Below are 141835 nucleotides of genomic sequence, written 5' to 3'. Positions count from 1 at the left end.
TTGGGGTCTGATATTAAGATCTTTGATCCATTTTGAGTTAATCTTGGTATAGGGTGATATAGATGGATCTAGTTTCAGTTTTTTGCAGACTGCTAACCAGTTTTCCCAGCAGTTTTTGTTGAAGAGGCTGCTATTTCTCCATCGTATATTTTTAGCTCCTTTGTCAAAGATAAGTTGCTTATAGTTGTGTGGCTTCATATCTGGATCCTCTATTCTGTTCCACTGGTCTTCATGTCTGTTTTTGTGCCAGTACCATGCTGTTTTTATTGTTATTGCTTTGTAATATAGTTTGAAGTCAGGTATTGTGATACCTCCTGCATTGTTCTTTTGACTGAGTATTGCCTTGGCTATTCGTGGCCTCTTGTGTTTCCATATAAATTTCACAGTAGATTTTTCAATCTCTTTAATGAATGTCATTGGAATTTTGATGGGAATTGCATTAAACATGTAGATTACTTTTGGGAGTATAGACATTTTTACTATGTTGATTCTACCAATCCATGAGAATGGGAGATCTCTCCACTTTCTATAGTCTTCCTCAATCTCTTTCTTCAGAAGTGTATAGTTTTCCTTGTAGAGGTCTTTCACCTCTTTTGTTAGGTTTACACCTAGGTATTTGATTTTTTTTGAGGCTATTGTAAATGGAATTGTTTTCATACATTCTTTTTCCGTTTGCTCATTGTTAGTGTATAGAAATGCTAATGATTTTTCTATGTTGATTTTATATCCTGCTACCTTGCTATAGCTATTGATGATGTCTAGAAGCTTCTGAGTAGAGTTTTTTGGGTCTTTAAGGTATAGGATCATGTCGTCTGCAAATAGGGATATTTTGACAGTTTCTTTACCTATTTGTATTCCTTTTATTCCTTCTTCTTGCCTAATTGCTCTGGCTAGGGATTCCAGTACTATGTTGAATAGGAGTGGAGATAGTGGGCATCCTTGTCTGGTTCCTGATTTTAGAGGGAATGGTTTTAATTTTTCTCCGTTAAGTATAATGCTGGCTGTAGGTTTGTCATATATAGCTTTTATAATGTTGAGGAACTTTCCTTCTATTCCTAGTTTTCTTAGAGCTTTTATCATGAAATGATGTTGGATCTTATCAAAGGCTTTTTCTGCATCTATTGAGATGATCAAGTGGTTTTTGTCTTTGCTTCTGTTAATGTGGTTTATTACGTTTATTGATTTTCTTATGTTGAACCACCCCTGCATTCCTGGGATGAAGCCTACCTGGTCGTGGTGAATAATCTTTTTGATGTGTTGCTGAATTCAGTTTGCCATTATTTTGTTGAGGATTTTTGCATCAATGTTCATTAAGGAGATTGGCCTATAGTTCTCCTTTTTGGAGGTGTCTTTGCCTGGTTTTGGGATAAGTGTAATACTGGCTTCATAAAATGTGTTTGGCAGTTTTCCTTCCCTTTCTATTTCATGGAACAGTTTAAGGAGGGTTGGTATCAGTTCTTCTTTAAAGGTCTGATAGAATTCAGCAGAGAATCCATCAGGTCCTGGACTTTTCTTTTTGGGGAGACTCTTGATTGCTGCTTCAATTTCATTTTGTGTTATAGGTCTATTCAGGTGATTAATTTCCTCTTGGTTCAGTTTTGGATGATCATATGTATCTAGAAATCTGTCCATTTCTTTTAGATTTTCAAATTTATTTGAATATAGGTTCTCAAAGTAGTCTCTGATGATTTCCTGGACTTCCATGGTGCTTGTTGTTATCTCCCCTTTTGCATTCCTAATTCTACTAATTTGGGTTTTTTCTCTCCTCATTTTAGTCAGGTTTGCCAGGGGTCTATCGATCTTGTTTATTTTTTCAAAGAACCAACTTTTTGTTTCATTAATTTTTTGTATGGTTTTTTTGGTTTCTATTTTGTTGATTTCAGCTCTTATTTTTATTATTTCTCTCCTTCTATTTGTTTTGGGATTTGCTTGTTCTTGTTTTTCTAGGAGTTTGAGATGTATCATTAGGTCATTGATTTGGGATCTTTCAATCTTTTTAATATATGCACTCATGGCTATAAACTTTCCTCTCAAGACTGCCTTAGCTGTGTCCCATAGGTTCCGGTAGGTTGTGTTTTCATTTTCATTGACTTCTAGGAACTTTTTAATTTCCTCTTTTATTGCATGGAGGATCCATTCTTCATTAAGTAATGAGTTATTTAGTTTCCAGCTGTTTGCATGTTTTTTGTCTTTACTTTTGTTGTTGAGTTCTACTTTTACTGCATTGTGGTCAGATAGTATGCACGGTATTATTTCTATTTTCTTATATTTGCTGAGGCTTGCTTTGTGCCCTAGGATATGATCTATTTTGGAGAAGGTTCCATGGGCTGCTGAGAAGAATGTATATTGTGTAGAGGTTGGATGAAATGTTCTGTAGACATCTACTAGGTCCACTTGATCTATTGCATATTTTAGATCTTGGATTTCTTTATTGAGTTTTTGTTTGGATGACCTATCTATTGATGATAATGGAGTGTTAAAGTCTCCCACAACCACTGTGTTGGCGTTTATATATGCTTTTAGGTCTTTCACGGTATGTTTGATTAAATTGGGTGCGTTGACGTTGGGTGCGTACAGATTGATGATTATTATTTCCTTTTGGTCTATTTCCCCTTTTATTAGTATGGAATGTCCTTCTTTATCTCGTTTGATCAATGTAGGTTTGAAGTCTACTTTGTCAGAGATAAGTATTGCTACTCCTGCTTGTTTTCGGGGGCCATTGGCTTGGTAAATCTTCTTCCAGCATTTCATCCTAAGCATATGCTTATTTCTGTCGGTGAGATGAGTCTCCTGTAAGCAACAAATTGTTGGATCTTCTTTTTTAATCCATTTTGTCAAACGGTGTCTTTTGATGGGTGAATTAAGTCCATTAACATTAAGTGTTAGTACTGATAGGTATGTGGTGATTCCTGCCATTTAGTTATCTTAGTTGTTTGAAGGTTTGATTGTGTGTACCTAACTTGATGTTACTCTCTACTGTCTTGCTTTTTCTTATCCTGTGGTTTGGTGCTGCCTGGCTTTTCATGGTTAAGTTGGGTGTCACTTTCTGTGTGCAGGATCCCTTGCAGAATCTTTTGTAATGGTGGCTTTGTGGTCACATATTGTTTTAGTTTCTGCTTATCATGGAAGACTTTTATTGCTCCATCTATTTTGAATGATAGCTTTGCTGGGTAGAGTATCCTGGGGTTGAAGTTATTTTCATTCAGTGCCCAGAAGATCTCACCCCACGCTCTTCTTGCTTTTAATGTTTCTGTTGAGAAGTCTGCTGTGATTTTGATGGGTTTACCTTTGTATGTTACTTGTTTTTTCTCTCTTACAGCCTTCAATATTCTTTCCTTAGTTTCTGAACTTGTTGTTTTAATGATGATATGTCGTGGAGTAGTTCTATTTTGATCTGGTCTGTTTGGTGTCCTGGAGGCCTCTTGCATTTGTATGGGAATATCTTTCTCTAGATTTGGGAAATTTTCCGTTATTATTTTGTTGAATATATTACGCATTCCCTTCGCTTGCACCTCTTCTCCTTCTTCGATGCCCATGATTCTCAAGTTTGGTCTTTTGATGGAGTCAGTGAGTTCTTGCATTTTCTTTTCACAGGTCTTGAGTTGTTTAATTAATAGTTCTTCAGTTTTTCCTTTAATTACCATTTCATCTTCAAGTTCTGAGATTCTGTCTTCTGTTTGTTCTATTCTGCTGGATTGGCCTTCCGTTTTGTTTTGCAGTTCTGTTTCGTTCTTTTTTCTGAGGTTTTCCATATCCTGGCTGTTTTCTTCTTTTTTGTTGTCTATTTTTGTCCTGAGTTCATTTATCCATTTATTCATTGTGTTCTCTCTTTCACTTTGGTGTTTATACAGTGCTTCTATGGTTTCCTTTATTTCTTCTTTTGCTTTTTCAAATTCTCTATTTTTATTGTCTTGGAATTTCTTGAGTGTCTCCTGTACATTTTGGTTGACCCTATCCAGTATCATCTCTATAAAATTCTCATTGAGTACTTGTAGTATGTCTTCTTTTAAATTATTCTTGTGGGCTTCATTGGGTCCTTTGGCATAGTTTATCTTCATTTTGTTGGAGTCTGGATCTGAGTTTCTGTTCTCTTCATTCCCCTCTGGTTCCTGTACTAATTTTTTGCTGTGGGGAAACTGGTTTCCTTGTTTTTTCTGTCTTCCTGTCATTGTCCTTTGTGTTGTTACTGTCCCTGTACTGTGTGTAATTAAGTATTTTCTAGCTTGTAATAATAACAATGGTAATATTGAGAATGGAAGAGTGAGCTGAGATGGAAAGCAAGAAGTTAAAGAAAAGGGGAAAACAAATATACAGACAAGAGGGAGAAAGAAGAACAAGGTATCAGACAAGAGAGTTTCAAAGGTATAAACAGGGAGTGTTAGTGTACTAATCGACAGTAAGCTGAACAGACAATAGAGAGACAGAGAGAGGATTGAAAAATCAAAGATAAAAAACATAAAAAATAAGTATATGAAAGTAATATCTATATATAAAAATGAATTAAAATAAAATGGAAAATAGAAAATTAAAAAAAAAAAAACCAAAAAACTTCCAAGTTTATATGCAATGCAATTTCAGTCTTAATAATTTGGATGTCCGTCTCAATCTCCAGTCCTGGAGTTGGTGCCTCAGATGTTGTTCTGTAGTTGTCTCATCAAAGGGGATGCATAAAGTAGAACAAAACTACACTCACACACACACAGAGAAGAAAAAAAAAAAAAAAAAAAAGCTCCACCAAGTGTCCCCATTTCAAATGCAATACAGTTTCAGTAAGTTTTTCGGCTTGCAGATGTAATTCGGTTGTTCTCTCATCAAAGGTAGGGAGAAAAAGAAAAAAAAGCGTCTGGAGGCAGTTCTGAGAGTGGTATCTGCAACTGTGGCTTGCCTGCCTGCTGCTCTCAGCCTGTAGCTGGCGGTGTTATTTATGCAGATCTCTGGGGTGAGCTAGCACTCACCTGGTCCCACAGGCTTTGTTTGCTCAGAGTTCTCCTGTGCGGCGGCCTCTGCCACAGGCTTTCCCCTTTCCAAGCACTGGGAAAGGTGACACTGCCCCGCGTTGTCAGGCCTGCGTGTTTATTTACAGTTCACATGGGAAGTGGGTCTTCCCTCCTCTCACAAGCGTCCCCGCTCCTGGTTGCTGGCGCGCCCCGCTCCCGCCAGAGCCTCTCCGGCCGCCCGGCTTGTTTATTTACAGTCCCGGGAAGGATTCCCTTCCCCCAATCTTCAGCGCTCAGGGCGCCCCACCCTCTTTCCTGCGTGTCTTAACTGTTCTTATTGCTTAGTACTCAGTTTCTCTTTTTTTCCCGGGTGGTGGTCAGTCTGTCCAGGGGGCTATGCTGCTCTGGCCCAGGCTTGTCTGTGGGGTACCGCGGTACCGTGAAGCTCACCTGGTCCGCGTCTTCCCAAGCCGTATGGGTGCCGGCCACTGGCGGCCCCGGGGGCCCTCCTCGTTTCTCCGTTTAACGTGAAGTGGAGATTCTCTGCGCCGGCTGGAGATGTGGAGGAGTCAAAGTTATGCCTTTTCTCGGTGATTATGCCTGCAAAGTGTGTCTCCAGCGTCTCTCCAAGATTTCACTATAGGAGGCTCGCTTTCTGCTTCCTACCTCTAGCCACCATCTTGGAATTTTCCGTTTAGGACCTTTTGTTTGCTGGACCAACTCAGGAGGATTGTATGGAAGGAACTTACCTCCTTCTCTCCTTTTTTGTGGAAGGCAGGATATAAGGTTTCCCAAAAGAAAGCTCATATTTGCCAGAATACTTTCAAATACCTCGGGTTTCACCCGTCACAAGGACAATGTAGACTGGGCGCCGAGAGGAAACATGCTGTTTGCTCCATTCTGACACCCAAGACCTGTCAACAGATTAGAGATTTTCTAGGAGCTGCAGGTTTCTGCCAGATCTGGACCCTAAATTACTCTCTCTTGGCAAAACTCCTTTATGGAGCCACAAAGTGGGGGAGAATGGAAACCCATGGTATGGGGAGAGGAACAAGAAAAGGCCTTTAAAAATAATTAAGAGGGCACTCACAAATGCCCTGCTCTGGGCTTGCCAGATGTGATGAAGCCCTTCTTCCTACATGTCCATGAAAGACTGGGACAGCTGAAGGAGTCTTGACCCAGCTGTGCAGTTCCTGGCACCACCCGCTGGTTTATTTATCAAAGCAACTTGATACCGTTTCTCAAGGCTAGCTGCCCTGCCTGTGTACCCTGCTGGCTACTGCTGTCTTGGTGGCTGAGGCAGATAAACTTACTTGGGGACAAGAACTCACAGTCTGAGTTCCCCACTCTGTTTTGACTATCATGGAATATAATGAAAATTATTGGTTAACAAACTCCACAATGGTCATATATCAAAGCATGTTATGTGAAAACCCACATATCTGGCTAGCAGTTGTTAAGACTCTAAAACCAGCCACCCTATTACTGGTTGATCCAGCCACTGCCCCCCGAAGCATGACTGTTTAGAGGTTATGGATGAAGTGTTCTCTAGCTGGCCAGACTTGACTGGCCAGCCCATTAGTTATCTGGATGTTGAGTATTTCATGGATGGCAGCAGCTTTGTCTGGGATGGCACATGTTTTGCTGGATATGCAGTAGTGACTCTGGATGCTGTTGTTGAAGCATGATCACTACCAGTCAGGACCTCTGCACAAAAGACTGAGCTTATTGTTCTCACATGGGTGCTCCATCTTGCTGCAGGAGTGCAAGTAAATATCTATACAGACCCCAAATATGCCTTCACTACCATTCGTGTCCATGGAGCCCTATATAAAGAAAGGGGGCTTGTTAACTCTGGAAGAAAAAGTGTTAATTGTGGACAAGAACTTCTGGAATTACTAGAAGCTGTATGGGCCCCTAAGCACGTAGCAGTTATGCACTTTTGAGGGAACCTAGAGGGGGAGATGATAGCTGTTCGAGGAAACTGAAAGGCTGATAAGGAATCCCTGGGAATAGCCCTCACAGGAGGACAAACCTCGGGCTCAATGGCAGCTGCCTTGTTCCCATGTCCCTTATCTGAATGAGACATATGGTGTACTTCATAAGAAAAGGCTTGGTTTGAGACTGAAGGAAGAAATATTCTACCAGATGGATGATGGAAGTTTACTGATGGCCACATTGCCATACCTGAGTCACTGGCTCCCACATTTATCAAGCAGTTCCCTGAAGGAACTCACTCAGGGTGGACAGCTCTCAAGACCACCTTGGCCCAGCATTTTTATGTCCCCAAGCTCTTCTACATAAGTAAGACAGTGTGTGAGAGATGCAGTCTGTGTGTCAGAAACAATCTCTGACAAGGGCCAAGATGTAAGTATTTGCTGGTGTTTGTCTGCAACTTCTCAGGATGGGTGGGAGTTTTCCCCACTTGGACTGAGAAAGCCTGAGATGTCTCCAGGTGCCTGTTAAAGGAAATCATCCACTGATTTGAAATATCTGTGTCTATTGGGCAACCAATGGGCTGGCCTTTGTGGCTGAGATGTAAAGTTGATGGCTAAGGGATTAGGAATAACTTAAAAGTTACACATGGCCTACCAGCCCCAGAGTTCAGGGAAAGTAGAACATATAACAGGACTCTAAAATTGCAACTGGGAAAACTATGCCAGCTACAATGGGATCAGTTACTGCCCATAGCCTTGCTAGGATTAGGCCAAGCCCCATCAAACAGACGGGTCTCTTCCCTTTCGAAATTCTTTTTGGGCATCCACTCCCTTTAGTCAAGGGCCTGCAAGAGGCCCTTAAGGAAATAGTTGACTTCACCCTGAGACAGCAGATGCAGGCCCTTGGGTTGACTCTCAAAAATCAATGACTGGATGAGGCAGAGACTCCCTGTTAGCCTGATAACTCCCATGTACCCTTATAAACCAGGGGATGCTGTTTGGGTAAAGGAATGGAAGGTTCAACCATAAAGCCCCACTGACGGGGCCTTTTTGTCATTGTTTTGTCCACCTGCACTGCAGTTAAAGCAGCAGAGATCATTCCCTGGATCCATCACAGCTGAGTGAAGCCAGCTTTCCTCAAATGGGAGTGCATCCCTGACCCAGCCTCACCATACAAGATCACCCTTTGGAATGCCTGAGCCCTTCCCCTACAGGACCCTGCTTCCCAGGAGACAACAGGAGATCATGGACAATGATGAGGAGACATCAGCCCTGCTCTAGTCACTCTGGAAGCTGACTAGTCTATGCACGGCATAGGCTTGAGGAGTTGCCTATCTCACCTTTGAGGATGAGTCCATTTCATGTATTCTTCTTGCTAATCTTGGGCAGCTCTTTACCTGAGGACCCCCCAGGCTTTGGACTGTGACTCATTATGCATGCTACCCAAGTGGGGAGTGCTGTTACCAAAACTCTGGTTTTCCATACTTACTATTCTTGTGCAGGCACCATTGTTGGGTCATGCACCCACAGTCATACCACCTACTCAGTGTGCTTTCATGATGGTCAGTATATCTGTTTTAACCCTATCTATCACCCTCAGGAGCAATAGCTAGAGGTCTGAAGCTTCACCAGCACTGGGAAGCTCGTTAACCACACCCAGGTTAATGACCCCAACAAACCTGTGTCCATATACTTTGATGTGTGTGCTGCAATATCTAAAAACACTGGGTCTTAGGGCAACTGTAGGGGGCTAGCCTGGGAAAGGGCCTATAGATTAAATGACAAGTATATATGCCCAAAAGATGACAGCAGGACATCCAGCTGTATGTACTATGAACAACTCTATTGCCCTTATTGGAGTTGTGAAAGGTGAGCAACTTGGCTAAAAGGGGAGGTCCATACCTCACAAAAAAGGGAAGCAACCCCCACCTGCACTCTTGGTACCTGTCACCCTGTAAATTTCACTATTTTCAACCTCAATGAAACAGGCTGGGAAGTTGGGAAAAAGTATGACACTACTAAGGAGACTCAGTGGTGGGGAGCTCCCAATCACACGGAGCCCCAGCCTCACTCACTAGCTAACTTCCCTAAGCTTGCAAAGTCCTGGAATAATCTAACCATGGGCATAGAGTGGCAGGTACCTAAGGAGCTGTATTGGATCTGTGGGGAAGAAGCTTACACAATCCTGCCCAACAACTGGTTCGGATCCTGTGTGCTGGGCACCATCCGGCCTTCATTTTTCTTACTCCCCTGTAGACAAGGCAAAAAATTAGGAGTCTCCAGATGTGAGGAAAGTATAAACAGGAAAAAGTGAGATGCCCTGCAAATAGGGGACTGGAGGAATGATGAATGGCCTCCCAAGTGGATCACTCAATATTATGGTCCTGCTGCATGGGCAGAGGATGGCTCCTGGGGCTATCACACCCCAATCTATATGCTCAATCTCATCATTGCTTCAGGCAGTGGTTGAGATTCTAACTAATGAAGCAGCTAAAGCCCTCAACATACTAGCCAAATAACAAACTAAAATGTGCAACACCATCTACAAGAACTCATTGGCTTTGGACTATTTGCTAACCTCAGGGGGGTGGGGTATGTGGTGAGAAATTCAATCTGAGTAACTGCTGTCTACAGATTGATGATGAAGGAAAGGTAGTCGAAGAGATTACCGAAAAGATGAAAAAGCTTGCCCAGGTCCCTGTGCAGACCTGGAAGGGATGGAGTCCCGATGACCTGTTCAGGGGCTGGTTCTCAACCCTGGGTGGGTTCAAGACCTTAATAGGGGCAATGTTCCTTGTCTTAGGGGCATGCCTGGTGTTACCCTGCCTAATCCCCCTGGTACTGCAGTCTGTCAGGACCGTTATGGAAGCCACTATAGAAAGAAAGATAGCTGTTCTTGTAATGGCACTATGGAATTACAAACCCCTAGATCAAGATGATGCTCTTTGACCCGAATGTGGGTCCAAGCATCAAAGGGGGGAATGAGGTAGGAAAGCAGGGAGGGGGAAAGGAGATAATAAATGATAATGAGAGTTAAGGAGTGCTACAGTGAAACAAAGAAAAACTGGAGTTGGGGAATGTTACCTGGAGACCAGGGAACCTCTGGTCACCTTGCCCCAGAGGTTAAAGCGGCCAATGAAATAGCATGTGACTATGTATGGGACAAGCTGTACCCCCCTCCATTTGCTCTAAATGGTATATAAGGAAGGCCCTCTTTGTTCTTGGGGCTCAGCTTTGGACTTGAGCCCACTGAGTCACTGCTGGCTTACTTAATAAACTTGCTTCCTGAAAGCTTTGGTGCCCTTTCTGTCTCTGTTTGAGCCACCCTGCAACAACGGTGTCTGTTTCTTTGAGGGTTTATGAGCTCATATTTGATTGACTTTAAATTTTGAAAATCCTAAGGGGTTACACTGGGATGTTTTACTCCAGAGAGGTTCTGTGTTTGCTTCTCCTAAGGACAAAAGATTTCTCTGACGGGGACACTCAGGAATCCAGATTGCTGTTGGGATTCAGGGGCGTTCAGATTCAGTCCATTTCTATGGGTAGCCCAAAGATGGCCTCACAACTGCCTTTGTACCTTGACTCCTTCTCCTCTAATATCAACTCTGCAACCAGTTGCCTAGTCTTTCAAGAGCACAATTCTGATTTGCACAGTGTAAATCCCTTAGGTTTGGATAGCTTGTCACTGTTTTGAAATAATGCCACCAGGATACCTCTGCTAAACCTACAGCTCCTATATGAGGAATATTGGGTATATGTCCCTGCTCAGTGGCTTCCTCTTGCCTTCAGAGTAAATCCAGAATGCCAGTCCTGCTTTTAAGTGCTTCCGCTACAAGCTCTATCCTATCTTTAATATCTGGTTGCTTGCGAATCCCTGGCTGCATCCTGCAATCCCACCAGCACGCTCTGCTCAAATACCTCCTTTGCCTTCGTCACCTTGGTCCCTCCCGTGAGCTGTGTTGTCATTACTGGTCCCCTGGCATTTCCCTTTCTTTCAAGATCTGGCTCAGATATTGACTCATCCAAGGCACCTTTCATTTCCTCCTTAGCCGAACCCGCTGTAAGTCTCCTGTGCTTGCAGCAGTGTGTGTCTGTGCAAGTATATGTATATGTGTGTGCGTGTGTATATGCATGTGTGTCTGATGCATAGTCACACAGAGAGATAGTGTTGTCTTAGGAATGAATTGCTTTGTCTTACAGTTCCTTCTCTTGCTTCTTCTCTCTTTCCCACTACTTTGTTGCTCCTTTTGAGGTTGGGTTCTGTTTCCTCTTTGTAGCCAGTTTTCTGTCCTGTTCATTCCAACCCTTCTTCAATAATTTTCAGCATGAAGATGAAATGTATTATAGCATCCTAAGTACGTCGAAGGGGACACAGTGGATTCTTAGTCTGTGAGAAGACTGTGATGGCCATTACTGTGTAATTCCGCACAAGGCTCCCTGAAGACATTCTAGACGACACAGGGCCAGAAGTGGATGGCCTCAGAGAATGGATTCTAAACAGCTAAAAGAACTCTATTGATTTGTGTTTCTTTGGCTGTACTGGGGTTTGAACTCAGGAACTTGCTCTTGCTAGGCAGCTGCTCTACTGCTTGAGCCCACAGCCCTGATTTGAGTTTCTTATGCGAATAAGGAAACAAATCCAAATGAACAAGTGACATAACCCCAGATGGATGAGAGGCTAGGGCTTGTGGCAGTGTTTGTATTCACAAAGGCATCAGAGACGCAGGAGCTAGATGGTGAAGTGAGGGCCCTCAGTCCTTCTGATGGGGGATTGCTCTAGCCAAGAACATGGTCTTCCTCACTTAGAAGTCCTAGTGAGCCACTCTTCATGGAAACCTGTGACTGTCACATGATTTAGTGGCTCGGTAGTTTCACCTACCTTGTTTGTACTTGATATATGTATGTTTCTTGTCACAGGGTCTCTCTGTGTACCCAGGCTGGCTTGGGAACTCACTATCCTCCTGCCTCATTCTCCCAGGTGCAGGGATTATAGACATGCACCTTATACCTATTACTTTGCCTATTTTTTCTTGCAAATAGTTATAACAAGATGTCTAACTTTAAAAAATACATCCCAATGATGTTTTCATGTTAGGCTTTACAAAACAAGCTAACGAGTGCATGAAAAGAGTATCCAGCTTAACTAATAAGTCTTGTTTACAAGCTTGCTAACTACTCCATGTGAAAAGTGATTTGTTACTACATTTCAGCCTTTATTTGATAGGAAGTTTACAAATCCATGAAAATAAGTCATACTTTCAAGAATAATATATGGTTGGTCCTTGTGCTTTTTGATATCAAAATATCAGACATCTGAAAAATAATTTCTCACACTGTCTTCCTTATACTTGTGCCTTTAGAATTTATCATAGTACTTAATATATTGCTCCATGAGTGATTTTTTTAAAAAAAAATGATCAAGTTATTTCAAAAAAATATTTTTAAAGGTACAGCATGTTTTCCATCTGTTCAATAGTTTCATGGGTACTGAGGAGGAATGGAACTTTGCAATTAAGTCAGGAACAAGAATGCTTGACTCTAACCCATGTGATGCAGAACATAGGAGCTAAAGAAATTTGGAGAGAAAAATTCTTTGAATATCTAATCAGGGGAAGGCTTTCAGTTGGAGGTGACACGAGATATGAGTTAATATTGCAAAAAAAAAAAAAACCCATGTATTGGAGTGAACTGGTGAGGTCAAGGGGAAATGGGCAGAGCCTTTCAGGCTAAGGAAAGTGTGAGAAAGAGCACAGGAGGTGATGTGTTGATGTGTTAGAGTAGTGAAGAGGGAAACCCTGCCTCAGTTCCACCTGCAGGGTGCTAGCAGGGGCCCTGTTAAATGCAGTGAGGCTACAAATAGGGGCTACCTTGGGCGGGCCACTGTACAGAGTTTATGAGCTGCAATACAACCATATTTTATGAGTGTACACAAAGGGTATTTGCCATAAAAGCAAATCAGAAGGTTATAATCTATTTAAAAATATCCTCAGCAACACAGGTAGTGGAACGCACTGGCAGAGGTACGTCAGAGCCAAGGGCATAGATAAGAGGGGAAATCTCATATTAGTTCATTTTTTGTTATAGCAAAATGCCTGAAGCTGGATAACCTTATAAAGAAAAGAGATTAACTTAGTTTTGGAGCCTCAAAGTGCAAGGTCGGGTGACCCCATTGGTTTGTTCTCTAGTGAGGACCTAGTGGTAAATGGTGTCATAATGGGAGCATGTGTGGGAGTCAGAAGTCACAGGAAGCCAGAGGGCTGATTCAGAGGTCAGGCTCATGCTTTTATGACAGCTTGCTCTTAGGAGAACTAACTCAAATTTCCGATGAGAACTGCTTTTATTTCTTCTGAGGCAAGGGTCCCCAGCGACAAGGACCTCCTACTAGGCCCCACCTCTTAAAGCCTCACCACCTCCCAACATTGCCACATGGAGAACCAAGCCTCTAACACATTTTTGGGGGACAAACCACATTCAAAACACAGCAGCTCTGGAAGAACAGGGTGTCATGTCTGCAAACCCCAGGCACTCCATATTGAACTACTGAGGAATGAGAGAAACAGCAAACAAGACGAGTGTCACCAACTAGGGAAAAAATTTGGTTGGCTAAAAAAGCACACTTGCCACCCATCCTTCCTCACCTTGGAAACAATAAATAATATCCCTTTGCAAATGATTAAGTTCTCTCTAGGAGTGGCCCTGAATGAAAAATCTCTTATTTCTAAGCTGTATTTGTTGGAGTGTCTCTTGGCCCTAGGACACCTGTCCACCGGTTTGAGGAATCACTGCAGATGCAGGCGGGCATTCAACATAGTGGGGGACTGGCATGGGGGAGTGTAGTGGCAGCAAGGAAGAGTTCCCAGCCATCAGTGGCTTCTTGCAGAGATCGGTTCTACCAAGCTCAACTGTTGAGCAAAACTGTCTTCATCGGCACATGCACACTCAGACTCACAAACTTTCACCAAGTACTTGCCATGGGACAGGACTTATGCCAGGTCCTGAGTATCCAGGGTGCTATAATCTTAAGTGTCCCCAAAAGGTCCAAGTGTTAAAACTTAGCCCCCAGCTTGGCACTACTGGGAGGTGATGGAAACTTTAAGGGGTGGAGCCTAGTGGGAGGTCTTCAGGTCATTGGGGGTGAGGATGTGTCCTTACAGGGGACAGTGGGATGCTGACACTTTCCTATTTCTCTTTTTATTTCCTGGCCCTGAGGTGAGCAGTTTTGTTCCATCAATGCACTCCCATCAATGGAGCCAAAAGACCACGGGCTGAAACCTCCAAAACTGAGCCAAAATAAACCTTTTCTGTTTGAAAGTTGACTACCTCAGGCATTTGTGATAGTGAGGGACAGCTGACTAACATGCAAGGTGAATAAAACCATGTGTGTTCCCTGTCTTCACGGAGCCAAGCCAGGGTGATGAACACGGATTAATCACAGAGATAGGTATAAAACACAGCCAGGAGGAGAAGGGCTATGAAGAAAAGTTACTGGTGTGCTGAGTGGGTAGCAGGGGGAATTTTCCCTGATTGGAGGTCAGAGTGACTTTGATGGCACATGAGCTTTGAAGGACAGATGTGAAGGCAGAAAGGGACAGGGGACAAGATAGCTTGTGCAAAACCTTGTGAGAAGGCAGATGGTGACTATGAGACCAAAAGACCTGGGGAGTCTAGAGTGGCTGGGCCTGGGGATGGGGTCATCTATGGAGAGCAGAGAGGAGGACAAGGGAAGGGCTTGGATTGCAGAAGAAATAGAGAGGACTGACAGGAGAAGCAGAGAAGCTGGGATAGGAAGAGATCTGTGGGGCTTCAGACTGCTGTGGGTTCATGGAAGTCATGGCTGAAGCAAGAGCAGAGAAATAAGGTGCTTCCCTGACAGAGATGAGGAAAAGAGACCACTTGTGTCCTGTGTTTTCCAGGGCATCACATAAAGAACCACCAAGTATCACTTGTGGGCTGTGTTAAAGCAGCATGTTGGTGCTCATGGTACAAACCATAGAATGCTTGCTCCCAGGTGCCAGCTTTTGTGCAGATTTTGAAGGATGGGAGGAAAAACAGACTTTGTTTCTCCAATGTGGCCTGAGTGGGCTGGCTGGAATGCAGATGCACAAAACCATAGGAAAATGGAAGTGGAAAACAGAGAAGCCTCTCCTTAGTGCCTCCCAGCCAACATTTTGCTTCTGTTAATTCCATATCAGAGAATTATTCTTTTGACTCAGCGATTGTGCAAAGAGCACCAGGTTTGGAAATGAGATATGAGATTGTCCCCCCATCTGGGGTGTTTGCTAACTGCATACACAAGGGCTGGGCACGGTTCTTGGAGACAAATGAGCACGTGCTTTGTGAATTGCCCAGCAGCACGCACTTACAGAGGGAAGAACTCATCAGTCACAAGTTCACATCTCTGTTAGAAGGTGGTCAGAGCCCTGAAGGAAGAAGGGGTGGAGTGCAAAGGGTAATATGTACCTGGGTAGGTGATAGGAAGGGGATGCCACCCCAAGAGGAAAGGGGCCAGGGGCTGACACAGGCACCCTTTGGGCTTCAGTACCTTTTCCAAGGCTGGGCACACTGGGGAGCACATTGCTTTCCATCGGGTGTGGGTGTTCTTTGGTAGAGAAAGGTCCTGCTGGTGCCCTAGGGTCTAGCTGGGCAAGAGGATGGCTCTGAGAACAAAGCCTTGGTCAACTGCCAGCTAGATCAAGTCACAGGTGACCACAGATCTGTGCCGCCTCAACCTCCAAGGGCCAGGTACACAGAACTACTGAACAAATAATCAGCTTCCCCATTCGGAGGGTAAGTGCTTGCCTGCCTCCTCACTTCTCAAGTCTGAGGGACTTGTTGGACGTGCTGTGGACACAGCCGCTCAGGGTCCGGGTGGGCAGCTCTGCGGCATGGATTGCTTTGAAGTTCTAAGCTGTTCTCAACAAAGGACCAGTTGTCAGTGAGATGCAGCCTGGGAAGATAGCCAGACATATGTTTTCCTAGCATGATGCCTGGGCCAACTTTTAAAACCGCCAACTGCAACTTGAGGACTGTACATTTCGAACTCTTGTTCCTCCCAGACTTAGTAATACCTTCTTCCCCAAACTGTACTCTCTGATTCCTTAGATTACAGTGACTGTAACCCTGTGTCTGCCTGTGGGAAGCACACAGCATTAAACACCTCTTTGGGGAAAGAGTAAAGTGAAGACAGCGGTAGGCAACGTTTGTAACAGTTCCTTAAGTTCCGTGGTCTGACTGTTAGAGCACTCGTTACACTGGATTGTAATTTGGTTTTGGTTGATTGGTTGATCTGTTACACTTGATCTTGAACTCTTTGCGGCAAGGGCTGCCTGCGTCTCAGTCACATTTGTGTGCTTGGATCCTAGCACATTACCTAGAATGAAGATCAGGGCTCAGGTGAGCTTTTATGAGGGAGTAGATGAATGAATGAGTTCCCTGGATATAGCTGAAGTCATGTGCCATTGCGAAGAGGGAGATGACAGAGTTGGAATTTCAGCCATGCTGTTGGACCGAAGTATAGGCCCCAAGTTTGTGGGCTTTCTGTCATTGCACAGAAGCAGTCCTAAGTAGAACTCTCAGGAATGCCTGTGCTAGGCTGGGAACCTGACATTTTAATCCTTTATGTTGTACTAATTCCCAGCATATTTGAACAAAGGGCGATAATTGCCTTGGCGCTGTCTTGCAGGTTAAGCAAGTTAGAACTGTGCGCGGAGAGTGAGTTTCAGGCAGTGATGGAGCCATAGGAGTTTGGTTTTCTTTTTAATTCTTTTTTAAGGGGCACTTTTTCCCCCTGCACCTTCCAAACCTGAGAAGATGAATAATGTGACATTGAGGTCTTGTGTAACCATTTTCTAAAGAGACTTGGTCTTCAGTGGGTGATAAGGAAGTGTTTCTGATAGGCCTGTACTATACTTGCAGCATGTAAACTAGACTTTCATTTGCACTCTCTGCCTTGATCTTGATATATTTATTGGAAATCTGTGCGTGAGAGGGCATTCTGAGGTGCCAGGGTGTAGTGGAGAGAGGCCTGCATTTGGGGTCAGAAGCTTGGACTGGGTTGTCAGAAGACTTCTTGGAGCCTCAGTCTTCTCCTTGTAAAAGCAGGGTAACGAGTCTAAGATTCTTGTGAGGACAGAATGAACACTGCTCAAGGAAAGTTTTGTAAAGCATTATTTCATTTTATTGCCAGTTAGAAGCATTTCTGTCTTCTTTCTCCCACATCAAAGTGAATTGTGATGGCCAATTTTACTTGCCTACTTCTTTTCTTCCCTCTTTCCCTCTGTTTATAGAATCCTAGACACTGATGTTTTCCTCCTGGTCTGTCGTGCCTGAATCAGTTTTCTCCTCCAAGGCACTCCAAGCACTAGAGGTACATTCTCTTTCTACCTAGTCTTTTAAAACTTGTGTGCACACTACCATCGTGTAATGGGTATTGTGCAATGTACGATTTTTTTAATATACATTTGAATGCGGTGCTTTCAAAATAATTAAAGGGCCATGTGAGCCAAATCAAGACAAGACTGCATGTCAGATGAATGGTATGAGGCATACACTTTCAAAACTCTGCTTGAGTTTGTATGCGATGGTCATTTGAACTTGGCTCCATTTATCCATGTGAAACATGGGAACAGTATTTCAGTCTACTCTCCCACATAGGAATGCCATGACAATGTGTATGGAGAGTGTTGAACTCTTTTGATGCATGGTTATTTAAAAAATAACTAGAACCAGAGATAGTGTGTTTGCAGCCTGGTTTGCAAAGCTAGAAATAAACCATAGGATGAAGTTGGAGCAGGCTAGCATAGGTTCACATTGCTGGCTAATGTTCTATCCCCAGAGTGACCTCCATTCTGTTTTGTTTTGTTGAATAAAAGAGAAGCAAAAGCAGGTGTTTAAGTGATTGTGTGAAAACACAGTAAAATCCATCAGGACAATAGTAGCGACAGAGCGCACTCCAAATTAACTGGGTGGAAGAAAACTTCAGTTGTCTGTATTTTTGAGAGGATTACACTGATGACAGATGACTATGACTCTTTTTAGGTCAGTTTTTTTTTTTTTTTTAGGTCTTTTAAATCTAGGACTAATGATATATTAGAAGTGTGCTTTGGGATTTAAATTAAGTATGCACTCTCCAAACAGAATCAGGGCTTGTAATGTTAGTAATTTCACTTAGTAGCTAACAGCCCATGACTCATTGTCCTGATCTAGTCATGGAAGTTCTAAAATCAGCAATAGCTTCGCATTTTGATTCAATCTCAAGTGTCCACATAGGAGAGATGCTCTAATAAGTCACATTCTGAAACAGGAGGTAAATGCACATGCATCTCACACAGAAAAAGGGAGAAAAAGTCTTTGAGGAGCTTATACAGAGGATGTCATGGGATAATTTTATTAAATCTAAATTGAGGAGTGAAATCTTGAAATTACTAAAGTCCTAATGGAGAGTTAATGGCACGGTAAGGACAGTGTGACTTTGTATATTTCCCTGTTGCCTCACATCCAATTAGTTAGAAAATCATCCCTGCCTTCCCTTCAAGGTGTCCCTCGAATGCCTTCAGTTCTCATGTTCCTCCTGCTCCCCAAGCCTTGCTCTCCCATGGCCCTAGTACCACCTGGCCTCACCTGGATTATAGGATTCTGCTTACTAGTCTGTCCTTAGAATCAGAGCTCTGGAGTCCAGGTCTCTTAACCTGTTTAGTGGCTTTCCACTGGTGTCCCTTGAGGCTTGAGTCACAGCCATGGCTCATCTTGGCTACTCTGGTAGCCTCCAGTGACTGCTGCAACAAAGTACCACATACTCGGTGGCTTAATCAACAGAAATTTATCATGTCACAGTTTTGGAGGCCGAAAGCCCAAAATTAGTTCTGTTGGACTTAAATCAAGGTGTGGCATGTGCCCTAGAGGAAAATGGTTCTTTGCCCTGTCCAGCTTCTAGTAGCTGCCAGCATCCTTTGGCTTATGGCTGCATCGCTCCATGTCCACATCCTATGGTCCATGGTCACTTATCTTCCCTTGCATGCGTGTCAAGTCTTCCTGTTCATATAAGAACACACATTATTGCATTCAGAGCCCACTCAGATAACCTGGGATAATCACTCCATCTCAAAATGCTTAATTGAAGCATAATCCTTTCCCGTGTTAGGTAACATCCTGGGGTTCTGGGGACTATGCCACACATATCTTGGGGGAGGGGAACTGTGGTTGTATCTCTTCAACATTCAAGAGAAGACTTTGCCACTCGCTCCCGTTAGAGAAGTCCTGCTTCTCACCCACCTTGCCTGGGCCAATGGAGCCCTGGATCAGTTGTGGGAAGGGGATTGTTGAGAGGGAGTGGGGGCTGGGGAAGGGACCTGTCACTTGATTGGAAGGGGGAGAGGGGCTACTACTCCAGAAATAAGGATAGGGCATAGAGGCTGCTGGGTAGACAAAAGCCATACCTTTATTAGATGACAGGTGAGGAAACACTACAACTTTAGAAAATGCTGTAAGAAAATGTGCATTTGAACAATAAAACGTTTGTATTTGAATAATAAAGAGCTCTGGGAGTCACTGGATGAAGAAGGAGCCCTCACTGGGAACCAGGAGAAAGTTTTCCTGAAAGGAAGGCCATACATTCATGCTTTTGCTGGAGGTTTCAGTTGCACAAGGGATGACAGGCTCTTAACATGTGGCTGTCTTGTTTATGACTTTTTATTCCAGAAAATAGATACTGGGTTTCTACTTTTCATCAGTCTACAGTTCATCTAACAATTTTTCCCCCTCTCTGAAGAATGACTCAAATCTGGTCGAGTTTTGGGTTGTCACAGTGACAATTCAAAGCTGATTTGACGTTGGGTTGTGAGTTTCAGTCAGATCAGCTTTGTCAGGAATCTGGGTAGCCAACAGCAGCAGGCGGTGCCCAGACGCTGGTCTTTGTCGCCTCGAGGGGCGCTCCCAGTCCGCTTGGCTCCCCACGCCCAGAGCTGACCCAAACCACCCAGGAATCCGGAATAGAGAGACCCTAAAGCAGTGTGTTAAAAAGACAGAAACAGGAGGTCAGCTAAGTCCTTGGCCTAGATTATAAGGCGTACTTAAAAACTGCTTCCTTTTAAACTAGTATCATAAGCTCTACAGAATGACAGCCAGGAGCAACAATGTCTAAGACATTAAAACCCCTCTCCTGCGCGCGCTGGCTGCTTGCCCTAAAATGCCTGCCATGTGCAGATGGAGGTGAAGGGTCCTCCTAGCCCAGGGTCCTGAAGTTGAAATCAGAGGTCTTTAAGGGGTCAGAGCGCGTTAGTGGACTTGGCAGCGATCGGAGGCGATGGCCTACTTCCCGGGCCACAGCGAGCTAAACAAGAGGAGGAACTTTCCTGGTCACTTGGCCGGGCGCAGAGACACCGAGTTTTCACAACTGCCAAGTCGGGTTCTGGGACTCCCGGGGCCGCTCAGCCCCGCGCCCCGCCCGCCTCGGTGGCCCCTGCGCCCCGCGTGCCGGCAGGGGGCGCCCGAGCGCGGCTAAAAGGCACGGCGGGCGGCGGGCGGCCTCAGTGGCGAGCGCGGCGGCCGGTGCGGTGCGCAGCCAGGAGCGATCTCCCGGGGGTCGGCGCGCGGCTGGCACCGCGCAGAGGGCGCACATCAGACGCAAGTCGGCGCGGACCCGACGGCGGTGCCTCCCGCTCCCCTGACTCTGGCCAGCGTCCCCCTGACAGCCGCCCGTGCTCGACCCCCGTGCATCCCGGGCTCCCGATGGCCCCCGAGGCCGGGGCGCCCCGGAGCGCGCCTCGCCCGCTGCCCTGGGCGGCGCTGCTGCTCCTGGCCGCGCTGATCCCCGTCGCCTCCTTGGCGGGGACCCCAGGTAAGCTCCGCGTCCAAGCCTGGCCATCCGGCTCTCGGATTCTCTGTCCACTCTTCTGTCACTCTGGGGACCGCCGCCCCGCTTGGTGTTGGCTGCGTGTGGTGTCACTAACCGTGCGTCCTTGTCGCTTGGGTCAGGGCGCGCTGGGTCTGGGCACTGGGCGCTCTGCGCGCGGAGATGCGGTTGACCCTGGGAGACTACGGAGCTTTGCACTGGGTCTTCGAATGCACAGGATGGGGACCCTGGAGTGTCTACCTGCCCCGGGGGGAGATTCAGGCAAAGTGAAGGAAATGAAGGAAAAGCGACTCTCGGAGTTATGGAGAGGTAGGGGTGCGAGATGCTCCCCCCCGTTTTTTTAACCCAGAATTTCCCTGGGGAGAAATAGGTGAGTATCCATCTTTCCTCGATTTCACCTGTTTCGAGGCAAGGTGGCTGCTGGAAGGGGCAGTCCGGAGATCAGAGGGAGGCAGAGAGGCAGGGCTGCGCTCTTGGGGCGATGGGGAAAGTGGTCAAGAGTCCTCGGATGCCTCTGCGTTGCAGGACGAGCCTCGCTCTTAAGGGAGCCGCTGGAGCCCCGCGTGCTGGGGAGGAGGAGGGAGAGGGAAGTGAGAAAGGCTGCAGCAGGGTGGATGCTTTCTCTGGGAGCAATGATCTTTGGAAGATGCAGCGCGCTCTTAGGTTTCTTGGGTGGGGGTGGGATGGTGGGTGGCGGTGGCGGTGGTATTTCATCCCTAAGTCCTTGGTGTCCTCCATTCCCACCACCTGTGAATACATTTTCACACTTGAAACAGTTTGGCTTTTATTTGTCATCAATTTGCAGAAATCCAAGAAGTAGACAGTTTTGTTGGTACTTTTCAGTCTCAGTAAGGTTATAAAAATTCAGATGCTATTCTAGCGAGGGCTACTATTTAGTGCCTGCATTGCTCTTTTATTACAAAGATAAAGGGAGAAAAGATAGAGTCGTGTTGCTTTGTGTCTTTTGGGCAGATACATCATGCCAGGTACTGATTCCAAATGCCACTTTGTCATTAAAGGTCATGCCAGCTGTAGGGGCTTTTTTCCCTGTTAGCGATATCTAAGAAAACATTCACTGCATATTTTGTGCAGTACTCAACAGAATAAAACATTTTAAAGTCTTGCAACTTCCCCACCTACAGGCTGTGGCTTTTATTTTTCTAAGTTAAAATTTTCTGAGCATTGAAAGAGTTTTTGTTTCAGAAAACAATCTGAAATTGGAAACAATGATTAAGTGAGCTGTGTGGTGATCACAGCTTTATTCCTTTTTGATGCCACTGCCACCTGCCCGGTGGGTTGCATTTGAGTGTGTGGGAAGGCAGGGTTGTTTGTGAGAGTCCCGGAATCCTGTGTGTTTGCACTGCTCCTTCTTTTGCCTTGTGCTCTGTAAATCACCGAGCTGTGGAATGTTGGAGTTGGAAGTCTTGTTGGCACTAGCTCTGTACTATGTTGACGTGGGCTTTGCAGTGAAAGAATGACCAGGCTAGAAATGGACGAAGGAGACAAGCATATTTCAAAATGAGTATCTACCACATTTGAATGAAATAAAGAAGGAAAGAAACAGATTGGTCAACCTGTGAGAGCTCCCCAGGATGGGGAAGAAATCATGGGGCACAAAAATTATTTTGTGGCTCCTTGGGAAGGCTTTCCGTCTGTCTTGCCATACATGGCTGCACCACTGCTCTGGGCTTGTGATCTGAGTCTGACAGCAAGGCCAGGAGGGGATTGCTCCCTCTCCTGGGTTGAATTAATTCATGGATCCAGCAAGCTGCTTGTGTCAGCCCCACCCCTCCACCTCTGGGGCCAGAATCTCTGTAAGGAAATTACTCAATGTCGCATTAATAGTGGCAGACCACAATAGCTCCAGGGGGACTTTTACAGCGGAAGTGATTTGCGGTGCACACTGAAAAATCTTAATAAACCCAGAAACCCAGGCAATTAAAACACACACATTAAAATTATTATGGGACTTGCTAGTCTGATATGATAAATTTTTCTGAAGATATGTGGTGACATGCACACATTATAGTGGATATCCAGGGATTGTTACAGGTGGTTTTAATTTTCTTCTTTAAAGCTTAAAGTCCCTTTCAGAGAATCCTCAAGGTCAAAATTATTTTAAAAGTAATACTAGAATTCTCTTTGCCTTTCTCCTGTATCAACATTTGTACAGAAGGTACAAAAACTTGGTGGGTGACGTTGTTGGTGCCTGACCATGAGTCAAAGCAGGGACAAGGTAACGCACTAGCAGTCATTGAGTCTTTCAGGCCTTTGAGGTTAAATACAAAAGATATGGCAGTTTCAATTAAGAATGCCTTTGATGTCACTTGAGTAAAATTCTTAATTTTATTTATCGTTGAATGCATTGCTCTCTACTATTCCGTGTAGAGAAATAGGAAGGGCACAAAAAGCAATCCTGCTGGCTACCCAAGTTCAGCTGTACCCGAAAGAAAACCACTTGTGTGATACTGACTTGTGAGTTGCATTACCTGCTTTTTAAATGGAATAGCACATTTACTTTAAAAAATGACTACAAACAAACTGGCTGGGATATCTGGGCAGACATTTTCTCAACAGCGAGTAGAAGGAACCTGCTGCTTCAGTAAAATAACTGCTATTTCCTGCCAGTGACAAAATTTGAGTTTTCAAGTGAAATTTGAGTTTGCCAAGTTATCTACACTCCAGTAAAACTTGAAAACTCTCAGTACTTTGAAACCTTTCTAATGAAATCAATGGTGAGAGAAATGTCATTTTAAAATATTGTTATAAAACATGACAACATTGCCTAATCAAGTGAGCCAAGAAAGTCAAATGCCCAGTGTATGGTGTTACACAGTGTTACATAGGTGAAATATTCATTTAAAGGGCATGACTAATGGATTAATTTCTGCCTGGTGCCTGCTATGCAAGCATTCTGCCACTGAGCTACATCCTCAGCCCAAGCATAATGGACTTTTAGTGGAACAGTATGTGAAAAATTCTTTACATGGTTTCAGATTCTACAGTGCAATTGACCTTTAAACTTCTTGATGAGCTTTGGTGTAGTAGCAAAGATTTTCCAAAGTTATGCAAAGAGGCTGTTAGATACCTTTCCAACTACATATCTGTGGAAGGGCAGATTTTCAAGATAACATCTCACAGCAGATTGGATATGTAACTGAGCAGTGATCTAGCTACCTTCTGTTAAAAGGATTTGCTCTAATGTAAAACGGTGCTGCTCTTGTCACTCTTTCTTCTTGTTTTAAAAAAGTTATTTTTCCTAAAAATATGTTTCTATACCAACATGTAAAGGTTTCTCATTATTTTACAAATGAATTAACAAATACATATTTTATTTTACTTTTTTTCTTGCAGTACTGGGGATTGAGCCTATGGCCTTAAGCATGCTAGGAAAACACTCTACCACTGAGCTACACCCTAGTCCAACACATATTTTAATCTTTTCTTACCTTAATTTCTAGTATAGTAGGTAAGGATAGACAGAAATTCAAATAAACATGACCTCTGTGGGATCTTCATAAATTTAATAGTAAAAAGGAATCCAGAGCCACAAAAGCTCATTGAGAACTTCTGGTATACACAGAAGAAGGTAAGTTAAAAGTCAGAATGCCTAGGTCTGCATCTTTTCACCTTCATTGGTCCACTGCTGGCCCTGGGCAGTCCGTCTTCACTGGAGGATGGACCTAGCAAATGGGGATCCTTCCATCTTTAGAAGTCCTTAGAAGCTTTTCTGTGACCCAGCTTCCCTCCCATTCTGCAGGTTTTCCCTCTATTCCTGTCTTCTTTGCAAGCAGGTGGTGAATGCACCCTTTCTTTTTATCGTGTGCCTTGGAGTCCAGCAGATGGAAGACCTGTTTTATTCACCATCTGAGTGTAAAAATTCATTACTGTGGAATTAGATGTTGCAATAGGATTGCAGAGTGGCAATTCATGATCTTGGAAAGTCATCATCAATGCATCCTACTAAAACCATTCATTATCTGTAATTCGATCACAAATGCCCATCCCCTGAAAACAGAAGGATGGGGAATGAAGAAGTGTATCAGTTTCCTATTGCTGCTGTAACAAATGGCCACAAACTTCAGGCTTAAAACAAAATAAATTTATTATCTTACAGTTCTGGAGGTCAGAAGTCCAAAATGGGTTTCCCTATTCTAAAATCAAGGACTGTGCTCCTTTTAGAGAATCTGGGGGACAGGCGGCGTCCTTGCCTTTTCTTGCCTCTGGAGGTGCCTGCATTCCTCTGCTCTGGGGACTAGGACAGGGACATCTTTGTGAATATTACTCTGCCTGCGTCAGGGGTAAGAAGGGTGGGAGTCTAGAAGCAAACATTCCAAGAGAGCCCGGGTTGGTTTGCTGGAGGCGGATTAGGGAGCAGACGTCTCCTCATTGTTCCCCAGGGATTTTAGGAAGACTGGGAAGCTTGTGGGTTATAGGACCACAGTTATTACTCAACCTCTGTCTTCAGAACTTTTATTTCAGTTAGAAAAGTCAGTGGTGAACATTTTAGTCTGCAAAAGTAAAGGAGAGAAAAGAATGTGCCTACATATGTGTTTTCTTAGGAGAGCATAGAATATTGGCGTCAGAATAGACAGCAAAGTGAAAGCGTTGTTGCCTCTAGGGAGAACGGGGTAGAGGGGATGGTGTGGTGTTGCACCCACATCATTTAGGAGAGATAGCAGATGTACATTAGTGCATTTTGGATCAGGGAGGTATTGGTTGTTTGTATGAGCGAGCATCCTCGTTTCCTTCCTTCTAAAAGTCGTCCTTTGTGGTTGAGCATCTTTCTTCCTGGACGCTTGCTCCCCGCACTTGCGCTCTGCAGCCCGTAGAGGGCGCTCCCGGCCTGCTGGACCCCATCCTTCAGGCCCAGCCACAGCGCGTGGCCTTAGAGAGAGAAGAAAATTTGCACAAACGTGAACTTACCTGCTTTGTTTTTCCCTTAGCGCTGCCTTTTTGTAAGTTTGCTACTCACGAGTGTTTCCTTCAGATATTAAGCTGGGAAGGATAAATCACTCAAGAGTCAACATGATTGCACATGAGCGATTTTTAATTAAACATTAATTAAAAAATTAATTAAGCGTAAACCTAAATAAAGCTGGGCTCTGTAGCCTGTTAATTGTTGGAGTGCCCCTGATACTTGTGCAGGCCCAGGCCGAAGCTGCAGCCCCTGGAAAATGGGGAGGAGAAGGGACCTAGGAGGGTGGTAATCTTGGTAACTGCCCTGAGATTAATCCCTCAGTCTCTCTCCCCCCACCAGACTTGCTTTTGTATCAATTACTCTAATTATAATAATCACACTACAATAATAATTAGAATGTGTAAGATACTTTTAAGTGTAACAAAATAAATTGAAAGCTACTTGTGATGATTGAAAAAGAGAAAATCCATTCTCCTGTTGAGGTCTCCTGTCAGGGTGGGAAATGATACCACTGTGGCATATTGTAATCAATAAAGTAAATAATTCTATTTTCATCTTTTTGAGTTCCTAGGTGTTTTAATTTCATTTTCATAATAACTGGTGGTTTGAAGAACTGTGGAGTTCATATTTCCTGCATGTTATTCCATTTAATTTTCCTAGTCACCTTGTGAACTTGGTGATGTCCTCTTCTTCCTCCCATGGGAAGTGAGTTCTGAGCAGTTAAGGTTAACTGGTTTTCCTGAAGGCCATAATTTAGTACAGGCTTGTCCTGGGATTAGGACCGGGACCTTCCAAGTCCTACAGTGGGGCCCTGCAGGCTACCTGGGCTCTTGTCTGCCTGGCATTTCCCGTGCTTGCCTTTGAGGATTCCCAGATTCCCTCAGGACACGCTTCTAAGTCTACCCTGGCAACCTTGCTTCTGGCTGTTGAGAAACAATTATGCCACACATCTAAGTGAACTTGAGCAAAACTTAACTGAAAATGCATTGGCAGTGAACCCAGTCCCTGTTACAAAACAGATTTGGTGTGTAGCTATAAACAAGGTACTCCTATGGGAAGCACCCTTCATGTGGTTCTTGCTAAAACCTGCCTTCATCTCCTGGAGGCCAGGGCTGGGTGTCAAAGTCTTTATGTAAACCCTTCTCCATTTAATACCACGGTTCTTTTCAAATGCTCTCTCCTGGCGAAGAAAATCACAGCTGTAAACCTGCCAGGACTGTGTTTTAAACAGAAGCTTACCTGAAGCATGTGCTAAGACTCATGTTTGTTTACTGGGGACCATGGAATGAAGGGACAGTACTGAGAAATGTTAGTTGCTGACTTAAAGGGTTGACAAATCCCTGTCCTGTGTGGAGGTGGTGAGACTAATAGTGTTGAAGTACTTTGAGCGTGTTACAGAAACGTGTCATTTAAATGTTGGCCTGTGTTTTCAGGGGATGGTCCCAACTCTTCAGCCAGTTTTTAAAGTCCTGACCCAGCCACTGATTTGTGCCATGTGACTTGGGCAGGGCCAAATGTCTTCTGGACTCAGTTTTCTTATCTGCAGAATGGTGGGGAGTGACTGAGACTTTATTACGGTAGTTCTAACTTTGAGGGGGGGAGTCTGAATTTGAGGGGTAATCATTCATTCATTTATCCACTCAATCAGAAGATGTCAATTTGTGTCACATTCAAGGCTATTAAGTCAATTACACGTACAGAATTCCCAGATGGGACAGAGGGAGGGAGGAGCACAGGACAGGTGATCCACGGTAGGCCAGAAGTTGCACAGGTGCCTTGGGGGTGAATCAACTAGAAGGTCAAAGTGTACTTGAGCTGGGTTTTGAAGAGGACATAGTCTTTAGTGAAAGCAGGTGGGGAAGGACAGTTCTGGTGAGGGACAGATGGTTCTACACATGGGAAGGCGCTTGTGAGGGACCCTGAGGGTGCTGGGCTGGTGACTCAGGCAAAGAGCCACTTGGGGCAGGAGGGTGGGCAGCAGGAAGCTCAGGAAGGTCCTGGAGTCTGACCTTAGTGAACAGGGGTGTGTAGAGAACATGTTCCTGGCTCAGTGGGAGGCCACACAGTCACCCGCAGCAAGGGGCACTGGGCTCAGGCTGGAAGGAGCAGCAGATGCTTCTGTTCCTTGTGTCCAGGCTTCTTTTATATTTGCTACTGATTGGGCTTTGGGGGTTTCATCATTTCAGTATAGGCCAACAGTCAACTGCTGTCTTCACCGTCATCCTTCCTCACCTGAAGAGTCTTTGTTCCACGTGTTCTGAAGTGGCTTATGCATCCCAGAGCAACTCCATGTCAGAGAGTACCCCAGGGTTCGATGAAACTCATGCATCCCTTATTGGCATTTGGTGGAATTTGTAGTTAAGGCAAGTCCTGATGGGCTTTAGGGTGTGGGGTGGGTCTGTGGGCAGATTCAGTGAGATTTCCTAGAGAAATCCCTGTGAGAGTAATTTGGGAGTTGGATTAAAGAGGAAATCAGTGGGTGTGATTTGTCTGGTCTTTACGAAGTCTGTAAACGGAGTGGAGGTGAGCATGAGCTGGCTTGGGGAAGTGTGACCGTGAATCCCTAAGGTACCCCAGCTGTGGCTGGAGCTCTGTAGCATCATATGAGGCCTCTGCGAGTGTGAGTAGCACACTCCTGGCTCCTAAGATGTTTGGTGATGAGGTCTCACGGACAGTCTCTGCAGCCCCAACCACAGGGCAGGGCAGGGCAGGGCAGGCCACCTACTGGGAGCTGCTTGGCGGGGTGGGAGTGGGAGTGGGGGGTGTGGGAGGGATGGAGGGGGGCAGGGAGGGTTCTTCCAGTCAGTGATGGATGGCACAGACTCACAGGGAAGCTGCACCTTCCTCTCAGGGTGTTTTTTATAAGATCAAAGCCCCTGCAGAGACACTTCAGCCTTCCAGAGTGGGTGGGTGCCAGCAAGAATGCAAGGATGCATCACACCTGGCGGACAAGGCTCAGGTGTGCCTGTCACTGAGGACAGCTGGTGTGACTGCTTTGTTATCAACGACGCTATAGGAGGCTATTTCTCCACTGCAGATTCTGGCGTGCCCCTCCCCCTTTGGATAAAAAATAGAGGTTCTGGAATTCCCTATAGGCTTTATAGCTATTTTCGTCAAAAACGCTTCTTAAAATATTTTTATTTTGAGGCAGCTAGAGATTCCTGTGCTGCTGTCAGAAGCAGTGCAGGGGTTCCAGGTCCCCTGTGCTCACTGTCCCAAAGGTGACAACTCACATGAGTATAGTTAACATCCCAAGCAGAAAGCTGATCTTGGTTCAATCTGTTCACCTTATTCTGATCTCAGAAGTTGTGTGTGTGTGTGTGTTCTGTATGGTTTTATCCCATGCACAGGTTCTGTGACTACCACAGCCAAGACACAAGCAGCTACATTGGAAGGGTTGCCCTGCTGTTTGTTCTTCCATAGCCATACTTGTCTCCTTTCCTCCACTCCCCTCAACGACCACTCACCTACTGTCCCACTCCGATTTTGCCATTTCAAGAAAGGTATATAAGTGAAATTGTGCAGTAGAGACTGGTAAGAGTCTTGTTTCTCAAAATATTCATTTTTACCTGTTCCTGTGATTCTCACTGATAGCTTGCTGGTGTTTTGTGTGAAGTGAGATAATTGTGGTGTGTAATTTGGCATCTCAGGGAGCTGCCACTTCATCCTGCTCAACTTATCCTGCCTGGATTATTGCAGCAATCTCTTCTCTGGTTCCCCTGCTTCTGCCCTCTTCCCCTATATTCTGGTCCCAGAAGAGCGACCACAATGATTCTCCCAAGGCATGACATCACAGCACTCCCAGTAGCTCTCCAGCACCCTCAGATACAAACAGAAGCCCTAGTGAGTTTTTACAGTTGCATGTGGTCATTTCTATTCCACTCCCTCCCTCCCTGTCAGCTCCGGTCTGGTTTCCTTCCTGGTCCCCTAATACACTGGGCTCCCACCTTTGCCCTTGCTGTTCCCTTTGTTTGACCACTTTCCACCAAAACCTATGGATTGATCCCTCATCGTGTTCAGGCTCATTTTGCAGTATCATCTTCTCATGTGACCCTTCCCTAACCCACTGCCCCCTTCAACAGTGAGATCGCATCCGTAGCCCCCATCTTCCCACTTCTTAGCTTGGCTTATTTTTCTCTGCGCCCTTATCACCACCTGATAGTTGTATTTTACTGATCTTTTTGAAGATCGCCATCTTCCTTTGCTGGAATATAACCTCCAGGAGGGCAGGACATTGGGCTACTTTTATTCACTGCTGACCCTCAGTGTTTCCAATGCCACCTGCAGAGCTCAGATGCTTGGTGAATGTTTTTGAATGGATGTGCCTTCTTGGTATTAATTACATATGACACACTGCAGATATTCATGCATGTTGGCCTACAGGATATAAGAGGGAGTGAGTGTGGACTGTTGCCTGCATCTGTGTGGGTTCAATACAGGTGTGATGGAGAGGGGATGCTTTTGTAGGAAGTCCATCTGCAGCTGGAGTGAGGGACACTGTTTTCAGTGGGGCACTCGTTTCCTAGGCCTGTGTACCAAAGTGCTACAGATTAGGTGGCTTTATTTATTGTCTTACAGTTTTGGAGGCTGGAAATGTGAAATCTGTTAGAGCGGCTTGGTTGCTCTCTGATGGCTCTGAGAGAGGACCTTTCCCTGCTTCTTCTAGCTTCTAGTATATTCCTTGGCTTGTCGATATGTCATTCTAAGTTGCCTCTGCACCATGGTGTGTCCTTCATGTGTTTTATCCTCTTCTTATAAGGACACTGGTTATACTGGGTTATGGCCAAACCTACACCCCTCTGGCTTGGTTACATCTGCAAAGACCCTAATGAGTAAGGTCACATTTACAAGATCAGGATGTGAGCATATTTTTTTTTTTTTTGTGGGTGGGTGCACAGTAAACCACAGCATATGGTATACCTACCAACATGATTCATTTCCAGTAGGCACAAGAGTTCACGCAACTATCAACACTGACCGCAGTTGGGAAGACTTGAATTACAAGTTGCCTTTTGTGTGTGAAGGGTCAGTCCCGAGTTTCAAAGGCCTGTGGACATCCAAGTGGGCTGATTCTCAGATCAAGTCTGGCTAGGTTCACACTGATTAAATAAATGTTTAATTCACTCAGATCTTGCACGAGTAAGTCCCTGTGCTGGGCTTGGAGCTCAGATTACAAAGACACTAATAAAGAAGTTGAGACTGAAGTGGCAGTCAGTAATGACAACTGAATGTGCTAAGTACAGTGATGTATGGCTGTGTAATGCTTTCTAACTGACATGTTTCTACTTTACACTGATGCATAAAGAATTGCAAGGTCCGATGGACTTTAATGGCTTCTCTGGATATATCACTTCTAGGTGATGAAATGAGACAGCCTTGTTCTGCCACACAATGTCCCTGGGCCAAGGGTCAGAGAGAAGAACACACTGAAGTCATGTTCTTTATGGGGTGCCTCGATGTGCTTTTTGTCCTCAACACATGTGCTCGCCTGCTCTGCTTTTAAATACCATTTTATATCCTGTCCCACAATTTCCTTCTGCTGATTTCTGATAGACTAGGGGAGAGCTGAAGCATCTTCTTGTGGTTCATAGCTCTCAGAATCTATGTAAGTACTTGCAGATACGGGAGCACACCACACCCAAGGGTTCCAGTCCTTGGGCTGGCACAATTTTCACAGCTGCACCATGGCCACACTTTAAACGCTAACACCTACAGAGGAAGAGATCTGGAAGATAAGGTATAGAATGTCATTGAATAGGGTGCACATAGAGAATGAGGGTTTTGGCTTGGGGATTCATGAGTTCCATGGGGTCCATTGGTGCTCTGAAATTGTAATGCATTTTCATTACAGGAAACAATTTCAGAGCATTTGGGGAGCTAAAGGATAGGCTAGGGTAAGGTCACAGGAGGGTGTGGATAATTGCCTTGTTAGAATTTGAGCTGTGGACTGTAGTGGCCCAGCACTTCCACAAATGGAGAAAATCTCTAATCTTCAGTAAAGAATTTTCTTGAAATCCATGAATGCCATAGTTTTTCCTCTGATTATTGTAGCTTTGGGAGGACTTCCTTTCCCAACTTCTCTGGGGCCTGAACTTACTTATCATTAGTAGCCCTTAGCCAACATTAAATATCTGATACCTTTCTCTTCTTTCCACGTGCTTCTCTCAATAGATTGCAGACCATTGTCTTCCTTATTAATCCCTGATTTAATTTGCTTCTATTCCCTGGACAGTACCTTCCTTAGGAACTCTATGTCATTCAGTTGAATAACACATTCATGGTTCCTTTACCTTAGAAGGTGGGAAACACATGTCCGAACTTGACTGGGTTTAACTGCCCAGTCACAGGCAGTGTTGAAGACCATTTGGTCCACAATTATGGGAAGATTGAACAGGGGATGTTGAGTCAGATTATATAAATTTCCTTAACTTTACAGATTTAAAAATTCTAATTCAAAGTCTCTTTCCCATGATTGAGGTAAACAAGGAGCCTGGCCATCTGCTGCTATGATGAGGGAGAACTGATGAGAACCAAGACAACGGGAACCAGGCAGGCCATTTTCCGTGTGGTTTTGAGTCATGTTTTCAGCTGTCCTGTGGCTCCTTTTCCTCATACTGAAGTCTCATACTTGTTGAATGTTTTATGATTTTCTTTCATAGTTTATCCTGGCATCAATCCTATGAAGTAGGAAGGGTAGCTTAGTTCCATTTGTAGACAAAAAACCAATCAAGTTTGATATTTGCAGAGAGAAACTCTGGTGGCACATTTGCTTCTTTTTGGAGGCCTTGAAGTGTTGGACAGTTTCATTAGAAGAGGAAGAAAATGGGTTCTTCTTAGCCTTTGTGACTTGACATTGATGGACATCTCCTTGTCCTGTTCCTCTTGTTCCCTTGTTCTTCTTGTCACTAATACTGTAGATTTACAGTGCTTCCTCTTCCTCTAGTCATTCCTCAGTTATCTCAGTTCTTTGGGTCCTCCTAGAGATATGAAGTAGACAGTTGGACATACTTCTTACTCAGGGTTGGAGTTATGAATGCAGGATCCATCAGCATATGGATGGAATTTGTAATCATGGGAACAGATATGCTAACTTAGGGAAAGAAGTCAGAAGGAGTACAGTAGAGAAGAAGGAAGACCAGAGGTGGGGCTCAGAAGCACACTTAACATTTAGAGCTCTGACGAAGAGGACCAAGGGGTAGTGGCCAATGGCGTGGAAGAGAAACTAGGGAGTATGGCGCCTAGGAACCAGGAAACCATGTGGTCAGGAAAGACAAGAGAAGAGGGACTTCCAGGAGAAGTGCTCAGCTGTGGTTGGAAGTAGAGCAAGTTGAGGTCAAAGAACTGACAATCTGGTAGCATGGAATCTTCTATATGTTCACAAGATCTCATTCTGTGCACTGAACTCATGTATCCCAAATGAATTCAGTTGTTACTGATGGCTTTCCATTCTATGTCTTTGGTCTCCGGGCTGACATTTATTGCTTTTGGTTACAATTGCAGCTGAGAAGCAACAAAGGGTAGTAGAGACAGTATGTCCTAGGGTTCATAGACCTGAGTTTGATCACTAGCCCTCACTAGCTGCATGCCCTTGGGCAAGTCACTGAGCTCTCTAAGACTCAATTTGAGGAGTTCTAGAGTATAGAGTGTAATTAGGTGCAGAATTAGTAAGGAGGGAGACACACATGCTTTTGTCATTATTTGCCTATGCCCAAGCATATCATTGAATGATTGATTACCTGAAATATGTTAAAATGATTCGTTAGAAACCTGGTTGTCATGGGGTCCTTGTGGCAGTGGGCTTCTGGTCACATGTGTCTCATTTGTTCTGCTTCTTCCTCCTCCCATGACCTTAGCCTGGCCTCTCTTCTAAGGGCATTTTTCGGGGAACTTCCTAGGTTAGACGAGTGGTGATCTGAGGACAGAACACACAAGTGTTTACCATAGCTAGACAATGACTTTCACATTTTGGGAAAAGGAGTGCATTTTCAGGGAGTTTTTTTTTTGTTTTTTTGGGGGGGAGCTGGCATATCAAGCAGTTCATAGTAGCTGAGTGGAAGCTGGACCAAAAAACAAAGGCAATTCTTTAAAAAACTATTTCTTGGCTGTGAATTGAATTTGAAGAATGTGCAAAAAAATCCCAGGGAAACCTGGAAAGTACTGGTTTCTGATTGGGTCTCTGATACTGTCATCAGAAGCTTAAGTCCTGTGTCCCTTCCCAGTCCCAGGCATTTGCTCTTTATGGCCCCTCATTTTCTTATGGTTGTTATAAGGAAATACACCCACAGAATCACTCCAATTCATCTCTAAACTATTTTGGAAAGCTGGTGGTGTAGTTGGGGAAAATCTTTCTTTTTTTCCTGGAACAGTGGCTTTTGCTTACATTGGTTTTTAAATAAAATGGCCAAGAGTTTTAAAACCTTATATCCTAATGATCAAAATTTGCCAGCTCTGCTGGTTAAATTCACTCTACTTTCCGGCCACAGCACTGTTGGGACAGATGTACTGACTCAAGTCGATGGCATTCTGACAAATAAAGTGTTGTCATTGTTGAAATTAAGTTCCCAGAGCAGACCCCTTACAAACAACAAACAGAAAGAAATGAAAGTTAAAGCAAAGCAGTTCTCATTTAGAAATCAGGAGAAATTAGTGGATTTTATGAATGCTGAAATCACAGCATGGTGATGGATTTGGGCTGTTGATAGCACCATATTTGATTATCAGTAGCTAAGCAAGTAAGGAAGTTGTTTATCTCCCTCGTTTGTAGACTTGGGAACAGAGAGACCAAGACTGTCCCAGGGGGTTAACAAGGTTGGCAAGACCCTGGATTATTCCACATTTTCACTTTGCCATTGCTGATGGTGTCATCATTCCCAGGCTTGTCACCTTAAGTTTCAAGATGGCTGCTGCATCTCCAGGAATCACATTGACATCCCAGGAGGGGGAAAAAGGGAGGAAGCTACAGAAGGCCACAAGCATATTATGACCTCTTTAAACATCTTCCTGGAAGTGGCAGCAGTCCTTCTTGTCAGTGGGCAGCTTCACTCATGTGCTTCTCCTAGCTGCGAGGGAAGCTGAGAGTTGTAACCATTTGCATACTTAGTATCCCAACCTGAACAGTAGAGGAAGGCAAGGGACAGAAAGGAAGCTAGGGATGGCCTTGGCATGGCCCATTCACAGCATGTGCCATGGCAGTTTCTGGATTCCATACAAGCTGCTAAACTGTTATAAATTAGTTGGGAAACTGAACTTGAATGGAACTAATAAAAACCCAACTGCAAGCATCTCAGAAAGCATCCTTAGGAGGAGGCAGACTCATTTTAAGAGTCTCCTTTGGGGAAACCATAGTCAGTTCCTTTGGACTTGAGGATTTGATTTTGGTTTTATCTCTTGCTGTTTCATTTTATTGTCTCAGTTCTGTGCTCTTCTGCTTTGTAGATCCTCCCAACTTACAGAGGAGCAGGGGAGGGAGAGACAAATAGTAAGACAATGAGAGGGAGGAATGGGTCACACAGTATGCTAGTCAGTGTTCTTTTCCTTCACTCCAGTTTTCCTCCATACAAATACAGAACATTCTAGGCAAACTTTATCCATAGAGGCATAACCCCTGGGGCAATGAGAGCCCATCTGAAGGGGAGGCAGATGCTCTGACCATGGAGGTAGGTGATGGGGGACAGCACTGACATCAGAACGGGATAGAAAGGGGCTCTGACAGACTCTGTTTAGAGATTGGTGGGTGGTGTCCGTTTTGAGATTTGGGTAGCTTCACCATTTGGCTTCTTTGCAGTGAAGAATTAAAAATGTAATTCATAATTGTATTTGGAGCTCAGCCAGAGCCTCTGGAGCACATTGGCACGTTTGCATGGGGACTTGGCCTTCCAGTCTGAATAAAACGATGTTTTGGTGTTATTAAAGACATGGAAAATAGCTAGACATGCAGCTAAGTGGTTTGATTTCCAGCACTGGGTGTGTGGGGGAGGTGCTGAAAAGTACACAAGGGGCAGAAAATTCAGGTTTACTGAGGTGGCTGGAGAAGTGAGCACAGGAGTCCAACAGGCTTCCGTGCTCACCAGGGAGTGCTGATGGCAGCCAGCAATGGGGCTGCTGTGGCCACCTACCAGGGGCAGCTCAGGTCGTTCTGTGCCTCTAGCTCCTCACTCAACTTGCATGGCACCTCAATGGGTAAATGAAACAGGCACTTTTAGGGCTGGGGGTAGAACCAGTAAGTTAGCTTTCTATGAAAAATGGGTTCAGTTCTGAGGAATGTGAACCAGGGATGGAGTCGGCACAGTCCTGGTCTGTTTCCTAGGCTGCCCTTGACCTCACAGAGGACCTGGGACATCTGCTTGTCTTGACGTTTCTCTCTGATCTGATGACAGTCCTGTGTGGCTTCTCCATGGTGGGTTCAGAGGTTTTGTGTATAAAACTCTTTCATCTCCCTGTGGTTTGTAAGTACAGACTCCAGAGACTGGGAGTTGAGGGCTAAAGAACCAAGGCCAAGGGCAGAAAACACTTTTATGGAGCCCTGTGCGTGTTGGGAAATGCCAGAAGAGGAGTCAGGGTATTGTTTTAATACTCACACTGAGTCCCCCCGAGACCAGCCTCCAGGGAGTGGGACGGGATTCAGTCAGCCATCTGTAAATGTGACTAGGTCTAGTTTTATGTCACAAAGTCACAAAACAACCTCACTCTCAGGTTTCCCCTCCCCCCTTTGGCAGGGGCAGGGAGCTCATAATTATTTTGGGAAATATAATTCCAACATCTATTTGAAAAATTATTTAAAATTCAGTTAGTCTTGCAATGTTTTGCTCACGTATTATCAGCCATTTGTATGTTTCTGAATATTCCACTGTGTGCATATGTGGGTGGTGGCTGAGTTTTTCCACGTTTCCTCTCCAATAATAATCTCAAAGTTGTACATCACATTTATCCCATCCCCCCAACCTCCCAAACTGTACTGTGACTTTAATATCTCCTAACCTTTCCTGGCTTTTTGTTGGATTTCTGGTCAAACTTGTGGTTACACAGAGATATGTGTTTTCGTCATTTTGAAGTCTGGGAAGCATTTGGTGGTTTCCAGTGAAAGTAAACTTGAATTTCAGACAAAGATGAAGTAGGCAGACTTCTGTAAACATGAAGGTTTCAGGGCATTAGAGAGCTCTCTGGGGAGGGGCTGGGGTTTAAGGGACTGGTCTATTTCAAAAGCCTTGCATGTTCCTCTGGGAGGATACATTGTAGCCAGCTTGTCCCCACCTGTTCCTCACACCATTCAGTGCCCAGCTGGGCATGGTGGCTGCTGCTGGCTGGTGTCTGCCTTCATTGCTTTGGGTAGTTTTGCATTGGCAGCTTTTTTGACCAAATGTCCTGACTGCTGGGTGACTTCAAGAGCTTATTTTTAACTTTCATGGAAGATCTTGATGGGGCATGTTCTAGTGCATTCAGGGTCTGAATGCAAATGGCAAAAACTCAATTTGAACTCAAATTTTAGAATTCATTGTCTTTTGGAGTTGTGCCATGGGAAAGGCAGGGACTGAGCTGGCCTTAGAGATGCTTCTGATCCAGGGCTCTGTAGTTTTCTGTTGCTATAACAGAATACCTAAGGTTGAATGTTTTATAAAGAAAAGAGGTTTATTTAGCTCACAGTTTTGGAGACTGGTGGTCCCATCCCTTTGGCCTCTAGCAAGGGCCCCTTTGGCTTTATTGCAACAGGGCATATGAATGGAAAAGGAACCCACCAAACATATGAGATGTTCTCACTTTATAACAACACACTCTTTTTTTTTTTTTTGGTGGTGGTGGTACTGGGATTTGAACTCAGGGTTTCACATTTGCTAAGTAGGTGCTCTACCACTTGAGCCACTTCACCAACACTAACTCACTCTTGAGAGAACTGACCAGGAGCTACATTCTCTAACAATTCCTACGTAGATCTCTTCTGAAGGTGATGCCCAATGGCCTAATCACCTCCCACCAGACTCTACCTCTTAAAGGTTCTACCACATCCTACCCTGCCACACTGCAGACCAGGCTTCCAGCACATGAATCTTTGGGTGACACACGCAGGCTATATCTAACCATAGCAGACTCTGAACATCACTCAAGTACCGTCTTCATCTCCAGCTCCTTCTGTGTGCAGCTGCAAGAGATGGTCTCAAGTCCCAGATCCCTTTCCCAGCCTCTGGAAGCATCTCTGGTTAGGACAAGTCCAGTGAGGTCTCCTGGGCTTGTTTGATGGGGTCATGTGGCCTCAGTCTGTTACCAGAACTGGGGAGGTTTTTCAGGATGGATGGGAACAGTGTGCTCCACTACTCAGTTCATTTGGGATCTATGCCTGATGGAGCTTTCAGGGTCTTAGACTCTGAGAATCGAGGCCAGCAGGAGGCTGGGGAGCCTGCTATTCTTACTTTAGGACATCCTGAAGGGTGGGTATCAGTCTCAATGAAAGATGGCACAAGCTATGGCTGCTGATGAAGCCCTGCCCTGAACTGGGTGTTTGAATGAATCACCTCTGACCCAGGCCAAACAGAATAAGAAGCAGCAGAGGAAAGAAATTTAGATTCTAATTTCTTTGGATTGTAAGCTAGAAGACAAAGGAGTCTTCACTTCTGGGCTTTAGATGTCCCTCGGAATCTATCTTGTGATGGAAGGGTTTATATGAAAGTTAGAACATTTTGCCATTGCTGGCACTATATTTTCAGCATATTTTTATGCTGTCATGTCACCTCTTTGATTAAACTCTGATGGCCTCTTGGGTACAGCATAAGGTGGGCAAAACGAGGTTGGAAGGATAGGTCAGGAGTGGGGTTTTAGCCTCTAGGTCACCTTGGCTTTGGAGTTGGCTAAATGAGGGGAATGAGGGGAAGCAGCAGGCTCAGCATCCCTTCTGCTTTCATCTAATGGTCCAGAACTGGGAGGGGAGGTGGGGAAGTAGGAAGCACGGTGGTGGGAGCTCACGAGAGCCATGCTCTCTGATTCAACTTTGTCAGCAATAAAACTGATGTCTTCTTTCTGACCTGTTTATCTATTTTCTCAACTTCAAATGTTCATAATAAACAAATTTATACCCCATGCCTCAAATTCAGGAAAAAGCCATTTCATATACTTTTCAGGTGAAATGAAGTTGATGTGTGATTTGTTATTCATTGGTGTGGGAGAAACAATAGGCCCTTTCTATTGCTAGTCCAAAGGTATTGTTTACTATTTAAGGAATAGGGGATTGTTCTATGAGTCAGTGAATCAGGCAGCACAATATGAGCAGGATTTTTTACGTCCAAAAGCTAACTCAAATCTACATTTCAGACTTTGTTTTTAAGTCCCATCAAACCAACTTTTTGTTAATTTTCTTCAGGAAGTACTTGGTAGAAAAACCAAAGAATAAATAGCTTTTGTTTTTCTTGCCCCATTGCTTTGGCAATTGCCTCAGAAACAATGTGGTTCTACCAGTCAACATTGTACTGTGGGTTTTAGCCTCAGGATCTGAAGTGATTGTGTCACAGTAGCTGTTTTGGTGAAGAGAATGTTGCATGTTTATCAGCTGTCCTTTCTTTCTATATGGTGATTTGCCTGTAAATCAGACTTAAAGAATTCATTCACTCATCTAATAGTTATTAAATGCCAACTCTGTGCCAGCTCCCAGTGGTGAAGTCTATGTGACTAAAGGCAGTCAGGTTCCAAATACAATGGAGCAAATTCAAAGTAGGTGTGCCAAGCAGCAGAAAATTCTTCCTTTGATTCTTCCCAGATTAGTAGTGCTCTAAAAATCTGTCTGTGTCTTACCCTCTTCATTCCCTCCTCTACCCCCCACCTATCTTCCTTTCTCTCTTTTCTTACCTGGAGATCTTGGTGAAGTAACTATATAGCACTTAAAAAATTGAAGCACAACAAGGAAACAAAGTAACAGAGGCAACACTTTGAATCCAGAAAGATTCAGTTACTGTTTTGAATCCCAGTTTTTCTAAGCACAAATTCTCCATTAATTGTGACATTATGGATTGATTTTACTAACTGCCCCTGAACTTTCCTTCTCTATTCTGAGCAATGGCCCTGGACAGAGCTCCCTTCCGAGGAAGCCTGTTTTCATCCATGCTACCATCGATTTACCTGCAGTGAGTTACAGGATGCTTGGGGTGGTGCTGTCTGGATCAAGGTATTAGCAGGAAGGTCCTGAGTTCCAGCTGAAGCTCACGTGGGGCTTTAGTGTTGTTCAGGGAACATTGGTCTGGAATGATTAGGCCGGAAACAGACCTGGGCAAGTCATCAGTTTAGCCAGTCACTAAGCCTGGGTAGCATCCTGTACATCCCTCCCCAAACCCACCCTGGCCTGGGTCTTCGTCACCTCTTGGGGCACTAGTCAAGTCTCGCAGCTTCAGTTCTCTGGAGTGGGATGTGGCTCCTTGGGCAGAGCTGCACCTCCTTTTATCAGGGGCTGGGATGGTGCGTGTTCCTTTCCAGCCTTTCTCTTTCATCAGCATGCACACACTTTCCTTGTGGGCCCAGTTTCACAGAGAAGTCTCTGGATTGACAAGGACGTGAGGGGAGGGTTTTCTGGATCAGCAACTGAGGGATTTCTCCAGGGGTCAAGGTAGAGATGGAGACTGACTGGCCAGCAATGGACCAAGTCCAGCTAGCTGATTGCGTGGGATTGTTTTCCTACTTAGTGTTTTTTAAAAGTGGAATCACCTGACAATTAACATATAATTGAGATTTTCCACACAGAAATCAGGATTTCTAGATTCTTAAGAAAAACAATAAAAAACATAAAACACCTGCCAATCTGGGGCATAGATTCCGTTTTGTCCACAGGTCCCTGAAACTAAACTGTGCCTGCAGAAGGCATGCGTGCACTTCATGACAGCACCTCATTTGTCCTTTTAGGCATCCAAGTTAGAGACGCCTGAGTAGACAAGGAATTGTGCCCTGTCCACTCTGAAGAATGGACTCTGAAGATGTTGTTCAGGTTGCCCTTGAGGACTTAGCTTTGCCTCAGGCTTCCTATGGACCTTCATCAGCCCTGCCCAGGAGACATTCCTGAGGTCTGTCTCTGGAAGCTGAAGAACTGCCAAGGGCAGGCCTTGGAGAGGTGTGAGAACTAACAATCTATCCTTGAGCAGCTGGGATCCACATTTGACCTTCAACCAAAATGGCCTCCAGGGGCCACTTGGATAAGACCTGGAGTCTGGAGCTAGACCAAAGTCCTTATATTCCATTCCCAAGCACACCAGTAGACGTCTCATGGGAGCATGGCACAGGAATGTCTAGCCTGGCAATGGCTGGGCATCTGAAAGATCACCCAAATATCATTTTGCCATTTGGTACCTGGCAGAATAGCCTTGAGTCTAGTGCAGCAGACGCCCGTTGGCTGCTGCTTCTGTCTGGAGCACCTCACCATCTGTCTCCATTCAGAGACAGCCTTGCATCGGGGAGGTGGAGAGGAACACAGACAGGAAATTCTTCTTACTTAACCCTAAAGCCTTTCAGCTGCAGCTGAAGCTCATTTCCTCATTTTGCATGTCATGGAGATGAAAAGGCAGCTTGTCCCAGAGCTGCATGCTCTGTGCAGTCACCCCCAGTAGTCCCTGGGTTAGGCTTTAGGATTCTCATGGTATTTTTTTCCTCGTGTTCAGGCTGGTCCTTTTATTATTATTATTATTATTATTATTATTATTATTAGAGACAGAGTTCATGGGATATATGACTTTAATGACTGTCCCCCAGGATCATATCCACTAGACAAACATACTGAAAGCTGTGCTGGCAGGTTCTGAGCCTCAGCTGTCTGGCACTTAGGATAGTCCATGCTGTTTCTAAGAATACTTAAAAGTAAGTCAAAGTCACTGTGTGGCATTTCAACTTTCTATTACCAGGATGCTGATTCCTCACCTGGCCTGTAGACCGTCCTCACCTTTTATTTCTCCTGTAGAGATTACAGCCACTAGACCTTCAAAACAGGGAGTGGGCTCATAATAAACAGTGGTGCTTCCAGCCCAGGCAAGAAGTTTTTTGTCAAGTAACCAAAGTCTCACTGGTTTGTGCCACTGGAAGGACTGGCCTCAGTCCAGGGCTGGTTTGGTGCTGAGGCATCGGCAGGTGAGAGGGAGGGCTGGAATGGCCACGCGATCACTCTTTCAAGCCTTTCTGTGCTGCTTCTCAGTGGGTTCTCTCTGAGTTAACCATGGACAATGCCTATTAGGGACCTCTGAACATAACACTGGTTTTAAATATCAAAACTGATGGGAATCTAGGAACTGTGTGTGGGTTGAGAGGTGGAGTGGGAGAGGGAGGTGGTGTGTTTTCAGAAACTTTAATTCCCGACTGATCTTATCTTCTAAGAAGGTTGGCTGTAAGCTGCCTTTAAGGTACAACTTTAGGATCCCCAAAGGCCTATATGTTCAAAAATGACTTCCATCAGGTGACTTCCTAAGGCCCAGGAAGTTATTCCTAGATAGTTCGTCTTCTGATTAAGCTTCGGTCCCAAGAATGCTAATGTCCTTGAGAAAGTGCATCCATTGCTCACTGAATCCCTTCCAGAGAGGAGAGGATGAGGGCACCCAGCACTGGGTGAAGGGACTGTCTATGGGGGCAAGGTGGGGAAAGGGGATCGAAGTGGTAAAAACAACCATGACGGCCTCACAATTTGTTTCAGGATGGGTAACGACTTCTTATATTAGTTAAGTTGCAGTAGGGGTGGTCATTTATGATTGGGGACAGATTCCCAGGGCTCATGGGCTGGGCTTTGGAGTCAGGCAAAGTTATGTTGCTTTTGGCTCCATTGCTGGAGCTGCATGTCTCTGGGCTGTTCCCTTAACCTGTCTGTGTCAGGCCTTGTTTTTCTGAAGGGAGGAAACAATGCTTCCTCGGGTGTGTTATGAGCACATCATACAATGTAGGTTTAAGGGTTTCAACTGGGAGTGGCACATGTAGCCATGCCACACGACCCTTTCCCATGTGTTGCACTCCCCCATTGTGTATGTTTTGGAGCAGGTAGGTATATGCTGCATGCTGGATGTGTGTGTGATGCGGGTGCAGGCAGTTACTGAGTTGAGGCACAGGTGGATGGTACTTGTTTGTTGGCTTGATTAATGTGTAGACATACTTGGAAGTTCTGATTGCTTCAGCAAATGAAGCAATATTCATTGGATTTTTGCATCCAGAAGTATTTCCGTTCTTTACTTTGTCCATCTTATCAGAGCTCTTTGATGGGTTTGAATGGCTGTCTTTATGCTGGACTAATGTACACTTCAGTGTAGCAAATTATTCTATGCAGTATCCAAGAATAAATGCATTGTTTCTATGGTTTGTATAAAAGCCCCAAAGCCCAGGTGTTACAAGGCTTGTTCCCTAGCCTATGGAGCTATTGGGTGGTAGAAGAACCTTTAAGAGGTGGGGCCTAATTGGAAGGTCTTGGCTCATTGGAGGTGTGTCCATGGAGGGGATAGTGGGACCCCAATGTCTCCTTCCTCTCTTCCTGGCTATATGAAATGAGCAGCTTTGCTCTAGCATACACTTTCCCCACGATAAGCTGCCTCACAACAGATTCAAGTGCAAGAGGGGCAATCGATCACAGCTGACACCTCAAAAGCTCTGAGCCCAAAATAAACATGTCCTTTTTATAAGTTGATTATCTCAGGAATATTGCTATAGTGACAGGAAGTTAACACAAAGGCATAGCAGGGAAGAAAAATGATTATAGTTTTAGATTGTTCTTGTTTTCAAATATTGATAATAGAAGTAAATTATTTTGTGACCTGAGATAGCACAGTGATTGAATAACTACTGCCTGACATAGTTTGGGTTTTGTAAATGTCGCATTTCACATGTGTTCAAGAATGGACTTCTCTTAAGGGAGCTTTGCAATTAACCTGTAAAGTACAGGACTATTTACATATTCACTCAGTGAGCTTCCCTCTGCAGTTTTTGAGTATCTTGCTTTGCTTCTGCACACCTTTGGGCATTGTGAGATACTGGATTTCTGGGAATGATTCCTGTTGAAGTTTCTTATAGGCAAGGAAGGGTGGAAGAAAACTATAGACAAGTAGGCATGACTGCTCACCTTAAATGCCCAGAAAGTGATTGGCGTCTGTCTCTGTTGTCTACAGCATGAGACGCGTACCTGTGCTGTCTCTACCACAGGGTTGCACATCTGGAGTCGAGAGAGAATGTTTTGTGGATTTTGGTTTGTGCACATAAAGTCTAATGCTGTGGTTTTGTCTCCAAAATGGACATCCCTTTTCTCATGCTTTGAAAACCATCAAATTCTTTCTCTTTATTTATGTCACAAATTCCCTCAGAGAGTCTGAGAGTTCCCTCAGAACTTCCTCCACTGTCACTTGATTTGCTCTAGAGGTAGTGGGACAATGTTGGAGGACTGAGTGACATATGTTAGACTCATCTGTGTTGAGTCTGTTCAGAATTTTCACTCAGTATTAAAGTCACATGCTAGCCAGCATATGTGTCATCACAACCTCCTTCTCTTTCTTCTATGACATTCCAAATGCATTTTCCTTAATGTTACTAAGTTCAAGGGTTTTCTTTCTTTCTTTTTTTTTAGGTTACTTTTTTCTTTTCTGAAAGTGCCTTGCATCATTGAATAGTCATTTTCAAATCCAAGTTTGCTTAAAATTTGTTTGACTGTTGCATGATAGTTAGCATATATCTACATGAGAGATTTTGTTTGAGAAAATGCTACTTATTATTTTGAAAGTTTTGAAAATCAAGAATTTTTTAGATGTAATAATTCTTCCTAATGACTTATTTTTAATTCTGGGACAAAACTTGGAAGCATTTCAATTAGGTCTTTGCAGATAAAACCAGCTTTTTACTTCTCTTTTAATGACCTTGGTTTGTTTTCTTTGTAGAAATGAACACTTCTGTTACCTCACTTTGATCACCACGGGTGTCCTTCCTAATTCTGACATTTATGTTATTCTCAGGGTATTGTAAAGATCGTCCAACTTGTCATATGAAACGCTTAGGACTTATTTAATTTACAAATGCCTCTGGAGAATATGGGAGCTCACTAATTAGTTCTTTTTGCTCTGGCAAGTTAGCGTAATCAAGGCAGAATGCAGAGAGTTGATTTTGATTTGTTTCCTGTTTGGTTTAAATTTACCACCCACAGTTATCCAAAATACATCAAAGCATGTGGACTTGGTGTGTTTGTCATGCTGTAACAATGCGCAAACAAGACAGCACTTAAAGTCTCTCGGCTCAGACAGATTCAATGTCATTTACTTTTTTGCTAACAATATCAGAGAACATTCAAAAACTTCTTTTCCCAACCTGTCATTACCGTAAGTTGATGGTTGCGCTGTTTGCATAGTTGACCACCCACTGAAGCCAAGGCACGTGAAACTGCTGTCCACTAAAATGGGCCTGAAAGTCACGTGGGAACCACCCAAAGACGCTACCAGTAGACCCGTGGAGCATTACAACATTGCCTATGGGAAGTCACTGAAAAGTCTTAAGTACATCAAGGTGACTGCGGAGACACACTCCTTCCTTATTGAGGATGTGGGTAAGTGATGCTGTGCTCTCCTTCCGAGTCAGTTAACTGTGTGCTGACCTCTCAGCTGTGTTCTTAGGATAATATTTGTGAGACAGAGTTCAGCCGGCTCAGGCTACCTGGGGTTCTTTGGCAATGGAAAGCCAAGTTCTGAGGCTGTCATCATGAGGCTGTCACTTAATAGACTTCATCTTGCCTGGGCTTCCTGTCCATGTATTTGAACTCCAGTAGTCCTCTTTCCAAATTGAAATATCAAACTATTTTTATCTTCTCAATGTACTTTTAGAAAATATGTTGATCCTTTTTTTTTGTCTGATAGAAACTTGACTGCTAAACAATTCAGTAGATGAATCTGGAGATTTCTAACTTACAAAACAACTTATAATTAGTGATTACTCAAGTACAGTTGACCCTAGAATGACATAGGCTTGAACTGAAATATACACGGATATAGTTTTTGGAGATTTGCAGCAATTTGAAAAAGCTGGCAGAACTGCAGAACCTAGAGACTTCAAAAAAAATTAAGAAAAAGTTGTACATATCATGAATGCATAAAGTATGTGTAGATAATATCTACATTATTTCTTATTCCCATAAGGTATATACAAATCTATCATAAAAAGTTAAAATTTATCAAAACTTAGGCATTCAATTATAAACTGTCCATGGCATCCTTTGCAGGGGAGAGAAATATAAACAAAAGTAAAGGTGCGGTGGTCAATCTTAACTGTAGAAAGCTAACGCAGTAACACTGCACAACTGAGGTCATTTTGTAGCCACCCGTTGCTACTGCAGAGAGACAAGTGTTGTGAGACTCCACGTAAAATGTCACTGTGTGACACTTGTCATTTCTACACATAATCTGTATAGAAAAATAATCTGTAGTGGTTCTCACTTTTTTCTCACCATGCATAATATGTATAAAACATGAATATGTGTTACTTGTCAGCTTGTGTCATCTGTAAGGCTTCCAGCCAGCAACAGACTCTTAATAGTTAAATTTTTGGAGAGGCAGAAATTATATGCACATTTTTGATTGCACAAAGGGTTGGTAATCTAACTCCTGAGTTGCTCAAGGGTCAGTTGTAATATGCCCCTGAAAAGGTGTGTGTAGAAGGCAGTCAGTCATGCTTACCCACATCTGGTTGAACTCTTTTTGCCCACTTAAATTTTATTTTAATTTGATTCTAGAAGTTGGGAACATTTGAGATCGTGCCTTAGTGCATATTGTTGTATAAGGGCAAATGTAGGTGGTTTTGCACTTTGGCTTTGTGCTACCTCTCTGTACCCTTTCTGCAACTTTTGATTGCAGTAGACTGACACCCCATTGGTTTTACCATCAAGGTTCAACCTTGACATGGATCAGGGAGTCAGAATAGAGAAAATCAGGTGTCCCTCATGCCATATTAACGTCCTGGTCCTGGAGTGAATGATAATGAGCTCATGGTTCCGCAGCACTGATCCCCTGACCTCAGCCTCCCAGGCTAGCTCCTGCATTGTAATATGATGCTTTCTGAGTAACAGAGCAGAAAGTGGATAAAGGAGACCAGATTCCCTTCCTCCTGGCTTCAGCTAAACATGCATTTCCTGGAATCTCTTCTGTATCACTGTGGCCCCCCAGAGCCCAGCTGTGAAGTTAAATGGAGATTCTATCAGACCAGGGGCATGAGATGGTCATATTTACTCACACTTGGGTTGTTATCATTGCTGCAGAGAAGAAAAACACGCGAACAAGAGTCACAGCACTCACTAAAAACCCTAGTATCTCTCAAGCAGCTTTTCTGATAGTTAACTGACAGCAAAGAAAGTGCCTGATGGAGCACAATTTTGCATTCTGGCTGAACCTGGAGCATTTCCCGCTCCAGGGTAGGTGGTACCAAATCCCAAATGTCACCAGGCCCTGCCATATTGAGACAGGAGTCACACCAGTCTTTAGCACAGTAGCTCTCCCAGGTAGTGGCAGCCCAGTCACTGGTCTTGAGCTTCTGGCTTGAGAACTGAATGAGTTTCTCCACTGAAACTCATTCAAATGAGTTTGTCATTATCTCTAGTTGCTTTGACAGAACAAGCTCTCTCCTCTTCAAACTTGGTCCCTGAGAATGCCACAGACTTTCATGTTTTTAAGTAACTGGTACCTTCACTTACCTGTCACAAGATAATAACTCATCTTGAGGAAAAGCAGTGCTATTAGAATTTTGCTTTTAAAAGCTGCAAGTTCGGGGTGCATTCTCTTAGGAACACACCTCTTGGTTTCCTTCACATCCCAACAACTTCAGGAGCTCAACCAGAGACCTCTGCTGTTTGACCTTGACCCTGGGACAAAAGTCAAAAAGCAAAGCCTAATTATTTCAAGATTAGCATTTTCCAAGATTCTAGGAAACATTTTTATAGCTTTTTTTTGTTGAAACAGTCAAAAACAACACGCAAATATAGCCTGTGAAAAGGAGAATTTCAGGAAGCTTTATGCAGTGCAACAAAGATTTCCTGTTGGCTATTTTGTGAGTTACATTGGTGTTTCTTTTTTTCTTAGAGATTTCCGTTTGGAGCTTCCATGTGGGAGTATTTGTAGTTTCTGACAGTATATGTTCAAATACCAATTAGCAGACTGGTATTTCCTATTTCTTACATTGATTTTATATTAAAACTTTAAGAAGTCTTTGGTACTGACTGCTTGTGAGTCCAGATTTTTTCACATGTTTTAGTGGCATGAAAAGAACGTTAGTGATTTTTAGTAAACCCTGAAAAGAAAGCCATTAGAATTCTCATGTAATTGAGATTTTTACAATTGGCTATAAGTGGTTTAAGGAAGATGGTTGGTTAGTGTATCATTCTGGAGATTTGAAACGGTGGCTTGATGTGAACCGTGTGTTTCAGAGCCGGGGGTAGTGCACTTTGTGCTGGTTACGGCAGAAAACCACAGTGGAGTGAGCCGTCCGGTTTACAGAGCTGAAAGCCCACCTGGTAAGTCTGACTTAGAACTGCAGACTGTCATTTTGTTACTTAGACCAGGACCTCCCTTCTTGCTTCTGTCAATTATAAATTTAGAATTAGTAGAGGATTCCTGGACAACAACTTTTTAGACCTGTATGGCAAATCAAAAGATGCAAAACTCAGAGAGACTTACCCTTTTCTAAAAAGTAGTAGCTATAACGTAGATTATTAGCATTTTTGTCTGAGTTTTCTTTCAACACACACTAGAGAACAAACCATGTGCAGAAGACTCAAAATGTGTATTATCCCTAAAGCTTAGGTGTGGAGTCACTCCGATGATCTGAGTGGATCCTTTGAAAGACTCTTAAAAAGATCACTTAACTATTCATTAAGGATGTACTGAAATATGGAGAATACAGTGGACCTTGTTCTAACTATCCAGTTGCATTTCCCTAATTTAGGAGGTGAATGGATCAAGATTGATGGTTTTCCCATTAAGGGTCCAGGACCATTTAATGAGACCGGCACAGGTACTACTTGCTCATTGGTTCGTGTCTTCACTGAAGCAACATCTCACAAGAGCGTTGTGCTTCCGTCACACACATGTGCTCACAACCCTTCACCTCGTTCCCATTGCTAAACTAACACACATGCCGCCTGGTCTCAGTCAATCTGCTCCTGGACTGCAGCCAGTGTTGCTCGTTGTTTGTCATTCCTTCATGTACTCATGTGGGACAGCGTCTGCGTGTATATTGGGGAGACTGTCACCCTGTTAAAGGGCAAATATGGTGGTTGAGATGGTAGTACTGGCCTGATTAGGATTTGTACAGTGTACAGTCTTTTACCTGTAAATGGCAGAGATGTATGGAACTCACAAAACAGTGCTTTTTATTGGCTACTATGTTGCATCAAGTCTTTTCTGACCACCTTGGAATATTTTGTGATACATTGGATGACCTGCCTTCCATCTCAGCTCCATATTTGTCCATGTATGTTCTAATGTGTGAAGTGTCTGATCATGTTTTACTTATTGAGAGAAGTCTTGCTATTTCTTGTGTGTTGTTTCTTGAGTATGTTTAACTGATGCTGAAAAAGATTACTCAATGGATGCAGTTATTTTGGAATGTGTTTGAGCAATATCCCAAAGGTAATATGGCGGGGAGCTGTGTCTTATTTTAATGTACCTGTGGCTAAAGCCATCAATATGGCATTACTGTTGAGGGGAAGGTGAGTATGTTGACACTGACGACCATAATATGGTTCTCAAATCGGTTTTGCTGGGTGTAGACAGCTTTCAATCCTTTTTACATGAAAAAAAAAGGGAGGAAGAATGAAGCAATCAGTAAAGGAAACTGGCTGTGAGGGGAGGAGATATGTTTTTCCTCAGATGTGTCAGACTTGAGGTAGCTATGGGGTGTTGTGATGGAAATGTCTTGAATGCGATTGGCCATGAGGGAATGGAAGTTGGAAGAGGGAAGAAAGACCTGGACATGGATTTAGGAGTCATGCTATAGACTGAGGGTTAAAGCAGAGAGAATGCACCAGTAGGAAAAGACAGGAGAAGGAAGAGCAGGAGGCCAAAGATTAAACTTGGAAAACATTGACGGTGCAGTAATGCTCCTTTATCAACAGGGCATGTGTGCTCCAAGACCCCTAGTGGAAACCTGAAACCACAAATAGTACCAAACTCTCTATATATACTAGGCTTTTTCCCATGTGTACACGTGATCATTTTTAATTTAGGAATTAGGCACAATAAGAGATTAACAATAGTAACTAATAAAATAGATACAATAATATGTTATAATAAAAGCTACATTAATTTGACCCCTCTCTGTTCTGCCCTCTTTCAAAATAGCTTACTGTACTATAGTCACACTTCTTGTTCTTTTTTTCCCTTTCTTTCTTTCTTTTTTGTGGTACTGAGGTTTGAACTCAGGGCCTCATGTTTGCTAAGCAGGTGCTCTACCATTTGAGCCACTCCACCAGCCCCCTTCTTGTTCTTGTGATGCTGTAAGGTGATGTAATGCCCATGTGATTAGAGGAAGTAAGGTGGATGATGTGTGTTATGATTTAGCAGTAGGCTACTATGAACAAAAGCATTGTAGTACTGAGATGGTGGATCTGATGACGCAGAAGTCTACTAAGTGACTAACAAGAGGGTAGTGCATACATTATGGATATGCTGAACAAGGCATGATTCACATCCTGGGCAGGATGGATGGGACAACAGTGTGAGATTTCATCACATTGTATGGAATAGTGTACAAATTAAAACTTATGAGATGTTTATTTCTGGAAATTTCCACTTAATATTTTTGGACCACAGTTGACTACAGATAGCTTAGACTGGGGAGGTGAAGCTTTGGACAAGGGGAGGCTACTGCACATCTGGGATGTATGTCAAGTATGGAAGAATGTTTCAAAGGTCTTTACTCTTGAAGACACACACATAATCAGACAGATGTAAACATTTTACTGATAGACATACATGCCTTGTATTTGAATCTTATGCTTTGTATTTTAAGTGAACATTTTATTTTTATAATCTTCCTGATCAGGTTTTCTAAATTGCTTTTAGAACTAGTAATTTTCTTGCTTTTTTGTAGGTAATTAATTTCTTATGTTTTCTTTAGTAAAAACTCATAAGTACGCACGTGTGTGCATTTGTGTGTACCTTTTTGAGTAAGCAAATGTTACAGAAATTCTGGGGGTCAGGGATCGGAGATAGTCATGTTCCAACTCACTGCTGGTTTAGTATTAAGAGATTATTTAACCTCTTTCTGCAGGCATGAGGTTGCTGAAGTGCTGTCTGAACATGTTGCTTGGCTGGGAGTGGTGGTACATATCTGTAATTCCAGCTGTTTGGGAGGTAGAGATAAGAGGATTGCAGTTTGAGGCCAGCCCTGGCAAAGTTAGTGAAAAACCATATCTGAAACACAAATAAAAGGCAAAGAAGTGGGAGTGATAGAGCACTTGCCTAGCAAGTGTGAAGACCTGAGCTCAATCCCCAGTACTGGGAAACAAAAACAAACAACAGCAAAAACCTCCCCAAAATATGATGTTGCATTTGTTATAGGTTATGATAAAACAAAGTACTAGAGGAAATTGCTAGCTGAAACCGTTTGCAACATAGGATAAAAGGCAGGATTTACAATACAAAACAGAACAACCTGGGAATATCCAGAATGCTTAGACTTGGTTAAAGTGCTCTAGGAAAAAAGATCACATTTCATTGTTAAAATAAGATCTTATAAGAAACTATCAATAAACAATCTACATAAATCCATACCTTTTTGTCTTTTTTTGATACTTGGAAAATATGCCATTCTCTCATTCTTAGAAACGGTTAAATACATTGCAATTTTGTTAAAACAAAAGAAATATTCAGAATTCCAGGTCTTTATTCAAAGGAAGAGATTTGTCCTAAAACAAGGTGGGACCAGCATGAGCAGCTGGTCTAAAGCCTGAGGATTCCTTTGTTAGTACTTTGCTTAGTATGATGGCATCTCCTGTTCTTCTGGGCTTTATTTGAAACCAGGGAGGAATCCATTCTTTTATTCTGCTGGAAATGGTGGTTTCCATTCAAATTCCAAAAGACCTCCTTTTGTTGGCTCTCCTGACCAAGTCTTCTTTACCTAAAAACAGGACCTCAGTTATTTAATTAATTCCTTCAGTGCCTGTGGTTTTTCAGGCACAGGTCTCAGTGCTAGAAATACCTGGAGAACAAGATAGGCTCACTGGAATGAAACTCACATTCTAATGGGAAAGAAAACCAGCAAACAATGAAGCAAAAATTAATGCATATAACCTACACGCTTGCTAAGGGCTGCTGTAACAAAATACCACGGACAACAGACATTTGTTTCCAATGGTTCTGGAGTCTACCAGTCCAAGACGAATTGTCAGCAGGTTTGGATTCTCCCATGGTCCCTGTCCTTGGCTTGCTGTGCCCTCATATGGCCTTTCCTATGTGGCATGCCTCTCACACAGGAAAGAGCACGGTGTCTTTGTGTCTATATCTCATTTTATAAGGGCTCCAGCTGGATTGAATTAAGGCCCACCCTAATCATTTAAACTTAATTACCTCTTTAAAGACACTATCTCCAAACATAGTACCATTCTGAAACACTTCTATATAGGAATTTGGCAGGGAATGGGGGTGGAACAATTAAATCTACAATATAATCACAAATTATTTGGAAAAAAAAAACTGCACTGTGATATAGAATAAGATGATGGGGTCCTTGGGGGACGGTTGGGAGCCTGGAGATGAGATGATGGACCTTAATGGTCCTCCACATGAGGAGGAGGAAGAACATTCCAGAGAGTCCTGGTGGTTGGGCAGGACTAAAGTAACTCTCAGACTGGTCACTCATCCAAGTATGAAAATTCTGGACTCAGATATGGTAGACTAAGCAAAAATGTAACTCCAGGGCAGAAGTCTTGGCTTCCTCTTGTGTAGCTCAACTCCTATCTCGTGGTCAGAATGTTTTCTTTGTATTTAATGTGGAATCCCTCTTGCTGGGATGTAAACCCAGGTCTTTCAGTTCTGTCCCCAGGGAAGAGATGTCACAAGTCCACCATCCATTTATTGGAATACTATCATGTAACATTTCTGCAGACTTCTTTTATGCTAGTTACTTTAGCTTTTTTTGTGGCTGGAACTGGGGTAACTGGGTCATGCAGAGCCAGGCCTCAGGGCTCAAGACAGACACATGTCCCAATTCTGCTACTGACTAGCCCACAGATTTGGCTGGGCCAGTTATTCTAAGTTTGCCAAATTTCATCTTGGAAACCATGTTGGATTCTGTTTAGTTTTACCTCTGAATATGCTTAAATTTATTTTTAATAATTTCTCTGACTTTCTAAAAGTCTATTCCTCTGTGCTTTTCTCAAGCTGTGGAGCTAAACTAGATCTAGTACTGAAACAAAAGTCTGATTTTTGCTTCTTACTTTCTTTACAGTATATTTTAGTTCATGAAGGCTGGGACTTTTTTGATAGTTAAACAGTAGCTGGGGCTCAAATTCAGTATAGAGTTCACAATGAACTACCATGCTGCTCACCTGTGGTCCAGCCATTCCCTTCCTAATTGTGGCCACCCACTGGACTCCAGGCTGCTCCCACAATCAGGAGCATGTCAACACTTGACTAGTAATGGTCTCTACACACCAGACATCCTGGACCATGTCAGTCTTCATGATGGTCCATTTTATATTATTGCCACCTCCTCTCATAGAGCTAGAGTTGGGGATAGGATTGCTCCCTCACAATCTAGAATTCTGAATTCCCTTGTCTGATGGCAGGCATCTCACTGCTCCCCTCCCTCACAGCATGAACTTGCTTTCAGATCTTGTCCGGCCCTGACTCTGAAGGCCCTTCCTCTTTGTTAGAACTTGGGAGAGAAATAAAGAGCTAAGAAAATGTAGAAAGATTTTAGGCTAAAACAACCCCAGAGAAAACCAAACCAAACCTTTGATCTGAGACATAATTTTCCTCAGCATAGTTAGCACTTTGTCCTTAGCTGACATAATCTATGAGGCTGTCTCTTTGTTGTCATACTTAGGGGCCCGGAAATGTCAGCTATCTGAATGTTGATCGTGAAGGAGATCTGGAAAGAATTTCTGTTTCCTTGGCTTTCTGTGCCCCTCATGTGTTGTCAGGAAGAGTGGCTGGAAATGGTTACACCACCCGATTGATCCAGAGTAGCAACTGCTGAATCACACATCAGGAATAGAGAGAACCTTCACGGCTGGCCTGGAGAAGCTGTCTGACCCCTCCACAGTGTTGGGAGAATGGAACCAGGGATGGAAGCCAATTAACTGGGCTCCTATAAGAGCTAACCCTGAGCTCCTGTTGCAGGTGACACAGTGATGGCTACATCAGAACTACATGGTCATCTGCAACTGGTGTTGGTCTCCCAGGTGTATAGATAAGCCCATGCAGCAGACAGGTCACAGAGACTCCAGTCCTGTCTACCTAGTGGGAGAACAAGACACATGCCCTTCAGAAGACTATGACTGGAGAAAACTGAGGTGTATCACACAAGGAGTTATAGGACCTCTTGATTCTTATAGAAATAGCAAGGGCTTCCTCACCAACCACAGCTTCTACAGCTCTAGTGTTATTAATTGGCCTTGATTTGCTTGGGGGGAGATAAAGGCTCTTCTCCCCAACCCCTTCTCTTTTTCATCTTGTTTTACTTGTAAGACCTTCTCTCTTCTCCCAACTGCTGGAAATACAGCAAAACTTTCCTGACTCCAGGCACTGGTCTAGTGTCTCTGAGAATGCAGAGTTTGTGTGTATCACCCTATTTCTTTCCTTTGGATTCTGACTTCTTCCCAGGACAAGTCAGGCAGTCGGGCGATGGGTATAGCCAACTAGGCACTTGGCTCTCTCTCTGATGGTCTTTTTCAGGATAGCAGGGGTTCACTTCTAAGTTAAAAAAGTACTGCATTGAGTAGGTCCTAGTGGGACAGATAACACTGACTTCCCCAACAGTCAAGAAGACCCTTGGGAGTCTCAGAAGCATTCTCTGTAAGTAGGTGTGCATGTATGTCATGGGCAGGAGTTCCTGACGCACCAGGTCCTTCACCAGAGGTGTTCAGGAGGCACCAAGGATCTTCTCCAAGAGCTGGTGCTGAACTTATGCTACAGTGCAGCTACTGGGGACACCAATGCTGAAGCCACCAGGAGATTTGGAGCAAGAGCCACAATGGAAAGAGCTAGGACTATAGATCCAACAGCCAGGGTCCAGTTCAAGCTCAGTGCCTACTACCGGCAGACTTTGAAACGTTCCCTTCACCTTCTGCAACTCACTATTTTTGTCTGTAAATGGGTGCTTATTGGGTTATGGGAGGGTATATATCAGGTGCCTTATACAGTAAATTCTGACAGATTTACTCCAAAATAAATGAGACTCCAAAATAAGATTCTCTTTTTTCCTTATTTTTGTTAAGTAGCTGGGCTTATTTAAGTATTACCAAAAACTCATTTAGTAAATAGTTAAAAGTATTGAGGTCATTTATTGGAGAAGAAAATGTCACATCAAAGATTTTTACAGTATATATAGCCATCTGCTGTATAAAAATTGGCTGTAATATGGCCATAGTCCCATAAAATTATATTGCCTCGTGATATTATAGCCCTCTTAGTTTATCAAGTACATACTTATGATGTTGCATGATGAAACTGCTTGATGATGCAGTTCTCAGAGTGTGTGCCTGTTAAGTGACACATGACAGTATTGTGAATACGGAGTGTGTCGAAGAATTTGGTGAGCCCGTTCAAAGATGTTCAGGAAGGGTATGTGTCAGAATTTGCCCAGGAAGAACAAGGTCATGTTAGATACAGCCTGGTGAGGCATCTTCTGTAATTATCCTCTCATTGGAGATGTCAGCCAGCCATGGGCCTGGGCCCGGGGTCAGGGAATTGAGACTCAGAGTGTGGACAATCAGGCAAATGTCCTGTCTTGATTTTGGTTATGACAGTTGACGCTCACTGCTTTCTAGTGGACATTCCCTTCCCTTTCCCACTCCCAATTTCTTCTTTTTTTTTTCATGCTTTCTCTCTTTGTCATGCTTGTTCATCAGACATGCTCAGAAAGCCTGAAATCTCACCTGTATTGCCAGAGGTGGGGGCGAGCGTGTGTTTTCACAGACTCTAGGTGATTCTGATGCACACTAACCTTTGAGCATCTTGACTGTGGTTAAGTGATTGGCTCCCTCCTTGAATGTAGCTCAGTGTCCGCTATCATATTAAAGGCTGATGGTGATGGGGTTTGAGCCATCTCTGTGAAATTTGCAGTTAATACAGCAGTCGGTGGGACAATCTAATAGACTCTTCAATGCTACAGACTGAGTAATATCTAACAGTCTGCTGGAGACTAAAAATATCTTGCCAGCCAAACCCTGGGCCAAGAGAAAGAGGCCAGTAGAAAGCTTAGTCAGACCTTCTTGTATGTCAGTGATGAGTAGGGACATAGAGTAACTGATCCTGTTAGATGCTAATGGAGACAATGAGTAATGCTTTTAGTTCATGGTGCCAAAAAAGTCATTTGGATATAGAAAACTTCATATTTGAAAATATTTACAAGCTGAAGGATTTGTGGCAATAAATCATTTTATCTAGTTTTCAGTGGTCTGTATACAAGGTATTGAGGTAATGCTCTGTGACACACTCATATTCCAAAGGGCTGCCCATTCAGGTCGTGGAGCTATGGAAGAGGGATTTCATTTCTTTTGTGACCACTATGTTAGTCAGCTTTCTGTCACTGTAACAAATACCAGGATTTGTTTATTATGGCTCACAGTTTTGGAGGTTCTAATCCATGATGGGTTGGTTCTTTTGCTTTGGATCTGTGGCAAGGAAGTACATCATAGAGAGAATGTATGATAGAACAAAACTACTCACCTCAAGGTTAGAATGCAAAGGAGAGAAAAATGAAGACTGAGGTTCTACAATCCCCTTCAAGGGAGAGCACCCAATGACCTAAAGATCACCCTATGCCCCACCTCTTAAAGGTTCCAACACCTCCCAATAACACCATGCTGGGGATCAAACCTTTGCCACATGGACACTTGGGAGACACTTAAGATCCAAACTGTAGCTACCACAAACACAACTAGTATGTTCAATATAAGCTAGTATGATACTGAATGTTTTACATGGGTTATATTCCAGACCCTGATATGCTATACGCCATTGTACAGAAGAAACTGAGGTTCTGGGAGAATTCTAAAATTCACCAGAAAGTAATAGGTCAAATTCGGGGTCTAAATTTAGAGCTTGGGTATGCCCAACTTAAAAACAACCACATTTAACTAGCATAGAATTGTAAGTGGGCAAATATGTTGAATTTTGGATTTTTTTCTTGGTTGAAAGAACAGATTTTGATGTCTTACAAATTCACAATATTTGCTGATTTTTGATGCTGGTGATGTGAATCAGGAGAAACAGTCTAGTCATGCCTGGCTTTCTGATGTACCTCAATCAGGTGGTGCTTGTTTTATCTGCTGCCCTGCCATGTGGATGGGTATGTAATCATTTTTGCAGGTCTTCTGTTACCAACCAGTTCTGAGTATGACTTACCTGGTTCTGTTGCACCAAGAGTCATCAAGGCAGTGTGTTCTGCCAAGGTTGCAATGCACGCGGTGCTGGTGGATGAGAACTTGACTGCTCTTGGCAGTTGTGACTTCCTGTTTTCAAGATAAAAGGCCTACAGAAATTTATTAGGAAATTTCAGAAGGCTTTGGTGAAGTTATCACACACAGCTTAGAGAAACACTTTAATAATTTAATCACAAATGAATTTGAACCATATGGGGAGTTTTTTTCATGTGCATATCAATTTACGAAAGGATCATAAAAGATGGTCTATAAAAGATGCTTGATGGCATATATAACTCAGAATATTAAGAAAGGAAACTTTCAAAATACTTGAAAAAGTGTGGTTGGCTCTTCTAAGCCCAAAGATTTGAAAGAGAGATGACTGTGTTTAGAGGGGTGGCATTCTCACTGCCTTCTGTGGGCTTCACCCTGGCAGACAGTGACCTCCATGAATCACGGGAAATAGCCTTTGGCAAGAATCCCTGTTCTGTATATTTGCTGCCCGTTGATGATACTTCTGACTCATTATGCTTAAGGCCTGCTGGACAGAGCAGTGTGTTCACATTCTGAGGGGAGCCTGACCAGCCCCAGACTCTTATTTTAAGTTTGTGAGAAGGGGCTGGGTAGCTGGTTAGAGTTGGCATGAGGTGACGGGGACCTTAAACAGAAAGGATACCAGTAAGAGGGGACATGCTTGGAGTCAAAATGGTTGCATTCAGGCTCCTGCTTGGCACTAAATAGCTGTGACCTTGAGTCATCTGCTTCACCTCTGGGAGCCTCAGTTTTCCCATGGTGCTGAGGATGTATTTCCTCCTTATCTTGGGGCTGTTGTAAAGACAACTAGCATGAATGGTGTGAGAATTGTTTCAAACAGGAAAGTTCTATCAGGGGCGATGGATTGGGTTGTTACAGGTGGCTTGGCCCTGTTTTCTGCAGCTGTTCAGTGGGCCTGGCCCCATTCTGGAGTCCCAGTGTGGAGTGGTTAGACACAGGCAGGTGCCCGTGGGTGGTAGAAGCTATGCTGTATGATGGGATAGCTACTGTCTCTACCACTAGGCTATGTGGCTGCTGTTCGGTGAAATTGGCGTGCATCAGGACAGAGCCCTGGGATGGGCACCTCAGCCATCTATGAATGAGCTCCTTGTCCTTGGAACTCCACTCCTTGCATCTCATTGGTTCCATCTCTGGTACATCACTGGTTTTTCAGCATTTTACTGAAGAGTACCAGGGGTGGCCAAGTCAGAATCTGTCCTGAGCAGAGACCCTCAGTTGTCCCAAGACCCAGTGGTGACAGAATGGCCTTGGGAACACTGAATTCTCTCCAAGTGCCTTGGCTGGAGAGGACTTCAGGCAGAGCATGCTATCTCTGTGTAGCAATTTGTTTGCTAGACTCACCTAAGACCCCTGTGTGCGTTTCATTTCTCTGGACTATTCTATTGCATTAAAACAAAAACCTTCAAATAAATACTATTTTGCATCTTAGGGAAAAAGTCTGTTGAAAGTTATTCATAGCATTTAGGAATGGGGTGCCCAGTGACTCACCAGGGAACTCCTGCTGATCCACAAAAGGATATTCCTTTGGTTAGATTCATGACACTAGAACTAGGTTTCTGCCATTTCAGTATAAGTGTCTAATAGTTATTTATGTGTTACTGTGGCTCACACTAATGGCTCATGACCTTAGTTTTTGTTTTTATGTACCAGTTAGCTTAGTTGGAAATTTTCTAGCCCTATAAAATTAGTAAGAATTAATAATAGGGGGACTGGTGGAGTGGCTCAAGTGGTAAGAGCACTTGCCTAGCAAGCTTGAGGCCCTAAGTTCAAACCCTGGTGCCACCAAAAAAAAAAAAATTGATGATGGGGTTCATGTAGATAATAAAGGAAGAATACTTGGGAAGTAACTGACTTACACAATTGAGAGATTCTCGTTTATCTAGTGACATCCTTATATGACGGCTAGAATGTAGTCCACTGTTAGACACAGGCAATGTGGTGGTGATATAAGCCGTAACAATTACTCCCAAGCATATCAGCTGTTACAAATGCAAAACATGAAGTGCTAAGTGGTGGCTACCAGAACACTCTGCTTGGAGAAAGCTAGCAATGAGAGCTTGTCTTGAGATTAGTCAGCTCATCAAACACATTTCTCAGAACTGGTTAATTTAGCAAGAAAAAAACAGCAGACACTGAGGATAGTGGCGATTGTGTGATGTAGTCAGGGTTTGCCTGGAGGGGCAGGATTTACACATGGGAGAGAAATTAAGACCCAACACAGAAATTAGTTAGTACCTAGCTCTTAGCGGTCCATCATGAAGGCAAGGAGAGGCGGTCTTTCCAATACTACTGTGAAAAAGCCCTTGGAGGACAGTTATAAATAGCACACAATGATTTCTACCGCATTTTTACATGGACCTGAAGCTCTCGGCAGAGAATATATAGTTTGGGCAAGAGGAAATTGATGAAAAGGGGTATTGTGAAGCATCTAAGACTTCTGGCTGGCAGCCTCACCACATGGTATGTTTTCATTTTAAGTTCTCCAGGCCTTTAGGTATGAAATGGGGAAGAATATGTGGAAAGAGTGCTGATAACTTAGGGAAAAATGATCTTACTAGAATTAGTTGCCAACAGTCCATGTTTGCAGAAACCACATCCATCGTGAAAACTTCAAGTGGTGTGCTGTTTAATGGTTTCTATGTCATGTCCTCTTTAAGAAAAGGAAGTGCCCAACAAGCCCTTGCGTGTGCGTGTCCGGTCCTCAGACGACAGGCTGTCCGTTGCATGGAAGGCACCACGCCTGTCTGGAGCCAAGAGTCCACGAAGATCACGGGGTTTTCTTCTGGGCTACGGGGAAAGTGGCCGGAAGATGAATTATGTCCCACTGACAAGAGATGAGCGGACACATGAAATTAAAAAGCTAGGTGAGTTTAAAATTATTCAGTATGCAATGCTTTGATGATACCTGTGATCATGTCAGCAGAAGCTCTCTCATGGCAGAACACTATTTTTGTGGTAACTCATTTTCCAGGTGTGACAATTATTCACCGTTGTACTTTTTGTTCTAGCATCTGCCCTAGCTTCCATCACTTTAACCTCTAGTTAGTGACAGGACAAGGAGGCTTCCTAAATTGCTTCCTGATCCCATAGCACAGATTCCTGAGTCAGGTCATTTTTCTGGCTGTAAGAGGGAGCTGGCACTTTTCCCATCTCGACTCTTTTCATCATTTTGTTCTTTGAAGCTTTGTCTGAGAACTCCGGACTTTGAGTACCACGGAGATCATTTTGATAGCTGATTGTAACCTGCAAATCAGGCCTGCCTCCCTCTTCCCTAGTCCCTCATTGGGTGATGTTGGGTAAACGAAACATTGGTCATGGAATGCTGACTGGAGCATTTACTGGAACCTGGAGACACCATGTATACGACCCAGTCTGGATTGGATCCTGACCTTTGCAAGCCATATTTATTGACAGGCCTGGACAGGGACACAGGCCATATTCTGAGAGGGTGCTAGTACCCATTTTGTTTTTTGTTCTTAACAGGAATAAGTATTTTGGTCTCTACTGGTTAATTTTCTGTCGTTTCTTAATGGGATGGGGATGCAGGCAAGGGAGAAGCTTTCCGGTAAGACTTAGCAATCACTTCACTCACATGGAGTTGGGTGCCTCCTGGCTTCCTGCACATGCTATGGTGTGGGGGCTGGCAGTGGAGGCTCACCATAACTCAGGGGGAGGAAGTTGGATGTGGGAAGAAAGACCCAAGGAGCAGAGAAGGCAGACGATACAAGCCGGAGGGATGGAAGCAGGTAACACAGAGAAGGCAGCATGGTTCCTGTTGTTTGATGTCTCCTTAGACATAAAAGGTAAGATCTTCTCTCTGAGAAAGTGAGGAGTGTGAAGACTGTGAGAAGTGAGACTGGAGAGATGAGCCAGGGAGTGGTTGAAGAAAGGGAGAGAAAACACCAAAGAACTGCCAGAGTGACAGCTGCACTGCTCAGTCTAGGAAACAGCCTGAGCTGGGCGGTGGCTGTGCTGGACATGGAGTTCTGGTTGAAGGGAAGAAGTCCTGTGGCCTGCCCTCCTCCTTTTCCCTGAGCACTTTGTCCCCTTGGCTGGAGAAGCAGCTCTCTGGTCCTCAGGATTCCTAAGGCCGGATCCCTGGGCTATACTACAGGAGCTGACCAGCATGGCTTTGGTCTGGTAGAGATGCAGGAGGTGGACATTGAAAGCTTGCAGTTTGAAGCCAGCCTAGGCAAAAGTTAGCAAGACTCTATCTTAAGAACAAGCCAAGTGTGGTGGGGTGCACGCCTGTGGCCCCAGCTATTCAGAAGGCAGAGGTAGAGGGATTGCAGCCCCAGGCTGGCCCAGGCAAAAACATGAGACCCTACCCCAAAAATAAACTAAGAGCCAAAGATGAGGCCATGGCTCAGGTGGTCTTCCTAGCCAGCACAAGGCCTGTGAGTTCTTCAGTAGTGCACCACGGCTCGCCTGAACACTGCAGGAGGTCTTGTTCTGTTGTCTGAACTGGAGCAACTGTCGGACCTATGCCTGGGTCTGGACAAGTCAGGCCTCTTGGGCTTCTGGTACAAGGTGTTATCATTTGACTTTTCACCATATAGAAAGTATTAAAGTTGCCATCATGAGTGATTAAGAGAGCCCATGAGGAAGAAGAAGAGAAAGAGGAGAAGAAGGGGGAGTAGAGGGGAGGAGTAAGTCATGGAGTGAGGCAGGGTGGGGATGAAGTGAATTCCCCGGGATGTCAGAGGGGGCATGCTGTGCCCTGAGAAACCTACCTCTGTATTTTATCCTGCATAGGACATTTTCTCTATTTTCAACAGAGATGCCACTGACCATGTGGCACTGTGAGTGGTCACACGTTGAGGAACCTTGGAAGAGAATGGGCCCGAGGTTCTGTCAGCAGGATCCCCACCATCTAAGCCAATCACTAAACACATCTTATTGGGGTCTTCTGGGTCAGGTGCAATCCCAGGACAGCAGCAGTATTTAATTGATGGTCCAAGAGGGCCCCATCCCAACCCCAGAGAAGGGGACTGAGCAAGGCCTGCAGGCGGGTGGGCCTCAGGAATACTGAGGGGACAGGAGATGACAATATTGGGCTCAGGTGAGAGTGGGATAGTAATAAATAACAAGGAAGTTCGGAGTCCCTTAGGAAGGCACGACACACCTTTGGAAACTGACACGGTGTACTGCCATGTCACACACATAAGTTTGGAAAGTGAGCCTGTGCGTTGGCTGTGATGAGGGGAGGTCTGGGGTCACTGGGTGGTGATGCTGGTGTCTATTTATTCAGAACTCGTGGGAACAGACAGAAGTGTGTTTTTGCAGTGTTGCATGCCTTCAATGTATCTCTATGAGAAAGGGGCAGGTAGCTGCCCAGGACCCGTTTCTGCTGCACCTGCAGGTATCAAGAACTTGAGCTTTGGAGCCACACGGTCCTGGCTGTGAGATGCAGTTACTCTATGACTCAAGCAGTCATCTCAGCCCTCTGAGCCTGTCCTCACCTGTGAAACAGAGTGACAGGGGCTTCCTCATGAGGCTTACTTAGGACTAAATGAAGACTTGAGTGTGAGGTGCTTAACACTGGCTGGGGTAGAGGAGATTTCCCACAATGTGTAAAGTGCAGAGCTCTTCTCTGATGACAACATTGGGCTACGTTTAGTTTCAAGAGTTCAGCAAATCAAGCATCTAGAAAAAAAAAAAACACTAAAGACTTCAACAAACACACTGAAAACCGTACAAAAAACTTCCGATGTGAGAAATTACTCATTTCTTGGTGATCGTTGATAAATGATGAGACCCTGCTTTTCACGTGTAGTTACTCATACATGCTCCTGGTTGAACAGCAGATTTTTTTCTCTGTTCACTCTGGCATGCTTCCATTGTCAACAGCAGCAAGGAATCAGCAGATCTGAAGTGGCTGATCCATATAGAAGCTAAGATTGATGTGCTGTGAACTTGAGGGTTACAGATGTGATCCCTTCCTCTGCAAAACATACACTTCAAAATTCTCTAGGAGAATAGACGTGTCTTTGTACAAACACTTATTCATGTCACGGCACGAACTTCTATAGTTAGAGCAGGTTGTCAAAAACACCCCCTTCCCTGGAATTCTCTGGTTAATTGCTAGCCATGCACATTACATGAATAGGTCCTTCTGTGTGAGGTGTTGGAGACACAGGTCTTCATTTATGTTAACTCAACCCTTTGTAATGACAAAAGTCTCTTGCCTCATTACCAGCTGAGAACGTGCCACCTTTGTCTTCCAGATTCCTTTGGGATTTATTGTCACCTTGCTAATCTACTGAGCTATTATGTGATGTGACTATCTAGAAGTAGGTCAGGTTGCCTCATTTTTATCCTTGAACTGATCAAAGCTGCAGCAGGAAGCTCGGTAAAGACAGCCTGGAGTTGAGCATTAGCAATTTTGGATTTAAAGAAAATGAGGAGCCTTTGATTGGGTTGTGATGGGGGTAAGCACTCGGATTTTATAGTTTGTGTTCTTATTGCTAAAATAAAAAGGGAATGTTGGAAGATAACCAAGCTTTCACCTGAGTCTGGGGCTTATGATTCCATTGTGTTTAAGTATATGTTTTATTCCATTCTGAAATTTTTTTCCAAGTATGATTTTCAGGGTTAAGTTAAGATGGAGACTAATGGGACCAATGTACATCTGGAGGAGGGAGCAGTAATGAACAGAAAGATGAATCCAGAAATAAAGGATACCTTGAAATCTCCCATTTGCTCTTAGTAAAGCTTCAGAGACTCCATTCTGAGGACTTTTGCCTTGAAGGACACGGTGTCCCCTAAGACTCGACAAGGTTCTGGGCTGCTAACCTGGCACGCTGGCTCTCCTTGGTTTTTCTGCTTTCTGTTTTTTGAAAAAAGAAATTGTGGGTTTGTGTGGGTAAATACACTATTCTTTTTAAAACATTGCTTATCTCTCTGGTGCTGAGAAAGAGAGGCCTATTTTTTCAGGAATTATAGGTAAAGTTAATTTGGTTCATACAGTGCTTGGGCTGATCGTTAGTTGTCTGGCTAAGTGGGAATGCCCAAGGAAAAATGGAATGGAAAACAGAAATGGGGAGGGGATGCAGGCCACTGGGATGCCTCTGAGAAACCAGGCCACAGACTCATGCCTGCTCTCGGTCCACAGCCTCGGAGTCGGTGTATGTGATCTCTCTGCAGTCCATCAACTCCCAGGGGCAGAGTCGGCCGGTCTACAGGGCTGCTCTCACAAAACGCAAGATTCCAGGTGTGTTTCCAAGGATGCATTTGGTGAAACCATAGTCTGCTGACTGTGATAAGTTACACCAATTTCACAGAAGACTAGGAGCTCAGAGGGCAGAGCTGGCCACATTTGGTGCACAAGCTTCTTTCTTTCCCACACAGAAGCTGTAGCATTCCCGGGATGTAGACCATTTCACTGTGTAGAAGCTTTGCCACCATAGGAGGAGGGAGGTATTATTTCCAGTCTGACCCGTGCATAAATTGTCCCTGGTAAAACACTGAACAAAGCGGGAGAAAGAAGAATAGGTGAGGAGGGGCAGCCCACCAGTTGCACGCACAGATGCTCAGCTAACTTTGCATGAGAAGTAAGAAAATGGAATTATGGTTTACTAAAAGTTGGATCAGTGTCCACTTTATTACAGAATACTTTCTCCTGTGTTCCTGTGTGCATTTTTTTTACATTGCTCATGTGTTAACAATTTACATACACATTTTATGGGCCACATGCCTTAATTTAAAGAGGCAACCTACAATGTAATAATCATTTATGTAGAGTGAAATTACTACGCTTCTTCACATTGCATAAAAAAGTTCTACATCCAGGATGCTTTACTTTTATAATCCATTGGTTGAAGCCATGAGAAAAGCCCTAACAGACTAAATAGCTCCACCTTTCCTACTTAGTAAAACCCATACCTTTTTGAAACGTGGTCCTGTAAAATGAGAAGAAAACAAATAAAAAGCAAAACAAAAACCCAAGGGACCTAAAAAGCAAGACTGAAGACATCTTGTGAGTCTTAATTTGTTAGAGATTGAACTGAGACTATAAGCTTCGTGACGACGACATTTTCTCTTGATGACAAAGATGCATGTCTGTAAGAAGTTGCCAGACTGAATCTTATTTTATATCTGAATATAAATTTCAACCTGCCTGGCAACAACCATATAATCTGAAACGTGAGGACATTGAGCCCCATGTGATTCTTAGTTATTTGAAGCAGAATTTTCATGTCAAGATCACCAGGGAAATGCAAATTGAGATTTCCTATCCCCCCAAGTTTTGCTATCCAGGAAAGTTTTACTATTTCCTAGTAAGTTGCAGTGCATGTGAGCAAACTCTGAGTTACTTGGAATTTTTTCCTCTCAAGGTATAGCAGCCCTTTATACTGTTAATACCTGTTGACTGCGTCAGGCAGCTCTTAAAGTAACTGCCTGTTTCTTAAGATGGGTGTAAGAGCAAGAGTGGAGACTTTTGTTTTATACACTAATTAAATAATTGCTTAGCTTCCTGTCCATTTTATTTTACCTACATTAAGCAAAGGTGATCTGAAAGTTATACAGGGTGAATCATAGACTTGAGGCCAGAGGGAGTCAGGGCAGAGCCTGTGGTTGAAGGCACCTTTCTCTGTCATTTCAGAAGAGGATGAACTGGATGTACCAAAAGACATCAGTGTCCGGGTGATGTCGTCCCAATCTGTGCTTGTAGCTTGGGTAGATCCAGTTTTGGAAAAACAGAAGAAAGTTGTTGCATCAAGGTACTTTTGCTTATTTCTTCATCTTTATGTATGAGAAACGGGGCTTTTTTGGCCCTAAAAGTTATGTATTCATTGATTTTATTTCCTTACTTATATGGAATGCTGGCCCATTTTGTAGCTGAACAGTAGGGTGTTCTATGGCCACCTTGTTTCCACAAACCGATGCTACCAGGGCCTCTTGTGTGATACACAGAGCTGGACTTCCCATTGTACTTGCTCAGTTCTATCTGGAAATTTCCTAGATTCTATTTCTCCTTTGCCCAGACTTGTGTTTCACTTCATCTCATTGATGTTCTGTTCTTACCGAAGAGTCTTACTGAGGAGTCACAGTAGAGTGACTTTTATGTAGAGTGCCTCACACTACATAAAATGGGTCCTCATTGCACATTTGTCAAACACCAAACTGCTTCATGTCCAGCTCAGTTGTGAATTTTTAAAAAAGCATCTTATTTTCTCCTAGGCAGTGATGTTACACCATTCTTCTTTTAGATTAATTTGCAATAGCAATTGAAAAAAACAGTCATAAGGTTAAAATAATTCTTATGTTAAAAGGCCACTGGTGAAAATGGCCATCAAAACTTCATGTGTTTAGTGACTTAATCAATGGCTTATATAACCAAGAGAAAGCCAAAAATTTGGTGGCCAACTTTTAATGTGCTGTTTTGAACCTATCTGCAACCAGGAAATGGGAGTGTGAAATCAATTGAATAAAATGCCTATTTACATAAACCATCCTTCATATTAGGTACACAATTTCCTTGCCTGTGTTCTGGTAAAAAGATACCTGCTTCTTTTGAGAGACCTCAGAAGTCATATTGGTTCTCTAGCCATATGGCGTCTCCCAACCCAAAGCATTCCTGGTTACCATTGGGCTTTGATTTCCATCTTGATGAAAACCAAGAAAGGCTTGAATTTTCTTAGCAGAACTGCATTGTTAATTGGTGTCCCATGTCTTCAACTGAAGTCTTCCTCTGACTTATTAAATATAACAAATAGCACATTTCAAATGCATGAATGCTTCTACTGCAAAGAGGCCACAGAGCAAATTTCTTTTAAAAGGATCCAGTAAACAGCGCTTGCCACCCTTAGAGCGTTGAGGGGTTTGGTTGTCTGGGGTTTTGAGGATTATCACATTTAGTCACATGAGTTTCTCTCCTTGAAAATGGCACACTGGATGCCTTTTATAGTCTCCTCAGTCCTATTCTGTTTGTTACACATTTCGCTCCATTTCACAGTAATAAGACTACTCAAAACCACATGTTCTTTTCCTCCTGGACATATAGAAACCATGCCGGATTTGGCATGAAATGAATCTTGTTTTGTCTTTCTTTTTTGGAGAGCCAGGATACATTGGGCCAGTTCTAGTCCTTACAATTGTGCCTTCCCACATCTCGTACACACACACACACACACACACACACACACACACACACTGAGAAGATAATTGCTTCATAAAATCTGTCCCCCTTTTATTCCTTCCTTCTGTAATCTCTGTTTGGTCTATTGAACAGTAAGACTATTTTTGGTATGGAAAGGCATGATGCTTCCTGATCTATGTTTAGACACCTTTGCCTGGAGCTTAAACATACTCTCGGAGTCAGTAACATAGATAAGAGATTGGGCTTTTCTCTTCTTCCACCACCCTGCTTACCTCCAAAAGTCATTACTTACAAGGAAGGACACACAGCAAGGACTCTGGAGTTCAGTTGCAGACGATCTGATCATCAGGATGCATTACTGTGTTTTCTTACAGACAGTACACCGTGCGCTACCGAGAAAAAGGGGAATCAGCCAGATGGGATTACAAACAAATCGCTAACAGGCGTGTGCTGGTTGAAAACCTGATTCCAGACACTGTGTATGAATTTGCAGTCCGTATTTCACAAGGTGAAAGAGATGGCAAGTGGAGCACATCAGTCTTCCAAAGAACACCAGAATCTGGTCTGTATCTGAAATGGCTTTTAGAACTTCAAGTTGGGAATTGCCCCTAAAATAAGATTTAAAGACAATTGAAGAAGCCAGTAGTGTCAAAAGCTAGCATGGATGTTTTTAAAAGTTACAGTAAACCTAGATCTTGGTAGTGTTTCTATGTATAAACCAAAAAAGTTAGGACTAGGGTTAGATTTGTGTAATTAAATTTAAAAGAGAGATGTGAATACAAAGAAGCCAAAGAACCGTTTCTTTGCATCCGTGTTTTGTCCTCAACCTCTTCCACTACCAAATGGTCCTGACATGTCAAGCCCATTAAGTCCCAGTGTATAGCATTCACAGGTCCCTGTCATATGCAGGGATACCCTTGGGTAACACACGGCTCAATGCAAACCATCTTCTTTCCTGAAGTTGAGCTTGTGTTTGGATCTGAGGGAGAATTTCCCACTATAAGCAAGGTTATGATTCTTTTCTTTTAAAATAGATCTTGAAAATTGTACTGAAAAGAAGTTGCAACTTGATTTTACTCTGTATATTTCAATATTTAGCCATGAGTGAAATTCTTAATTCCTAAGTCTTTCCCTAAATCACTCATCATATAACATATAAGTTGGCAGAAGTGACAAAGAGCAAGTGTGGGATTTTCTCCCATGTGACATCCACGTGAACACAGGATTTTCAATTAAACATCCTGCAGAGAGCCAGTATGCCATTTCCATTTGGACCTCCACAAAGGTGTGGTAAAATGTTCCATTCCTGTCATCTTGTAGCTCCCACCACAGCTCCTGAAAACTTGAATGTCTGGCCAGTCAGTGGCAAACCTACAGTTGTTACTGTGTCCTGGGACCCACTGCCAGAGACGGAGGGGAAAGTGAAAGGTAGGAATCTCCTGCTTAAATTCTAAGTAGTATTGATTCTGACAAGCACTGCCTCTGCTCACAGTTTTGGAAAGTGAGGAAGTAATAGGGAAGCAACACAAGTAGAAGAGGTGCTTACCCAGTGCCAAGAGTTTTCATTGTCCGAGATCCAGGTAGTCACCATGGTGATTATTCTTTTCTCTTCCTAAACAGGGTCTTTGGTGTGCTATCCGCAGGGATGCTTTAATTGCATGGTGTGACATTGCAACTGTTACCCATCCTAACTCCATCCTGTATTCATGCTATTAGCTTTCTACTTGCCAGCAAGATCACAAAAGTAGGAGTGAGCAGGAACCTGCAGGACCATAAATATCTTTAAGGGTACCATAAATGTGTTTTATGGGTTTGAAAAAAGGCAAGTGATAATTTCCAGAAAAAGGATTTATTCCGTTTTCCAGCCATATTTATTTACTTAGGTTGAGGAAAGCATAATATTAAAATAGAAAAAAATACTGAAGTTTTAAAGGAATACAAATATTCATCACTAGTTAAAATGAAAAGTCGTCTTCTGAGAACGCTGTCAACATACAAATCTTTTCATTTCAATGTAAAAGTGTTCAAGAGGCTTTCTAAAAGCTGGAGACATTTTAAGGAGTCAAATGGGGCCTTTTGTAGCATTCCTATTCAAATGTACCCTAAGGGTAGGAAAAAATGGGATGTTTATTCAAGAAATGAATTTTTTATTGTTATTAGGTTTGGGGAGACAACTTTAATATGTCCAAAAACTATGAAAAGTTTTAAAGAAATCCAGGAAATCACCACCAGTCTCCTTTGAGAATTTTTTTTTTTGTTTATACTGGAGTTTGAACTCAGGGTCTCGTGCTTGCCAGGCAGGCACTCTAGCACTTGTGCCATGCCCCCAGCCTAAGAATTTCTTAATTGCAAATATTGAATAGTTGGATTTTTGCATCCAACCATCAGTTATCTTTGCTGACTTGTAGAAGCTCTTTTCGGGGAAGGTAGATGTGAGGGAGAGATATGTTCTGTGCTGAATGCTTTTACACCTTCCAGGTTTTTAAGAACAGATTGTGCTATTCTTCCTCCTCCGTCCCCTCCCCACCCTGACTAGAATGAATCAGAAACAAATGAAGAGAATAAAGATTGAATTGGTCCCTTTAAATAATTGTTTTTATAGCAATTTTAATATTGTCTCCCTGTGCATTAAATATTGTGATGCTGAAAAGGCTTCTGAAATGGAATAAAGACATTTTTTTTGGTGACTACATTTTTAGTTTTAAAAAAGATAATCATTGCTCTAGTGAATCTATTACCATACTACTGATTTGTTCTTTTCCTTTCCCTCGTCTTATTTGATATTTATAGCTCTTCACTAGAAGCTTCTCATCACCATGTAAATATTGCCAGAGATAGTGATAGCTTTTTCTTTCTTTCTCTCCTGCCCTCCTTTTGGCAGTATTGGGGTTTGATCTCAGGGCCTCAGGCTTGCAAGGCAGGCTCTCTACCACTTGAGCCATGTCCCTCCAACCCTTTTTGCTTTTACTATTATTTTTCAGATAGGGTCAATTTTTCTCCCCCAGGCTCAGTCCTGGACTTTGATCCTCCTAACTAACTGTGCCTCCTAGGTAGCTAAGATTACAGGCATGAGCACTGCACCCACCAAGCTGAGTTTTCATATGTGAAAGAACTTGTGTATCTTAACCCTGCTTAGTTTTCATATGGGTGTAATGGTGGGGCATTTTGACAGGGTTAAATGTTTTTTTCCAGGTGAATTGAATCTATTAAAAATCAGAGTTACAAGCGTTTATAGAGCGAGCTTTCTTAGTTCTTACATTTGACCATCACAAATGACTAGTTTGCTCATTTTCAATGAGAAAAGAATGCTGTGCTTTTCTGGACAAACACTGCAAGAGCATTTTGGTTGAAAATTTTTTAAAGTAATATACTTTTCAAAGATTAGAACTTAGAAGAAAGAAAAGATGTATGCTCCTGGTGATTACTTGATTATTCTGTGACTTGAATTATTTTTCTTAGATAGGATGTGCTCATACTGATTTGATACATTTTATAAATCTTGGGTTCATGGAGAGCAAAATAGGCAGAACAGTTTTTTGTTGAAGATTAAAGTTATGCTTTAAAACATGACTTCATATGTTACAGTATTTCCATGCAACCAAAGAGAACCTTTAGTTCCTTGGATTGAATAGTCTCTGGCTTTCAGATAGATAGAGCCAATTAAAGATAGACGCTTTAGACATCACAGTAAGTCTATTGTTAGCAACTTTTCTTCAATTTTAGATAATGTGTGATAGCCTTATCAGCTACATGGAGTAAGAACTTTTATAATTCCTACAAAAGTGAAGTTATGTTCGAAATACAGAATTTTTCTGGCTCAATGTACTAATGCAAGTAACTCAGCTTGATAAACCGAAACACTTGAAGATGTGAGTTGGTTCCGAGGCTGTCATTTGGTTTTGTTTTTGGTTTCTTCTATTGAAGATATACCAATTCCATCATACTAAGTTAGTAAATAAATATAAAAAGTGTAAGTATTTTTGGTAAATTGTGTAAAGACTGGCCTGCTGGGTTTCATATGCTTAATTTGCTTGGACTAGAAATTGCCAACTCATGAACTTCAGAGCCCAAATGAGTGTGAGGTCACTTTCTGCCGCATCCTTCTGCTCCAGCTGCTGACTTGGCGTGCATTGCTGGTGTGTTAATTTTAGTAATGCACGTTCTAATTCATCCTGCCCATACAGTCTGTCTGCTGGACACAGGACTGTTTTCAGTTTCCTCCTTCCAACCGTCTGCCAAATCATTTCAGAATACATTCTTTCATACGCCCCGGCTCTCAAACCATTTGGAGCAAAGTCCCTCACCTACTCTGGACACACTGCTTCTGCCCTGGTGGATGGTCTGCAGCCTGGGGAACGCTATGTGTTCAAAATCCGGGCGGCAAACAGGAGAGGCCCAGGGCCGCACTCCAAAGCCTTCATTGTCACTATACCAAGTAAGCCTCATGTGTTTTTGGCTCTCTCCTCTACCTCTCTTCATTCTGCCGTTTGTGTTATGCCACTTTGAACCATGCTCTTAGGTTTAAAACTGCTTGGTTGATGGTTTGGGAGGGCTAAGTTTACATATCAATTTTTAAAATATTTTTGTGGTTCTTTTACAAATTAGTCACCCCAAGACTAAAATGTTATCACTTGCTGATAATATTAATAATTATTACAGTATTATTAACATATTAATTATATAATTAATTATGTATCATCACTGTTTAATTTGGGGCTTGTGTTGATGGGGAAAGAAATTTTTATTAATGGAATGTAACAGCTTAAATTGTGAGCCTTCTTGTACATAGAGCATTTAAAAATTGCAGTTTGCATTCCATTATTTGGGAGTGCAGCTTTACTCAGACAAATTTCACTTATCTAGTTTATATGATCAGTACCAAAACCAACAATGGAGCTGACTGGGTTTGGACTGTGTTTTTTGCTTCTCCACCTTTATGTGGGACGGGTAGTTCCAGCTCTCTCCTTCATGACGTGCTGTGCAAACCCACTGAATTCTGGGACTTTGAGCAGTTTTGTCCTGGAAGAACCTGCGAGAGAGCTGAAGCTTCTTTCCTCTAGATCCTCCATTGCTATATAAAGCCCTTTCCCCTAACAGCCGCCCCTCTCCCAGTCAACCCTGTTGTCAAGACAGGGCACATTTAATATACTCTTTTACACAAAAGAGTCCTTTTACTATAAGCCTTATTTTAGAATTGCAAATGTATCCATTATGAAAGAAATTTTAAGCAAGAAGGAAGAAGCAAGTGAAAACATGTTAGGGTGACTAGGAGACTCTGTAATGACCCAATAATGACACATTTGTTGTTCACTTAGCCACTTGCAAGTTACTCACATGCAATTCTCATTTAATTCTGAGTACTGATCACTCAAAATTTTGCATCTGGCTTATATATATTTGTTGTCTATTAAGAATAGCTGCAATCTATCTGTAATATACTGACAATTAATTGTTTTAAGAAAAGATTTTGCATTTACAAAACCAATAAATTCAGCCATCCTTCAATATTTTTGGGAAATCGGTCCCGTGACTCCCAAGGATACCAAAATCTGAAGCTGCTCATATGTACTACTTACATAAAATAGTAGTGTTTGACTATAACCCACACACATCCTTCTGGAAGTCATCCCTAGCTTATTTACAATGCCTCATATAATGGAAATCTACAAAAATTTCTGTGAAGCTGTATTATTTAAGTTCATGTTCAGAGTAGACACAATCGTCCCTTTTCCAAACATTTTCTAGCCAGAGTTGGCTGAATCTGCAGCCAATTTGAAGGGCTGATTGCCTTTCATAGTACTCATTTCAGAATTCCTTCAAATAATTTGTGACCTAGCCTGATTTAATGTATAGAGACCGATGTATAGTCAATTCACATATATTTTCTAGGATTATATCCTAGAAAAGCAAAGCTTTTGAAAAAGAAGGCTATAAATGGGAAAATAACTTCTAGTGTTTTATAGGAATTAGAAGTGATCAACTATGATTGATCACTTCTAATCTGGAACACCTCCATACTGCTATCTTAATTACTCACTCTTTGTCACACAGCTTTTGAGTTGTTTTTTCCTTGGATGTAGTTCTCTGAAATCTGTTACAGGCAGTGCCAGTGAGGCCAGTGTCCAGCAGAATATTCGGGAGAACAGGAAAGCGGAGAAGCCCGAGCCTTCCACAGAACGTACGCCTTTGCCTGCTTCTCCCTCAGGCAAAGACGTCAAGGACACTGTCCTTGATTTGAAGAACAAAATACTGGCCAATGGTGGGAAACTCCAGCTTCGCCCTAAGAAGACGGAGGGGTTGAATCTTCAGTCCACAGAGGTCACTGATGAGGAGCTGGATTCCCTTGAGAACCCAGACATGTCCCCTGTGGAGACCCAAGACCAGAGGCGAACCCTGAGGCCACCAAGTAGATCTAGCCACTGGTCTCCCACTCTTGGCAGAGCTCCAGTAAGGGCCCGACTACCAGTGCTGCCCCGAAAGGAAAGCATAGATAAGCGTGGCCCCTCAGTAGTTGTTCACCCTCAGCCAGAGGCTGCCCCTTCCCTGGAGGCCTCTTCTGGCCGCCACCAGGCCACCCAGGACCCCTCTCCTCGCCCTGCAAAGGGACCTTCTGCCAGCTCTACTGACAATGACTCGCTGGAGCAGGACAAAGATGAGCAAACTGCAGGCTTCCTCCACTCCAAAGCTACCTCCTCCCAACAGCTGCCTCCCAAGAACCCGGCCCAGTCCCGCCCTGCCCTGTCCCCCAGCCGCCAGGCGGCCTCCAGCATCCTGCGGGACAGAAGCCCTACGCATCATGGTGCAAAACCACCTGCGCAGAGGACATCAGCTTCTGGGGTGGCAGAGGAAGATTCTAGCCCTCCAGCCACACCCTCGAGACTTCTTCCACCACATCGAGGGTCCTCTCGGCTACCACCCACCCAACCACACGCAGGTCCCCCACTTTCCAGGGGCTGGAAGGACAGTCACAATGCCCCCACCGCCAACTCTCATGCGCCCTCTCCATCTACTATGTCTTCCAGGGCAGAGGTTCCTGAGGGCAGGGACGCTTCTGATGGCGAGGGCGATAGTGACGGGGATGCAGAAGACAGCGGGAGACAGGCTGAGACCATGGACCTGACCCTGAGGGCCGGGCCTGCCTCTGGACACTTCATTTTGCTCCGGAATAAGCTCTTAGCTGCCAATGGCAGGACTCCGGCCAGATTCGGTGGTGGCCGGAGTCTAAGGCTGCAGCCCTCCAGCTCCCTGCAGCCCATCAGGGTCCATTCCCAGTCAGCTTCCGACCAGAAGCTGGCCTCAGGTATCCATGGAGAAGGGGAGGAGGAGCAGCCCCTGCCTGCCACCGTGATCCATGACCACATGCCTTCCACCTCCAGGCAGCCCACCTCTCGGGGCTGGGATCCCCTAAGGAGAGGTCCCCAGAGAGGAGCGAACCTGTACAGGAAGGAGTCCATCCCAGAGAACCCCAAATCTCCTGCGGCAGACACTCATCCTCAGGGCAAATTCTCTTCTCTGTCCCCCAAGGTTCAGGACATTCAACAGAGCACGGAGGTGGTTGTTGATGTGGAAGGTCATTCTCCCCAAACGCAGCCAGTGTCCACTGGCCACCAGCTATCTCCTGCTCGTCCTCCACCAGCAAAGTCACAGCCCTACCCTGGGTCTAATATTCCCAGAAGGATGGTCCCTGGCCGGGCCCCAGAAAAGCTGTCCCCTCCACCTGTCCCCACATCCCAGCACGAGGTCTCCCAGAGCAAGGACGCGGACAGGTCACTTTCCCAGCCTAAGCTGTCGCTGGCTCACGCTGGACGTCCCAGCCCCACGTCGCAGGGCCGCGCCCACTCCTTTTCAGACCCGTACAGGGCGAGCTCGCGTGGAGTGATCCGCACTGCCCCCGGGAGCCAAGACAAGGATTCCCAGAGCAGTTATGATGACAACAGCACAGAAGTTGAGGCCCCAGGTGGTCAGGGGCCCGCGGATGCCACCCGTGACAAGGATGCCATCCCGTCCCTTTTCAAGCACCGTCAGGTGGCATCCCGCGCAGGGAATGGTGATGACAGTCTCCAGCGTGGCTATGAAGGCTCCTCCCCAAGACCCAGCCAACCTGGCAGTCCCCACCCTCGGGCCCGGGTCCCTGGCAGAGCCGGAGCCCAGGCCACACCAGGGAAGAAGGCCTCGCCTTTTAAGCGTCCACTGCCGTCCAAATCTCAGCAGTCAGTCTCCGCCGAGGACGAGGACGAGGACGAGGGATTTTTAAAAGGAGGAAAGGAGGACCCTCTGTCTTCCTCTGTTCCAAAGTGGCCTTCTTCCTCCACCCCCAGGGACAGCAAATATGGTGATGGGGGCCTTGCCAAGGACAAGACTGCCATTGTCCTGGCTCCCAGGGGAAGGAACTCCGAGCGCGAAGAGAGCATCACTCCTGGAAAGCGACCTCCTCCCCCATCTCCAGGCAGCCCCCCAAGAGCCTCACATCTCCCTACCCGACACCCCCCTCGCAGCCCTGCCACCGCAAGCGCCATCGTGAGCACCGGGTTCTGGCCGACCACCCGCGCCCCTCCCAGCTTCTCCTCCACCACGCCTATGCTGTCCTTGCGCCAGCGCATGCAACGCAGGTTCCGGACGCCTGTCTCCCGCCAGCCCGCCAGACTCCCTCACATACAAGGTAATTCATTTTCAAAAACAGCTGCTTAATATTTGTTTTTTAAAGTGATCAGTGGTGTTTGCAGCAGTGCCTGGGAGGTTTTTACTTTATTTTGTTTTATTCAACATCTACTTTGTCCAAGCACTTAGACATAAGCACTTAGTGCTTAGAGCCTCTTCAGCATCTCCAAGGGTTTGCATCCTTACACTGTTTTTCCGATGAGGAAGCCCGGGATCAGGCATCATCAGGAGGACTGCCATGAAGTGTCTGGGCTGCAAGTCCAGTCCCAAACCCTGACCCCACTATTCCGTCATCTGAATGCCTTAACACCATGCTCTTAGCCTGTGGAAATGTGTGGCAGCCACGATGTTCCTTTCAGTTGTTCACTTGCCAGTGTATATTAAAGGAGTCGACATTAGACATGCATGCAGCCTTATCTTGTTCCTGCTCTTATCTTCTGTGAATGAACCTCTTAACCAAACATACCCTGGGTCAAATTCACATGCCTTAAATAGGAATCGTCAGACATGGCAGTCAATGAATGTTGTGTAAAACCTGCAGGAAATGCATGCTAAAGACAATTGTCTTTAAAGAGGACTCAGGCAGATGTGTCCTTGTATTTCTGTGACAGAGGCTGAAGCATAGACAAGTTATGATCTAGGGCCTACATGAATCCTCCCTCCACCCAGGGCAGGGTTTACAATATTTATCATAAATTTGTGTCCTGTTAAGCCTTGAACTTCCCTTGCATGTGATTGGGGCTTCATAGAATATTCGCAAATGAATGTGTTAGTATTTGTTAGTCTTCATGATGGCACTGTCATTTAAGCCCAGTGCAAAGACACTGAGGACAGTTTTTCATTAAGACTATTTAAAACAAAACTAAGACCCTGACAACAGATGTAAAACTCAGCATTCCTTGTACAGAGTAGGAACTCAATACATGCTTAATGGAAAAATGAAAGAATGAGTAAAATAAGTCTCTGACCAATAAATAGTTGTCAGAAAGCCCAAACACTTTCTCCTGCTGGTGAGGTTGGACCCCAGAGGCTCCCAGCTGACATCCCAGCTGAGATGTCAGGCCTTCAGGCTGATTCTCCCTGAGGAGACACAGTTGGGGGTGGGAGGAGAGCAGCAGAATCAAGGAGTGCAGCTTCTTCACTCTTAGAAAACACTTACTAAGCAGTCCTGTGGAGTTCAGTAACTTCTGAGACGGCACTGTGCATTTGTACTTGGCAATAGAAGACTGGGACCAGAGAGCCAGAAATAGTTGTCCTGTTTGGCAGGACAGCACTCAGTACACTTTACAGATAACTGTCTCCATCCTTCCAGCTACCCATTTCCCTCCAATTGGCTGAAATAAAGCTATAACTACTAAGGCCTTAAGCTTTATATGGCAAATTTACTTACATGGCACTCCCCTAGGTTTGTCAGAAAACTGACTTAACTGTACTCTTGTTTGTCATGGAGACATTGCGATGTAAGGCTATCGTTATACAACATACAGAAATTATAGATCTAAAATTCTGGTTTGTCTTTGTTTGAAATGATGTGTTATAGTTTGGCATGAAGCCAGTGGTTCAGGAATGTTGAATTTACCAGGTTCTGTTATTTTTTTCAAAATTATTTTTGCACCACATAGGTTATAATGGCAGACCAAATGTGGAAGGGAATGTCTCTCCTGGTAGTGATGGGAAACCCAGTGGACAAAGGATTATCAATGGCCCTCAAGGAATCAAGTGGGTAGGGTAAACTTCTTTCACATTCCTGTTTTCTCATGCTGTTGGAAGAGAAATATCTTGGACACTGTGTACTAATAAGTCAAGTGGGCTTCACACTTGCAAAGCAAGCACTCTATCACTTAAACCACACCTCCAGTCCATTTTGCTCTGGTTATTTTGGAGATGGGGTCTTGTGAACTCTTTCCCCAGGCTGACCTGGAACCACAATCCTCCTGATCTCAGCCTCCCAAGTAGCTAGGATTACAGGTGTGAGTCATTGCTATGCAGCTCAGGCTTTTGAAAGTAGGATTTATATAAATAAGCCTTATTTTTATTACTAAAACAGTACTGAACCAAGTGGACTTCTTGGCATGATTGTGCAGCTGAGTGGATCACAAATGTTGGTCATCTTAGAATCCCTGGGGGCTTGCCAAATACAGACCTAGGGGAGGACCAGGGCTTTGTTTATCTGACACGTTGCCAGGTGATGAGGTGGCTTCCCGTTCAGGTCCACTCTTGGCCACTAGAGCAGAACATGGGCTTGTTCTTTAATAGGGATACAATAATAACTTGTCCTTAACAGGGATATAATAACTTTCTCAAGTTTTGCAGTGTCTTTGACTATGACATTTTGCATGGCTTCCCTATTTGGCAATATTATAAATCATTTTTAATTTTAAAAATTAAAATTTTTTAAATTTTAATTAAACACAATGGAAACATTTAATATTTTAAAACACTAGCAATGCATGTTTATTGCAAGAGGTTAAAATAATTCAGAAATACATGAAAAAGAAATTAAGTCTTCCCATCCCAAACCACTTCTCCAAGGTAACCACTGTTAACAGTACATCCTTCCAGAATGTGTTGTCTCTGTGGTTTTAAACTTACACACAAAAATGAATATAATTTTGTTTTTGCAAAACAAAAACTATAATAATCAGCCCTGTAATCTGAGCACTCATCAGGATAGGCCAAGGGAAGTAGACCTTGGCTGTCTACAGGCCGTAATTAGGATCTCCTCTCAATTGAGGGACCCTTAGGTGGTTTCCCACATTCCCACAGTAGATACAATGTACTCAATAATTAAAAATATTTTGAACATCTTTTGTGTTTTTGAAAAACTTAGAACGTTAGTATCATATGGGTAAGCAATTATAACATAAAGTATGACCCTGCTTAATTTTTTAAGCCCTGTGAATGATACTGATGAGAAGAAGGCTTCCCACTCACATCATGGTTTCCTTCTGAGGAAGCCATGTGCAAGCAGTATGAACATTTGGAGATGTCCTTATATCCTTCAACCTCTGTCACGGGTTTAGGTGGTGGACCTTGACCGCGGGTTAGTGTTGAATGCAGAAGGGAGGTACCTCCAAGATTCACATGGAAACCCTCTTCGGGTGAAACTAGGGGGAGATGGTCGCACCATTGTGGGTAAGTAATATGTTTTCTTTTCTTTCTTCCTCTTTTTGGTGGTATGGGGTTTGAACTCAGGACTTTCTGCTTGCTAGGCAAGTGTACCATTTGAGCCACACTCCAGTCATTTTGCTTTTTTACTTTGTTTTTCAGACAGAATCTTACACTAACTTTGCCCAGGCTGGACTCAGACAGGAATTCTCCTATCTCCCTCCTTGGTGCAAAGTAACATTTTCCTCCCCTTAGGAGTAAGAATGAGGAAGAGGGAATAACTGCTTTCCTTAATAGACACTAAGAATTTTCTCAGGAAAATGGGGCATACTGATAAAAGATTATGTATTTATTGAGGTACTACAGAATAATGGATGATATAATAAACCCATAGATTTCTGGATAGCAGCAGATGTAATTACCTCAGGTGATACACCTTTAATTATCCTTTGCCTTTTACTGATGAAAATATAACCCACAATCTTTGAGAAGACACTTTCCACTGCTTTTTATACACTCTGGATTGATTCACCTGGTTGATTTCATTTCAGATCTGGGAGGCACCCCTGTCGTGAGTCCTGACGGCCTCCCCCTCTTTGGGCAGGGGCGACATGGCAAACCCTTGGCCAGTGCCCAGGATAAACCCATCTTGAGTCTTGGAGGGAAGCCCCTGGTGGGCTTGGAGGTCATCAAAACGACCACCCCTCCACCCACCACAACCATGAGGCCTACCCAGACTACCACCATGACCACGACCACTGTGGCTACCACTACAACCCCGAGACCCACAACAGCTGCCACCCGCCGCACGACCACTACACGCCGCACGACCACCACACGCCGCACCACCACTACCACTCGCCCAGCCACCACAATCCGAACCACCACTCGGAAAACCACTACCACCACCACCCCTGAACCCACCACCCCCACCCCCACCTGTCCCCCTGGGACCCTGGGACAGCATGATGACCGTGGCAATCTGATAATGGGCTCCAATGGAATCCCAGAGTGCTACCCAGAGGAAGGTAACCAGCTCCATTCTAATGGTAACCCAGCCCTCTTACTAGTAGGCTGCATGTCAGAGGATGGTTGCAAATCCTGCCGAGAGAGGTAAGTACCGTGCACAGAAAAATGGCAGCTAGAGGCACCTGTAACCCCAGCAGGTCTGTTTGACAGTACTGTGTTTCAATCAGGCTTGTCAGATGTGGCACTCAGAAAGGTTTTGTGGGACCTGTACCTGTACAAACAGTTATTTGCTGTTTATCTAAAATTCAGGTTTAACTAGGTGTCCTGTGTTTTATTTGGCAATTCTTGTCACAACCCAAGTCAGAAATGTAGCTGAAATCTATGACATGATTAGTTTGGACTAGGGTTAAATTTGTTTGAATAGTCTTGTGAATTGCAAAGAAAGTGGTGTTTCCCCAGCACGTTTGCTGGCTGAACACTGTTCCATCAGCCTCCCCTTTGGAACATGCTAATCCTCAACTGGCTAGGCTTCTCTTCCTGTGGGAGGGTGTGTTCCTGTGTTGGCTCTGGGCTATCCAGCTGCCCCTGATGTCTGTCTGTCTTCCTGTGGAAGAATGGAAGCTAGGACCTGCTTGCCCAGGCAGCAGTGGAGTTGCACGTCACCATCCTTCCTGCTCCAGCCTCTGTTTGAACTTCTCTGCATGAAGCCATCCTCCATCTGCATCAGACAAGATGGAGATAAACTCCTTCTTTCCTGCAGGTTGAATGAGTGGCAGTGTCAGCTCTCTGGCTTATGTCTTCTTAGGCTAGTGCAGCGTGCACACCCTTCCTTTCAGGGGTCACTTGCATGCCTGGAGCTCTTACAAAGCACGACTGACTGCGATAAACCCAGCGAACTTCAGGATGAATGCTGTATTCAGAGGGAGCATTTGGTTTGAAGCTGTTCTTTTCATGGAAAAATGCCAAACAAAGAGCAAAATTCCACATATCCAAAACCTTCATGTCAAAGAACAAGGAAATACATGCTTAGGAAGAGGATCCCTAGGGAGAAAATCCTTACGCTGTTCATCCAGTGAGTATAAACTTGAACTTTTAGTATTAAAATTACTTTTTTTCTTCTGCACACATTAATGTGTTTTTAATAGAAGTATAATTAAAACTGATAATTGGTTGTAAATGAAAAGTGATTATTTACAATTTGATTTTTAAATACTGTTATTTTATTTTGTCTGTTTTTAAAAGGCATGTTCTTTTCTTTCTTTTTTTGTTAACCTTATATGTTAACTCTTTTTATTGTTTTATTATTCATATGTGCATACAACGCTTGGGTCATTTCTCCCCCCTGCCCCCACCCCCTCCCTTACCACCCATTCTGAGCCCTCCCTCTCCCCCCCACCCCCTCAATACCCAGCAGAAACTATTCTGCCCTTATCTCTAATTTTGTTGTAGAGAGAATATAAGCAATAATAGGAAGGAACAAGGGTTTTTGCTAGTTGAGATAAGGATAGCTATACAGGGCATTGACTCACATTGATTTCCTGTGTGTGTGTGTTACCTTCTAGGTTAATTCTTCTTGATCTCACCTTTTCTCTAGTTCCTGGTCTCCTTCTCCTATTGGCCTCAGTTGCTTTTAAGGTATCTGCTTTAGTTTCTCTGCGCTGAGGGCAACAACTGCTAGCTAATTTTTTAGGTGTCTTACCTATCCTCACCCCTCCCTTGTGTGCTCTCGCTTTTATCATGTGCTCAAAGTCCAATCCCATTGTTGTGTTTGCCCTTGATCTAATGTCCACATATGAGGGAGAACATACGATTTTTGGTCTTTTGGGCCAGGCTAACCTCACTCAGAATGATGTTCTCCAATTCCATCCATTTACCAGCGAATGATAACATTTCGTTCTTCTTCATGGCTGCATAAAATTCCATTGTGTATAGATACTACATTTTCTTGATCCATTCATCAGTGGTGGGGCATCTTGGCTGTTTCCATAACTTGGCTATTGTGAATAGTGCTGCAATAAACATGGGTGTGCAGGTGCCTCTGGAGTAACCTGTGTCACAGTCTTTTGGGTATATCCCCAAGAGTGGTATTGCTGGATCAAATGGTAGATCAATGCTTAGCTTTTAAAGTAGCCTCCAAATTTTTTTCCAGAGTGGTTGTACTAGTCTACATTCCCACCAACAGTGTAAGAGGGTTCCTTTTTCCCCCGCATCCTCGCCAACACCTGTTGTTGGTGGTGTTGCTGATGATGGCTATTCTAACAGGGGTGAGGTGGAATCTTAGTGTGGTTTTAATTTGCATTTCCTTTATTGCTAGAGATGGTGAGCATTTTTTCATGTGTTTTTTGGCCATTTGAATTTCTTCTTTTGAGAAAGTTCTGTTTAGTTCACTTGCCCATTTCTTTATTGGTTCATTAGTTTTAGGAGAATTTAATTTTTTAACTTCCCTATATATTCTGGTTATCAGTCCTTTGTCTGATGTGTAGCTGGCAAATATTTTCTCCTACTCTGTGGGTGTTCTCTTCAGTTTAGAGACCATTTCTTTTGATGAACAGAAGCTTTTTAGTTTTATGAGGTCTCATTTATCTATGCTATCTCTTAGTAAAAGGCATGTTATTTTCATTTGCTTTTTTTTAACTTTAATTTGGCATGAAAGTCAGTAGCCTTTCTTGGCATTTGTTTCTCTTCTTGCAAATCATGATATGTACGTATACATTTTACTTTACTTACATGCATTCTTCTAATTCCCCAGTTCAAGTCAAAGAATCATTTACTTCCAGGGAGAATTTTAAAGACAAGCATAAACAAAACTCTGGGGAAAATTAAAGTTGGTAATAGCAACATATGCTCATATAATATTTTAGTGAGTGTATGCTATTATTTTACAAATACTTTCTATGTGGCTTATCTTCTTTTTAAAAATTTGTTTTACTAGCAACTATAGTAATCATTTCACTTCTTTCTTAAATTTATTCTAATCATACTTATTTTTATCTTTTAATTTTTAAGCCATTTTATTGGGGTATGATTAACTTATAACAAGCTATACATGTTTAACGTGTACAACTCAATGAGTTTAGGGTCATTGTGAAACCATCACCAGCTGTCAGGGCCACAGGCATATTTATCACTCGCAATGTGTCTTCCTGCCTCTTACTGTTAGCATTGTTCTTTTTCTTTTTTGTTCCTCTTGGAGTTGCTTTTTTCTCTCCATCTCAAAGCTGGCCCCAGCAACCTAACACTCATGTTATTCCATACTGGGTTTCTTATAGCAGGCTGCCCTTGCCTCCTACCTGGATGTTCACCTCAACACACCTTTATTCAATGTTACTGTGAACCAGACACCTTTATTCAATATTACTATGAAATTACTGGGAATTAAAACACTGTGCTTGCTTCTGGAATGCACAGTGTAGTCCCTGCTTTATTGTCATTGGAATGTGACACTCGAGGATTAATAACAGAAAGAAGCAGAGGAAGTGAACCTCATACAAGTTTTTGGTTCCAAAGATGACTTGAGATTTGCAAATAGCCAAGTCAAATTGCTTGAGAAAAGCCTGTGCACCATCCATAAAAATACACTTGATGTTTCTTGGCTGAGTGCCTTGTAGTAGACTCAATGTGCAAACGTGCATTCGCTAGTTCTGCAATGATATTTGTAGAAGAGATGCTCCCAGGAAGGCTCCCCTGACAGAGAAAGGACCGACTCAGGACTCCTTCCACATGTAACCCACAGAGCCACCTGTGTCCTGTCCCTGCCCCTAACTCTGCCTCTTACCTTAGTGTTTCTCTCATACACCTATTCTTTCACTGTACTGCATGTAGTTCAGCCCACAAAGTGTTTCATGAATGCTGGGGCACCTTGCCTACACAAGCAAGATTTGCAAAGCAGCACCTTGGCCGAGGCACTTGCCAGCCTAACAGCCTGAAGTGTTTATTGTGTATATTGTGACTATGACTTGAACCAGCATTAGTGGTCAGTGATGTGTATCAGTGAGGGGCCCTTCCCAAGCATCCACACCTCACCCCCTTCAGCTGACCACACCTCACCCCCTTTAGCTGACCATTCCATTTGCAAGGCCCTAACATTTCATTTGTACTCCTTCAGTTTTAAAAACAGCTTTTCAAATCTGAGCGTTTTGGCTCCATTGGTTAAATGGTGCCCCCTTCTTCCCTTTGAAACACTGCTTTCAAGTAATGTTCTAGGAATACCCTTGGGGCACTCAGTCATTCCACTAATTCATGCAGTACTTGTGGCATTTCCTCATTTGTTGTGGATGCTGTACTTTCCTATAGACATAGATGTGTGCTGTATGCTTGTTTGCTGTGTATTATTGCACTTATTCTCTCTCTCTGTCACACACACACACACACACACACACAGAGTTTTTTATTTTTTGCTATGACTGACTTCTCCATTAGATAATAAACTCCTTGTAGGTGAGAGTGACTTTTGCTCTAATTCCTTATGGTATCTGGGTATCATCAGTGTGGGATGTAGGCATCCTCCTCTTTCTTACTGGGAAGTAAAACACCATGATCTCTGTTCTTTTTTCAGGTTCTCTTTCTACAGTGCACCTGAGGAAATTGTATATATTTGGAAATGTTATAAGTCAGCTGAACATTCAAGAATTTGTACGATGACCTGGTTGCATGTTGCAGAAAAGCATCAGTCATATGGAAAACAGTTCTTCCCTCTCATGACTCACTCTCCTGACAGAAAATACAAAGAGAATAATAGAAATTCACTTGAGCTGGACCCACTATACGATATGGAAGTGACAGTTCCGGTGGCTGTCATCTACCTCTTCTCTAAATTTCTACGGAGAATGAAGCTTTTTTCATATTTTTTAGTATCTCTAGAGCTCAGGCCCTAATTCTTTGATGACATTTTGCACTCATTTTTTTCATTACCATGAATAAACTGCTTAAGAGAATACCATGGTACATTACCATGATAGCTACTTTTATGAATCAGTTCAAGCTTTTGACATAGATGCCAGGTTGACTTATAAAACGTCCAGTTTTTCAAAGCTCCAAATGGTTCTGAATGTCTTCAGGTGGGGCAGAATCAGGTGGTCAGCTTTTCTAACAAAAAATTATAAATATACTTTATTACATCTGGAAGTTATTCTTAGTCAAGATGGTGCTGATTTAGAAAAATTTGCCTGTGTTTATCTGGTCTTAAACAAAAGTTTTAAGTTACTCAGTAGGGTGTTCACATATGCCAGAGGCTTTAACTGTCACTCATCTCAAGAAGTGATCTCAGTTTTCAGGTAAAAGCATCATTTCTGTGACCTACTGTATACACCAAGTATTTAATCATCTCAAAGAATTATCCTAAACACCAGGAAGCCATGAAGGGAATGATACACTTTTCCCTTTTCTTACTTACCCTGGGAGGCAAAAATTGCACAATTTATTCATTTTTGACCCAAATAAATGTAATGAAAGGAAATGAGACTGAAATGATAATCAGGAAAAGTAATATTATGTTCCTAAAAGTTAAATTGGCAAGAGAAAGAAAATAGTAGGCCTGGAATCAATGGCAAAATAACTCCAAACTTCAGTGAGTGTGAACCTGAAAACTGATTTGACCCATCCCAGAAGTAATTTGTCTTGGATTCAGGCTTATTGACATTGGAATGACGTACTGAAAAATCAAATCCTGTTGAACAGTTTTTCATGAAAAATGACCATTTTGCCCCAGAGGCCTGGGTCATCTACAACTTGTCTCTTGTTAACATTGCCCCATCAGAACACACAGGGTAGAGACAGGTCATCGTGTCAAGAGCGTGACAAGCAATGGAGCATCTCAAAGACCACTGAGTGGTGGCTGTGGCTTCACATTGTAGTTCATAGAAGGGCTGGGCAGCCAACTTAAGAAGTTGCTGGAGTTTATTTTAGCACCAAAATGGCTAATAGAATCATTATATTGGAATGTTTCTTGATAATGGTTAGTGATTTCTTCACAATAAAAAATGTCAAAATCATCCACTGTGGAATGATGACTCAAATAGAGCATCTTAAGGTTTACAAATAACTGGATTGGTTAGTTCAACTTTTAAAAAGTAGAGGCAGTTTTATGAAATATAAAGTACGTAGTCTTTGGAACCAAGTTGCTTGAAGTTCCAATTCTGTCATTCACCAGAGGTGTGACTCCAAACTCTTTATAAACCCTCTTGGAGCGTTGGTGTCTTTGCCTGAGAGATGGGAAGGTAAATTGAGAAGTGGGAGAAGGTAGTAGGAGGGCAGTAGAGAGAACTCTGGGAACTTAGAGCGAGGTGTTTGCTTCTGGTCAGAGGGCATTTGATTGCCCTTTCTCAACCCAAAGTAAAGAATGCCTAGGTTTCCTTTTGGGGTTTTGGTGGTCTTCCTTCTGGAAAAGTGAAGAGTCATTGGCCTCAGTGGCTTGTTTACCTGAGCCCGTTCAGGTGAATGAATGGCTCTGCCCTGGGGCCCAACCTGACACCACACTGAGAAAACCACAGTACTGATCACCTCTCTGTCCTCTCCCTCCCAAGATGACTTCTCAGGCCTGGAGATGGACACAGCTACACCCACGGAAGAGGCCTATGTTGTGTATGATGAAGGTAAAAGCAGATTCTAAAACACTTGCCCAATTTCTTTCCCCATCCGAGGAGCTTATTTTAATTAAAAGTGAGTGATCTTGATTGAAGTTTTCTTCAGGCCAGTGATTATAACCATCACCCCGTTCCAAGTCACCCCCAAATGCATATTTGATTTAAAGAAAAACAGCATGTTTAACACACAAATGCAGCTTCCAAACAAGTCTCTCCCAGGTCTTTCCACTGAAGAAATTCTGAAGCTGCTACTGTCCAGGCTTCTCCTCTACTTGCAAAATCTTTTGGCTTAATAGCACCCAGGCCTCCTCCCTGGTTCTCTCTTTTTCCTTTCCTCTCCTTTTCTAATTATTAGGTGTGTTAATTCTATGAGAAGAATCATAGAATCTTTCCAAGTATAGTAAGTTCAAGAATACAAAATGCCTCTAGCAGCATCTGGAAGAGTCTCTCAGTAAAACTGATGCTGTCACTATTCTTCGGACCCTGGGGCTGTCTTGTGTGTTCTGTAAGTCGCCTCTGCAGTTCCCAAGTTCACATGGGAATCTTGTCCCCCCCTAGCAGGGTCTTTGACACCTGAGCTCAGGATGTTCTCAGAATGCACACCCCGCCCTGCTAAAATCCATAGTCCAAATTGTCTTAAATCACAACTCTGTGAACAATGCTATCTTTGATGCTGTATTTATTCATAATCAAGTTTGATGTAGTGGCTTAATCCACTGCAGATTTCAAACAAAGACTGGTTTAGAAAAGCCGCAGTTGTCAGGAAGCTAAGGAAGACTTCTTAGCACCTTGGAAAATATTCAGGGCTTTCTTATCTTTGAATAATTGAAAGGGGAAGCCAGCCTTTATTTTCTTTTTTAAATGTTAAAAGATTAGTTCTCTTTAAAGTATTAATCCCATCCTCCTTACCAGAAAAAAGAGAGAGAAAAAAAAAAAAAAAAAAAGGACTCGGGTATTTTCTGTTGTGATCTTTACCGGTCTAAAAGGGAAAATTATGCAGGTCGAGACAGCCTTGGGTCAGTAACATGAGCAGGTTAACCTGGGTGGTGAGGCCTAAGGGTCTCCCAAGCTCTGATCCTAAAACCTCATTTTTGTGGACATATGTGTTTCTTTTTTCTCTTCCTCTCTTTTTATCTGCAGCTGCTTTTCTGAGGGGACTGAAATGGAGAGAAATGGTTAGTAGAAACAAGTTGTTTAGGCCTAGCGATTCGTTTAGTGTGTGTGTTGTGCGTTTGAGTCTACACTTGAATCTAAAGAAAGAATCTGTTGACTGCAAACAGTGCCCCTTTTCTGGAAGTGCCCAACTCCAAAGCTTCCCTGCCTTTTCAGATTATGAATTTGGGACCACGCGGAGGCCACCAGCCACCATCGTGCCTTCAACCACTGTTGCCACACCGAAGGTCATCCAAGAGGAAGGCACTGTCAGTTCCTTCCCTGAGGAAGAATTTGATCTGGCTGGAAAGAAACGATTTGTTGGTAAATATAACTTCCTTAATCAGAGAAACGTGGCTCTATAATTTTTGCCCTTTGAAGAAGAGCATAACTACTACAGCCATACCACCCGAATGTGCCTGAGCTCATCTGAAGAAGAGCATAACTAATCTCTTGGCCTAGCCTAGCCACAGCTAAGGCTGTGCGTTTTGAGAAGTTTTCCCAGAGTGAAGTTTCCATTTTGGGGTAATTTAACGAGTCAGTCTTGTTTACATGCACATGACTTTGCTTTCTGCAAAAGAGTGAGAAACACTTAGAAATTGTCAGCAGGAAACATTTATTTTTAATGTGGCCAGATTTTTTTCTAAGACAAGATTTATCACTAGGCCTTAACTATACATGGTTTCTTCAATTCTTCCTAAAGGGTTAACAAGCTTACTGAGCAGAGTCACCAGAACAGATAGATACAGAACCAAATCTGGTTTTCTTCAGTTATTTCCTATAAAACTTTCACTAGCCTCAAGGATCTGGGATCTAGAATTTCATTTTTTCTCAATAATTAAAGCAATTGAAATAGGAGACTGTGTAGCTACACTCTGTTTCACTCTCTTCCCAACTCTTCTTTCCCATGCTCTTAATGACCTTCACTAATGAGACAGTTGGATTAATATGTTAGTAAGTAGAGACAAGCAACAGCTTAAATTAATATCACACTTTTCTGTATCCAAACAAATGTCCTGCCATAAGCAGGGACATCTTGCCAGCCGAGAAGCGGTGATTGAGTATCTAGACCACACCTACTTGAAGAGCGAGAATATTCATCTGAGGGAGCATTCTGAAGGTCAATGCCAATGCTTGCTCACGCGTGCAGTTGCCTGGCTGAGTTCACCAAATGCTCTCACTTTTCTCCCTACAATGAATTCCACAGCAGAAGTGGAAATGGTTTTAGTGCTGTTATCATTCTTCTACAGAGCTCTTCTGAAGACTGAAAGGCTGACCGTTGGCTGGCTATTTTCTTAAGTCTATAATCTATAAAGCTTCCTGATGAGATCCATTGGGAAGGGCTTGCTTTATACTAACTAGGGGTATGGAGGAGCTAAAAACTGCATTCAGTTCTAACAGCCCCTAAGAACGAGCACTTGGCAGCAAAAATGCCTTGGACTCTAGGAATTACCAGACTTCTTATAGGGCAAGATAAAATAAAAAGATCTGTGGGCTGGAGGTGGAGTGCCCTGTTTAGCCCTTACTTGTGGGCATACTCTCTACCTCAGGAAGTTTAGGCATGACAGAAGTATCAGCTCACATCCTGCTCTATCTCCAGGCCCCTTGTAGCCACTGAAGTAACATGGGTAAGAAGAACTTCAGCATGTCCATAAACACGAGTAGCTGCTATCAGACTGAGCAGAAATGTTGTGGAGAGCTGCTTGGGCCTGGCCTTATGCAGATATCCCAGATGGTTACGGGTTCTAGGAATGGCTACCTCAGGTTGAGGCTTGAGTCATCATCTTGATCAGTGGATTTTTTTTTTCAGGTCCCAAGGTAGTCAAGGGAATGAATTGTGATGAGAGTGTGCTAGTTAGCTGTTGGGTAGGCATGACTCACACTTTTCCAAATGTCTGGGCACAGGAATGGCGGAATGCTGCAGGCTCATATTTACACTGAATTATAGTGTAGGGATTTTTCAAAATCACTTGGAGGACACATGAATGTCGATGGGGCAATAGGATCTTTTGCAGCCACCAGACTAAAAGCTATAAACACATGGATTCATTAAAGAGAGGAAGAGATGGGCTTTTGAGTTGGCATTGGGGCTGATGGTTGTGGAACTCTGTGTAGCAGGGAGAGGCTGATGGTGAGATCTGATTCCATGAAGCACACCGTGTGATTTTGTCTCCAGAAGAAGCCTTCGGCAATCTGATTGGATACCTCTGTTCTTTTCTAGCTCCATATGTGACATACCTAAGTAAAGACCCATCAGCCCCATGCTCTCTGACTGATGCTCTGGACCATTTTCAAGTGGACAGCCTGGATGAAATCATTCCAAGTGACCTGACAAAGAATGACCTGCCTCCTCAGCATACCCCTCGCAACATCACTGTGGTCGCTATGGAAGGCTGCCACTCATTTGTGATTGTGGACTGGAACAAAGCCACCCCAGGAGATGTGGTAACAGGTGTGTCTCAGGCAGATGCTCAGAGTTCTTACTGATCTGTAGTTGGGAAATACAAAGTCAGGGATGTGTAGATGAATAGATGGATGCACAGATGGATGTGTTTGGTGGAGGATGCAGATTTCAGTGGAATGAAATATAGGCAGCAGCACAGCCTCATTGGGTAGGGTAAAGAGTGCTGGATGGAAGCCAAAAGTCCTGAATCCTAGTCCCAGATTTGTTTTCATGACTTGAGCTAGCTATTTTATCTCCTTGGGTCTTGGTTTCCTTGTATGCAAAATATCATTCCACCTTTAACATTCTTTAACCCTGAAAATGGCCAGGGAGCCACTTATAAGATCAGATCCTACAGCAGGGATAATGAAGAAGCTTCTACTGAATCCTGATTCTACCTCTCCCCCTCTTTTCACACCTGATGACTGCTTCCAAATCAGCTTGGGTGCTTCCTAATTCCCTACATGGGAATTGAATGTGATGGGAAAATGCCCAAGGACCTTGAAACTCAGGTCTTGGCCCATGAGACATTTGTGAGTTCATGTAATTCTGCCAAGGATATATTTTAGGCTAAATCTGTTAGAATAAGTTCTTACAGAAAGAGAATCGATGTTTTCTTTGAATTGATGTATCCTATTCCTTTGTTTTTGTTACTATGGCCCTGCAGTATAATTCAGAATCAGGTATTGCAGTATCTCCAGCATTACTCTATTTATTCAGAATTGCTTTGGCTATTCAGAATTTTGTGGCTGCATTTTTTAGTTCTGTGAAGGATGTCATTGGAATTGTGATGGGGATTGCATCGAATCTGTAGACTGTTTTCACTAACGTGACCATTTTCATGTTATCAATTATGCTAAGCCGTGGACATGGGAGGTTTTTTCATCTTCCAGTATCTTTAGTGTTTTACAGTTTTCATTGGAGAGGTCTTTCGCCTCCTTGGTTAGGTTTATTTATTTGATGGTATTGTGAATGGGATTGTTTTCCAGATTTTGTTTTTCTCAGCCTGTTCTTTAATGGTATAGAGAAAAGCTACAGTTTTTTTTTTTTTGTAATCTTCCTCTTTCCACAGAGAAAATTCTGATTCTCAAAAAGATCAATATACTAACTCATTTGCCTTATCTTATACATAAAATAGTTTCACTATTTTAATACTAGGATGTTATTGTATTCTGTCCTTAGAATACTTTCCACAAAGGGTATATTCAGCTGTTTGAATTAAGTTTTTACTTTGTGTGGTTATGAATTCAATAGCATGAGTTTCATTTATTTGCATTTATGTTTAATTTTATGATGCTTTTCATTCTTCTAGTTAATTAGGTAAAAAAATTAACATAACTAAAATTGGCAAAAATAGAAACCTCTCACCCTTATAATTCTTCCCTCCAATCATCCCTTCCTTCATCTGTCCTCTGCTGAAATGTCTTGTTATCCCTGCCTAGTCCTAGGACAACAGCAACTGTACTCCTTTTATGATTCTTAACTTGCTTTTTTTTTTTTAAAAGCTACTGATTTTTATATGTTGATTTTGTATCCTGCTCCTTCACTGAAAGTGTTCATCAGATCTAAGTTTTTTGGTGGAGTCTTTAGGGTCTTTTAAATATAGGATTGTATCATCTGCAAATACGGATAATTTGATTTCTTCTTTCCTATTTGTTTTTTTTTTTTTTTTTTCCGGTGCTGGGGACCGAACTCAGGGCCTTACACTTGCCAGGCAAGCGCTCTTCCACTGAGCTAAATCTCCAACCCCTCTTCTTTCCTATTTGTATGCCTTTTATTTCTCTCTTGAGTTAATGCTCTGGCTAAGAATTCAAGCTATATTGAATAAGAGTAGAGAGAGTAAACACCCTGTCATAGTCTTGATTTCAGAGGAAATGCTTTCAGTTTTGCCCCATCTGGTGTAATGTTAGCACTAGGTTTGTTGTATATGGCCTTTAATTTGTTGAGGTTTGTCCCTTCCATTCCTAGTTTCTTCAGGGCTTTTATCATGAAGAGATGTTGAATTTTGTTAAAGGATTTTTCTGCATCTATTGAGGTTTTTGTTTTTGATTCTATTTATGTGTTATATTGTGTTCATTGGTTTGTGTACATTGAACCATCCTTGTTTCCCTGGAATGAAACCAACTTGATCATGGTGCATGATTCTTTTAATGTGTTGTCAGTTCTGTTTATAAGAATCTTATTGAGGATTTTTGCATCTATGTTCATCAAAGAAATTGATGTATAGTTTTATTTTTTTATTTTATCCTTATCTAGTTTTAGTATAAGGGTAATATGGGCTTCATCAAATAAGTTTGGAAGTGTTTCTTCACTTTCTATTTTATGGAATAGTTTGAGGAGCATTGATGTCGGTTATTCTTTAAAGGTCTGATAGGATCCAGCAATGAATCCTTCTGATTCTGGACTTTTTCCTTACTGGGAGACTCTTTACTACTGCTTTAGTCTCATTATTCATTTTAGATTTGTTTAGGTTGTTTATATCCTATTGATTCAATTATGGTAGGTCACATGTGTGTTTAAAAATGTGTACATTTTTCCAGATTTTATAATTTATCGCAGCATAAGTTTTCAAAATATACCCTAATGCTCCTCTGGATTCCAGTAGTATCTATTGTAATATTTCCTTTTCTGTCTCTAATTTTGTTAATTTAGGTCTTTTCTCTGTTTCTTTTGGCTAATTTGGCTAAGAGTTTCTTAATCTTATTTACCTTTTCAAAGAACTAACTCTTTGTTTCATTGAGCATTTGTGTTGTTCTTTTCATCATTATTTTATTAATTTTAATCCTGATTATTATTACATTTCTTTTCACTTATGAATTTTGGGTTTAGCTTGTTCTTGGTTTTCTGCGAGCTTGAGATGCATCATTAGGTTATTTAAGATCTCTCTGATTTTTATCTAGGCACTCATAGCTATAAACTTCCTTCTTAGAACTGCCTCTGCTATGTACCAATGATTCTGGTAAGTTGTGTTTTCATTTTCACTTGATTTTAGGAACATTTTAATTTTGCCCCTGATTCCTATCATTCAAAAGCATATTGCTAAATCTCCATGTCTTTTGCTTTTGCTTTTTAATTTTATTCCATCATGGTCTGAAAAGATGACAAATTATTTCAGTTGCTTTTAAGACTTGTATTTGATAAGACTTGCTTTGTGTCCTAAAATGTGATCTATTTTGTAGAAAGCTTCATTGAATGCTGAGAAGAATTTGTATTCCACAGCTGTTGGGTGGGATATTCTGCAGATGTTTCTTAAGTTCATTTGATCTATAGAGCAGTTTAACTCTGAAGTTTATTTCTTGAGGAGTAGCAGGAGCAGGATGGTGTATCCTTTGATGAGAATTGGGTATTGAAGTCATCCACTGTTTTTGTATCTGGACCTATCTGTCTCTTTGTGTTCTGCAGTGTTTCTTTTATGAAATCGGAGGCACCAGTATTCATTGCATACATATACAATCATTGTATGTTCTTAATGGATTATACCCTTTATTAACATGTAATGTCCTTTTTTATCCCTTTCACTTCATTTTGGCTGGGGCAGCATCTGCTTTGTCCAGTGTAAGAACAGCTACTTCTGCTTACTTTCAGATTCCGTTTTCTTGGAATATCACTATCCATCCTTTCATTTTCAGTCTCTGGATGTCATTGCCTATGAGGCAAGTTTCTTACAGACAGAATACATTTGGATCTTGTTTTTTAATCCATTCAGCTACTCTGCATTTTTAACTGGAGAGTTAAGGCCATTTACATTTAGGGTGATTATTAAAAGATATATGCTAATTTCTCCCTTCTTCATCTTAGAGGTTTGCTGGATATTTACTTAATAATTTTTTGATTCTTTCCTAATTCTCATTGCCAATTCTTCTAGTGAAATTTCTTGTTTCATGAGCTCTAATCTTATGTAACTCTTTCTCTTCTCTGTGTAGTATTTTTGTGTGTGTAGTACTGGGATTTGAACTCAGGGCCTTCACCTTTAGCCACTCCATCAGCCCTTTTTTGTAAAGGGTATTTTTGAGATAGGGTCTCACAAACTATTTGCCTGGGGTTGGCTTCAAACCACGATCCTCCTGATTTCTGTCTCCTGAGTAGCTAGGATTGTAGGTGTAAGCTACCAGCACCTGGCCCATCTTTGTAGTATTTTTTTTTAATTGTCTTCTACAATGCTGGCTTAGTGGTAGTGAATTGCTTTAATCTATGCTTATCATGGAAGGCCTTTATTTCTCCCTCAACTTTCCAGTATGTAGTAATCTTGGTTAGTAGTTATTTTGTTTCAGGGCTTGAAATACATAAGTCCATAATCTCCTGGCTTTTAGGGTCTCTGCTGAAAGGTCTGTTCTTATTCTGATAGATTTGCTTTTGTAAGTAACTTGGCAATTCTCTCTTGCAGCTTGCAGCTTTCTTTGTGCTGTACTTGGCATTTTTACCGTATATGTTGTGGAGAGGTTCTTTTGTGTCACATCTATTGGAGTTCTAAATGCCTCTTGTACTTGAGTATTCACCTTTTCCCCTGGATTTGGGACATTTTCTGGTATAATTTCATTGAGTAAGTGTGCTATGCTTTTAGTTTCTATTTCTGTTTCCTCTTCTACACCACATAGACAAAACCATGAGTTTTAGCTCTTAATTGTGTCTCAGCAGTTTTAGATGTTGTGGTCATGATTGCTTATTTTATTTCTTTATTGCTGTCTGAATGTAGTAATTCTTCAACTTGTCTTCGGTATCTGATATTCTTTCTTTCACCAGGTCTAATCTTTTGGTGACACTTCTCATTGTTTTTTTTTTAACTTGATTTATTGCATTTTTCACTTTCATGATTTCTGTTTTTCCCAGAATCTCTATTTCTTTGTTGAATTTCTCATCCAGATCTTGAATTGATGTCTTTACTTCATTCATCTGTTAATTTGCATCCTCTTTGAGGTCATTGATTATTTTTTGAAACTAAGCTTTTAAATTATTTGTCATTTCAACAATTTCAGTGTCTTTGGATTCAACTATTGAAGAGTTATGAACTTTTGAAGGAGTCATGTTGCCCTGCTTTCTCACATTTCTTCTAGTTCTATGTTGTGATTTGTGCATCTTTTGAGATATCTATTCCAGTTTTATGTGGGGATCTCCTTGAGCCCCATCTTGAGGGCTCAATCCCCAGTACCACTCAGAGGGGAGAAAGCAAACTATAGTAACAGCAATAGCACAAAACAAACCAGACATAGAAATACAATAAAAATCAACAAAAGAGAAGCACCACCAATAATCATAGAAAAGACAATGGTAAAAATAATGTAGAATAAACTATGACATTAAAAATTAATAAAAGGTTAAAGTAATAATAGTAAAAGAATGAGATAAAGAAAGAGCAGGGAAATAGAAAAAGAAAGAAGAAGCCAGGTTTAAAAAAAGAAAGAAAAAAAGGAAAAGAATGAGAGGAAAAGGACGAAAAAAGAATAAGAGATAAGAATATTTGATTACAAAATTTAAAAGATACACAAATACAATTAGATAAAGGAATAAAAAGAGATAGAAAATGTAAAATAAGGGACTGGGCACAGTGGCTCATGTCTGTAATACTAGCTTCTCAGGAGATGGAGATCAGGAGGATCATGATTCAAGGCCAGTCTAGACAAAAAAATTCACAGAACTCCATCTTAACCAATAAAAACTGGGCATAATGGCATGTACCTGCCATCCTAGCTACATGGCAAGTGTAGATAGGAGGCTCACAGTTCAGGCAAGCCCAGGGAATAAATGTGAGACCCTGTTTGAAAAATAACTAAAGGACTGGGAGCGTGGTTTAAGAGGAAGCTCACCTGCTTACCAAGTATAAGGTCCTGATTTCAAACCCCAGTACCACCTAAAAGTATTTAAAAGAAAAGTAAAAGAAATTATAAAAATATAGTAAAAAGTAAAAAATAAAAATGGCAAAGAATTGGAGAGTCTTCTTTCCAGGTCCTTTATTATAGGAATTGGCCAGGTCTGGGGTGGGGGTAGTAGATAATATCTGGAGCCTATTGTAGTTCTAAGAGGTGTTCCCTGAGTGTGCTGGAGAGTGGAAGCCAAGTGGATGCTCAGATCTATACCCAAAACAAGCAGAAGATCATATTATGGGGACCCACTGAAAGGCATTTGGACTCTGGTGGGATTGGAGTACAATGCTGATTTTTACTTGCCATTCTTTCTTTCGCAAGCACCCAAGTCACTGTTTAACAAGGTGGCGGCCAAACAACATGAAACTCCCTAAGAGCAAATGTGTCTGCAACAGGTTGCTTTCCCAAATCATTTGAAATGAATGGCAGGGTCGCTTCACTAGTAGCCATTTCATGGGAAGTCACCAACAGGATGACCTCACTTTTTCAGGACAAGCTCACCAGTCTTTTGAACTGGTTTTGGTAAGAACAACAAAGAAATCAGGAGTTTCACTGGGCTTGGCAAGCACATTAGCAAAACCTCAAAGCCTCAAATCCTAGACCCAAAGATCAGCAGAGAAACCAAAAATCTACATGGGAAATACATGGTTTTGATGGAAACTAGAAGTCACAGTACCAGCTCTTCAATCTCCTATCAAGCCAAGTTTCTATGGCACATATGTGAGCCTTGATCCATCATCACTGGGTGGGCTATTGTTATATGTAGCACCACTGCAAGCATATAAGTCTTGACATCACTGTCATCAGAGGAGGAAGAATTTCAAGAAGCGGGCGGCAATTTTGTTAGTCAGTTTTCTGTCACTATAATGAAATACCTGAGATAATTGACTTATAAATCGAAAACATATACTTTGGCTCATGGTTTTGGACTTTCAAGTCCAAGACTGGGTGGACTCATTGCTTTGAATCTCTGATGGGGGTTCCAGATGGTAATGGTGGGGTATGTGTGGAAAAGCTAAACTATTCATCTAATGGTCAGGGAGCAAAAGAGAGAGGAACCTTCCATTAGTGTCAACTTCCCAAAGATTCCATCAGCTCCCAAAAGTGTCACCCTGGGGACCAAGCTTTAACATGTGCACCTTTGGTGAGCCCTTATCCAAACCATAGCAGGAACACTTCAGAGTTTCCAACAAAATATTTGTTGAGGAAGAACAACCAACAAAACTCTCCTCCAGGAAGAGCATCAGAGCCCAGTGCACCTGTCTTTGAGTCCTGGCTTACCCAGTTGTTAGCAGTGTGATGCTGATCAGTGACACAGGTTGTCAAATAAAGTCCTTGTCAGGTGCATTTCCTCCTTGACTTTGTGCTCTGTTCATATCCTCCAGGTAGGTCAGCTCCATGTAGGTCTACGTTCTCTCTGGAGGCACCATGGAGTCCTCTGAGCACCTGCCACAGTTGTATAATCCTGTTTGTCTGGGTTTCCCACTGCTCCTTGACTTCTTGATCACCATTTTGTCTCTAGCACTTAGCATCATGTTTTAAAAATAGCAGTTGCATGATAATCAGTGAATACGAACTTACTCAAGAAATTTAGCCTATTTTTAAGACCTAGTTTCTTCATGTGTCAAAACAGGGTTAGCAAAAATTATAGGGATTGTGAGAACTAACCAAATAAAACTTAATTGAAAGCGTTTAGTATAAGCACATAGGAGGTGCTTGAAAAAATGTATTCTCCCTTTGGCACACATAAAAGACCTAATGTAAACATGCACTGAGCTTTGATATGAACTCCTCTTTGAATCCTGGAAGGCTGGACTGGTGTAGGGCTGAGTGCCCACTTGCTGAGGTCTGTTGGTAGCAGGTTGGATGATGGAAGAACTGCCGACTGCTATTGTTAAACAGCCAAGTCAAGGGCAGGCATAGATATCCTACAACTGAAAATCAGAATGAGTGAGGGTCACTGTACATCTGGGTCTTTCAGCTACACACACATGGCCGTCATCCACTGCCAACATTCCTCATTTCTGTGAAGGATAGTTGAATAGATCTCTACCAGGGGGCCTTAAATACTTGTATGAAGACCACTGCTTTTTTTCTTCTGTGTCTTTTTTTCTCTGTGTAGTTGAGATTAGATGTGATTAGTTCTGATGAGCTGAAGAAGGCTAGGGAATGGGAGGGGATACAGAGAAGAAGAGAAATAGGGGTTCAGCAAGGCATCAGGGAGCATCTTAATTCTTCTGTCCCCATCTGAATTCACCAGAAGGTACTAAAGTTACATTCCATGCTGACCTACAATGCAGCTCGCTCTCCTTGAAGTTTTCCCACAGAGCTGTATGTATGAGCTGCCCCTCCCTGTCACACTTCCGTGTGATTAGGTCCTTGATGCTCGTTGGGTTCTTCCCTATTCTCATTTTAGGGTACTTGGTCTACAGTGCATCTTATGAAGACTTCATCAGGAATAAGTGGTCCACTCAAGCTTCATCAGTAACCCATTTGCCCATTGAGAACCTGAAGCCAAACACAAGGTATGATGCATCAGTCATTTTGAAACAAAAAAATGAGACCTGTGTGCATGGTCACAGATACCCTTTGGTTGAAAGCAAAAAGTTAATTAAGATGTTTTTCTGATTTCTTGAATTCTCTGCTTAGTTCTCATGGAATGTCAATGAATGCTTACCATGTGTATGTCTTTTGCTTAGGATAAATTGGTATGTGCAGTATAGTTGTTAGGTTATTGTGTTTATATTTCACTCCTTGGTTTCTCAACTCTACCTAACACTAAGGAAAGAAAAGTAGTTCTGTATATTAAAAGGGACCCGATTCAGTTTTAGTTACCGATGTGGTGGCATTAGACTTTCATATATGACATTAGTGAAGCAGTAATTACTAAACATTTTAATTAGCTCATACTCAAACTCTATGATGTAGAAGTTCAGAACATTCTATAAGAGTTACAGCATGTCTTCATAAGCTGAGCAGTGGCTGGATGGTCGGTGGACCATTCTGGAAGCCAGAGTTTATAGCATTTAGTGAGACATAGGCAAAACTGACTCCCAGGGGCATAAACAGAATGACTGTTCATTCTTCTTCCATGCTGCTTTTTTGGAGGTAGTGACTATGAGAAAGCTTCTGTGGTGGGAGAACATGCATGGGTTGGTCAGGCAGCAATGTGCTGGTAAACTGGCTCTCATGGTGAAAAAATTCCTGGGTTACAGTGTTTTCCAGTTTTTTGTTGTGTACATACTCAACCATAGTCAATTTCAAGCTACCAATAGGTCTTCAGGTTCCTAATACAGATGGAGTCCCACAGGCCTGTACAGATGGCCGCAGACTAGCAGAGTTGTGAGGACCCAGCGGGCTGGCTTAGCAAAGAGCTCAAAGTGGCATGAGAGTGGGCCTGAAGTTCAGCTTGCTCTACACAGGCAGAGGAGCATGGGGAAGGCTGGAACAAAATCATCTCGTTAAACAGCCATGTATGTACTATGGAGAACAGAATCTGGCCATGGTCCCAGGCACCGAGAGATACCCAACGAGCTGAGAACTTTCTTTGGGACATTTTAATGTATCACTTGGGCTCATTGGAACAGAGCTTTCATAAACCATTATGAATTTCAGATTTGGTAAATGAATAACAAGTAATTCCCAGAAAACCGAGAAAGCACTTTTATTTTTCCCTGATAGTAATGAAAAGTTGACTAGAGAAAACAAAACCAAAAAAAAAAAATTAGAGAAAGGGGGTCAGCATCCTTTTTTACTGTGTGCAGAGTATGAAAAGGCTGAAAGATGCCTGCCAGATGTTTGCACATAGCCACTTGTGACAGAGTTTGAATCCCAGTCGCCTGAATGCCACCCCCACCCCTACCCCCCACAGTTCAATATTCCTTCCACAACTTTGGGACCATATTGAAGTTGACTCTTGAATGTCAGCCAGTGTTTCTATCTGGTGATGGTTTATTCTTCTTTCAAAAAACATTGTTTCATGGTTCATTCAGTAAGTTCTTCCTGAGCATCACTTAACAACATAGGATGTGGGGGTGAAATACTCACAGCCGTTGCAGAGCTCGTAGTCTGGTAGGGGAGAAAGGTTATAAAAAAGCAAACAACATAAACATGAAAATTCCCCCTGGCCATTCATGAGGGAGTATGCAACATGGGGAGAATACATAATGGAGTTTTGGTTTTTGCTTTAGTTTTTACCTGAGCTTGGCGGGTAGAGGAGGCAGTCAGGTAGGTTTCCTGGGGAAGTTAGGTCGAAAACTCAAGGAGCAGTTAAGCTGAAGTAAAGGTGGGTGGGCAAACTAATTGCTCCAGGTAGAGGATGCCCTAAAGCACAGAATGTTCTAGGGAAAAAAAGTCTTAAAAGGAGGTGAGGGACCAAGGTGAGAGAGGACTGGTCAGACAGTGTTGGGATCCACCTGTCTAGGCTCAGCCCATTGAGGACAGACTGCAGTCTGGAGTTGGTTGCCTCCTCCTAGAAAGCCAGGCTGCTACTCTTGGAGTTGGTCAGTCCGTGCAGGCTAGGACAACAGCATGCATGGCTCTTCCTTCTCAAATTTCCTTCCAACCCGAGAGCAGTGGCTGCATGTTACAGCCAGCACGGTCCCCAGGCTATGTGAGGACACTCATTCTTCCTTGTGCTACCTGAACACAAAGCCGCTCTGAGGAGTCACTTGGGTGGTCTGGGCACGTGTCCTGCTGAGGCAGCCTCTCCTTGTGACCCTTGTCAGCAGGAGAGACAAGAATCAGTCTACTAATGAGGAACCAGATCCTAATAATGAGCTCTGGCGGTTTGTGATGACATCTCGTTTTTGGTTGCAGCGAGCGTAATCCACCTTACTCACTCAGCTGGTCCCAGTCACTTTGGGGTCTGCTTGGATGTGAAAGAAACTATTATTGAGAGTATGAAATGCATACTTTAGTTGATAGAAAAGGTTTAATGTGGTTTTTGAAAATAGGAATTTTACTTCCTGTCAAAATTTTATGTTGCTTTTCAGCTCATCATATTTAAGTTTATTTTGATATCGTAGGTGACGCTCACATGGACGTAAGTCTTTAAATTTGGTATGTGAGCTCTTATGTCAACAGGGAAGTGGGCTTGAAGAACACTTGGGTTTCAGTAGTAAAACAAAACAGATAAACGAGTCCATCTGGAAGGTTCCTCAGCCTGAAGGCCATTCCTCCAGTGGCGCAGGGCTCTTCCTCTGTGGACCTGGGGCAGGGTATTAGGATGGTTGCATCAGGGCTGAAGGAACTCTTCAGCAGAAATGCCCCAGGAAACTCCTGAATGTGAACGCCGTTCCTTGTGTGTCAGTTTCCTTTTGCTAAGGATCAATAAGTATCTGTAAAATTTGACTAGGCTCATTGATGTGTGCCAAACCCACTGCTCGAACTGCCTTCAATTTAGTCTTAAATCACCCCACAACCACTGGGTAAAAGAGTGCATGCTTGGGGAAGCACCCATTACTGAGACTTGAAGACACAGATATTCTTGGTTGTGTGTATCTTTTTTTGAAGAATTGAAATTAAAAAATGAATACTCCTGAGCAAGATTTGAATGACTTGAGAAGACTGATTTTACCAAATGGCTTTTCTTTACAGTTTAGTCAGACCCACAGGAAAATGTCTGTGTAAGCCAGGGATGACCTTGGCTATCTCATGGCTCCAGTCTTTAGGCCAGGGCAGTCAGTGCAACAGGCATATAACCCTTCACCATCTGAACAAATAATTCACCTTTAAACAGTTAGTGCCTTTTAATTAGTACATCTAATCTGGGTGCCTGATTTAACCAGATAAGAATATTCAAATGCGATACTCTCCTGGCCAAAGCCTGAGATGTAGACTGTAAAGCTCAGAGGCACATCACCCACAGGAATTTTCTAACCTGTCTTCACCTGTAAGTGACGCCTCTAGGGAGAGATCTGGAATCCAGGGGTAAGGGAGTTACAAAGATTACAAATAGATGACCACATCTGTTATAAATAGATGTGCTGCTGGTCTCCAGGACTTCTTTGCCACCACTGTTGACTGCTAAAAGTGAGAAGGAAGGTGTGTTGAGACTCAGCCTCCCTCTGGGTGCACCACCTGACTCAGATAGTGCTTTCCAGCACATCCTCTGTTCCAAAACAAAGTTTATTCCTGCAGTGAAACCTCTCTCTCTCTCTCTCTCTCTCTTTGGGTCTTTTCTACTTTACCTTTAAGGGATTGCTTCTTTTTCCTTGAGGGGCAGAAGCTCATAGCTCAGTGGTTCGCAGGACCACCTGGCCAGGTCTGTCCTCTGCCTCTAACCACATTTGATCTCATATAAGATCGTGCTTTTCTACATGGACTCCAGTGTGGGATTCGGTTAAAATTTTGAATTCTGCTCTGTATGTTTTGTTGCCAACTTCTCCCTCTTTGGCTGTGGAGCTCAGGCTGAGACCTGTGTTTTAAACTAGTCCAGGAGTAAGTCTCACCTGTGATGAACTGAGGGAGACCACCCAGGGTAGTGACTGCCTGTGCTCCAGGGAACACACTCTCTTTGACCAACCTGTTTGTCTCATGTACCTGTTCTGTTCCCATTGTCCATGTGTCTATGCTATGTTATTAAAAATGAGATGGTTCAGAACAATATGAAGATCTAGTGATGTGTGCAAAAAAAAAAAAAAGGACTCTGCACCTACTACAGAATAGGTGCTCGATAGCTTGTGGTATCTGTCTCATTATACAGAAGTAAATAAATTTATCTTTCAAAAGATGTTTTCTTGTGATTTCAGATATTACTTTAAAGTCCAAGCCAAAAATCCTCATGGCTATGGACCTATCAGCTCTTCGGTCTCATTTGTTACAGAATCAGGTATGTGCGACTTCTCATTCTTCTTTATTCTATATTTTAAAAAATTAAATAAATAACCAAAAATAATGACTATGATAGGGTGAAAAGTAAAGCAGTAAAATCCTTTCTGTTGTATTTGAGGAGTTCACATCAGATTTCTCTTTATAAAACAAACATTATTTTCTTTCTACTGAGTTAAAATTCAGATAATAAAACTGAGTAGTCTTCACCAGCACACTGGGGAGCACAGAAGTTAAATTCCAGTGAAGTGGGAGGGAGGGGGTGGGGAATCTAGTTTTGAGAAAGATAAGTTTGACTCTCTGTGTACAAAATTTAGTCTCAAAGTTAAAAAGTTTTTATTCCAAACAGCTGAAGAACATCTTATGAGACAGCCTGAAAGGCAGGTGCTTATTCAAATTGGGCAGATCTCTAAAAGCTGATATCTCCTCTACAAGGAGGCAGAGATGTCTGGACTTAATATGGAACATTTAATGAAAATAGGGTTCATTATTTTCAGCACTATCACTCAGATCACATCCTTGTGTTTTAGGATGCTGGTTGGCACAGCCCTCGCACTTTTCAGTAATATGACCCTGGGGCCCCAGAGTCCATGACAGTTCTTAAGTTAGTGACTTTTTCATATAGGAAGCCAAGTGAGAGTTCAGACCAGCTGAGCCAGCTCTGTACCCACATGGTGCAGCTGCCATTTGGTTACCTTGGGTTCTACATAAAGCCTGAACCATATGTCATTAAGACATTTCTTAAGTATGATGTCTTAAAATCTACTGGATCAAAATATGTAGAAAAAATAAAATCTTTTGTGAGGATATACTTTATGCTCAAAGGACCTCAAAAGTGTTTGCATGTAAGAAATTTGTTTCCCATTAATAATTAGGGAAGAGTAAGAAAGAAACCATTATCAGAACTTAATTACTAAAGTACCTGCTGCTGTGTTTCTTAAAAACAAAGTGGACCTTTGACAACTGTCAGAATTAACATGATCAAGTTCAATTAAAAAATAACTCTAATACAAAGGTAGCAAGAAACATGGGTCTGTCTGGGGATGTAGCTCAATGGTAAAGTGCTTGCTAAAATGTGAAAGGCCGGGGTTCAATTCCCAGCACCACACACACATAAAAAAAGTAAGAAAAAAACCCAAAATAAGGACAGATAAAATAGTTCACACCTGTTGTCCCAGCTATGCAGGAGGTGTAGCTAGGAGGATCACTGCCTGAGGTCAGCCCTGGGCAAAAACACGAGATCCTATCTGAAAAATAACTACAGGGCGGAGGCCTGCCTAGCAAACATGAGGCCCTGAGTTCAAACTCAAGTACCAAATAATAATTAAAAAACAAACAAACAAAAAACCAAAGACTCATGTGTGAAATCTGCCTGACAGTAGAAAGGATATTCCACACATGCAATTTCTGGGACTGAAAAGTAAACTTCTGCAAAGCCAGTTCTCTTCTCCCCCCAGTAGAGCTCCCACCTGTCCTTTATGGCCTCCAAGTGGTGGGTGATGACAATGGAAGGCCCCATTGTAGCCTCGGAATAAGAACCCCTTGAGTGTGACCCAGGAAACCCACTTTCAGCAAACTCCCAGAAAACCCTCACACACAGGGAAAATTGACAATTATTTGCTCAGGTTATCTTCACTTTATCCAGTCAGTTTAGCGTCCTTTATTTTGTGCTGTGCTGCTGAAAGTGGTTAGGGTACAGAAGGAAAAGTATCAAGGAAGTGAATCGTGACATTGCCAAACATTATAATCTAAAACTTAGTGTATGATATAGTGTGTGTGTAACAGGGGATGCACTGCACATGAGGTCAGGATTTTTGTTTTGCTGTTGTGCTGTTGTTTTATATCGTTCCCTTCCACCACACCCCAGAGTATTTGAGAATTTTCCTGAAGACTATTGAAACTTAAGCAGTTGAGAGCAGAGGGTAGAACAGCCCTTTCCTCTTAAACTGGTCAGTGCTTTGTGCATAGCAGGTGATGCCAAAACAACCTGTCTCTGCAAAGGATAGCACAAGGCAGGCTTGGGGTGATGGAATGTTCTGTATACTGATCATGGGGGGAGGGGTTCCCTGAGTCTATACGTTGTTAAAATTCATTGGATGTATTCTCTAAGAGAGAAGTTTACTATCTGATAATCCAAAAATAAAAGGAATGGTGCATGTTTATCTAGCCCATAGTATTTTATAAAATGAACTTATTCCTTAGAAAGCAAGTTTCATATTCTCTTAAGTGGTATTATTTGGGATAAGGCACAGCCATGTTTTCAAAAAAGCCATAGTGAGATACAAATGGCTTAGAGTGACACCTCAGGAAATTGTGAGTAATATTTATACCCACGAAGCCCTCACCACTGTCAAGACAGTGAGTGTGTCTGTCAGCCCCAGAGTACCTTCCTGACCCCCACTCACCTGTGTTCTCACCTGTCAGCAGGTGAGCATGCCTCTGCTTCCTGTCACTATAGTTTGCATCTCCTGGACTTTAACATGGCATGCAGCATGTACTCTGTTGACTGGCTTCTCTCTTCAGCATAATCATTTTGAGATTTGTCTGTATCATTGTGTGTATCAACCATTATTCTCTTTTACTACTGAGCACGAGTTGTTTATTTCATCCAATCATCTGTTATTAAGGATTTGGGTTATTTCTACCATTTAGCTATTACAAAGATTTTATAAGCATTTATGTCCAAATATTTGTATGCATATTTATTTTTTAACTTCTGTTGAATAAATACCTTAGAGTGGATTATATAGAAGATACATGCATGCCCTTTTAAGTAATTGCCAACTGTTTTCCAAATGCAGAGTTTATTTTAAAGAAGAGTATTGAATTATTTTGTAGCACCCAATATCAAAATTTATTATTTTCAGGAACCCATAGATTCTATGTAAATAAGGCAGTTGACTAGAAAAGAGTATGAGATTCTCAAAAGGAAATGCTTAGAAAATAAAAACTAAGGAAGAACTTCTGCATCTAACAGGCAAACCTTCATTTTTCCTTTATTCCAGTTTGTTAGCTCTTCCAATTACAGTAAATATTTTCACATTTCCTTATTATGAAGTATGATACAAAGTCAATTATTTATTTTTGCTTCTACAGACAATCCTCTGCTTGTGGTGAGGCCACCAGGTAAGTGTCTCTTTCTGAGGATCTTGATGTCTGGTTATTGAGTTGAAGATAGAATGGAAGATTGCAGTGGTTACTCCCAAGTAAAAGTGCCAAGCCATTTCTGCATTTTCATTTTTCTGACAACTTCTATTCCATCCTCCATCTACCTTCCATCCTGATCTATGGACAAGAATGGCCTGGAAGTGTGGCAGTAGGGTCATAGTAGTCAAGATCTATAATGTCTATAAAATACCATGATTGCGTAGCAAATATCTGTAAAATAGATAATATAAAATAGGGAATATTTTAAATTGCTGAAAAGATAGCAAAATACATTAAATGTACAATGAAACTTCACCTTGCTTTTTAAATGAACTGAGACAGCCCTGTTGTTTTAGCCCAAGACAGGTCTTGTGAGTGACAAGAGTAGTCAGGGTCTAGGCTGAGGGACTTGGGGCATAGGATTGGCAGCCCCAAAGTGTTAAATCTGCCATTACAGCTGATTGTCCTTGAGACTTAAGTCTTTTGTTAGTTCTGAGAAGCCCTTGTTGAAGTACAAACACCATAACTATGCTCAGGTAAAAGAAACTCCCCAAGTGGAAGACCAAGAGGGTGCTCATTTGGGAGGTGAGAAAACTTTGCTTAGAGAAGCCCTGTGAAGAGGGGAAGGCCCAGTGAATCATTCCAGCTTCCCAGTACTTTGTGTGAGAAGAATAACGCTGTGAGCCACCATAACACAGAGGGTGTATTTTGTGTTGTCAAGGTGGCGAGCCCATCTGGATCCCATTTGCCTTCAAGCATGATTCCGGCTACACAGACTGCCACGGCCGGCAATATGTGAAGCGGACATGGTATAAAAAGTTTGTGGGAGTCGTTCTTTGCAATTCCCTGAGGTATAAGATCTACCTCAGTGACAACCTGAAAGGTAGGTTTGTGAGGTTGGGTGGCTACAGCAGGCATGGGAAACTTGACTTTACCTGGCATCGATGACACAGCAGGTGCATCAGCGTGTATTTGAGACTGGACCTGTTATGACTCAAACATTCACCAGATTTGGGGGCTCTACATCAGTGTTACAAGTTTTAACCATGGAACTCAAAAATACATGTTTAAAATCCACTTCAGGAATGGCACTTGTGCCATGCCCCCAAGCCTTTTAATTTTTTAGCATATATGTAAATTACATAATATATACATATTATATATTAGATTTTCTTTCAACTGGTCCATATTTTCCACTGGCTATTTAAAAAAATTGTTTATTTTTTCTTGATAACAGAAAACATTCAAAGATAGTGTCAAAATACAGCTTCCCCACCTATCCCCCCTCTGACAATTTCTGTGTCTGCCTCTCCCCCACACCACTGGGTGTTTCTTTCTCTCTGCTCTTTCCTTTCTGTTCCACCTTTTCCCTCACCACTACAGAATTGCTAGGAGAGGTTGCACAACCCTCTCTGGTAACTAGGACTGGAGACATACCTTTGCGGTCCTGAGCATTGGTGGTTCAGGACCATGGACAGCGTCATCTGTCACAGATTTGTGCCCTCCTTATGTGTAAAAATAGGTTTTCTATTTATATACACCTGCTTACTTTTCATAATTATTTCAGGATACATTCTCCATCATAATTTCCTCTGTTCCTTTTCCAATACTAAGGAATGAGAAGGTCGATGACTCACAGGCTGGAGCTGCCTGTGTTATTCATGTTTCCTGTGAACATTTGTTAAGTGTTTAGTATAGACCATCTTGCTGAACTCTCACTACACTTGATGTGCTTGATGCTGTTATCACCACATTTCACACATGGACAGTGGGGACACACAATTTAAGTAATGTGCCCAATTCTAATCATCCTCAAAGCTTGTTCCAACTTCTAAGCCAGCTGTGACATTCTTTGACTGATCAGTGACGGGTTGTATTTCTGTATGCAGATACCTTCTATAGCATTGGAGACAGCTGGGGAAGAGGTGAAGACCACTGCCAGTTTGTGGATTCCCATCTTGATGGAAGAACAGGGCCTCAGTCCTATGTAGAAGTACTCCCTGCCATTCAAGGTAATATAAACAAATGCCTGCTATATTATGCTGTGGGTGGCAGAGGAAGCTTGATAGAAGGAGAAAATTCATTGTAGCTTTGCCTTTGATTTGTCTTTTGAAGATGAATGTTGGGAATGCTTTGGATGATAAATGAAAAGAATATCAAGTTAAGAAATCTCAAGTAGTGTTCAAATATTTAGCCTTGCCCAGTTGACCATTACAACAAATATATGCAATACATCACAATTTTAATTTTTTTAGGCTCTTGCATACCTCTGGGTTACTGTTACATGCCTGTGTCATCCATATCCCACTGTGCTTCTGTGACTGTGGCCGTGGTCTTGGCTCTGAACACAAGGGCTTGACTGATCAGCGTACTCACTAGTGGAATGGCAGGCAGCCATTTGTTCAGCAAAAGTAAATAGGGTCAAGAGTAAAAGCAACTGTGGAGTTTCCTGGAACATTTTGGGGAGGTTGGAGGATCCCTTCTACTTCAAGGGTGATGGGACAGAAAGGCTGCAGGTGCTTCCTGAAAGAAATTTCCTTGAGAGATCTAAAAGTCTGAGAGTTAAGTGTTGGAGTTTTGAGGTTCTGGCAAATTGGAGGCCCTAAGCTCAGTGAGGACAAGGTTTGAATTGTTTAGCTCGATCAGGGGCTACCCCACCATGAATGCTCACTGTTGATTGGCTAAAACCACCTTCTTTTGGAGAGAGAGACAGAGAGAGAGACTGATTATCCCTACAACCCATGCTTGGGATAAACCTTAGGCTAGCATAATCCCTTAAACACATACAGAATGGCTCTGTTTATTCATAAGTAACACTTACCATAAGAACAATTTACCAGAGTGCTCTGTCTGAAGGGAGGTTTTAAGGGTGAGAATTTTTCCTATAGGTTTGGGTGACTTTGAATCATCATCTCACCTCTTTCTCATTACCTTTCTAGGCTACTATCGCCAGTATCGCCAGGAGCCTGTCAGCTTTGGCAACATTGGTTTCGGCACCCCCTTCTACTATGTGGGCTGGTATGAGTGTGGAGTCTCCATCCCAGGAAAGTGGTGATCACAGAACCATCTTTCTGCACGTTCACCTGCCCAACACTGTTGACTAACTTGCACAAGGGGCCATGATCAGGAGAAAGATGGTGTCCCAAGCCCTGCTGCCCCCAGGTGTCACAAAGCCACAGGAGGGACACTGGACATTTTGATCATTTTCAGTGTGGGAGTAAGTCCCACTTCTCAGTCTGGACTATAAACAGGATTCAGTTTTGCTGAAATTTTACTTCTCCACATTTTTTGCTTATAATAGCACATCCCAGAGACATCTGGATCAGCAGCTGGTCCAGTGTGATTCCAAAACTCTTTAGACACAAAATTCAGACGCTCCGGGATCTCCAGATTGTGGTGTGCTTGCTTCATTGCACACTTTCTGTTTTTCTCATTTTCAACTCCAAAATCAGCTGATTTTAAGCTTCAATTTCTTTGTATGCAATAGAATTAAGTTACTAAAAGCACTGCCAAAGGAAACATACCCTACTTGGGATTTATTCTATGGACTTGCTCTCTGCTAGACTATGCATCAGATCTTATTTGTAAATTCTCAATTTTGATTTATATATGTGTGTGTATATATGCATATACATATCTACACTATCTACAAGAATATTGATTAAAATTGCTAAATTTGTACTTTTTCACTTAATAAATGTGTGGGGGCTTTTTGGACAAAGGTTCTGCCTATCAACATCTTTTGGAAATGTCCTGGGGTTAAGTGCTTTGCACAATGCGATGTTAACACAAAGGTGTACATTCTCCCTGTGGACGCTGCTGGACTCCGGCCATGGTGGGAGACTGAGACACTGTTGGTGAACTAGTCTGCTGCTCATGACCCCGAACAAGTGCTTTCTTCCTAAGGAGACAGTCTTCCCATACCCACAAGGAAAATGACTCTGTTCCCTCTAATGGGGGATATCTAGTGTGTTTCCAGATGCATTAAGATGTTAGGTCCCAAGTGATTTTTCAAGTCCTTTCCTTTTTATTCCTGTCTCTGTATCTAGCCCTGGAAGTAGAGCATCTTGCCTCTTTTGACTGCAGCCTGAGAGGATTTACTTAGGCACTTTATTCTCACGGATCCTAAACATGCTGCCCTTCTCACGTGCTTGGCTCACCCAGGTCTGTCAGTCAGCCTTGTGGAGTGAAGGGCTTGTCTTCTTGCAACCATGTGTCAGTGTCAGAGGCATGGTGGTGGAGGTGAGCTGGAGGAAAAGGCAGTACTGGGCCTGCAGGCTGCACCCCATGTAAACCACTGAAGGGTGGAGCACAGCCCAGGAGACTGGAGTTGATTGTTTTCAGTGCCAGCACTGCATCAAGGCGAAACACTGAGTATCTGGAAGTTCTGAAGGTAAAACTTCCAAGAAAACAGCTAACTTGGCAGGGTCTTTGTAAAGGGGCAGTGATATCTAGCATTTTCTTCAAATTCCACCATTTCTCTTCTATAGTAAATGATAGCAAATAAAATGCAAGCATTCTGACTGCCTGGGAAAGTACTAGGGTTCCTTAGACAGACAGATCATGTGTTTATCCATGTTTTAGTTTACAGAATAGGTAGGAATCTTTATGTAGTTTGGGGGCTTTTGTACATGAAAGAGAGAATTTTAAAGAAGGACACGCCTGATTTTTCACCAATCAACATTCAAATGTTTTTCATGGTGCCAAACCAAAGTTAAAATCTTAAATATAATTGGATTTTTCTAATAAGAGCTTCCTTCATCCTCCCACTCCCAAATTTGTCTGGTTCTCACAATCACTAGCCTTCTATTGAGAGCAGAGAGAGATTCCAGAATGGAGAGCACTGTGGATTGTACATTTCCTGAACATATTTTCTCGAGTGTGAATAATTCAGTAGCTGCCCCAGAGAAGAGTTCATCATCTTGGTTATGGAGCCTTCTTTGGAAGAGGTGGGTATTAGGACTCAACATAAGAAAGGCAGGCAGCCTCTCTCATGCCATTCACACTTTTCATATGCCAGTGGTTCTCACCCACAAGGGACTTTATGCTCATTTTATAGAAATATAAAAAGTTCACTACTTTTCATTCATGCAGTGGTTTTTGAGCCCTGTCTGAAATCTTTAGGCTGTTATCAATACATAAATGTGAACTTCTATTTAAAATAAGCATTTGCAATTTGAAATTGAAACCTCAGATGATGGAGCTGCTCAAACAAACAAACAAAAAGAATTCAAGCATAAGGAATGAACTAGGGTTCTCCAAACAGACCTAACCAATAGGATGGATGGATAGATGATGGATAGATAGATAGATAGATGGACAGGCAGACAATGAAGGAATGTATTAGAAGAATTGGCTTACATGATTATGGAGGCTGAATTGTGTCCCATGACAGGCCATTTGAAAACTGGCTGGATTCAAGTCTGAAGTCCTCAGAGCCAGGGAAGCCAATGGTTTAACTCTTGGTTGGAGGTTAAAGGTGCAAGAACCTGGGGGTGCTGCTGGTGTAAGACCTGGAATCCAAAGGCAGAGATCCTGGAGTTCTAATGTACAGACAGAATAATGTATCCCAGCTCCAGGAGAAGGAAAAACCTGTTTTTCCTTTTGGGCCCTCAGGTCATTGGATGGTGCCTACCCACATTGGGGGCAGGTCATCCCCACTAAGTCCACCAAGTAACATCCCAACCATCTTTGGAAAGACATACCTATAACAGTTACCAGTTTTCTAAGTAATCCTTAATCCATTCAAGTTCACACCTAAAATTAGCTATCATAGGTAGTATTATTGGCAACATTCTATTCAAATTAAGTAGCACACTAGGTCTGTGGTCGCACCAAAGTTTTGGAACTGCAAATTCTGGAAACCACACTTTAGGAAGACAAGATGGCATTGAATGGAAAGTATGTGAAAACAATTTCATGCCAAATTAGAATGACTTTGATGAGAAGGTTTCCATAAAGAGGGGAGACTTCCCCTCCTTACAAGCTTACAAGAAAAGAAAGAGCATGCCAACTGTACAATCAGGCATAGATACACATGGGAATTACAAGAAAAGAAAATTTGACTCCGAGTGGCAAACGATTTTAAAAGAGTCCAACCAAATGAGCTTCAATTAGAAAATGGCGAGATGCCCATCCTTGTGAAACTTTAAATACAGCCAGGAATATCTACGTCTACAGCTCAAGGCTCTCCTGCTTATGGTGCTTATGAGCTCAGATTGGTTTCTATAATATACTATTGTAAACAATGGAAACAAACAAGACACACAGAAAACAATATCATGGGACAGAGACTATATGAGGTTTGCAAGGCCTAAAATATTTACTGTCTGGTTCTTTAAGAAAAAATTTGCATAGCCATGGTCTTGAGTTTTCTTCAGATTTTAAAAAAAGGTTTAAGCAAAGTCCTAATTTTAAAAGTAGCATACTGCTTGATAGATGTTCATTATATTTTACTTAAGTGGCATCCACTTTCTGATTACCATTTCACTGTGTCTAAAACCTGGACTCTGCATGCTGTGGTTGCTTGGTAAGCCCTGTGCTTGTGTTGTGGTCACAGGAAGTCTTACAGTTCTTTAGGTGGCTTCATTAATGTTTACCATAACCACTGGGTTAAAACACAATTTCCAGAGTTTACCAAATGAGTTTTGACTTATTTTTTCCCCTTTGACCTATTCAAGTCACATATCTAGGCCAGTTCTGGTGAGTGGGGAATTTGAGAATGTGAGGTTAGATGGGTTGAGCTGGCCTTCCTCAGCACAGAAAACAGCTCATAGTCATTATGTATAATTACAAAAAATTCCACTCCTGGTCAGCCATCTTTCTGTAACTTCTTTCATGTTTCCAATACCTTAATATCATCTTCCTAAGATGTTACTATTTTTTGCAATTGGAGTTAAGAAGTGAATTTAAAAAGTAAAATATCTTCCTAACCAATCCTCCATCATAGATCATGCCCTGATCCTAGACCATGCTCCAGTCCTGGGCCAGGCCCCATCCTAGATTATACTGAGCTAAGGAGAATTGTCTAAAGACACAGAGCTCAACTGTCAAGAAGAGTGAGTAAATAAAGGACTCATGTGCAAGGTTAGAGCCACCATCTGAGGACAAGAGACACTGTGTGGGGTGCTGCTAGGCCTCCTGGGGCCACTCTTGATTTCTTTGCCCGGTATCGTCCCTCTTCTTATTCTGTGCGTCCATTGCTCCACTCTCTTACTCCCTTTTCACTTGGCACCCATCTCAGCGTAAAGTAGGCCCCCAATAAATACTTGTAAAATGGGCACCTATATGGGCAATACAGAAAGGATTGAAAACACCAAATTTTTTCAGCCCAAGATTATCAGTGAAGCAGAATGTGCCAGCCCTTCTACTCCCACCTCCCCAGTGTTCTTCAAACTGTTCCCACGATCCTTAAATTCTACTCTCTGCTACCACTCTTGCTTCCCCTCTCAGGTGTAGGATATGACTTCATTGCGTAAAGCAAGATGGAGTCGTCAAACAAGAGAGATCCTCTGTGGATATACGTGGGTCTGTGCCTGTTCCAGACCTTCTTACACAGATCTGTGCCCACTGGCCAAGACTGAGAGACCCAGATGCTCTGACCCCTGTAACTCTAGTGTCTCTCCCTTTCATTTCTCTCCCAATCTAGCCTTTCTTCTCACTCCATGTCACCCTGTAGCTGCTCTGATCATGCTTTTCCTGAAATAATCTCTTTCCCTGTGTTCCCGATCGTTCTCACTCCACCACATGGCTCTGGAGCCAGTAGACTGACTCTCCTCTCCTCTCACAGGTCTCTCACCAGGCTAGTCAAGTGGTCATTGATCAGTCTCTTTTGCTGTTGATTTGGCAGCATTTGATGGAGTTGACCAACTTGTAGTTTTTGAACCTTCTATTGTCTATATTTTTCCCTCTTAGCCTCAAAATGGTAGCCAGACCGTCTCATTCATTGTTTAAGGAGATTTTGTGCCTCAGGGTGAAAGCAGGTGCCACCTACAGTTAAGTTCCTTCTCTAACTTTCCTTGCAAAAGCTTATACACAATTCTTTAGGTGAGAGTGGGGCCAAGGATAGGTGAATACTTTGGGTTTAATGTGGAATTGAGGGGAAACATGCAAAGAATTGTAGCGAGAAAGACATTTTACCAAAGACTATGCAGTGGACAGTAGTTTGGAGTTCTGTGGGGAGCAAGGCCCTGCAGACCACTCCTTTCTATCCCTTCAGGATGATGCAGAATGAGAATGACTATGAATGAACTGATGGGGCTGGGCCCATGGAAACTTCCATCTCACCCTGATCCCCAGGCTTCCCTCACTCCCCATGGCATGGAGCAGGAGGGCATTTGCCTTGAAGAGGCCATAGAAGCTTGGACAGAGGGCACAGAATTGGAGACAGTTGTCCTTTCATTCACTAGGCAAATGGTAACTGAGTCCAAATCATGTACCAGACACAGTTCAAGGTGGCGAATTGGTAGGGTGATGAAAATATGCACAGTCCCTGCTGTCTGGAGGGTGCATTCTGGAGGGAGCAGGTAGAAAACATGCCAGGAGTGTGCCAGGTATAGGGTGCTGAAAGTGAGCAGACACAATGGAACAGCCCATTGCATCATGGGCAAGTGGGGACAGAGAGGTCTGTTAAATGCCACATCCTGGAGAAAACTAGGACCCCAGGAGCCTGGAGAGAAGGGAGGCAGGCACAGAGGAAACCTGAAGGAGGACAGAGACCAGGACTTCCAGGTGGGAGCTTAGACTTGACTTTGAAAAGTGAGAATGAAATGATACTCGTCTCCTGCCCTTTGAACTCAGTACTTCTAGCCCTTTGTGTTGCTCTAACCTGGATCCTGGAAGGAGAGAGTCTGTCTAATTTCCCACCCAAGTAGTGACCCCAACTCAAATCTGCCCATGCAACTGGTCAGCTCACTTCAGCTTCTAGACATAAACAGGAAAGGGCAGGGAAGACAAGACCATCCTCCCAAACAGTCACGGAGATCTACCTCATATTTGTGTGACTAAAAGAACTCAAATGTGAGATTTTTCCAGAACAAAGGGAGTTGAGAGCTCCCCTCCAGTAATAGAAAACTGCTTACAATTTTTTTAGAAAGCAGAATAAGTCATCGAAGTCTCTCCTTTTTAGAACCTTGCCATGCAAATTTTCACTGTCCTCCATGCTGTAAGGTCAGAAGCCATATCTGCTATTCTGTTTACTGTGTTTACCCCTAGCATCTTGCACAGGGCCCAGCCCATAGCAGGTGCTCAGCAAGTAACTCTTGAATGAAAGAGTGACAGAATAAGTGAGTGACCAGATGGGCCCTGCTGCTCTCCTCCCTGATGGCATGTCTCCCATGTGTCCCACTTTGTTCTGTCATCTGGCCTTGTTTTCTGTGTTTCACAGGACAGAGCATATGAAGCCTCAAGGAAGTCTCACTGGCATGGAGAAATGGAAGGAAGGAAGGAAGGAAGGAAGGAAGGAAGGAAGGAAGGAAGGAAGGAAGGAAGGAAAGAAGGAAAGCAAAAGGGTCTTAAGATGTGTTCCCTGTATTGCTACTTGCCTGCCTACCCTTCCCTGGCCTGTTTCTTTCATCTTTGCAGTCCACCTGTGCTGGGCAGCCCTGTACTTCTCTTAATGTCACAAGTGACACTTCCTTTCTGAGAAAGTTGTTTGCTCTGTGAAAGAACAAAAGTTGGCTGAGAATGATGGTGAAAGTAGACCCCATTGTGGGGACAGTTTAGATAGGTTTATTAGGTTATTCCTGAGAGTGGGGACAGAGATAGAGGTGGAGGTAGATTGATCAATCTATCATCTATGTATGTATGTATGTGTGTGTCTATCTATCATCTATCATCTATCATCTATCATCTGTCTATTTATGTATCATCTATCCACCCACCGTCCATTAAATAATACCCACCAGGACTTGCACAGTGATTCTGAGAGAGCAACTTAGAGAGCAAGCAGCCTCCAGCAGAGGGGAGCTGGCTGGAAGCGCTCATCCCTCCTGTTCTAGAAACCTCAGTTTGTGCTCCACAATTCTTTCCTACCCTTGCTTCCCACAACCTTGATCAGACGTCTGGAAAGATGACAGAACTATCTAAACAGATGTGGACCTTGCACATATTTCATCAATGAAGCAAACACTCCTTACTTCCTAGCTTTGAACAAGGCACTGGGATGGTAGGCCATCATCCCAGCAATAAGCAGACATCGCATTCTGTTTAGGACAGTTTAAGGAGACTTAAGAAGGGGACCATTTATATGGGTGTGAGTGGGTACTGTGTCTGTGAGCTGTTGCTACCCCAGATACTAAAGGGCCACAAGGAGTGACTGGAGGAATCTAGAAGGAGCATCTTGAAGTCCAGTTTTAAAGAAATGATGATGTCACTCAAGGAAGGCAGCCCTGCAGGAGGGAAGCCTGGGCTTCCTTGTCCTCACTCTCCTCTTTCCTTGTCCCTTCTCCCTCCCTCCCTCCCATTTCCTTCCCCTTTGGCCAAGCACATCTGGAAGCTGGGTGGTGAGGAAGCTGGTTAATAAGGTTGACACAGGTCAGCTCCTGCATTGCAGAGAGCCAGGAAAACAGGAAGCGAGCAGACCTGCAGGGACAAAATAAAAGCATCCCACATCTGGGAATTAATCATGCCTTTTCCACAATCATTACTTACTTTTAGCACATTATATCAAAAGTATTCATGAGTTAATGACAATTTTTAGAGAGTGTGTTAAAAGAGAAAGGGCCTTCAAACTCCCTTCTCATTCTGGAGGCGGCAGAGGTGTTTAATGTGCATTTCTTTGAGCAATCATGCATAATTAAGGAAACTGAGACCCAAGAGTGAGATACCCTGGCAAAGTCACTGATGAGCTGCAGGTCTGGGGCAAGAACTTTGAGCTCCACCTTTTCCAAGCACATGGGCACCACTTTCCTTTCCCTGACGGGTAACAGACATTGCAAATCAGTCGGGGCATTTTTCTCCCGTGGAACCTGCATTTGGCTGTGTGATAATCAATCGTGACCTTGGAGTAGACCTCTCAGTGAACTACCACCAAAAGTCAAGGTCAGGCCTGTTCTCTCATTGCCTTAGTCACTGCAAATGGCTGTCATTTTGATTCTGGACAAGAATGAACCTTCTACCCTCAGGAACTCATGCCATATGGTCAGAATAGAGGAGAAAGGATAGGTTAAATTAAATCAGTATTTTCTACCCAAGGGATCCCTGGTTTTGCTTTACACTGACAAATTTTGACTTCCTTCAGAACTCAGTTTTAATTTAGTTCAATTTATCAAGTATTCGTTCAGCTTATATTATATACTCAGTGTGCTCAAAAAGTTCAACCAAATTGAAGGAAAGACTCATCCATGCCGTTGTGCATGGGTAAAGAGTATGTTCAGAGTTGTTATGCAGAAACTGCAGACCTCCGCAGACACAGGGATGGCTCTGGAACAGTCCTTGTGTAACAGAGATTGACATCTGTCCACATTAGGCATCAGTGAAGGTTGGCACAGCCTTTTCTCTCTGATGTCTCCCTTTCTGCATAAGAAAAATCTTCCCAAGGGAAGAGAGATGGGGTCTGACACTGGGGCCAGACAAATGGTCCTTGCTGAATGTGCACATCCTCCCTGCTCCAGGTCCACAGCCTGCTCTGCCTCCTTCCCCCCAAAGCTCACCCCTTTGTGAAGCTCTTTTGAAGGCTCAGCCATCTTCCCCTCTTTGAGTCTCCTACTGGATGGACATAGCTCCTATGCTGAGGCACAAAATAAAATTTGTATGTTCTTTTCCTGTTATGTGTCTATTATCAGTTTACTTGATAGACTAAAATCATTGAAACTTCATAAGAAGTAGAGTAAATTTAAAACTTTCCTGCACTGTTCCTCCCCAGCCTGGACTTACCAGGGTTAGTATTGCTCAGCTGTCCTGAGCAGCCTCATCCTAGTGCTTCCTATGGGGAGGGCTCTGTGTTTCTCCCTCTGTCCCTGTCTCAGTGTGGACGCCAATGCACAGTCTCCCCACGGCCACCCTCATGGCCCTTGACAAATCTGACTTGCATCCCATTCACCCACCCTAGTGAGTCCCCCTCTACCACCTTCTAAGAAGGCTTGAAAGTATAGATTTGCTTCAGGATGCAAATGTAGGGGAATCTGGTGGGAGAATTAAAAGGTGGCTTTGAAAGTGTCACATGGGCAGTCTCCTCCTGCATTAAGCTTGAAGTTCATTCTGGAATGGAGGGGTATGTGGGAGCTCTCTGGGGTATAGCCATAGCAGCAGCACCTCCTTCCTGGGGCCTGGGTTTTCCTGTCTCCAAGGTCACCATGAAGGCGATGCTTTCAGAATGAATGCAACCACACTTGTGCCCTCAACATGCCTGACTTTCAGAAACTGCCAGGTTTTCTTCACTGTTCAGCTTTTATCTTCAATCCAGCAGACACTGAACATGCAGTGTGTTTACACACAACTCATGCCCAGGTCAGAGTCCACAGTCAAACTGAACTAAAACAATAGGACTGGACTTTTAAAAATATACATATATAAGATTGGGAAAATTATACTTGACCATTGGCTATGTTCTGTTTATTTGCTTGTCTGGGTGCTGTGGTTCCAGTTGTTCTATTTCCATGGGAAGCACAGCGTCTATGAGACTCTAGGTTCCTTTTACAATGTTTTTGGGTTGCCTTGCTATATAGGAAATATTTATTTGGTGACTAGGGCTTCTTTCTATTTCTGATGCAGAGTTGGAAAATAATGTTTATCCATTAGGGACACTCTAGCTAATGAGAACATATGGTGGTCAGAGAGGTTCAAAATTCACTGATCTGTCCAGGGGATTTTCTTGGGCTTCATCTGTACTCAGTGGGTTTTTTTTTTTTTTTTTTGTAGTTGTTGAATTGAAAAATGCTTTACACTCTGATTCACAGCTCCAATAAATAAAAGATAAAATTTATTAATGTATCTACCCATACATCAATAGTAGTCCACTTTTAATCATTGCTTACTAAGTACCAGAGATCCTTCTAAGTGCAGATTCATTCATTGTTTGTTTTTATCTACTTTTTGAAAAAATTATGCACTCTAAAATTCATTCTTTTTTTTTTTTTTTGTAGTACTGGAGATCGAACTCAGGACTTTGCCCTTGATAGAGGAGGTGCTCTACCACTTGAGCCATGCTTGCAGCCCCCTTTTTGCTCTGGTTATTTCTGAGATAGGATCTTGCTTTTAGCCCAGCCTGGTCTGGACTGTGATCCTGCCTTATGCTTCTTGCTGGGATGACACCAGCTTTTTTCTGTTGGGATGGGTTCTCACAAATTTTTTGCCCAGGCTGGCCTCAAAGCATCATTCTGTTTAATGTACACTTCTGTGCATTTTGACAAATGCATGCAGTTAAATAATTACCACTAAAATTGAAATAGAGAACCTCCAAATAATCTCTCTTCTCTTACCTCTAGCCCTTCAACCACCGATCCGTTCTTTGCCTCCATGGTTTCATGTATTCCAGAATATTGTAGAAAAGGAATCATCTAAACTTTTGAGCTTGCCTTCATTCTGATGAAGCACAATGTATTTGAGATTCCTATATGTTGCTCCAAACACCAGGAGTCCATTCCTTTTAACTCCCGAGTACTATTTCATTGTATAAATGTACAGGCTTTAATTATGCATTCCCCAAGTAACGGGCATTGGGTTGGTATCTAGTCCTGGATGAATTATGAATAAGGCTGCTGTAAACATTCATGTATAGGACTCTGCTGTACAGAAGATAGCATTAAGAAAATTTAAAAGATGAGAGAATATACAGTTATCGTATCTGACCAAGCACTTGTTTCCAGACTATATTAAACACTAGTGCCACTCAGTAATACAAAAACCTAACAAAAGAAATCAAGATAGTTACATTTAAATAATCTCCCTTCTATTGTCCTATCTCAACAGAAATCCCTTATAATTAAAAGTAACATGTAAAATGTGAGTAAAATAAATGAAAAAATCAACACGTTTAAGGAAAATAAGTAAGCTTATTTCATGACTAGATGCTCAGAAAGAATTGAAGATGGCCGTGTTTTATAATTAATGGTGTCAGTTACAGGAGCAGATGTTCTGGGTAGTAGATAGCACTGGGCCAGCTCTAAGCACCAGCTCCTTCATGTTAATAAATTTATTTTTTGTGTGTTTGTGACACCTGGGGGCCTCTAAATCATGAGTGCTTGGGCGGGGCAGTCCTGCCTCACACTGACTACTGCTTTTTTCTGGAACATTCTTCTTTTAAATATCTACAAGTTGAACCCCCTCCTCTCATTCAAGTCCTGGCTTGCATGCTGCTTCTCAGTGAGGTTGTTAGTGGGCTGAGTGGTCTAAGAAGACGCTAGTCTAGAAAATTCCAAGTTCTTGTATCACCAGAACAGAGAACTGGACAGAGACACAAATTGCAAAGCAGTAGCAAAAGTTTATTGAAAATTGGACTTTGATCACATGATAAAGCGAGAGCACACAAGGGAGATATGAGGATAGGTAAGACACCTAAAAAACTAGATAGCATTTGTTGCCCTCAATGCAGAGAAACTAAAGCAGATACTTTAAAAGCAACTGAGGCCAATAGGAAAAGGGGACCAGGAACTAGAGAAAAGGTTAGATCAAGAAGAATTAACCTAGAAAGTAACACACATGCACAGGAAATCAATGTGAGTCAACTTCCTGTATTGCTATCCTTATCTCAACTAGCAAAAACCCTTGTTCCTTCCTATTGTTGCTTATACTCTCTCTTCAACAAAATTAGAGATAAGGGCAAAATAGTTTCTGCTGGGTAGTGAGGGGTAAGAGGGAGAGGGAGGGGGGAAGGGGGGAGAAATGACCCAAACATTGTATGCACATATGAATAAAAGAAAAATTAAAAACAAGTTTATTGAAAGAAAGAGTTAAGAGGAAGCACCACAAGAGGAGTGGTGGGCTCCTGCCAGGTGCACTGAAGCAATGATTTCTTTGTTTAAGCCCAATTTAAAAGTTGTTAGGTGGGAAAAATCTGGGCAGTCCTTAGGGAGAGGCTAAGATGGCTGGCAGGTTTAATTAACACAGCCTTATCACATAACAGGGGTATTCTGCACATGTGCTCATGCTAATTTCCAGGTTTTTAATTGATTGTATGAGATGTGACCAATATTCATAAGGTCTTAAATGGAGGAGTTTGAGAGGTCAAACTGGGGGCAAGTCTGGCTCACATGTGCCCCTTTGGACACTATCTTGCAAAGATATTTATGACTGCCAGGATATTTACAACTTAGAAGGGGTTTATTGCTCTAGAGACAGCTCTGGACTGTCTGGTGGAGTAGTGAAAAGTCCGGCATGAGGATAACTGTTTGCTCAAGAGAAGGGCGTCCCATGTCAAGTTATTTTTTGTTGCCAGCCTGCCTCAAGGCCTATCCTACCACCCTATTTCAAATTGCAGTCTCCACCTCTGTGCCACCCTGGGGCTTTCTGTTCCCCTTACTCAGCACAATCTTGTTTTTTTTCCTTTTTCCTACAGAACCAACACCCTGTAACACACTGTATGACTGACTTCTTCTGGTCATGGTTAGCTCTGCATCTCTACCCACCCAATCGGGAGGTCTGTGAGGACCAGATTTAGGGCACCCAGTGTGCATGGAACGATGTCTGGCATACAGTTGAATGAGTGGGACCAGACTCTGATCCAGACCATTTGTATGCCCTATCCCCTGAAATCAGGTTTGCTATTATACCCAAGTCACACAACCTGAGGTCAAGGAGATTACACAACTTTTCTAAAGTTCCTCCTTACTCAGTGGTGAAATCGTGATAATTAACCCAGAAGACCATTGTGACAGCTGAGCGAGATGATCCTTGTGGAGTGCTTCGGAGGGGGCCTTGCATGTGGTAAACTGGAATGGCTTTTGTCTGATTAACAGTCTTCCCCTTAGTTTTCTAAGGGACTAAGCATACATTTTGCAAATGCATGCTGTTTTCTGTGTCCTCTTGCCACATTACAGTAGCTGAAACCTGACATGGTTATGGGCTCATTAATCCCATGAGCTTTTGCTCAAATGCTTTGGAGTTGATTAAAACCCCAGTGCATTTTTGCAGATTCTTTTCCTCCTTCTTGAATACCATCCACATGTCCATGGAGACTTGATCTCCCCTTGTTGGTCTATCTATAGCTCATTGACCAAAATTCTACTCAGTCGAGACTTACCTGTCTTTCTCTCTCAAATAAAGACCAAAGTCACAATTTTGCAACAGGGAATGGCAAAAACTAATTCAGTTTGAAACTCTAACCTCATTGATTTTCAGTCAATTTTGACCTGGACCAATAGGAGTGGTTCTCAGCTTTCAAAAGATTCATACTTACAGTCCATCGTCCCTGGTTCTACTATAACCTGTGCAAAAACAAGCATCTCTCCATCATCCCCCCAACAGAGCCATTGATGCCCTCACAGACTTCCAAATGTCTTATCAAATGTTACTGATACCATCTCCTTAAAGAAAACCACCTAAATTTTGTGACTGTTATATATTTTCCTAAACTTCTGACCTATTCATGGAAATAAAATATATGTATTTAAGACAGAAATTATGAAATTATAGTTATATATGTCTGCTTCTGTAGGAAAGTCAAGTTAGCTGTACAGTGTCTTTTTGGGGAAAAATGCTTTCTTTCTGAGCGAATACTGTTTGCCTAATCTCTTTGGCACTGTGAAACAGCAGGCAGCTCTGAGGCTTGCCTGAAGTCTGGGATAACTTTTTAGGCACTTCTATTTAATAACCCTTGCTTAAGGGAATTTGTAAAATCCATTGAAGAACATGTGGACTGAGAGCTGCTATGATGGTACATGTAACACCACACAGACTGCATAGTAAGTAAGAATGTGAAAAGACCTATTTAAAAGGGAATTTAAGAACCCAGTCTCTGCTTTATATTAATTTTCCCCTATTTGAAATAATCAAAACCTGTTGTAGAATTTGAAGTAAAACTGAACTGTTCATTCTTACATTTATCAGAAGAAACAAAGTATGTCTATTAAACATACCATGTTACATAGATGTCCCCAACTGTTGACTACCTTGTGTGCTCTGTTGACCAGGTGTTAGCAGTGGTAGCTCTAATTAGCATGTGGTCCTGCCAAGTTAAGGCATTGCAAGGGAATTCTTGAGTATCATTGTCTCCAGGGCCCTTTTCTCCTTTGGCCTGAGGAGAAAATTCAGATGTGACAGCACCAAGAATGCTGTTAGACACAGGAGAGGCTAATTCAAGGCTTCATATGTGCTAGGCAGGTGCTCTACCACTTGAGCTATGCCCCCAGCCCTTTGTTGCTTTAGGTATTGTTTTGAATAGGGCTTCACTTTTTTTTCCTGGCTAGTCTTGGACAGCCATCCTCCTATTTATGCTTCCTGTGTAGCTGAAATGACAGGCACGCACCATCATGCCAGTTTAATTGTTTGAGATAGGGTCTCATTATTTTTTTTGCCCAAGCTGACCTTGAATTTTGATCCTCTCAATCTCTTCCTCCTGAGTAGCTGTGATTGCAGGCATGACCCACTGTGCCCAGCCAGACTTGCTTGTGTTTTAGACTCTGCCTAAGGTGGTTCTGTAAGAGAGAAGTGGAATACAGGGGATATGCTGGGTGACTCGGGAAGAGGATGGGGAGCATCAAGAGCCAGTGGTCAGTAAGTTGAGTAGGTGGATCATGGTGCTGAGGGCTGGGAGAGGTGAGTAGGAGTGGGTAGAGGATTGAGTAAATGATTGTAGAATCTGAGACCATATGTTTAGATGTTCTCTACTGTCTTCTCTATTTTCTCTGTTGACTTCAAGAGAAGTCAGACAATAATGGAAGCTTTTCTAATCACACTTGGCATTCAGGCTGAGTGACTTGGACATGACAGTGCTATGTTTCTGAGCCATATTAATCTCTAGGTTCATAAATTTTGTATGTCTATTTGCAGAGCCCAGCTTTAATGACTGCTTAAAGTAGAACATTTTCTTTCTCCTCAATTTTCATTACTCTGTTTATAACTTTTGTTTTGATTTGAGAAATCTTCAAAACTGGCTGCTAACTATTTTTGTCCAGTATTAAGGTTATTAGAAAAAATGTTGTAGTATCAGAAAACAACTCATCCAAGACTTATAAAAAAAGTCTGTTTTGAGTATAATTTTATCCTTAAAAATCAAACTAAAAAATATCCTATTTTATTCAGAAACTTCTTCTAGGAAGCATGAGAGTTGAATTTCATAATGAAACCAGTGATGAACACAGGTCCTTTGTTTTTGCTGCCTTGACTGATTTGGATTAATTTCTGCAAATTTTGCCTAGCTTTACAGGCAGAATTTGGTTTACCCAGGCACTAATTACCCCAGAGATTTAGCATAGAGCTGGTCACAGAGACTCTGCTCTCCATTGGGAAGCCATTGGGGCTGGTGGTATTACCACCAGTATTGATTTTTCATGCTGTTTTGAACTCCTGAACACAGAATGCTAAGGTTTATATGATTAGATGAATACTAATCCAACAAGTGTAAAAGTTACTTGAGATCTAGTAAGATCAAAACATACTTGTTGCCCAAAATTGAAAAGACACAGGGACAGAAGAGACAGTTAATAGTTAGTACTCTTGATTCTTGGTGAGACTGTTTCAGAGGATGGGGTCTGGCTTTGTTCTTGTTCCTCTGGTGGAGATTTGAGAAGAATTCAGGGGCAAAGTGTCTGAAAGAAGAACTGAGAACACCTGTCAAGTTCATTTCCTAGAACTGGAAGTTCCTCTGCAAAAGAGAGTCTGAGCTGTGACAGCTCTGGGTTTGAAGAGCCCCATGGGCAGGTGGCAACAATATCTGTGGTCAGAAACAAGTGGTAGTAGATGGTTCACAAAGTTACTGAAAAGAACAAGTTGGAATTTAATTGCAAATGGTGCTTCCCAAAAACCCGTATTCTTGTCCAGGAAACATTTTTGGTTTTGTTTTTTTGGTGGGATTGGGGTTTGAACTCTGGGCTTCAAGCTTGTAAAGCAGGAGCTCTACTGCTTAAGTCACACCACCAGTCCAGAAAATCTTTTAAGTATCAGAATCTTTCAGGTTCCTGGGAAGGCTTCAAGAGAAGAACTGAACAGTTCATCTGTGAGATCTGCCTTGGTGAAGTACAGATAGGACACTGGGCCCCAGATTTTTTTTTTTTTCATAGTGCCCACAACTCTCCAAAAAGAGCCTGCTGTCAGAATGTGGGTACTCCAGTGTAGGAAACAGCAGAAAGCACTATAAAATCACAGAAGGTGGGTGCTGCAAGGGTCTTTGGCTCCTTAGAAACCTTTGAACTTCGGAAACGCAATCAGCATATTTTGTAATTAGATAGCTGTTTGAGTGTCTGATGTACTCACTGGATGGTGAGCCAGGACCCCTGCTCTCAGGCCAGCATCTGGAGCTAAAGTGGTTAACCAGTATTGGAATGGTGGCAATGGCGCCCTGTCTCTGGCATTGTGACTCCATAGTCTGTAGCGGAGGGAGGAGAGGGTTCAACAGCACAATGTTGGATGGCAGGAGGCTGGCCGGGAGGGCAGTCCACGCTCTTCTTTCTCCTGCCCTGGGTGGAGCAGTCCTGTATCCTGGTAAGATGGCAGCACCTGGGGAATTTTGGAAGAATCTTTGGAATCTCTATGATGACCCCAAGAAGGGGCCAGTAAGTCCAGAAAGGCACGGTGGGTCTCATCAAGATTCCCAAGCTCTAAGTGCAGAGCAACCCTGGTGCCCAGAGTCAGGTGGAGAAGTAACAGCTATGCCCCTAGAACTGATGGGGGCTGCACAGACAGAGACCTCAGTGGATTGATACCTGCAGACCCCCAATGGGAAAATAGGGATCTGGTAGACACCCACCTGGACAGACCACACTGAGACTCAAGTTTCCTGTCCTCCTCCCACATGAACAGTGGCTTAGGATCGTGGCCATAGAGCTTAGCCACAATCTTAGAGACAAGGAGGAAGAATCTAATGAATTGAAGTTCCATTTATGCCACCCAATGGAGCAGGGCCTTGGGTTTTAAAGTGAGTTACATTTTCCTTACAGAGTGGTCTGAGATTCACATCCACTGCAAACAAATATTTCTTCCTTGAGCCTTCTGTACTTGAAACATATGCTGAGAAGTGTCAAGTAAACAGAAGACACCTGCAAGTAAAAGAAGCCAGCAAGACTTCCACTCACGGGAAGATGACCCAGGATGGGACCTGAGGCCCTGAGTGTCAGCCCCACTAGGAGGAGAAGAATGGTGTGTACTACTCTCTAAACCTGTGTTGGCAATGAACATCAGTTTCCCTCCTACCTCTGTGGCTTCTCCTTACCAGCTTCCTTACTGATGTCCCCTCTTCCAGAGAGTTGGGAAGGGGTGATCTGTCCACATCCTGCCTTCTTTTTACACTGCTGTCTGCTTCCGCCCTTTCCATTTGTGCTGAGAACAGAAAGCCATAGGCAGAGAGATGAGAGCAAAGGCCTGGGGTAAAGTTAGTTTACTAACATGGCAGATAGATAACATCCAAACCTCATGATGCTCACACATCTCTGTGTATTTGGTTCCTTTCTAGGATCCAGCCCATTCTTATTTCTAATTGTTCTTTACAAAACATGAGAGAATCAAATTTCCCATCATGTACATTCCAGTTTTTTGATGACTTCTTATAAATCCACAGCCAAGGATAGCACAATAGCAAAATAGATTAGCTTTGATACCCAACAGACAAAAACATGTTTTGGAAACCATATGCCAATTTAAGTTAAGTTGTTGGGAAATAGTGTCCAATGAAATCTGGAATATATTTTTATTTTAAAGTATTGCTGTGGCTGGGGATCTAGCTTTGTGGTAGAGCATTTGCCTAGCATGTGCAAGACCCTGGGTTCAATCTCCAGTATTGCAAGAAAACAAAAATAAACAAATAAAGTATTGCTGAAAATAGTTTTGGCCTCTGAGTAGGTGTGCATTCTTTGCCGGGTATTTACTTTGATGTTCCTTTGGAGATAAACCATTTGATTTAATTTTATTCGATTTAGTTCAACTGAGCTCAGTTTCATTATGCTTATTAATAGTTCCTAGCATCTAAGTTTATATATAACAATTTGCTACACATTTTATTATGGTCCCTAACTTTGAGAATGAGTAGTTTAATCAGGGAAATGAAAGAATTCCAAGATGATTTGTAAGCCAAAAGCATAGTACTTGGGAGAGGCCAACCATGACAAAATGAGGCAACAGCACCATGTTCCCCTCCCACATCCATGACAGACATTGCTAATTGTTGCTGTACCATATCTGTGGCCAGGTGTGGTGGTCTCAGATTCTTTCCCTCAGTCGCTACCAATTGACCAGTGTTGGTATTCAAGTTGGAGGCTCAGTTAAGCCTCTTATCTATCTCTGGAATAATTGCATAACTTCTCAGAGGGATTCCAAGTTGGAGAATTTTGTTTGGGTCTGTGCCTATAAGCTTTGTGCTTAAGAAAATAAAGTAGCTTGGTAATTACAAAGATCTGTTTGTTAAAAATGAATTCAAACAATCTTCAGTGAATTTTTTCCAATCAACTCACAGCATGAATTCATATACTATTGCAAATAAGCATTTGAGAGATTAATCAAGAGTTTTGAAATCTGAAATTTAGATAAATCTGCAAACTGTCTTGAGTCCCAGAAAAAGAAGATTCCATTGTATGTTGCCACTAACTAATTATGTGATCTTGGCCAATTCTCCATCCTTCTGTGCGTTTGAACTCCATCGTGGTGGTAGGGAGGGTCAATAACATTTTTAAAGCATTTTTCCCAAATGATGTGGATTCAGCAAGCTAGTACGAATACCAGAAAAAATGCAATGTTTCTGCTTAAAGCTGGTGCTTAGAATCTGGACGCTGACTCCCCTTATCTTGCCCTCAACTCCTACCTCAATCTTATGGAAGCCTGTGGAATATCTGTAAGAAGTGTTAAGTTGAGGACCAAATTTGGAAAACCTCTAGAGGAGAGAGATTCTTTGGACCCTCTTCCAGCTGAACACATGCTAATGAGTGTAAATCAGCTAGATCTAATTCAATACAGTTGTGCTGGGCAGGGCTAAAAATAACAGCCAGGACTTAGAGGGCTTGTCTGGCATGCAGGAGACCCTGGGTTCAATCCCTAGTACTGCAATAAATAAATAAAGTAATAAATAAAAAATTAAAAACAATACTAATACAGGCTCTGGAAACTACTTACAGTGGGAAGATTTTGGGCAGATGGAGTAGGGGTCCTCTGCTCCATCTAGTACCACTCACTTCCCCATTTGCTCCTAAGGTCCTGATTTTGGAACTTCTGCACAGCACGTCTGATTGTTTTCCTGTTACTTCTCTCTCACTACCATGTGACAGTGTGAGGTCACCTCTGTACAAAAAATGAGAGGAATGAATAAGCTTCTAATGGACTCAGAGGCCAGATTTTTAATGTCAGTCTCTTTTTATACTTTCACATTTCAACAACCTATTAAAAGCCTGTCAGGGCTTGAGTTTGTTACACTGCCAGTATTTATCAGCAGGGGCTTACTGAATCCTGTGCTTCAGCGAGCCATAAAGCTTGGAGTTGAGGTCTCTCGACACTTAAATCTGGTATGTGTAAAAGTGAAACCATTTTTATCAATGAGAATCAGAGACTCTGTACTCCAATGACAGCAGGGCAGGTGTGCCCTGATTGGGCGTTTGCCTGTGGTATCAGGAGCTGTGTGGGCTTTGCCAGGACTGGGTTGCCCTGGAGACTTTACAGGTTACTCACCCAGACCATTTAGGGATTCATCTTGCTAGGCTTGAAGTTGGAGTCATGCAAGGAAAAAGGGCAAATTAAATCACTTAACACATTCCTGCTTTTTGATGGCTTACTCCTAAGTAATTAAATGGATCTCTGGAATAGCCCTTCTGGGATCGACTTTCACAATGAGTTTTCTGAGCTCAAGAGTGCTGAAGAAGTTGGGTCAGCAGACTATATAGACTCCTAGCTTAGAAGGAGGAGTCTTGAAGCTGGGGGATGTATCTGGCTTATTCTAACTTGCATGTTCTTTGCCTGGTCCCTATAGTGACACACCACAGCTATCCAGCACTTTGTTCTATCTCCTCAGTGGCCAGAGCCATTTAGCGGGCATGGATGTGGGTATAAGCCTAAGCCTTGTACCACAGAAGGCAGTTCTCAAGGCTGCTTTTGGAAAATACACTTGCCTGGGTCACCTCAGACCTGCATTAGAGTCCCACAGGCAGGTTCTGGAGGCTACCATGTTTTCCACACTGCTTCTGCTCCTGGCATTGTCCCCTGTGGGGTCCTGCTTGTCCTGCAGAATTGACCCTCCAGTGTTGCCTACTCAGGGAAACCTTTCCTGGCCTTTTGGCACTGGGGTCTTTGCTGACTCGACATTTATTTGGATGACTGTTTGGTTATTATCTGGCTTTGCCACGTGTTGAATGAGCAAGTCACTGAATGGACACAGAGGTGAATGGATGAATAAATGAACACTAATCTTGGAAGTTACTGTTGGAGGTGACAGTCCACTTTCTAGATTAGCTTTTGTGTTCACTGCTAAAAGCATACTCCTTACTATGGGATGAATATTGTTATGGTGATTACAGGGAAGGAGGAAAGAGAATTGGGAGTGGCATTTGCAAGGTGAAGAAGGAAGTAAACTAAGTAGAATCTTGTCAAAGTTTACTGCCCTTAATGGGGTACATTTAGTCACACTGCCAGCTCAAAGGGGGCCATCAATAGCACGAGGAGACTGATTTTGCCCAAGCTCAGAGCCAAGCTATCTTTCTTATATTACACTGGTTCTCAAAGGAGGCCACAATTGCTGAAGAGTTCCTGTGGGGATAACAATTTCATAGCACAGCAATGGTTAATTATGCCACCATTTATGATTTTTTTATTACTTACAGCAATGCTCACACAGCATCAAATCAGTCAAATGTAAAAAGATCAGCTTAGCTAGTTTTTTTACATGGTATAGTGCCCCAGACTCAATTGTAGATGGAATTGGTTCCTTTTAACTCACCTCTTTGATATGCTATGCTCAAGGCCAGGGTGAATATACAAGATCTTGCAGACTATCTACACTTTATAAATAACCTAATTAAGGGGCCCAAAAATGGCAAAACAAATTGTTCTGGGACATCGACTAACTCAGCAGGTGTGAATGAAACTCAAAGGAGGAGGAAATGGTTAGGATAGGCGAGAGGCCAGAAGGCCCAGGCCAGGCCTGTAGGCTGAAGTCAGAAGCGAGTTCCAATAACCAAAGAATCCAGAAGCTGGGTGATCAGGTGTAAAACAAATCTATGAGCAGAAGCCCAGAGCTTCAGTCAGTTTCAAAGAAAACACATGAAAAAATGCTCACCATCTCTAGCAATAAAGGAAATGCAAATTAAAACCACACTAAGATTCCACCTCACCCCTGTTAGAATAGCCATCATCAGCAACACCACCAACAACAGGTGTTGGCGAGGATGCGGGGAAAAAGGAACCCTCTTACACTGTTGGTGGGAATGTAGACTAGTACAACCACTCTGGAAAAAAATTTGGAGGCTACTTAAAAAGTTGGACATCGATCTACCATTTGATCCAGCAATACCACTCTTGGGGATATACCCAAAAGAGTGTGACTCAGGTTACTCCAGAGGCACCTGCACACCCATGTTTATTGCGGCACTATTCACAATAGCCAAGTTATGGAAACAGCCAAGATGCCCCAGCACTGATGAATGGATTAAGAAAATGTGGTATCTCTACACAATGGAATTTTATGCAGCCATGAAGAAGAACAAAATGTTATCATTCGCTGGTAAATGGATGGAATTGGAGAACATCATTCTTAGTGAGGTTAGCCTGGCCCAAAAGACCAAAAATCGTATGTTCTCCCTCATATGTGGACATTAGATCAAGGGCAAACACAACAAGGGGATTGGACTTTGAGCACATGATAAAAGCGAGAGCACACAAGGGAGGGGTGAGGATAGGTAAGACACCTAAAAAACTAGCTAGCATTTGTTGCCCTTAATGCAGAGAAACTAAAGCAGATACCTTAAAGCAACTGAGGCCAATAGGAGAAGGGGACCAGGAACTAGAGAAAAGGTTAGATCAAAAAGAATTAACCTAGAAGGTAACACCCACGCACAGGAAATCAATGTGAGTCAATGCCCTGTATAGCTATCCTTATCTCAACCAGCAAAAACCCTTGTTCCTTCCTATTATTGCTTATACTCTCTCTACAACAAAATTAGAAATAAGGGCAAAATAGTTTCTGCTGGGTATTGGGGGGGAGAGAGGGGGAGGAGTGGGTGGTAAGGGAGGGGGTGGGGGCAGGGGGGAGAAATGAACCAAGCCTTGTATGCACATATGAATAATAAAAGAAAAATGAAAAAAAAAAAAAACAAAGATCATGACCCACCTCAGAGCCCAAGTTCAGAGTCAATGCAAATAGCTTGTAGGCACCTATAAAGTTATAAAGTCACTATTATCATCATTCCTTGTCACTGAGCTTGAGCTGCAGTTCAAAAAAATAGTAGCAGAACGGTTAACATTTGCTAACTCTGAATATCATATTAGTGTGGAGCAGTTCACTTGATTCTCAAAATTCAACTAATACTGAATGGTCACCCTAGAGCAGGGATTGTGCCAGACGTTACAAATTAAAGGAGAACCACAATCTTGTCATTGCAATATTGAGCTTTGCGTCTGCATTGTGGGTCTCTACTGGGGCAATTCTGTCTCCCAGGGAACATGTGGCAACACCCATCAGCAGTTTGGGCTGTCACTACAGGAGAAGGTACACTGGGGCACATGTCAGGCAGAGGCCAAGACTGTTGATAAACACCTTACAAAACAAGGACATCTTCCATGGCGAACACTTTCCTGGCCCAAAATGTGAATAGTTCAGAGATTGAAAAAATTTGTTTTGGAAAGTGGAATCCACGTGTAAACCTGTAAGCACGATAGTGTTGTACATGCTGCTATCAGAATTAACAAGATGCAGTGGGCTTTCCAGGAAGAGGATCAGTTTAACCGCGGGAGGGGGCAAGGGATGGAAGGTGCTCAGGGAAGACTTCACCTGAAGGACGGGAAGGTGGATGGGGTGTGGGGTGTGCAGGAGCAGCCATGAGAGCCAAGGTCAGGGCAAGGAATGCTGTGGTCTCTTGGGGCCTGGGGATGGTCAAGCTCTTGGCATTGGTTTCCACTGAGTCACAAAACCTGCTCTTTGAGATAACCACATAAAAAAGATAATTATACATCAGTTTTGCCCACAAAGAGCTCAAATGGTATAAGATCAGCTATATTCTAGATCAAATAAACCCTTTTGTCAAGTTTTTGTTTGAGTACATAATCGAGAAAACAAAAATTAGGGAAATGCCCAGTGTTAGTTTTGTAGTGTATGCTGGACTTTCACCATTGCTCAGTTTACCTTGAAAGGTTAAGGTCCAGCCAATGAAACCATTTGTCCCTTTGAGAGCTGTGAGTTTCTGCCTGAGAAGTACAAGGAAATGGAGAAACTGCACAGTAAGTTTCCTTTTCAAAAAATAAAAGGGTCTAATGAGATCAGGAATCTATAAAATATTTTTGAAATTTATTAGAACTTCTTGCCCTTTTACCCAGAGCTGTCACTTGTGAATGACATTTTCTAGCTTTAGCCCCGTTGTGTAGGAGTGAAGTCAGCTCAGCAAACCAGTCCTTCCTGCTAGGGACTCAGTGTTAGCCCAGGGCCAAAAGATGCTTTAGGAAAATGCTACCTCTGTGGCAGAATTTAAATGTACGCCAACATATTAAAGAACACAGTGATGACATGTCAGAATAACACAAAAGGTCAATATCTGAGAACATGAGAGAAAATGTAGAAAAGGCTATATAAAACTCTCGCTGAGGTGGCAAACAGATTTTCCTAAAAGCCGGCTATGCTAACCCCTTCTTATGGCATCGGATAAGGTTACAGGGACATAGTGTGCTTGGTAATTGATCAAACCATTAAAAACAACAGCATAAAAGCTTGGAGCTTTGGCGGGCTTGGTTCTTTTCAGAACACAGCCCAACTTGAAGAAGTGCTGATTTGCATCTTTGTGAAGTCCTATAAAATTGTGGTGAGAAAAGGGAAATTTACATTGGATATCCTCCACTCGTCAGAGGAATTTCCATTACCCTGCTCGCTAGGCTGTCTGGCAGGCTGTTGGCTGACTGTGGCATGAGTGAGGAACAAGCCCAGATTCTTGTCCAAGTGCAGGAGGCTGTGCCTTGGTGGCTGCCGGGAAGGTGATCCAGAGGGGGTCATTGAGCCAGGAAAGATATGGACCAGCACCAAAGTCCCCCAATCACCAAAAGCACCTATAGAAGAGATGATAGAAGGCTCTGTGAGCAGAGGCAACTCCTGCCTGCTTAGAGCAGAGAAGAAAATAAATTCCCCTTATTGATTTTCTGTCTAGGAATGGCCTCCCAGGACTACAGGGGCCTCAAAATAGTTACACAATGGCACTCCTAGGGGCTTCCCTGACAAAGGAAAGAGAATGCCCTGTTTTCTTGTCCCCTAATATGATGGTGTGCTTGTTCCCTGTGTCTGGTCATAACCCCAAGAGTGAAGGACACTTATGTAAAAGAGCTGGAGATGGTGTCCCATGATTTGGAAAAACAGGGCTGCTATCTCTTAAATCATTGCCTTGGTGTCCCTCTAGTTTTACTGAGGTTTCCATGCCAATTAATCTTGGCTTTATTTTTTGCCTGTGCTCTGTAGAGAAGGAGGAGAGAGAGGGAGAGCGGAGAGGTCTGCAGGCTCATGGTGAGTCTACCTGGTGCTGGTGAGAGGCGCTTGTGGGCTGCGCCCACAAAGCTCTGCAGAGCTCAAGTCCCTGGCCTGGAGTTGCTGGGTGGTCTTTTCCTCACTTGTCCACGTGGATGTGACACTCTTATGATCCTCCTACTGGAGTATCACCTTCTCGTCACTCCCATGAAAACGCTGTACCTGCTGGGATGGGCTGCTCTGCAGATGCTTTCTTGAATCCCATGGGTCCAGTAGCTCTGGTAGGTAAGGTCTGGACTGTGGATTGAACACAGAAAGAGCAAGGACAAGGTGCCAGGTGAATCAGGTGCTCAGCTGAAATGGCTTGAGTAGGTCCAAGGATCACCGATGGGCTGTGTTCATCTGACATCAGCTGTGTGCACATGAGTGTGTGCATGGGTGTGTGTGTGTGTGTGGAGTTTGGATGAGGCTGCGCACCCTGTCATCGTGCCCATAGTCAGCTGAAGATCTACTGGGAGGAAGAAGAAGAGATGGAGTAGGGGTGATACACAGTGCCCTGATATGGAAGTCTGAAGATGGGATAAATGGGCAGTAAAGGCAGAGCCCATGTGCTGAGGCTGGTGGGAAGTAAGCGAAGCTGGTCTCTGGAAACCCAGTTTGCAAGAACACTGGTTTAAGTGCAGGATGGGCTTCACAGAGCCATGTGGCTAGACGAGACACTGGTTCTAATCCCAGCTCTGCCACTACCTGGCTGTTTGGACTCCCTATCAGTTAACCTGTCTGGGCCTACTCACAGTTTCCTACTGTGCAAAATCAGGAAGTTTGGTGTGTGGCTTTTAGATTTCTTGTTTTTTTAAATTGTTATGCTAGGTGAGGGTACATTGTGGCACTTACAAAAGTTCTACAATGTATTAAATATATTATACTTGAGCTTTTAGGTTTCTTGACATGCTGAAATATTGGGGGTTTCAAAGAAGAAGGAATGGCTATAAATTAGCAAAATTGGGAGCTTCCTTAGGTATAACTGCCAAAGCCCACAGGTTTGAAGGGAGCTCCCCTCTGTCATGCTGAGCTCAGAGTGCATGTGATCTGGTCCCTGGAGGTATCATGAGCCTGTGGGGGTCAGGATTAGTGGGAGCATCAGGGGACCCCCTGGCTCAGGGGATGCTCTACACAGTGCTTGGGTCTACTGGGCCTAGGCAGCAAGAAAGAAGAGGTACAAAGAAGGATTTCAGTACAAAAGTAACAATACAAGATGTCCAATTCTTTCCAACTCTGAGTTTGCATGCCCTGATGCTTCTTAGAGAGGCAGGTGGATTAGGCAGCAATGCTAAAGGGACAGGCGTGCCTTTGTGGAGTGAACAGGGCACCCTGGGTCTTTACAGCCTGTGGAGAAAAGAGTCCTACACACACGATTAATCTGGTGACAGTGATTTTTGTTTCCTCCAGGTCCTACAGGACTTGTCCTCTCTGAGAGAAGTTGCAGGCACAGGCTGCAGGGAACAGTTTGCAGCCTTTAGGGACAGTGCACTTGTGTTTAGCCTTCCTGATCTTTTAGTCCTGGAGACTCAGTGCAGATGCACTGGGTCTGGTTCAGCCTTCCTGGAGACTGTATCTCTATTGGCAAAGTAGCCCTTATCCTAGGGATGCAGCAAGGTGACATTGAGATGGACAAAAGGGGCTGCTCTGCTTCTGTGCAGCTCTGAGGCACCTGAGCCAGGTACCCCGTTCCACCTGCCCCTTTTTGTCTCACTGTCTCTCAGCCCCTTCCATTGTAGATCTCTCTGTTCTTACCCTTCAGTCATCTACACATCTTCCCCACTCTTCTCGAACAGTGAAGGTGAGGAGACAAAATATCCTTTCTTCTCCTCCGTAGAACTTCATGTGTTCCCAACTGCCCTAAAGCAGAGTCTGTGTCTCCAAAAGCACATTTAACACCCACAAAGAGTTCCCACCTCCTTCGAATGCAGCTGCTTGACCAATCTCACCCCAGGGGAGGGAGTCAGGACACTGTAAATGGGAATATGGTCCATCTTTGTGGCCTTCTTAACTTTAGAACAGATAACTGTAAGTGGTCTGGTAGCCTCACTGTCAAATGCAGACACGTAACCTTGGCTCCTGCTGTGCTGAGCACAGTTTATGGCAAACACCAGCTGTTTTTGTTCCTATTAAGAATCACAAAACCAAACAACCCAAAGGTGTATGTTACTTCTTTGTAAATGTATATGCTCAGGCTATTGAATAATGGTGCTTTATGTAAAATATTTTCATATTGAACATGATACAGAAATAAAGGAAAGTAAAATGGATGTTTTAACTTTGAAAAAATATTTAAGTAACTGTCAAAGCCATTTCATAAGAGAAATTCACATACAAAAATATCAATGGCAATGCCTATGAAAAGGCCTAAAATTGTCTACATTTGGAAAAAGTGAACTCCCTCTAGAAATGTCATCAACATTTGTATCTGTTCTGGAAACCTAGGTGTTACTTATTAATAGCTAAAGAAAATATGCTTGCTTGGTATCTCTGACACATAAAGACTTTTTAGGGCTATCAGGTCAACACCAACCAAAATAATCTAACAAACATGAAAGCCAAACTCTCTAGGAGTCATTTTCTCTTGAGATCTAACTGAAGTAAATTGGCCAATAATTTATAGAAATGATAGCTACACTTCAAAGACTTCACCTCCTTCCACACTTGACTTTGTAACATCATATTTTGCATGTGATAGTTCAGTGCTTCCAAACACTGGGCAATGGCTGCTTGATGGGAGATGAGTAAGGGGTCTGTAAATCTATCTGAGCTAAGAATACTTCGTGTGGTAATTCCCACATGTGTGTAGGTACTCTTAGGATATGTAAAATACAAGTTAGTTTTAAAGTGTTTCTCTGTGACATTGCCTCATTTCTAACCCAATGGACATGGAGGGGAGAGATTCTAAGATGGTGGCTAGAGGGAGGAAGCAGAAAGTGTGCTCCCTAAAGTAAAATCTTGGAGAGATGCTGGAGATACACCTTACAGGAAACACCACTGAGAAGAGGCAAAACTTTGATCCCTCCACACCCCCAGCCCACGCAGAGCATCTCCACTTCACATTAAATGGAGAAACCAAGAGGGCTCCCGTGCCACCACCAGACGCCAGCTCCCAGACTGCTTGGGAAGATGCAGATCACAAGGTGAGCTAAGCGGCATGCGGTACTCCCACAGACAACCCTGGGACAGATCAGCATAGCCCCCTGGACAGACCAACCCACCCAGGGAAAAAAGAAAAAAAAACCGAATAATAAGCAATAACAACAAAAAAGGCACATAGCAAAGAGGGCGGGGTGCCTTGAGCACCGAAGAGAGGGGGAGGGGAATCCCTCATGCAACTGTAAATAAACAAGCCGGCCGGAGAAGGCAGGAGCAGTGGCACCCGCCCAGCAACCAGGAGCGGGAAAGCTTGTAAAAGTGGCAGTGGAAGGAAAACACAGGAGAGGGGAGAAGGCCCACTTCCCATGTGAACTGTAAATAGACACACAGACCTGAGAAAGCTGGTGCAGTGTCTCCTCCCCAAGTGTGCTTGGAAAGGGGAAAGCTTGTAGCAGAAGCTCCCGCCCAGGAGAACTGAGTAAACAAAGCCTGAGGTCTGCGTAAATAAAGCCTCCAGCAACCACAGGCTGACAGCAGCAGGCAGGTGAGCCACAGCCTCAGATGGACATTCACAGAACTGTCTCCAGACTCTTTTTTTTCTCTCTCCCTACCATTGATGAGACAACAACCGAACTACACCTGCATGCTGAAAAACTTAACTGAAACTGTATTGCACTTGAACTTGGGACACTTTGTGGTGTTTTTTTTTTGTTTTGTTTTGTTTTTTTCCCCTTTGATGAGACAACAACAGAACTACTTCTGAGACACCATCTCCAGGATTGGAGACTGAAGGACTAACACCAAAATTATTAAAACTAAAATTAAATTTAGTTTTACTAAATCTACTAAATTTATTAAAACTTTATTGCATTTAAATAAAATTATTTATTTTTAATTTATTTTACTTCAATCTTCTTTCTGTCTCTCTAATGCCTGTTCAGCTTACTGTTAATTAGTACACTATCTCTCCCTGTTTATATCTTTGAAACTTTTTTCTTTGTTTGCTTGGTTTTTCTTTTACTTGTTTGTTTATTTGTTTTTCCATTTTTCTTTAACTTCTTTGCTTTCCCTCTCCTCTCACCCTTCCATTCTAAATATCACCATTGCTATTATTACAAGCTAGAAAATAATTAATTGCATACAGTACGGAGACAATAACAACAACAAGGACAATGATGGGAAGACAGAAAAAACAGGGAAACCAGTTTCCCCACAGCAAAAAATTAGTACAAGAACCAGAGGGAAATGAAGAAAACAGATACTCAGATTCAGACTCCAAAAAAATGAAGAGAAACTATGCCAAAGAACCCAATGAAGCCCACAAGAATAATTTAAAAGAAGACATACTACAGGTACTCAATGAGAATTTTATAGAGATGATACTGGATAGGGTCAACCAAAATGTACAGGAGACACTCAAGAAATTCTAAGACAACAAAAATAGAGAATTTGAAAAAGCAAAAGAAGAAATAAAGGAAACCATAGAAGCACTGTATAAACACCAAAGTGAAACAAAGAACACAATTAATCAAGAGATAAATGAACTCAGGACAAAAATAGACAACATTAAAGAGGAAACCACCCAAGATATGGAAAACCTCAGAAAAAAGAACGGAACAGAACTGCAAAACAATACGGAAGGCCAATCCAGCAGAATAGAACAAACAGAAGACAGAATCTCAGAACTTGAAGATGAAATGGTAATTAAAGGAAAAACCGAAGAACTATTAATTAAACAACTCAAGACCTGTGAAAAGAAAATGCAAGAACTCACTGACTCCATCAAAAGACCAAACCTGAGAATCATGGGCATCAAAGGAGAAGAGGAGCAAGCGAAGGGAATGCGTAATATATTCAACAAAATAATAACAGAAAATTTCCCAAATCTAGAGAAAGCTATTCCCATACAGATGCAAGAGGCCTCCAGAACACCAAACAGACCAGACCAAAATAAATCTACCTCACAGCATATCATCATTAAAACAACAAATACAGAGACCTGAGAAAGAATATTGAAGGCTGTAAGAGAGAAAAAAGACAAATAACATACAAAGGTAAACCCATCAAAATCACAGCAGACTTCTCAACACAAACATTAAAAGCAAGAAAAGCTTGGGGAGAGATCGTCCGGGCACTGAATGAAAATAACTTCAACTACCCAGGATACTCTACCCAGCAAAACTATCATTCAAAATAGATGGAGCAATAAAAGTCTTCCATGATAAGCAGAAACTAAAACAATATGTGACCACAAAGCCACCACTACAAAAGATTCTGCAAGGGATTCTGCACACAGAAAGTGAAACCCAACTTAACCATGAAAAGACAGGCAGCACCAAACCACAGGAAAAGAAAAAGCAAGACAGTAGAGAGTGACCTCAACTTAGGTACACACAATCAAACCTTCAAACAACTAAGACAACTAAATGACAGGAATCACCACATACCTATCAGTACTAACGCTTAATGTTAATGGACTTAATTCCCCCATCAAAAGGCACCGCTTGACGAAATGGATTAAAAAGGAAGATCCAACAATTTGTTGCTTACAGGAGACCCATCTTAATGACAGAAATAAGCATAGGCTTAGGATGAAAGGCTGGAAGAAGATTTACCAAGCCAATGGCCCCCGAAAACAGGCAGGAGTAGCAATACTTATCTCTGGCAAAGTAGACTTCAATCCTACATTGAGCAAACGAGGTAAAGAAGGACATTCCATATTAATAAAAGGAGAAATAGACCAAAGGGAAATAACAATTATCAACCTATATGCACCCAATGTCAATGCACCCAATTTCATCAAACATACCCTGAAAGACCTAAAGCATATATTAACTCCAACACAGTGGTTGTGGGAGACTTTAACACCCCATTATCATCAATAGATAGGTCATCCAAACAAAAAAATCAATAAGAAATCCTAGATCTAAAATATACCATCGATCAAATGGACCTACTTGATGTCTACAGAACATTTCATCCAACTTCTACAAAATATACATTCTTCTCAGCAGCCCGTGGAACCTTCTCCAAAATAGATCATATCCTAGGGCACAAAGCAAGTCTCAGAAAATATAAGAAAATAGAAATTATACCATGCATTCTAGCTGATCACAATGCAATAAAACTAGAACTCAACAACAAAAGTAAAGACAAAAAACATGCAAACAGCTGGAAACTGAATACCTCATTGCTTAATGAACAATGGGTCATTGATGAAATAAAAGAGTAAATTAAAAAGTTTTGGGAAGTCAATGAAAATGAAAACACAACCTACCAGAACCTATGGGACACAGCAAAGGCAGTCCTGAGAGCAAAGTTTATAGCCATGAGTGCATATATTAAAAAGACTGAAAGATCCCAAACCAATGACCTAATGATACATCTCAAACTCCTAGAAAAACAAGAACAAGCAAATCCCAAAACAAATAGAAGGAGAGAAATAATAAAAATAAGAGCTGAAATTAATGAAATAGAAACCAAAAAAACCATACAAAGAATTAATGAAATGAAAAGTTGGTTCTTTCGTCAAAGCCTAGCTAGCCAAAAAGTTAGTGAGACCCCCATCTCAATCAATAAATCAGGCCCAGATCTGTGGGAGGCATAGATAGAAGGATCATGGTCTAAGGCCAGCCCAAGGCAAAAACATGAGACCCTGCCTGAAAAATAACTAAAGCAGAAAGGGCTGGGGCATGACTCAAGTGGTAGAGCCCCTGCCTAGCAAATGCAAGGCCCTGAGTTCAAATTCCAGTTCTGCCAAGTAAATATAAATGGACATTATATGTGTGTTATATTATCCACACCCTTTCACACAGTAAGCCTGTTTCTAGAATAAGCACAAAATTATAAGGTTGATTATTTCAGATTTAATTATAATCAAAAAATAATGGGAATATATAATATAAAATCTACCTAGACTAAATAAAACAAAAATGAATATTTGTAATTACAGTGGGATACTATGCAGCCAAGAACAATCATGTTTTGTAAGAATTGCTTCTGAGTTCAGAAATGCCTTTGATATATTGTTGAGTAAAAAGAAACTGGTTATTAAATAAAAAAGAAAAGTTGGTTCTTTGAAAAAATGAACAAGATCGACAGACCCCTGGCAAACCTGACTAAAATGAGGAGAGAAAAAACCCAAATTAGTAGAATCAAGAATGCAAAGGGGAGATAACAACAAACACCATCGAAGTCCTGGAAATCATCAGAGACTACTTCAAGAATCTATATTCAAATAAATTCAAAAATCTTAAAGAAATACACAGATTTCTAGATACATATGATCACCCAAAACTGAACCAAGAAGATATTAATCACCTGAATAGATTTATAACACAAAATGAAATTGAAGCAGCAATCAAGAGTCTCCCCAAAAAGAAAAGTCCAGGACCTGATGGATTCTCTGCTGAATTCTATCAGACCTTTAAAGAAGAACTGATGCCAACCCTCCTTAAACTGTTCCATGAAATAGAAAGGGAAGGAAAACTGCCAAACACATTTTATGAAACCAGTATTACACTTATCCCAAAACCAGGCAAAGACACCTCCAAAAAGGAGAACTATACGCCAAAATCCTCAACAAAATAATGGCAAACCGAATTCAACACACATCAAAAAGATTATTCACCACGACCAAGTGGGCTTCATCCCAGGAATGCAGGGGTGGCTCAACATACGAAAATCAATAAACATAATAAACCACATTAACAGAAGCAAAGACAAAAACCACTTGATCATCTCAATAGATGCAGAAAAAGCCTTTGATAAGATCCAACATCATTTCATGATAAAAGCTCTAAGAAAACTAGGAATAGAAGGAAAGTACCTCAACATTATAAAAGCTATATATGACAAACCTACAGCCAGCATTATACTTAATGAAGAAAAAT

General features: G+C 42.7%; 1 protein-coding gene across 5 annotated transcripts; it reads left to right on the top strand.

Annotated features, from left to right (window-relative positions):
• Window positions 1-20422: 20422 nt before the first annotated feature.
• On the top strand, window positions 20423-109806 carry Fndc1 (fibronectin type III domain containing 1). 5 transcript variants are annotated; one of them, XM_074071173.1, is made up of 23 exons: window positions 20423-20708; window positions 44960-45154; window positions 48017-48103; window positions 48535-48603; window positions 59893-60099; window positions 64350-64448; window positions 65841-65958; window positions 67712-67899; window positions 68658-68765; window positions 71587-71772; window positions 73438-75996; window positions 77618-77718; window positions 79019-79130; window positions 79655-80131; window positions 86594-86662; window positions 87983-88129; window positions 90027-90257; window positions 98523-98631; window positions 102859-102938; window positions 106034-106063; window positions 106806-106967; window positions 107974-108096; window positions 109024-109806. In XM_074071173.1, exons 1-23 carry the CDS (start codon window positions 20600-20602, stop codon window positions 109137-109139), a joined length of 5682 nt encoding a protein of 1893 aa, XP_073927274.1. In that variant the 5' UTR covers window positions 20423-20599; the 3' UTR covers window positions 109140-109806. The 5 variants fall into 5 exon arrangements, with proteins under 5 accessions (XP_073927274.1, XP_073927277.1, XP_073927285.1 ...); XM_074071176.1 differs by lacking the exon at window positions 64350-64448; XM_074071184.1 differs by lacking the exon at window positions 71587-71772.
• The last annotated feature ends 32029 nt before the right edge of the window (window positions 109807-141835 follow it).

Source organism: Castor canadensis, chromosome 1 (assembly GCF_047511655.1).
Source record: "Castor canadensis chromosome 1, mCasCan1.hap1v2, whole genome shotgun sequence".
Taxonomy (NCBI): domain Eukaryota; kingdom Metazoa; phylum Chordata; class Mammalia; order Rodentia; family Castoridae; genus Castor; species Castor canadensis.
The sequence above is the reverse complement of the archived record's forward strand: the minus strand, read 5'-3'. Positions and strand labels throughout refer to the sequence as shown.

Excerpts from the sequence above, each read along its gene's own strand:
- Fndc1 (XM_074071173.1), top strand. The coding sequence starts at position 20,600 with ATGGCCCCCGAGGCCGGGGCGCCCCGGAGCGCGCCTCGCCCGCTGCCC. Across the intron at positions 71,773-73,437 it reads CTTCATTGTCACTATACCAA|GCAGTGCCAGTGAGGCCAGT; the intron begins GTAAGCCTCATG and ends AATCTGTTACAG. Across the intron at positions 108,097-109,023 it reads AGTACTCCCTGCCATTCAAG|GCTACTATCGCCAGTATCGC; the intron begins GTAATATAAACA and ends TTACCTTTCTAG.